This window comes from Mirounga angustirostris, unplaced genomic scaffold (assembly GCF_029215605.1).
Source record: "Mirounga angustirostris isolate CCGP_5_RB_7025 unplaced genomic scaffold, mMirAng1.0.hap1 SCAF_6, whole genome shotgun sequence".
In the NCBI taxonomy this organism is placed as follows: Eukaryota; Metazoa; Chordata; class Mammalia; order Carnivora; family Phocidae; genus Mirounga; species Mirounga angustirostris.
In genome coordinates this window covers 88,519,849-88,645,803 of record NW_026991714.1, presented here as the reverse complement: position 1 = coordinate 88,645,803, position 125,955 = coordinate 88,519,849, and the positions used below count along the sequence as shown (strand labels likewise).

The following is a 125,955-nucleotide window of genomic DNA, read 5'->3' as shown; positions in this document are numbered from 1 at the left end:
CCCTCAATTCTTATGAACTTGTGTGCTCATTAAAATTTGGCTTCTACTTTCAGTACAAGCAAAATCGGTTTTCACCAAGGTCGGTCTTGAGCTTCTAATTACCAAACCCAATTCACTCCTCATCCTTCCTGATGTTTTTGAATCATTTGATGACTGGCCATCCTTTTGCTTTTCAAAGCATTCAGGGACACTATCTTCCATAGCACCATGGTAACTGGGTCTTAAATTTCTCTGACTTTCCTTTTCACTAGCTCCTCTTCTCAAGAGCTGGAGTGCCCCAGAATTCCAAGCCCTGATCTCATCATCAGTATTCTAGAAGATAAACCTCCTGGCCTCCCATAAACTGGGAGGCTGCCCAGGGTGATTCGAGGAGCATAGGCTTTGGCTTTGTAGACTGATCCCTTTGACCCCTACCTACTGTTTGACCATGGCTAAGCCACTTTAAACTCTCTAAGCCTCAATTCCTTCATCTGTCAATAGAGATAATAATCCCTGGATGTATCAAAATTAATTGGTATTAAAATATATAGTGCCACAGTACCTAATATGTTGAAAGTTTTCTATAAAAATTACTTCCCTTTGGAAGAACAAATATTGTTAAAATGTCTATACTACCCAAAGCAATCTATACATTTAATTCAATCCCTGTCAAAATACCACCAGCATTTTTCAGAAAACTAGAACAAGTAATCCTAAAATTTGTATGGAACCACAAAAGACCCTGAATAAACAAAGCAATGCTGAAAAAACAAAGCTGGAGGCATCACAATTCCACCCTCAAGTTGTATTACAAAGCTGTAGTAATCAAAACAGTATGATACCGGCACAAAAACACAGACACACAGATCAATAGAACAGAATAGAAAATCAGGAATAAATCCACGATTATATGGTCAATTAATCTTCGACAAAACAGGAAAGACTATCTACTGGAAAAAAGACTCTTTCTTCAAAAAATGGTGCTGTGAAAACTGGACAGCCACATGCAAAAGAATGAAACTGGACCACTTCTCTACACCATACACAAAAATAAATTCAAAATGGATTAAATTCAAAAAGGATTAAACCTAAATGTGAGACAGGAAACCATCAAAATCCTAGAGGAGAACACAGGCAGCAACTTCTTCGACATCGGTTGTAGCAACTTCTTACTAGATATGTCTCCAGAGAGGGAAACAAAAGCAAAAATAAACTATTGAGACTATATCAAAGTATAAAGCTTCTGCATAGTGAAGGATACAGTCAACAAAACCAAAGGTCAACCTACTGAATGGGAGAAGATATTTGCAAATGACATATCCAATAAAGGGTTAGTATCCAAGAACCATAAAGAACTTATAAAACTCAACACCCCCAAAGTAAATAATCCAGTTAAGAAATGAGCAGAAGACATGCACATTTTTCCAAAGAAGACATCCAGATGGTCAACAAACACATGAAAAGATGCTCATCACTGGGTGGTGTATGTAAATGATGAATCACTAAATTCTATTCCTGAAATCAATATTACATTATATATTAAATAATTAGGATTTCAATAAAAATTTGGGGGGAAAAAGGAAAAGATGCTCATCATCACATATCAGGGAAATGCAAATCAAAACTACAATAAGATATCACCTCACACCTGTCAGAATGGCTAAAATCAACAATACAAGAAACAACAGGTGTTGGTGAGGATGTGGAGAAAAAGGAACCCTCTTGCACTATTTTTTTTTTTAAATAATGGCTTTAATCGTCATTTTGAGAATATGGTAGGGTAAAGTATAATTAAATATACATCATACCAGTGATGCTGGCAACGTTGAGTTAACCCTAATATTGACAGCTATAAAAACTAGTTTGTACATGACAAGACAATGAGAGAAAAAAAGCAATTCCTTTTGAAACAAAATTTTTAAAAAGTGTTCACAGTGGTTTGCATCAACGGTATGTATTTTATGACAATAACATGCACAGATGGAGCACCCTAGGGCTCTCTTTATATCCTAAAGAAAATGAGCATTTCATCATTCATGGGTTGAACTGAATTTTAAAAAGATCAATTGTATACTTACCTCTTAGGATAAACTGTTCTGGGGCGTACAGCTTTAACACCATCATTACAGTTGTTTGCAAAAGGACTACAGAATTTAAAAAAACAAAACATTTTTTTCTTGGGAGTGGAGAGTCTTTCATTTGCTGTTATAATCAGCAAATGCCATTCATTAACTCAAAAAATGGAAGTGGGGCCTCACAAACACACTATTTGAGTAAGCTGACCAATACACATCACAGTTTTTTTTTTTTAAAGATTTTATTTATTTATTTGACAGAGAAAGACACAGCGAGAGAGGGAACACAAACAAGAGAGGGAACACAAACGGGGAGGGGGAGTGGGAGAGGGAGAAGCAGACTCCCTGCGGAACAGGGAGCCCGATGCGGGACTCGATCACAGGACTCGATCCCGGGACTCCAGGATCATGACCTGAGCCGAAGGCAGTCGCTTAACCAACTGAGCCACCCAGGAGCCCCACATCATAGTTTTAAAAATGAAGGTTATATACTCTCTATTACAAGTCCCAACTAGGCAGTGTCAAAATTACATCTATTTCTTTGCTTGCTTTGTGATCATACTCCTTGGAGGTGTTACAGGTCTCATGGCATTCAGCTTCTTTTTCTCGGCAGGATTTAAAATCTGAAAAGAACACATTAGAGTTTTGTCCACACTCATGGCACCTGCATTGTCAAATTCTCCACAATAATTGGGTGCAGAAAACAGAGTGACCAGCTGCCTTTCTGCAAAAAAAAAAAAAAAAAAAAAAAATCATATCCGTCTTCAACCACCCGGTGGGCTCTACGTATAGGATCCAAATCATGCTTATGGAGAAATTTTGCACCCACTTCTGCACCAAATGTGAAGGACACTCCTCTGTCATTTTCACCCCCGACTAAAACATCTTTATCAGGGTCAGACCACAAAAGATCACAAAGAAGACCTTGATCTGGTACATTAGTTGGTCGCATCATTCCCCGAATCTGCTCCATAGATTGAAGATCTGGTGATAAACATCCGTGACAGCAGAATATCATCTCATCCACAATGGCTGCTATCGGTAAACAGTTTAAAGCAGTCTGCGAAAGTTTTCCATAGTTTAAGGTTATATCTTCTTTTACATTCATCATAATCCATCAATTCTATTGATCCAGGCACATTCATGGGCCTCTCTTCTCTGAGAAGAAAAAAAATCTCGGAATAGTTGATTTTGTAAGTCTGTAAGAGACAGAGTCTCCAATGACTGCTTCCCCCTGTGCACGTAGTCCCCAAGAAACAGGTAGTTGCTTTCTGGTGGGAAACCACTGTACTCAAAAGGTTGAAGCAAATCATAGTGTTGCCCGTGGACATCCCACATATTTTGAGTGGTGCTTCAAGTTCTAGTAGGTTCGGTTGACTGAGAAAGATCTCTCGGGACTTTAAGCACAGTCCTCAGATTTCATTCTCCTGTAGCTGGACATTCGGACCAGGCTTGGACCTGCTCACATCCAGCAATCCTTGGATGATGCTGTCCATGTTGAGTTTATCTGTATCTGCCATTGTCTTCCCACCGTCCCGCAGCAGCACCCAGCTCCAGCTGGGACTCACACCTTCCTTTCCCACACAGAGGAGTGGGGGCAGCTGTGGCAGAAGCCATGGGGCGGGGCCGGGGGGGGACTCCAACCCCCCCCCCCCGCTTCCTCCTTCTCTCCCTACTGGAACCATGAGAAGCACCCTCTGGCATTATTGATGGGCATGCAAACTGGTGCAGCCACTGTGGAAAACAGTATGGAGGTCCCTTAAAAAGTTAAAAATAGAGCTACCTATGGTCCAGCAATCGCACTACTGAGTATTTATCCAAAGAATACAAGAACACTAATTCAAAGGGGCACATGTGCCCCTATGTTTATAGCACATTATTTACAATAGTCAAGACATGGAAGCAGCCCAAGTGTCCATTGACTGATGAATGGATAAAGAAGAGGCGGTATATATATACAGTGGAATACTATTCAGCCATAAAAGAATGAATCTTGCCATTTGCAATGACATAGATGGAGCTAGAGTGTATAAGCTAAGGGAAATAAGTCAGTCAGAGAAAAACAAATACCATATGATTTCACTCATGTGGAATTTAAGAAACAAAACAAACAAGCAAAGAGAAAAAAATGAGAGAGAGAGAGAAATCAAGAAACAGACTCTTAATTACAGAGCACAAACTGATGGTTACCAGAGGGAAGGTGGGTAGAGGGATGGGTTAAATAGGGGATGGGGATTAAGGAATGTCCTTGTCCTGATGAAGGCAGGGTGATGTATTGGTGTTGTACACCTGACACTAAGATAACACAGTATGTTAACTAACTGGACTTAAAATAGAAAAAAAAAATTACTTCCTTGTTTTTTCTGTATGGTGATGATCTCTTTCCAGTCCACACCGTCACTCCAGTTTCAGCCTTATATTTCCAAAAGTCTGTTGGATATGTCCACCTTTCTTCCCTGTGGCCAGGGATCAGAGTCTGTTTACTACAAGGTCAGGGTGGAGGAAAGCTTTTGCGGAAGCCCAAAACAATAGCTACCATAGCATTCTAAAGGCTCACAAAGAGTAAGGAACAAAAATCCACTCATTTAACTTAAAAGAAAATGTCCAAGGAAATAGGATAGTGGAAGAATGATAGAAATAATTTATGGGATCTGAAAGTTATTGGAAGACCCCCACCCACCCCTCCTCCCCAGGCAAAAACCCTAAGAGAGTTCTGGAGCTTGACTACTCTTACTCTCCCTTTCCGGAGGTCTCCCTTCTCTCTGAACATTGGCCCATTCTCATTTTCCCAGCTCCTCCTTTGCTTCTCTTATACATGGCTTGAGTTTGCACTTTTCGACATTCTTCCAGCAACTGCTGCTGCTGCTAAATGGCCATGTACCCTTTGGTACTCCCTCTTTCATCTCCCTAAAAGGAAGAATCTCATTGATGCAAATCATCTTTTTTTTTTTTAAAGATTTTTATTTATTTATTTATTTGACAGAGAGAGATAGCAAGAGCAGGAACACAAGCAGGGGGAGTGGGAGAGGAAGAAGCAGGCTTCCCGCTGAGCAGGGAGCCCAATGCGGGACCCGATTCCAGGACCTCAAGACCATGACCTGAGCAGAAGGCAGACACTTAACGACTGAGCCACCCAGGCACCCTGCAAATCATCTTTTTACTCCAGGCTATAAATTGTCAGCTAGTGAACAAAGTATGGGTTGACTACTCATGGTCCAATGAGCTGTGGAAAGTTGAAGTATTTTTGGGCAAAGAGCGTTCTGAAACATACCAGCAAGAGAGATGTATCTGGGCTGCAGAGAGATGTATTTGGGCTAATTTGATGCACCATTTTTGTGCTCTAGAATTATACATACAGTGTTATCAACTATAGTCACCATGAGAGCATTAAAATTTGTTGAGAGTAGAAAATGTTCTCTCCAAAAAAAGAAAAAAAGAAAAGAAAAAGATAAAGATGTGTGAAATTTTATACCCTATTACTAACCTCTCTATTTCACTTACTCCCTAGTCTCTGGCAACCACTCTCATACTCTTTGTATTAGTTTGACTTTTATACTTTAGATTCCACATATAAGTGATACCATGAAGTATTTGTCTTTCTCTGTCTCGCTTATCTCACTTAGCATAATGCCCTCAATGTCCATCCTGTCACAAAAGGCAGGGTTTCCTTGTTTCTTGTGGCTCAATAATATTCCTCTGTATGCACCACATCTTGTTTATTCATTTATCCACTGATGGACACTTAGGTTTGTTCCCATATCTTGACTATTGTGAATAATACTGCAATAAATATGAGAGCGCAGATATCTATTCGTTATCTTGTTTTCATTTCCTTGGGATATATACTCAGGAGTTGTATTGCTGGATCATATGGTAGCTCTATTTTTAATTTTTTGAGGAACCTCCATATTGTTTTCCACAGTGGCTGCATCTACATTCCCACAAACAGTGCACAAGGATTCCTTTTTCTCCACATTCTTGCCAACGCTTGTTATTTTCTGATTTTTTTTATAGTGGCCATCTTCATAGATGTGAGATGATATCTCATTTGGTTTTGATTTGCATTTCACTGATGATTAGTGATATTAAGCATCTTCTCATATGTTTGTTGACAATCTGTGTATCCTGTTTGGAGAAATGTTCATTCAAGTCCTTTGCCCATTTTATAATTGGGTTATTTGTTCTTTTTGTTGTTGTTGTTGAAGTGTAGGAATTCCTTATGTATTCTGAATATTAACCCCTGGTCATATATATGGGCTGCAAATAGGAATTCTTGCCAAAAGGAATTCTTTACAATTCTTTACTCTGGATATTAACCCCTGATCTTATATATGGGTTGCAAATATTTTCTACTATTCTGTAGTTTGCCTTTTCACTCTATTGATTGTTTTCTTTACTGCACAGAAGTTTTTAAGTTTGATTAGATACATTTGTCTATTTTTGCCTTTGTTGCCTGCACTTTTCAAGAAATCATCAACAATTCCAGTGTCATGAAGGTTTTCCCCTGTTTTCTTCCAGAAATTTTATAGTTTCAGGTCTTATATTTAGGTCTTTAATCCTTTTTGAGTTCATTTTTGTATATGGTTTAAGGTAACGCCTAACTGCTATTTATACAGGCTTTATACAAACTTTCAACCCCCTTTTCTCAACTCCTTGCCCTTACCCTCTCCTTCCAAGAACTGGAGTTTCATTATCTGAACCTTTCTGGAACAGTCAGCTGGCTTTTGTTTGCTTCTCTTGGCTCCCACTACACAGAAGTTTCTTGGTTTTCTACCGCCAATCCTTCTTTTCCCTCTTACTCCTTTACTACAGCTATTTCCCAGAGTTCAATTTCTAGTGTCATACTCTCTTCTGTTTTCTCTCTACTCTTTTGGGGAGCAGTTTATATCTTCTAGTTTCAAGTCCATCCTCTCACATGATTTCTCTCAGATCTGTATTTTCAGTCCATGTTTCAATCTACCAGAGGGGTAATTCACCTTGGATACCTCATACATTTGATAACCTCAAATCGTATATGTCCTAAATTCAGTTTACCATCCCCTCTCCAAAAGATTATCAATGTTAGCACCTTTTATTTCAGTCACCACTGAGTGACTGGAGTTCAAATTTACTCTTCTTTTTTTTCAATTTCTTGATCTAGTAGTAGTCAAGTTCCATGGCTTCTTTTTTTCAAAAGTTTTTTCTTTGTATTTCTGGTGCCGTCATCTTTGTATAAGCTCTCATTATCTTGGCCCTGAATACTGCAGTAGCTTTCTTTCCCCTATTTTCTCCTCATCTAGTCCATCCTATGTCCCTCTACCAGACTAATTTTGTAATTAATTTCTCACTGTCACATGTCACACCCATGATCAAAAACCTCCTTTTGTTACACTTAGGCTAAACTTTATGTTTCTAGACCTAGCAGTCAACCTCTTTCACTCTCTGATCCCAATCACTGATACAGCTAGCTGTATTTCCTTGCTAGTCCCCAACAGGAAACCTGGCTTCCATGTGGAACATTTAATGCTCATTTCCATGTGCATTTCCTTTTGTTAGAAAGTTCTTCACCTATTCCTCTTTTTATTTTTTTTTTAAGATTTTTATTTATTCATTTATTTGAGAGAGTGAGAGAGAGAGCACATGAGAGGGGGGAAGGTCAGAGGGAGAAGCAGACTCCCCACCGAGCAGGGAGCCCGATGCGGGACTCGATCCAGGGACTCCAGGATCATGACCTGAGCCGAAGGCAGTCGCTTAACCAACTGAGCCACCCAGGCGCCCCACCTATTCCTCTTTTAATCTAAATGCTGCACTCCATTCAGGTTCTGCTACTTCTACTAAGGTTTCCCTTATTCTCCAGTCCATAATAACACCCTTTGCGAACATCTTTAACCCTTGTCCTCTGTACCATACATCCCTTATCCTCTGCACCATTTATTTGGATTTCCGGAAATTTTGTTGTTGAATGAATAATGAATATTATATTGCACTGCTATTTCTTTCTTTCTTTCTTTTTCTTTCTTTCTTTCTTTCTTTCTTTTTTTCTTTTGACATCTTCCTCCAAGGTAGATTTTAAGTTTATGGAAGGTAGGGGCTTGTCTAATTTTTCTTTTGCATAATTCTTATCACCTAGCATAGCACAGTGTAATGCCCCAAATAGAGGTAATCCTGGGGGCAAAGATTGTTTATTGATAGTGTGGGCTGATGGCTAGATATCTGCATTTCTAGTTTCAAGTCCATCCTCTCACATCTTCATCCCTCTCTCCATCTCATAGGATTTTGATGTACTATTTGAGGCTAGAGATCTTATCTACTTTCTTCACCACATGTCTTTAGTGCCTGGCATATAGTAGCTATTAGGTAATAATTTTAAATTGTTTATGCATTTGACTAGAAACCACATTTTGCAACCATGGCCTGGGAGGAAGAACAAGAGACTAAATTAAAACTTTGAACTACATATGAAATACATATGTTGCATATGTATTTGCATGTTGGGAAAATGCTTATGAAAGGTTTTGAAAAGTTTAAAGCAATTCCAAAATATAAACTATTATTTTAAGATGCTAAAGTTTTCTTTTAAGTGTGATTTCTTTCTGTTGGGTGGCAAATTTGCCCTGTAAACTTTATTTAAAGTTTCTTATTATTTATAATGATCAGAAAAATCATCTTTTTTGAAAGGCACAAATCATAAACCCTTGAGTTGGAAGAGCACCGAAAGTTCAAGCTCCATTCACTTTAAACAAACACACCATTTATTGACTTAGTTACAGATAAGGAAATTAGGGGTTTAGGCAAATTTAAGAATCTGCCTAAGGTGGAGATTCTTTCAAAATGTTATCTTCAGATGCCTCAGGCATTGGAATATCTTAGGAAGTTTGTTCAAAAGCATAGTCTCCAAGGGAGCCTGGGTGGCTCAGTCAGTTAAGTGGCTACCTTCAACTTGGGTCATGGTCCCGGAGTCCTGGGATGGGCTCCCGCATTGAGCCCCTGATCGATGGGGAGTCTGCTTCTCTCTCTCACTCTCGCTCTCTCTCTCCTTCTATCTCCGAAATAAATAAAATCTTAAAAAAAATTAAACTCCAGAGTTCTACTCAAGACTTAGTAAGTTAGGATCTTTAAAGGAATATGCATTTTTAGAGGCTTCTTATATATCAGTGGATTTTGGCATAGTGCTTCTCGCATTCTACTGTTCATCTGAATTACCTAAGGATCTTATTAAATTACAAATTTGGATGCAGCATGCCTAGGAGGGAGATTCTTCATTTGTAACAAGTTCTCAAGTGATGCTGATGTTTCCTGTCCATGGACCACATTTTGAATGGGAAATATTCAAAACAGCAGTTTTCAAGGTGTGGTCCCAGACCAGCCGCATCAGCACCATCTGCGAACTTGTTAGAAACACAACTTTTGGGTCCCACTCCAGACCTACTGAATCAGAAACTTTGAAACATATGAAAATTTGAGAACACATTAAAATTTGAGAACTATTGATTTAAGAACTTTTATTGAAAAGCCCTTGCCAGAGCCTACCAGATAGTCTGATTTATTTACCTCTGGTTGAGGCCTGGACATTTTTTAAGTTCCCTAGTTAATTCTAATGTGCATTCAAGATTGCAAATGGTAGTTTGAGAATGTTGTCCTAAGGTGACACCTGTTATTCTTAGCAGGACCTAAATCTCTTGCTGGTGACATCCTCTTTCCACGCTTTCTGTGGTTCCTAAACACCAGCACTTCAAAATACTGCCCTGTGCTGGGATGCTACCTAAGAATCTCACCACCACTCCCTCCCCCAGCCCCCAACAAGCCCCACCACACACACACACACACACACACACACACAGACGGAGAGTGGGAAGGGAAAGAAGGAAGGAATCATTTCACTGAGGGAGATTTTTATTTTTATTTTTATTTTTTTTTTTTTAAAGATTTTATTTATTTATTTGAGAGAGAGAGAATGAGAGACAGAGAGCACAAGAGGGAGGAGGGTCAGAGGGAGAAGCAGACTCCCCGCTGAGCAGGGAGCCCGATGCGGGACTCGATCCCGGGACTCCAGGATCATGACCTGAGCCGAAGGCAGTCACTTAACCAACTGAGCCACCCAGGCGCCCCACTGAGGGAGATTTTTAAAGATTCATATTCCCAGGGGCGCCTGGGTGGCTCAGTTGGTTAAGAGACTGCCTTCGGTTCAGGTCATGATCCTGGAGTCCCGGGATGGAGTCCTGCATCGGGCTCCCTGCTCAGCAGGGAGTCTGCTTCTCCCTCTGACCCTCCCCCTTCTCATGTGCTCTCTCTCATTCTCTCTCTCTCAAATAAATAAATAAAATCTTTAAAAAAAAAAAAGATTCATATTCCCAGCCTGGGTTAAGGGAAAGAAATTTGGACTTTCTTTAAAGTGTACTAGTTTTCAAGCACCTCGTCCTGCATAGCCCTGTCTACCCCATACTCCTCCCTTTGCACAGGCTTGGATCATTTTCCCACCTGGGACAACTTTTCAAACAGAAAAATGCAAAGGCTTGGGTTAGTTTGAGTAAATCAATAGATTAGATAGCCTAAATTCTATGATTGTTGAATAGATTTTAAATCAAGGTATGACTTTTATTTTTTTATTTTTGTTTTTTATTAAATTCAATTAGACAACGTATAGTACATCATTAGTTTTTGATGTAGTGTTCAATGACTTTTAGATGCTTCTTTCTGTGGGGAAGAGGCTGAGCTGAGAATAGAAAGGTATTTTTTGGTGCATCAGTGGATAGAGTTCAAGTCACTCATTTACAGCTAATTGCTTATGAGATTATGGTTTTATCTCATCTCTCATTTTTGGCAATGCCTCCTTTTTACCATCCCTGTCACTATCATGCTTCCCTCTGCAAAAAAAAAAAAAAAAAAATACCCTCTTTATCAAGGGATTCATAATGAATTCCTACTAATCTTATGTAGGTAGCTAATTAGTACTGTTTTGCCTAATTTGTATAGTTTAATGGGGATCAAAGCATCAAGCTGAAATAATGAAGTCCCTATAGTAGAACTCCATTGACAAGAAAGTGGGTAGAGGGTGGAAACCTGGAAGAATGTGGGAGTTAGTCTCCATATTAATTTTCTATTGCTGTCCTGTTTAATCCTTTCACCTTGAGCACTGGTGGGACCTGTGAATATGATAGAATAGTCACCCTTTTGATTACTTTGTTATATAGTTCTCCAAGCAGACTCAGAAAGACTGAGAGAGAGAGAGAGAGAGAGAGAAAGAGATTCTCCTGTTGATCTTGAAGAAGCTGTCAGGTTGTGAGAGAACATGTGCCTAGAACTTGAGGGAGATTTCAAAGAGCCGAGAATAACATCTGACTGACAACCAGCAACAAAATGGGAACTCCAGTCCTACAATCCCAAAGAACTCAATTCTGCATGCAACCTGAATGAGCCTAGAAGAGGACCTCAAACTCTAGGTGGGAATGCAGCCCTATTGACAGTTCAAGAGAAAGAAAATAATGACACTAGATTAAAATTCAGATCTGCATGAAGGAATAAAGAGCAAGTAAATAGTAAATATGTGGACAAATATAAAAAAAACTGCCCTTTTTCTGGACATTTAATGCAAAATCACAGCATGTATTGTTGGATTTATAGTGTTTATAGATAAAAAGGATTAGCTAAAAATCTAATAGAGGATTTTTCTCATTTTCTTCCTTTTCCTCTTCCACATTCTTTTCTTTCCCTTCCTATATAATTCAGAACCAAAGCCAACAGGTAGGGCCAAGAAAGGGAGGTGTCTATGCCAGAATTGGGAAAAATACGGTGGCCCAGAGTGTGGTATCAGAGCCCAGCTAGGTTGAGGAGGATGTCCACATGTGGGTTGAGTAAGGAGGGTGTGGTCAGCAGAATTCCAATATGCCTTGGTATTAGTTTCCTAGGGCAACTACAGCAGAGTATAACAAACTGTGTGGCTTAAAATGACAGAATTTAATTTTCTTATAGTTCTGGAGGACAGAAGTCCAAAATCAAGATTGGCTGGTTTGGTTCCTTCTGCCAGCTCTGAGGGAACAACCTTTCCCTACTTCTCTCCTAGCTTCTGGTGGTTGCCAACAGTACTTGGCTTTCCTTGGCTTGAGCCAGCTTGTGGCAGTTATCTTTGATTCTGTCTTCACATGGCCATCTTCTGTTTCTGTCTCCTCTGTGTCCAAATCTCCCTCTTTTTCCTTTTATAAAGACACAAGTTATTGGAGTTAGGGCCCATCCTAAATCAAGGATGATTTCATCTTGAAATCCTTAGTGAATTATATCTGCAAAGACTCTATTTCCAAATAAGGGCACCTCCTGAAGTTCTGGGTAGATGTGATTTTTGGGGGTAATACTATTCAACCCATAGCATCCCCCAAGACTTCTACCGTCTGGTAATTTAACAGTCCTGTGAAACCCTGAGCAGAGAATCCATCTATGCCATGCCTGGATTTCTGACTTACAGAAACAATGAGATAATAAATTGGTGTTGTTTTAAGACACTAAAATTGTGGTAATTTGTTACTCAACAATAGAAAACTAAAACAGAGGGTATCTGCAAAGTAAGGGTGCCTGATGCAAGGTGTAGTGGGGTGAGGAGGAAGGCATTCTCATGGAAGGCATCCCAACTTGGGGTGTTGGAATTCAAGTGGTGGTAGAATGTGTTTATCCAGAAGGGTGGCTCAGCACAAGGTATCAGAGCCAGAGGGGGTGAAAGGAGCATCAGTGTAGGAGGGTGGCGCTGGTGATTTGTCAGAGCCTAACCAGGATGGAGAGGCATCCATGTTGGAGGGAGATGGTCCAGTGCAGAGTGTTGGAATCTAAGCTGAATGAGGAGGGTATCCACGTGGGAAAGCAGACCAGTGCAGGTTGTCAGAACCTGAGCTGGTGAAGATATTTTTTTACAGAAAAAGAAACTGAAGTTTATTGGCCAACACTTAAGTGCTATTTTTTTATTATTATGTTCACTTAGCCAGCATATAGTACATCATTAGTTTTTGACATAGTGTTAAATGATTCATTAGTTGCATATAACACCTAGTGCTCATCACAACACGTGCCCTCCTTAATACCCATCACCCTCCCCCCCAAATCCCCTCCCCCAAACCCCCTCCCCTCTGACACCCTCAGTTCATTTCCCAGGGTCCAGAGTCTCTCATGGTTTGTCTCCCTTTCTGATTTCTTCCCATTTGGTTTTCCCTCCTTTCCCCTGTGGTCCTCCATGCTATTCCTTATATTCCACATATGAGTGAAGCCATATGATAATTGTCCTTCTCTGCTTGACTTATTTCACTCAGCATAACCCTCTCTACTGCCAGCCATGTCAATGCAAATGGTGGGTATTCATCTTTTCTGATGGCTGAGTAATATTCCATTGTATATATGTACCACATCTTCTTTATCCATTCATCTGTTGAAGGGCATCTTGGCTCCTTCCACAGTTTGGTTATTGTGGACATTGCTTCTATGAACATTGGGGTGCATGTGCCCCTTCTTTTCACTACATCTGTATCTTTGGGGCTAATATGTAGTTGTGCAATTGCTGGGTCATAAGGTAGCTTTATTTTTAACATCTTGAGGAAACTCCATACTGTTTTCCAGAGTGGCTGTACCAGTTTATATTCCCATCAACAGTGAAAGAGGGTTCCCTTTTCTCCACATCGTCGCCAACACTTGTTGTTTCCTGCCTTGTTAATTTTGGCCATTCTAAGTAGTGTAAGGTGGTATCTCATTGTGGTTTTGATTTGTATTTCCCTGATAGTTTGTGATGTTGAACATTGTTTCATGTGTCTGTTAGCCATTTGTATGTCTTCTTTGGAGAAGTGCCTGTTCATGTGTGAAGAAGATTTCTGTGTAAGAGGTGCCTCAGTGCTAGATAAGAGAGCCCAAGATGGGTGAGGACATCCATGGAAAAGGAAAACCCAGTTGGGTTGTCAGAAAGCAAGTGGAGTGAGGAAAGTGCTCTGATGGTGGTGTTACCGGGGTTGGGTATCAGAGCCAAGTGGATAGAAGATAGTATTCACATGGAGATGCACCCCTACATGGGGGGCCAGAGCTAAGCACAGAAAGGAAAGTGACCATGCTGGGGGAGAGGAACCTGATACAACATGTTGGAGCCTGAGTGGGTAAAGAGGTCTTTCATGTGTGAGATAGACCAGAACAGAGAGTTGGAACAAGAATGGGATGAAAAGGGCATCCATATGAGGCTTGAGGGGTGCGGCAGCCCAGTGCTGTGTGTTGGAGCCCAAGTGGGATAAATAGGAAATTTGTTTAGGAGCTGGGGAGCAGTGGTCACAGTTTAATTATATCAGAGGAATTGACTAAATAAGCAAATATTTTTTAGTATAATGAGAGACAGTCTCATTGCCAGAGAAGTGAATTTAAAAATATAAAGGAAAAAATTGGAATGAACTTTATAGTGTTGGAATTGAATTAGAGATGTTGATGTAAATTCCTGACTTTTACTATACCTAGATAGTTAAAGAAATAACTGTAAATGTAAATGTATATATATGCATATACACACATGCATATATTTACCAACTTTGTCCACTGTGAGGGTCTGGGAATAACTACACCCGATAACAATGACACACCAAGTGCCCAGATTTGGGTTTCTAAATAACATTACCATTAAAAGGAAATAGAATTCCTTGAGATAAATGGCTGACTCCAAAACTGAGAGATAAAAAGTAGAAGATGAGCCTGGAGCTAGTTTTTTTGTGTCAAAAAGTAAGGAAAATTTCAAATAATGAGAAGACATAAAAGACAAAAAGGCAAATACATCATTTTGAAGGGGCTACAACCCACCAAATCTGGGATAATTGAAGCATCAAAATTAATGATAGTAATAGAATATAGCCCACTGAATAAACAAGGAAGTCATGAGTCCATAGTGATGTAAATACATAAATGAACAAATTAGCAGTTTGAGGAGGAAGAGCTTACCTAGTCTCAAAGTACTTCCTCATAAAATATTTATTAAACAAAACCAAAAAGGGTAACTTTTCTCTTAGAAGCCCCTAGACACCACCTTAAATCAAGTGATTAAAATGAACATCATCATTAATGGGTCAGATTAAATTTCAAACTTATTGAGAAATATTATAGCATCACTTCCTTAATATTCCTGCCAAACATGCATAACTTGGATCTAATCATGACAAGATATCAAATTGAAGAATATCCTACAAAGTAACTGGCCTGTAATCTTCAAAAGAGTCAAAGTCAATAAAGTTAGGAAAGACAGAGGAATAATTCCAGCTTGAAGAAGGCTAAAAGACAATTAAAGGCAACAGAAGATTCTGATATGGATCCTTTTGCTATAAAGGACATTCTTGGAGCAATTGGCAAAATTTGATTGGGGTCTGAGAATTAGATGGTAGTATATGTCAATATTAGTTGCTGATCCTGGCTCTAGTATTGTGGTTATGAAGGAAAATATCCTTCTTCGTTGAAATTACAAACTACTCTACTCGTGGGTGATAGAGTATCATGTTGGTAACTTACTCTGATATTGTTCAAGAAAAGTACTTTATACTATACTTTCAATTTTTATTTAAGATAAGATTTTGTCTGTTTTGTTTTTTTTTTTAAATTAGAAATTCTGTCCTTGGCCATAGCAACTTCTTACTAGACACATCTCCTGAGGCAAGGGAAACAAAAGCAAAAATGAACTGTTGGGACTTCATCAAGATAAAAAGCTTCTGCATAGCAAAGGAAACAATCAGCAAAACTGAAAGGCAACTTACGGAAAGGGAGAAGATATTTGCAAATGACTTATCAGATAAAGAGCTAGTATCCACAATCTATAAAGAACTTATCAAACTCAACACCCAAACAACAAATAATCCAGTCAGGAAATGGGTAGAAGAGATGAACAGACATTTCTTCAAAGAAGACATACAAATGGCCAACAGACACATGAAAAAATGCTCACCATCACCAAATCAAAACCATAATGAGATACCACCTCACAACTGTCAGAATGGCTGAAATTAACACCTCAGGAAACACCAGATGTTGGCAAAGATGCAGAGAAAAGGGAACTCTCTTGCACTGTTGGTGGGAATGCAAGTTGGTACAGCCACCTTGGAAAACAGTGGGGAGGTTCCTCAAAAAGTTAAAAATAGAGCAACCTTAGGACCCAGCAATTGCACTACTAAGCATTTATCCATAGGATACAAACATGGTGATTAGGAGGGGCATGACCCAGCAATTGCACTACTAGGTATTTATCTTAAAAATGCAAATATAGTGATCTGAAGGGGCACCTGCTCCCCAATGTTTATAGCAGCAATGTCCACAATAGCCAAACTATGGAAAGAGCCCAGATGTCCATCAACAGATGAATGGATAAAGATGTGAGATAGATATAGATAGATAGATATAGATATAAATAGAGATATAGATACACACACACAATGGAATATTACTCAGCCATCAGAAGGAATGAAATCTTGCCATTTGCAATGATGTGGTTGGAACTAGAAGGTATTGTGCTAAGCAAAATAAGTCAGTCAGAGAAAGACAAATGCCATATGATTTCACTCATATGTGGAACTTAAGAAACGAACCAAATGAACACAGGGGAAGAGAAGGAAAAATAAAATAAAATGGAAACAGAAAGGGAGACAAACCATAAGAGACTCTTATCTCTAGGTAACTGAGGGTTGCTGGAGAGGAGGCCAGTTGGTGGGTGGAGTAATTTGGTGATGGGCATTAAGTAGGGCACTTGATGTAATGAGCACTGGGTGTTATATGCAAATGATGAATCACTAAATTCTACCCCTGAAACTAATACAGTATATGTTAATTAAATTTAATTTAAATAAAAAATTAAAAAATTAAGGTTATGAAATTTGGGAGTTCTTTTTAACCACAATTTAAAAAAAACATGTTATTAAATAGACAAATAAGTGTTGGAGGGGATGTGGACAACCTGGAATCCTTATACCTTGCTGGTGGGAGTGTAAAATGATACAGCCACTTTCAAGAAATAATTTGGCAGTTTCTTAACAAAAACATAAACTTTACCATATGAGCACTGGGATGTTATACTTAGGATTTTACCCAGGAGAAATAAGATGTATGTTCACAAAAAGACATATACATGAATGTTCATAACACCATTATTCATAATGACTAAAAATCCAAATGTCCATCAACTGGTGAATAGATAAACTGAAGTGGTATATCCATACAGTGGAATATTATTAAGCAATAAAAAGGAACAAACTATTGACACATACTACAACGTGTTTGAACATCAAAAACATTATGCCAAATGAGAAAAACCAGTTGCAAAAGACCTACATATTGTATGTTTCCATTATATGAAATGTCCAACAAAGGTAAATGTCCACAAAAGTACAAAGATTGAAATAAAGCAGATCAAATAAAGCAATTGCCTAGGCTTGGGAATGCACATGCAGATGAACTATAAACAAGTGCAAAGGAACTTTTTGGGGTGATGAAAAAGTTCTAAAACTGGATGGTAGTAATAGTTGTACTTGATAAATTCACTAAAAATCATTGAAATGTACATTTTAAATTGGTGAATTTTTTTCTTCTAAATTTTTATTTAAATTCTAGTTAGTTAATATTTGTGTAATATTGGTTTCAGGAGTAGAATTTAGTGATTCATCACTTACATACAACACCCAGTGCTCGTCATAACAAGTGCCCTCCTTTTTTTTTTTTAAGATTTTATTTATTTATTCGACAGAGAGTAAGAGAGAGAGAGAGCACAAAGAAAGGGAGTGGCAGGCAGAGGGAGAGGGAGAAGCAGGCTCCCTGCTGAGCAAGGAGCCCACTGTGGGGCTCGATCCCAGGACTGTGGGATCATGACCTGAGCCGAAGGCAGACATTTAACCAACTGAGCCATCCAAGTGCCCCCATAACAAGTGCTCTCCTTAATACCCATCACCCATTTAGCCCATCTCCCAGCCACTTCCGTCCATCAACCCTCAATCCTCAGTTTGTTTTCTATCATTGAGTCTCTCATGGTTTATTTCTCCCCCTTCCCATATGTTCATCTGTTTTATATCTTAAATTCCACATATGAGTGAAATCATGTGGTATTTGTCTTTCTCTGACTGACTTAGGATTACTTACCATAATACACTCTACCTCCGTCCACATCATTGCAATTGGCAAGATTTCATTCTTTTTGATGGCTAAGTAATATTCCATTATATATATATATACACCACATCTTCTTTATCCATTCATCAATCGATGGGCACTTGGGTCCTTTCCATAGTTTGGCTCTTGTTGATAATGCTGCTGTAAACATTGGGGTGCATGTACCCCTTGGAATCTATATTTTTGTATTCTTTGGATAAATACCTAGTCATGCAATTACTGGGTCCTAGGGTAGTCCTATTTTTAACTTTTTGTGGAACCTCCATACTGTTTTCCAGAGTGGCTGCACCAGTTTGTATCCCCACTAAACTGGTGAATTTTATATTATATAAATTATACTGCAATAAGATAAATAATAAAAATAAAATTAAAAATACCACACCCCACATATGGTGAACCATCTTAGAAATAGATTCTCCAGACTGTTCACGCTGGCAGGACAAGTGCTTCTTGGAACAGAGGTCAGCTATGTCAGCTGCTACACCCAATATGAAGATTTGTGGGCAAAATAAATCCACATACATATAAAAACCATATCCCAAAAAATAAGAGTAAAATCTTATATTCCCACAGATTTTAACTTGCTTTCCCTACGTTCTCAAAGAGAAAATGACTACCATGGAAGAATTCCTACCAGTGAAGTGCACTTAACATACAATTACTCTTCAGCTTCCTAACAACCTTAGGCAGTAGGCATTACATAGAATATACAATAGCACAAATTGTCAGATATTCCAGTTTCATAAATGTTAAAATACAAAAAAGGCTGCTTTTCAGTTAAAGTTATACTTGTTAGCCTCACTTTGCATATATAAAAAATGAAATTTAAAGAGAAAAAATAATTTCATGAGGTCACATAGCCTGTAAGTGACCGAGCTAATGGCTAAAGTACCATGTTAGCCATGGTACTTTACCGCCTTCCTCCACACTATAACATATTTTGTGTAAATACATATGCTCCCTCTCCAAATAATCCCTCTTTCTTGAGAATTGTTGATTCTCAGAGGGTGGGATTTGCCATCACTGCTGACCATGGTTGGCTCTGGACAGTTAGGCCAAGAAGCATTACTTGTCTTCCTATTATAGAGAAGACAGATGGGGGTGACTCAACTCTGTGAGCCAGTCCCTTTTACACACCTGTCTCTCTGGCTTTTATTTGTCAAAAAACTCCATCCATTGCTGGTCTGGGGAAAAGGGCCACACCCTATCTTTAGATGACCAGAAAATAAGAGGATTAAAAATGAGGGGGGTCAATCCACTTTGTAAAACTTGGAAGTAGAAAGAGTACAGCTACCTGGGAAACAGTGAAGAGAAAGCATATTTGACCAGGAGAAAAGTGTGAGACTTAAGACAGAGACCCTTTGTTTGCTAGGAGATAACTGTGTTGTTTCGCTGCTTGCTTGTTGGGAAATAAGGAGAAGGCAACTGAATAGAAATGGAAAAGAGAGGGGCGCCTGGGTGGCTCAGTCGTCTGCCTTCGGCTCAGGTCATGGTCCCAGACTCCTGGGATCGAGCCCCGCATGGGGCTCCCTGCTCAGCAGGAAGCCTCCTTCTCCCTCTCCCACTCCCCCTGCTTGTGTTCCCTCTCTCACTGTTTCTCTCTGTTAAATAAATAAAATCTTTAAAAAGAAAGAAAGAAATGGAAAAGAGAGCCACAGTTAGTGAATTTTGACAAAACATCCAACAAAGGGTGCACTTCAAAAGTGACTGCTATGTTGTTAATTTCTTAAGTATCTCCAGCCCACCACCCTAGTGCGCGATGGGAAACCACTGAGTCTCATCTTAATATTAACATTCCATCCACCTCTAAACAAAGCAAATTTTGGTGTCTGGATTGAAGTTTCTCTTACTTTTGCTGGAAAAGGAGGTAGAATTAGTGTGAATGTTAGGTGTTGTAACCACACAGCAGCTGTAGCCTTAATACCTTAAAAAAGAAAAATCACTTTATTCTGTTGGTGGTGTTAAAAAGCCACAGGCAACTGACAGGTTTAAGAACGTTAAGCCTCTTGAAACAATTCTCAGATATTTCTAACACAGAATGCTGGGGTTTGGGGGGGAGGGAGAGAGGGAGAATGAGTGAGGGAGAGAGAGAGAGAGGAACTGCAAGACAGAAAATTCAGTATCAGAAACAGTAAAACTGCAAAGTTCTCTGAATATGTCATTTAATGTTGGATTCCACAGTCCCCTGGATCACTGTGTGGTTAGCATTAGGGTGGCCAAAATAGAGCTGCCCTGAGTCTAGAGCCTAAAGGAGTAAAATTTAATAACAATTAAATTACATAGAATTATGGGCACACAAATGATCCAATGAAGTGCCAAGGGTGATGTTAACCCTGGGTATTGACTATATGGGGCTCACTGTAGAGAATCTAAGCATAATATAAAACTGCCAGCAATTCTAAACAATGTCAGTTATGACTCCTATCCCAAAAATCTTTCATTGATCTAAGTTCTAAACTATCACTGCAGTTCCTCTTGAGGTTTTTTTTTCGAGTTGTTTTTTTTTTTTTACATCTTTATTGTGATATAATTCACCGACCATAAGATTCCCCCGTTTAAGGTATATAATTCAATGGTTTTTAGCATATTCAGAGTTATACAGCCATCGCCACATCTAAGTTCAGAACATTTTATTCACCTACTGGGTTTTAATAATACATATGTAAGCTTCTAATTAGCACATTTTTATTACTAATACTTTAATAGATCTGCATATTACATAGAAGTTAATTTGGAGAATTTCCAAATTATACTGTTGGTTTCTGACCCAGTGGAATTTCACTACATACATTTGTTTTGAAAGTAAATTCATAATGATCTAGAATTGTTTCAGGTCATTGGGCAGCTATTGCCTCTGACCTTTGTAATTTACATATTCGTACATTTAAACAAGAGATTCCAAATAAATAATGAGAGATGTAAGCATTTTTATTGTTATGTTAATCACCATATATTACATCATTAGTTTCTGATGTAGTGTTCCATGATTCATTGCTTGTGCATAACACCCAGGTAAGCACTTTTTTTAAGTTATCTTTTTTTCTGGCAAGAAATTTTTAGATGAGGTAAATTAGATACAAAAATACTTGCAAACAACAAGAATCAGACTTTAATAATATCTGGTGAAACAAGCTATAAAATTGTTCTTTGAAGATATTTGCATAGAAATTAAGGAGAAGGCTATATAACAACAAAATGTAAGGAAATGGGATATTTACATTAAGAAAAAAAGGGGTGCCTGGGTGGTTCTCAGTTGGTTAAGTGTCTGACTCTTGATTTTGGCTCAGGTCATGATCTCAGGGTTGTGAGATCCAGCCGGGTGTCAGGCTCTGCACTGGGTGTGGAGCCTGCTTATGATTCTGTCTCTCCATCTCCCTAGGTCCCTCCCCCTCCCTCTAGAAAAAAAGAAAAAGAATAAAAGTTCAAAGAAGAATGCCAGGAGAAACAATGAGAGATGCTGTTCCTACAATGCTAGAAGAAATAAAAATTCATTGTCTCAGTTCCAAGCACTGGACACCTATTTTAAAGCAATGGATCAAAAAATGCCAATATTGGGGCGCCTGGGTAGCTCAGTCGTTAGGCATCTGCCTTCGGCTCAGGTGATGATCCCAGGGTCCTGGGATGGAGCCCCGCATCAGGCTCCCTGCTTGGCAGGAGGCCTGCTTCTCCCTCTCTCACTCCCCCTGCTTGTGTTCCCTCTCTCGCTGTCTCTCTCTCTCTAATAAATAAATAAAATATTTTTTAAATGCCAATATTTACTATTATTCATTTATTTTCTCAGACTTTTTTTTTTTTCTTTCAACAACACAAATTTATTTCTCACAGTATTCCTGGGTCAGAAGTTCAGGCATGGGTGGGCTTGGTCCTCTGCTCAGAGTTTCATTAGGATGAAACCAAGGTGATAGGTCACAATTTCATCTGAAGTTTAGGCCTTCTTTGGAGGTCACTAACTGTTGACAGACTTCACTTCCTTGATATTGTAGGACCAAGATACTCAGCTCCTAGAGTCTGCCTGCCATTCCTTGTCAGGTGGCCTTCTCTATAACATGGCAGGTGGTTTCTTCAGGGCCAGCAGCAGTCTATCTCTCCCAGATTTTTTTTATAAGATGAAAAACTTTGGAAGTTTTTACTAAATTACAGAAAATGTGATTTCTGGTAAAGATAACATTTTAATGAAAAATTTTCATTGAGGAGACATTTGAAAGCGTCTAAAATTAATCTTGAAGATAAAGACATGAAGAGTCTTTCAATTTCTGGAACTTTTTGTTAAATCTGATTTTTGAGACCGCCAAATTTATCCTCACAGTTAAGACTTTCCCTGACTCTTGTATATATCTGTTGCTTTGCATGAAAGCAACTTTTCCAAGTTAGAATTATTAAAATGTGTTGTTTGCTCTGAAGAGAGATCAACAAATCTGGCTAAGCAATCTATTGAATGTGAAGACATGAAGTCATTAACAAACTTTTCTAAGTTAACACTCAAAACTAGAAAATGTTATTCATTTCTGTCACAGAATAATAGATAGGTATTTCCCCCCTCTTTCAAAAAATACATTAATATAATTTAAAAACATTGATGTTTTGCTTTTTAAAATTTTACTAAAATATTTAAATTTTTATTTTTACCAACATGCTTATATATATGAAGTTATATATAAGAAAATTTTCTCCATTGACATTTCTTTTCTGGTCATTAGTGTTATTCATTTCTTTTTATATTACTGAAACAAGGGTGGTCATATAGAATGGGTATATCTGGATGTCAGATACGCAAGACATTTGACCACTACATTGATTGTCTTTGAAAATTATTTTTGTGTTTGGTTTCTTTTTTTTAAACAGATGTTATCATAAGTAAAGATATACTAATGACTTCCTGAAAATTACTCTGTTAGGACCTGGGGAGAAACATGACTCACATCTGGTACTCACATGTGTCAGATGCTAGGACAAGCAGTTCTCCTGTATTGCTTGATTCAGTCATCACAATAATCCCATGTGGTAGGTTTTATTAGTTTGATTTTACAGATAAGGTTCAGAGAGGTTTAGCAAAGTAAACAAGGTTTAGCACCGTGGTTTCTAACTTGTGAATTTGAATACAGATCTGCTTCCAATGAGTGGTATTGTTCTGCAGGTGTTTAGGGTACAACTGGGAATTTAGAACACATAAACAAAGATAAAAAGATAAAATAATATAAATAAAATATGTCAACTACCCGTAAAGACATGGCCAAGACCTTTATTGGATCAAGACAGAGAATCAACACTAGGGACTCTTACAGTTGAAAAGGCTCTGTGGGAAAAGGACAGAGCAGGGCCTCTGAGGGTGTATTTCGATACAGAACTCTAAAAGAAAAGTAATCTGTATGAGAAAATGTGCAAAGCTGGGTCTGCTCCTGGCATGTCAGGACTCTAAGTGCTGAGTGTAATTGATTTAGAGGGACCTGCTTAGAAAAGAAAGTTCATGTCCTTTTGGTCTACCTACATAATTAAGATAAAATTGTACCCACTATTTCCAGTCATCTTCAGGTTTGGGCTTGGATTTCAGAAGCTAATGCCACTGTATTCAATGTAATAAATATTTAGAACATAGTAGCTATGGATAAAGCTTTTGATTCTTCTTAAAACTTTATGATTTTTAATTACCATATATATGCATTACACACAAATATATATTTTCACACAAAATGTAGCAATGAATAAAGCATATACATACTCTTCACAACTTGCTTTTTTATGTAACATGTTTTAGACATATATTGTGGAGAGTATTAATGGCTTCATTTTATTTCATTGTAGCCAAATGCTATAGTTTATTCAATCTGAACACTATTTTTTAACCTTCAGTTGTTCGTTTTGGTTTGCTATTACAAGCAGTGCATCATATAGTAACCTTAAAACTATACCCTTTGATTATGTGTGAATAAATCTATAGGATAAATTCCTAGAAATGGGAATTCTGGGTCAAATGGTATATTAATTTTTAATTTTTAAAGACAGTGCCAAAATCTCCTTCATAGAGATTGACACTGATGGTTTTCAGTGTAACTGGAACCAAATTGTTTTCTTGCAGAAACAAAAGATTGATCCATTAATGCTTGTACTACCTTCTGATTCCAACAAAACAGCTCACCATAAAAGTACATTCGCAGGGCACCTGGGTGGCTCAGTAGGTTAAGCGTCTGCCTTCGGATCAGGTCATGATCCCAGGGTCCTGGGATCGAATCCCGCATTGGGCTCCCTGTTCGGCGGGAAGCCTGCTTCTCCCTCTCCCACTCCCCCTGCTTGTGTTCCCTCTCTTGCTGTGTCTCTCTCTGTCAAATAAATAAATAAGATCTTTTTTAAAAAGTTCATTCGATTCATTGCATCCCATATTGCTGGAGCCTGTGCTATGTACAAAGCATAACTTGAAATAGTGAGCAAGAAAATGGACAGTGAGAGGGAGAATTGGAGATACTCTGCAAACACTAGAGAAGAAAAAAATCCTACTGCACCAAAAGACCCACTTTCACATAGGTGGAAAGTGCAGGGAAGTCTTGAAAGGAGGCCTTTTGTGTTCTTCCCTAGGCCCCTCTCAAAACCTCGAGAAGTCTGGGACAGGAAGGTCAGAGTCTTGACTGTCCCAGTCTTCAGATAGGCAGAAGACTCCAGTAACAGAAGTCAAGCTTGGGTAAGTTCACTGGAAAAATGAACACAACCAAGGTGATTAGCTAAGACAAAGTTTGGGTGGCTGGAGATGGAGAGGAGAGCAAAGGCCTCGGAGGAGAACCAGGAACCAAGAAGGGCTGGGCTCCTTGGGGGATAGAGGGAAAATACCTTGGGGAAAAGGGCACTTTAGGGGCCAGGAAAAGGGCAGTAGTTTATACAGGAAAAAGCATTTGGGGGGCGAGGAGCAGAGATGAAGTTTGTTGAAAAGATTCATTATAGTTTCTTTCCTGTCATTATCTCTCTCAAGTTTTGATTGTTGAAAACCATTTTAATGGGTCCCTAACACCTAGACTCACATCATCCCTATTTCATTTCCACTGTGATGTCTGCTCTGTTCTTCTCACCTCTTTCTTTTTCTGCAGAAATGGTTAGTACAAACCTGGACAGATAGCTACCTCATTTTTTTTTTTTAAAGATTTTATTTATTTATTTGACAGAGAGAGACACAGTGAGAGAGGGAACACAAGCAGGGGGAGTGGGAGAGGGAGAAGCAGACTTCCTGCAGAGCAGGGAGCCCGATGTGGGGCTCGATCCCAGGACCCTGGGATCATGACCTGAGCCGAAGGCAGACGCTTAACGACTGAGCCACCCAGGCGCCCCAATAGCTACCTCATTTTTGAACCATAATTCTTATTCCTTCATCCCTTTCCCACCTCAAAAGACAGAATGTATTATGTAGGGTAAATCCATCATCCAGATGCAGACTAAGGTTTGCTTTGCTGAATAAAAACAAACACTGAGCTCTTTCTAATTCCAATTCCTTTATCATGTCCCACAAGAAAAAATTCCCCTTATATATCAAACTCAAGAAGAAAATACAGATGGGATGCCAGATGGAACCAAAAATGCAGTAGCTTTATAAAGTGATGGACTGGAAGTTTGGAAAAGATGTCAGGGATCACTTTGTCTCACATTTCAACAAATACAGGAGTCCCCAAGCCACTGACCTGTGTAACAAGAAACTCCGTTAGAATCTCTATTAGAGGCTTGAACAAAACACTATCGGACGACAGAGGAGGGAGTAATGTAATGTGCTAATGTGGGACCACAATGTAGCACCCACATTCACAGTTAAATATTTGATCTGTGTTTTGAAGGATGATTATATATTTGGCAAGTGAAGAAATGGGAAGGGAATTTGAGGAGGTTTTGGTTTCAGGGATTTTGGGGGGACTTAGAGAAAGGCAAATTTGTCTGGAGGTCTAAAATTCCTTGCACTCTGTGGTGGACAGACTTATAATGGCTCCCAAAGATCCCCATCTCCTAGTACTTATGCTTCTGTGAAACCCCTTCCCCTTGATTGTGGGCAGAGCCGGTGACTTGCTTCTAATCAATAGAATACTGCAAAGGTGACAGCATGTCCCTTATGTAATTTATATTACATGAGGTGTAACACCCATCTTGCTGGCATTGATGAAACAAAGGTCATGTTGGTGACAGCCATGTGACAAGGAACTGAGGGTTTCCTGCCAACGACTATCCAGGAACCGAAGATAGCCTCTGCTGACAGCTAGAAACTGAGGCTCTCAGTCCACAGGCCACAAGAACTGATTTCTGCTAACAATCCTCTGAGTTTGGAACAGATCCTTCCCCAGTCAAATCATGAGATGAGACCACAGCCTGGTCAAACCTTGATTTCAGCCTCATGAGACCCTGAAGTATAGCCATGTCTGGATTCCTGGCCCACAGAATTGTGAGAGAATAAACATTTAAGCTGCTAAATTTCTGGTAATATTTTTAAGCAGCAACAGATAACTAATACACACCCCTTATGTCTTTTCTCTTCCTATTCGTGTTTTCCCTTTCTTTTATCTTCTTTATTTTGAGGTATCTTCTTTCCTTTCTCTTCCCTCTGTTGTAGATAGGAACTAAGCTGACTTTTCTGCCAGGCTTTGTCCAGAATGGTCTCTCTCCTCTTGAAATACAACAAGTAATAACTTTAGCATTTCTCTTTGTCTGGGATTGAGTGATAAATGGAATTGTGTGCAACCACTTGGATTTTTAGAGTCAAAGAGACTTGGGTTTGAATCCTGACCTGATTATGTGAATGTGGACAAGGTATTCAGCCTCTCTGAGCCTTGCTTCCAGTGAGTGAAATGTGTACAAAAGTAATGGACCCAAATGGAAGCTATAAATTTCAGGAGTTTGCTTGTAATTAAGCTGCTTCTTCTACAGGCAACTCTAAATGCTGTGCTCTCAACTGAGTAGAGGCAGGATCAGTGGCTAATCTCTCTAGCAATGACAGCTGATGTTAAATAGTGTAAATATTAAAAAGCGCCCTGATTCTATTTTTTTAAAAAGATTTTTATTTATTTATTTGAGAGAGAGAGAGCATGAGAGGGGGGAGGGTCGGGAGGGTCAGAGGGAGAAGCAGACTCCACACCGAGCAGGGAGCCCGATGCGGGACTCGATCCTGGGACTCGATCCTGGGACTCGATCCTGGGACTCGATCCTGGGACTCCAGGATCATGACCTGAGCCGAAGGCAGTCGCTTAACCAACTGAGCCACCCAGGCGCCCCAAAAAAGCGCCCTGATTCTAAAGGAGCCATTCACTCTATGTCATCTGGGGAAAATACCATTAGGTATTAAATTTAAATTCCTGGTTAGTTCTTTTTTTTTTTTTTTTAAGATTTTATTTATTTATTTGACAGAGAGAGACAGCAAGAGAGAGAACACAAGCAGGGGGAGTGGGAGAGAGAGAGAAGCAGGCCTCTCGCCGAGCAGGGAGCCCACTACGGGGCTCGATCCCAGGACCCTGAGATCATGACCTGAGCCAAAGGCAGATGCTTAACGACTGAGCCACCCAGGCACCCCTAGTTAATTTTTTTGTTTTGTTTTGTTAATTTTTATTGTTATGTTAATCACCATACATTACATCATTAGTTTTTGATCAGGCACCCCTAGTTCTTATAAGAAAATTTACTTAGAGGGGCGCCTGGGTGGCTCAGATGGTTAAGCGTCTGCCTTCGGCTCAGGTCATGATCCCAGGGTCCTGGGATCGAGTCCCACATCGGGCTCCCTGCTCCTTGGGAGCCTGCTTCTCCCTCTGCCTCTCTCTCTCTCTCTCTCTGTCTCTCATGAATAAATAAATAAAATCTTTAAAAAAAAAAAAAGAAAATTTACTTAGATATTTATTTGAGGTAGGAGAAGATTTTAATTATTTCATCAACCTATTGAAATAATGGGAGATTTCAATTTTGCTTTTATTTGACCTTTATATTGCTTTAAACAGAGAATTGACCCCATTTTAGCAGGCTCTGATTGAACCACTCAAAGAATATTCCTATTGTCTATTATGGACAAACACATTGAAAAAATTCACCTGTTCTAGAAATGAGAAAATATTTTGTAGAGGAAAGTATCTGAATAAGTTAGGGGAAAAACATTCCTCATACTTTTTAAAAAGAGAAGAGAAAACAGAACACAAACTGGCTGTATTCCTGCTCCCAAAAGATGCACACCAGGAGATGAAAGATCAATTTAAAAGCCAGGTGTCCCAGTGTATCCAAGTCTACACACCAGGGCCTGACAGTCCCTGTTCCTGACTAGTGGAGAGATAAAATACCTGGTAAAGAAAATAAGTCAGAAATGAGAGGAAAGGAAATAAGGAGGTTAAGAGAAATGTATTTTTTTTTTAAAGATTTTATTTATTTTTTGACAGAGACACAGCAAGAGAGGGAACACAAGCAGGGGGAGTGGGAGAGGAAGAAGCAGGCTTCCCACTTGGTGCAGGGAGCCCAATGCGGGGCTCGATCCCAGGACCCCGGGATCATGACCCCAGCCAAAGGCAGACGCTTAACAACTGAGCCACCCAGGCGTCCCAAGAGAAATGTATTTTTGAAGAAACTTCACCTTCCTTTCTTTACTCAATCACTCTCAAGGCCTGCATAAGCTGATCAAAGGCCACCTAGAAACTGGATGAAGTCTATGTGCTGGGCATTTCTCTCATGGGAGATCCCAGGGCTGGCATCAGTGGTTCCTAGCTCTTAGTCTTACAAAGGTGATCTTGAAAAAATGGGCCTGGTGGAGGTAAGTATAGAGAAAAAAGTAAGTGCTAGCTAGACATGGGTAGTAGAAAAGGGAGGGGGTAAAAAAGGCATTTATCCAGTAGGAGATGGTGTAATAAGTTTTGTGAAAAGATGCAAAAGCTGGGTGCCTGGGTGGCTCAGTCATTAAGCCTCTGCCTTCGGCTCAGGTCATGATCCAGAGTCCTGGGATCGAGCCCCACATCGGGCTCCCTGCTCCGCGGGAAACCTGCTTCTCCCACTCCCCCTGCTTGTGTTCCCTCTCTCGTGCTCTCTCTGTCAAATAAACACATAAAATCTTTTTTTTTTTTTTTTAAAGAAAAGATAAAAAAGCTAAAGTAGAAATAGTAGAGACCTTTTTATGGTCATTCCTTTGGACTGTAATATTGGAACAGGATTGTGGAGGCCTTTAGTTATTAGATCATAGGGAACTGGGTGGGAGAGCAGAGTTTGGAAGAAGACCCAGAAAAGCTGGGGCAGCACTTGAAGGGGTCATCTCTGGGCAGTGGGCACTCACCAACTGGTTCAGAGGAATTTCAATAATTTAACATCTGGAATGGCCACCCTGATGGTTTCCCAGGCTGAACATCAGCCCTACCAGTGTCCACCCAGGAGCCGCCTCAGGTTCTTACTACTGGGATAAGGGGGTTCATTGGGTCAAATTTCCTTCTTCACTCTTCTCTTCTTTTTTGGGCTGCCTGGAAAGAAGTACTTAAATGTTATCACTACTTTTCCTTTCAAACAACACACACATACACACACACACACACGTTTTAAAGGAAATTGCTATGTGATGAATTTTGATCAGTGTTTCACAGTCTCCCCACCTCATATCAAAATCTCACAAGGACCATCTCAAATTTACAAACTCCAGAAGCAAAGACACCCTATCTATAACAAAGGAAAAAACCAGTACTCTTTTGGGAGCATAGACTCATCATAGATAAGAGCATGGAAGTCACCCAACTCCAGATCATAGTATCCCAAGGGCTCCTCTGTACGCCTCTATTCGTAACCCTCCATTAGTATGTGTACTGGGTGTGTCCCTGACTCCAGTGTTGTCAGTGGGCTTGGTGCCATCCTGCTGCTGCATTCAGTGCCCACAGGAGAGTTGCTTCCACAGGGCACTTGTTATGTGCGGTGAGCCCTACTAGCTGCTTTCACCAGACTTCCCAAAAGGAAGAACCATCATATCCTGGATCTCTATATCACTTAAGGGGCACTGTGCTCTCTGCAGCCCTGTGTCCTAATGTCACACTGTGCTTGCTGTGCTTGGTGCAAGAGACTGTGGAGTATTTCTGCCTATCTTTTCCAAACAGCTCAGGAGGGCACGTACTGCATGGAACACTGGGTGTTACACGCAAACAATGAATCATGGAACACTACATCAAAAACTCATGATGTACTGTATGGCGACTAACATAACATAATAAAATTAAATAAAATAAAATTTAATAAATAAATAAATAATAAACAAACAGTTAAGACATGGTCTTAGTTCCCAGATTTTGGGGCCTTCTGCATGACCAATCTCTCCATAATTGCCCCCAAACTTGGCTCACTCTATCTCCTTCCTTCTTTTAATCTTTTCAGTCTTTTTAAATCCCTCATTCCCAGGGTTTAAATTGTTCTTATTGCTGGGGTTATCAGATGGCCAGGGATTTTCAGATTCTGAGGGCAGGACAAGTAATGGGGAAGAGGCCCACTCAGTACTCTGGTCTTAGGGTGGAGTACCTAAAAGAAAGTTAACATTTTGCACTGTTAAAATTAGCCTCCTATCAAGTTATATGGTGACAAATAGTAGCTACATTTGTAGTGAGCATAGCATAAATAGCATAGCATAGAGTTGTGGAATCACTATGTTGTACACCTGAAACTAATGTAACATTGTATATCAACTATACTCAAAAAAAAAAAAAAATAGCCTCCTGTCTATCTCCTTGGCTTTTAATTACATTACCAGGGCTTCTCTCTGTTTTCACAGCCCTAGTACATACCAGGATTCAAAAGGGAAATGTGTGAGAAAAGTTTACCCTACCATGCCTTGCACCACTATGTCTTCTAGAATTTTAAGGAAAATATACTTTCAGTTTACATTTGAAGCATTTTCCTCCCTCTCCCTCTCCTCACCTCCAGTTTTCTCGAGCAAATTTTGGGAGTGAGCACATGGGGAGAGTGGAGACTTGGCTCAATAAAGAATATGAGTAGAAAAATCATGTGTTACTTAAAATTATTCCTTCCCAGTGATGACTAAGTCTTTGGTACTAGATTAGGCTTGTCTGCTCCTCTTTCTCTCTTTAAATTATGGCATACCTTACACATATAGAAAAGGTCAAAATTATGTAAAGACCCCCAACTCCTATGCCCACCACCCAGATATAATGAATATTTATATTTTGCAATATTTACTATTAAAGATAAAGTTAGACATTTCATTCCCCTACTTCTTTCTAGAGAGGTGGCTCCTATTTTGAAGTTTTGTGTGACTCTGTTGCATGTTTTTACAACTTGGTCACACATTTACAAATATATAGCTATATATAATATTAGATATATAGCTATATAGATATTAAAGTATTAGTTATGTATAATATTGATTTGTATATCATATTTGTGTCTTAAAATAGTACATGAATGGTATCACACTTTATCAATCTATAATTTTCTTTGCTCAAGAAAAATGTTTTTGAGTTTTATTCATTTTGATGCATATACAGTTTAAATAATTTTAACTACTATATATTATGTATAAATATACCACAACTTATCCATTAGCACGTCAGTGGACATTTAGATTGTTTCAATTTTTTGCTATTACTAATAATGCGTCCCTAATAGCTATTGCTTTTTGGATCTTACAATTAAGCAGTTTTTCTAGGTTAAATTCTAGAAGTGAAATTGTTGGGTCATAGAGTAGACACATCTTTAACTTGACTCAATATTGCCAAATTGCTTTCTAAACTCTTATGCCAACTTTCACTCCCTCATTCTCTCCCAACATTTAGTATTGCCAGTCTTTTTTGATAATCAGATGAATGTCAAGTTATTATTATTTTAAAATCTGAATTTCTCTGATTACTCTAGAGATTGAGCATCTTCTACCTGATTACTGACCATTTGGGTGTCCTTGTCTATAAATTGCCTTTTTACATCTTTTGTCAATTTTTCTCTTTTCTTTCTTTATGAGTTTTTAGAAGTTCTTTATATATTCTGGATACCAGATGGGTTGTTTTTTTTTTTTTGTCAAATGGAAGTTTTAAATATCTGTGTCATCAAATATCTATGTGGTCTATATAATCAGATCTTCCCCTTCAGAGTTCATGCTTTGGGGGTCTTGTGTAAGAAATCTCTCCTATTTCAGTGTCATTAAAATGGTCTGCCACATTTTTTTCTAAACATTTTAAAATTTGCACTTTATATTTAGTTCTTCAAATAACCTGGAGTAGAAGGATACAGGAATCTAATTTTATCTTTCTCCACTGGTTAGACAATTGCTCTGCTACTGTTCATACATAAGTAGATCTGGTATGGGCTTTCTGTTCTTTTTCACTGGTATTTTTGTCTCATATCAAACCACATTTTTTTCAATTACTAGCTTTATAATGAGTTTTGCTTTCCTGTAGGACAAGCGCCCTTTTCTTATTTGCCTTGAAAACTAAGTTGCCCATTCTTTACCTTTTCATATGAATTTTAGGATCAGCCCATCAAAGTCCATGGAAAACCATGTAGGGATTTCAACTGTAATTGCATTAAATGTAAAGATTAATCGGTCTCATTGTGATGGTGATCCTTAACTTTCTTGATCATGCTATGGTCTTCATTTACTTAGGTCTTCTTAAGTGTTTTTTTACTGAATTTGGTATACTTTTTTCCATAAAGATCTTTGTGTTTTTTGTTAAATTAATTTCTTGGCATTTTTGTAATTATTTGTTGCTAGTTTATAAGAATATGATTGATTTTGGTATCATGATCTTAAAGGTTCTAATTGTTCCAAGATTTTCATGTTGACTATCTTTAGGGTATCAAAGTCAAAGTATACATCAAATTATATCCCAAAGTCAAGACTAATTACAAAGTCATAGTTAAGACTCTGAAAATTACCAAAGAACAAATAGACCACTTAGAATTGTGTTTGTTCTTTTCAAACTCTTTGTCTCTTATTTAAGTATCTTATTCTCCCTCTTTTCCCCATCACCTCTTAAACTGACTAGGACTTTCACCTGAACATAGTTTTAATAGCCAAGTAGTTCAACAAGGCCTTGAAGAGAAAACAGCTGTCCTTTCCTACCTATCCAGTTTTGATAAAATCAAAACTAATGGTTTAATTATCATAACCAGCTAAATATTATTCACAGCATAGCTACACAAGACTTTTTCTTTTCTTGTATCACATTTACTTGTCTTGGAGTTTATAATGCACCTATTAATTCCCAAATTCTCTGTTGTTTATTTGCTTCTGTTTTTCATGTTAGAGGTTTACCTCGCAGGCCTGGTGATCATTGTCTATCAGTTCACTTTTAAGAGGAGGCACTTAAAAATCTGGCTTCAGTCTCTGCATGAGTAAGTCAGGTTTGCTGACTATCTGCTGGCTATCTATTTAAGTTGCAAATGTCAATATGCTCCCTTGGCTATTCTCTTAGGCTGGGGTGGTGCTAGGGACCGAATATTTGTGTCTCTCCCTAAATTCCTATGTTGAAGCCCTAATGTGATGGCCCTTGAAAGTGGGGCCTTTGGGAGATAATTCATTCATGAAGATGGAAGATGGAGGCCACATGATGGGATTAATGTCCTTATAAGTAGAGTAAGAGAGTCAGCCCTCTGCCATGTAAGGAAAGCATGTGGAGATGTCCATCTGCAAACCAGGAAGTGGGCTCTTACAAGACACAGGATCTGTTGAGCAACTTGATCTTGGACTTCTCAGCCTCCAGGAGTGTGAAAAATAAATGTTTGTTATTTAAGCCACCCAGCTAATGGTTGTTCTTGTTACAGTAGCCTGAACTAAATAAGGTGGGGAGGGGATGTAGAGAAGAGTTATAAGCAACCCATTAGGAAAAGGGGCTGCAGGTCTTGCTATACAGATTTTTAACTTAGCCCTCCTGTTTTTAATCCAGCCCCTTACTAATTCTAGAGTCCTGAAGTCCAGTGCCACCCATGACAGCCTTTCCCCAGAGTAAGGTCAAGTCATCTTTCAGAGAGTGGAGCAAAGGGGCAGTTAACTGCCTATGTGGGCCTGACAGGGAATTTGGTGTGTGTGGGGGGGGGTGTTTATAGCCCCTAATCAGATATTTAATATATCCTCTGGTTTTCAGTGCCATACCCCTTTCCCATGTTCACAGTTAGCCCAATTCCTGAATCTCTGTAGAACTGTTTTTCTTCTTAATATTTTTAATATGAGATTTTAAAAACAAAACTTTTTTATTAATATAGACATTTGACAAATAACAGCATATATGTCTATGATTCTTGCAAATATAGCTCCCTTCCACCAGTTTCTTGTTTCTTTTGATTTTATTTATTGGGTATTTGTCATGCAGAATATTTTATTTTTGTTTTTAAAAATGAACTCAGAAGTTATGCCTTCTGGGGGCGCCTGGGTGGCTCAGTTGGTTAAGCGACTGCCTTCGGCTCGGGTCATGATCCCGGAGTCCCGGGATCGAGTCCCACGTCAGGCTCCCTGCTGGGCAGGGAGTCTGCTTCTCCCTCTGACCCTCCTCCCTCTTATGCTCTCTGTCTCTCATTCTGTCTCTCGCAAATACATAAAATCTTAAAAAAAAAAAGAAAAAAAAAAAGAAGTTATGCCTTCTGTGTTTTGTGTTATACTTACAAAAGTTTTTCTACTTCAAGAGTTGAAAAATATTGTTCTCCTTTCTTTCAGAACCTTATAGTCTCTCCAAGTCTTTACATTTTGGGGGGACAATTATCAATTATTGTAAGATACCAGGTAGTAGCAGGTATCTAACATTATTCTTTCTTCCAGTTGGCTATTAATTGTTTCAGCACAATCCTTTGAATTATTTATCCTTTTTTTAATGATTAGAAATGTCACTTTTATTTTAAATCCTAATTTGAATTAAGGTCCTTCCTAAACTTCTATTCTTTTTCATAGTTTTTTTTAATGTAAATTCATGCTCCATTATCACACCATTTCAATTATTATTGTAGTTTAATAATAGATTGGACAATCTAAGATTGCTAACTTGGGGTTTAATAGTAGTTTTTGCTACCCCACTGCTAGCACTCTGGAAAACATCTCAGTAATGCTTAGGTTAAGTCCTCACCATGACCCTTCCTCTTTCTCTCACATTCTATACCCAATCCATCAGCTAATCTGATCCAGTCTACCTTCAAAACATATCCTGAACCTGATCCCTTCTCTACTGCTCCATCCTATTGAAAACTGCCTTCATTTCTCTCATCTGGATTATTGCAGTAGCCTCCCAAATGCTTTCCTTGCCTCTGGGCCTGTAGTCCCTACAGTTCATCTCCATACAAAAGTGTGGACTACATGTAAATCGATGTCAGCTTCCTGCTCAAAAACCCTCTGGTAGCATTTGAGTTTACTCAGAGTAAAAAACAAATACCCACAGAGCCCTAGTGACTTCTTTGACTTCCTCACCTCCCACTCTCTCCAGTGCCAGGGCCCTCCCTGCTATTCTTCAAATACATAAACAAAAACACTTAGCATAATTTACCCAGGCCTTTACACTTGCTCATCTGCTACCTGGAACTTACTTCCTTTGGAAATCTATTTCGGTTGGTGGCGAAGAGGGAAGAGAGAAAGAAATTCAGATATTCTGTTATAATTTCTGAATAGGGCAGCTAGACACTAAACAAACAGAAGATAGAGTATATTTCATAATAAAGCTAACAGCAAAAGCAAAATACAAACTTCCCAAATTGTCAGAATACACATACCAACACAAAACACACACAGAACATACAGTGAAAATTATATTTAAAAGGCTAAAAATAAGAAAGAAGTCATAAAAAAATGGTAGAACTAATACCCACCTATTATATCCATAGATATAAATATGCTAAAACATACCTATTTAAAAAAGACCGGTTGAATTATAAAACAAAGAACATTCTATATTGTACATTCTGTACATAGAGAAAACACTAAATTAAAATTGCTCAGAAAATGTGAAAATAAAAGGATGACTATCTTTATAGTCTATGAAAATACATATACAAGAAAGAGGGGTTGCAATATTAATATCAGATGAGATTAAATTCTGGAAAATAATTACAAAATGACACTTTATAAAGAGTGCAATATACAATGAAGGTTTTATGATATGCCCAACTTATATGTACAATTTGACCCAAATTGTTGGAAGTTGCAGGTAAGGCTGGGAGTGGGCAGTGGTAGAAAATCTGGCAGGTCTTCTGTGGCCTTGAACCATCATTTAAGTGTCAACTCTGCTTTTTAGGTCACATCCAAGTATTACCTGTCTAGTTATTTACCATGATTTTCTTTAAAATGGCACATTTCCTTTTTTTTTCAAGTTTTTACTTAAGTTCCAGTTAGTTAACATACCATGTAATATTAGTTTCAGGTGGAGAATTTAGTGATTTAACACTTCCATACATCACCTGGTGCTCATCACAACAAATGCACTCCTTAATACCAATCACCTAGGGGTGCCTGGATGGCTGTTGGTTAAGCATCTGTCTTTGGCTCAGGTCATGATCCCAGGGTCCTGAGATTGAGCCCAGCATCGGCATTGAGCCTGCTTCTCCCCCTCCTTTTCCCTCTCCCTCTGCCTGGCATGCTTGTGCTCTCTCTCTGTCAAATAAATAAATAAAATCCTAAAAAAAAATACCAATCACCTATTTCACCCATCCTGCCACCTACCTACCCTCCAGTAACCCTCAGTTTGTTCTCTATCATTAAGAATCTGTTTCCTGGTTTGCCTCTCTTTTTTCCCCTCCTATGTTCATCTGTTTCGTTTCTTAAATTACACATATGAGTGAAGTCATATGGTATGTATCTTTTTCTGACTGATTTATCTCGCTTAGCATAATACCCTCTACTTCCATCCAAGTCATTGCAAATGGCAAGATTTTATTCATTGTATGTATATATACCATCTCTTCTTTATTCATTCATCACATTAGGGCTCCTTCCCTAATCTGGCTATTGTTTGTTGATAATACTGCTATAAACATTGGGTGCATGTATCCCTTCGAATCTGTATTTTTGTATCCTTTAGGTAAATACCTAAGTAGTAGTGCAATTGCTGGATTATAGGGTAGTTCTATTTTTAACTTTCTGAGGAATCTCCATACTGTTTTCCAGAGTGGCTGCACCAGTTTTCATTCCCACGAACAGTGTAAGAGGGTTTCCCTTTCCCCACATACTCACCAACATCTGTTGTTTCTTGTGTTGTTAATTTTAGCCATTCTGACAGGTGTGAGGTGATATCTCATTGTAGTTTTGATTTGTATTTCCCCGATGAGTGATGTTGAGCATCTTTTCATGTGTCTGTTAGCCATCTGTATGTCTTCTTTGGAAAAATGTCTATTCATGGCTTCTGCCCATTTCTTGATTGGATTATTTGTTCTTTGGGTGTTGAGTTTGATAAGTTCTTTATAGATTTTGGATACTAACCCTTTATCAGATATGTCATTTGCAAATATCTTCTCCTATTCTGAAGGTTGCCTTTTAGTTTTGTTGTTTCCTTCACTGCGCAGAAGCTGTTTATCTTGATGAAGTTCCAATAGTTTATTTTTGCTTTGTTTCCTTTGCCACAAGAGACATACGTAGCAAGAAGTTGCTATGGCCAGTGTCAGAGAGGTTACTGCCTGTGTTCTCCTCCAGGATTTTGATGGATTCCTGTCTCACATTTAGGTCTTTCATCCATTTTGAATTTATTTTTGTGTATGGCATAAGAAAGTAGTCCAGTTTCATTCTTTTGCTTATTGCTGTCCAGTTTTCCCAACACCATTTGTTTAAGAGACTTTTTTCAATTGGATATTCTTTTCTTCTTTGTCAAAGATTATAGTTGTGGGTACATTTCTGGGTTTTTTCCTCTGTCCTGTTGGTCTATGTGTCTGCTTTTGTGCCAGTGGCTATTCTGGGTCTTTTGTGGTTCCATACAAATTTTAGGATTGTTTGTTCTAGCTCTGTGAAAAATGCTGTTGGTATTTTGATAGGGATTGCATTAAATGTGTAGATTGCTTTGGGTAGTATAGACATTTTAACTATATTTTTTCTTTTTTTTTTAAGATTTTATTTATTTATCTGACAGAGAGAGACACAGCGAGAGCAGGATCACAAGCAGGGGGAGAGGGAGAGGGAGAAACAGGCTTCCCACTGAGCAGGGAGCCCAACACAGGGCTTGATCCCAGGATCCTGGGATCATGACCTGAGCCGAAGGCAGATGCTTAACAACTGAGCCACCCAGGTGCCCCTTAACTATATTTTTTTTTCTTCCCATCTATGAGCATGGAATGTCTTCCATTTCTTTGTGTCATTTTCAATTTCTTTCTTCAGTGTTTTATAGTTTTCAGAGTACAGATCTTCTATCTCTTTGGTTAGGTTTATTCCTAGTATCTTATGGTTTTTGATGCAGTTGTAAATGGAATTGAGTTCTTGATTTCTCTTTCTGCAGTTTCATTATTGATGTATAGAAATGCAACAGATGTCTGGACATTGATTTTATATCCTGCCACTTTGCTGAATTTCTGTATCAGTTCTAGCAATATTTTGGTAGAGTCTTTTGGGTTTTCTATACAGAGTATCATGTCATCTGCAAATAGTGAAAGTTTTACCTCTTCCTTACTGATTTGGATGCCTTTTATTTCTTTTTGTTGTCTGATTGCTGAGGTTAGGACTTCCAGTACTATAACAGTGGTAAGAGTAGACATCTCTGTCTTGTTCCTGACCATGGAGGAAAAGCTCTTAATTTTTCCCCATTGAGGCTGTTATTAGCTGTGGGTTTCTTGTTTATGGCCTTTATTATGTTGAGGTATGTTCCTTCTAAATCTTCTTTGTTAGGGTTTTGTTTTTGTTTTTTTTAAATCATGAATGGAAGTTGTACTTTGTCAAATGCTTTTTCTGCATCCATTGAGAGGATTATATAGTTCTTATCTTATCTTTATTTTATTAACGTGGTGTATCATGTTGATTTGTGAATATTGAACCACACTTGCAGCCCAGGAATGAATCCCACTTGGTCATGGTGGATGATTCTTTTAATGTACTATTGAATTCGATTTGCTAGTATTTTGTTGAGAATTTTTGTATCCATGTTCCTCAAGGACATTGGCCTGTAGTTCACTTTTTTAGTGGAGTCTTTGGTTTCGGAATCAGGGTAATGCTGGACTCATAGAATGAGTCTGGAAGTTTTCCTTCCATTTCTATTTTTTGGAATAGTTTGAGAAAATAGGTATTAACTCTTCTTTAAATGTTTGGTAGAGGGGTGCCTTGGTGATATATGGACTAAGTGGCCGACTCTTGGTTTTGGCTCAGGTGGTGATCTCAGGGTTCTAAGACTGAGCCCCTCATCGAGCTCCACACTCAGTGGGGATTCTGCTTAAAAGATTCTCTCTCCCTCTCCGTCTGCACCTCCCCCCACCCTGCACTTGCACACATGCAGGTGTGCTCTCTCACTCTCTCTCTCAAATAAATAAATCCTTAAGAAAAAAACAATAAATGTTTGGTAGAACTCCCCTGTGAAGTTGTCTGGCCCTGTACTTTCATTTGCTGGGAGATTTTTTTATTACTCATTCAATTTCTTTGTTGGTTATCAGACTGTTCAAGGTTTCTATTTCTTCCTGTTTCTGTTTTGGTAGTCTATATGTTTCTAGGAATTTATCCATTTCTTCTAGATTGCCCAATTTGTTGGCATATAATTTTTCATAGTATTCTCTTATTATTTTTCTGTTTCTAAGTGTTGTTATTTCTCTTCTCTTGTTTGTGATTTTATTTATTTGGGTCCTTTCTCTTTTCTTTTTGATAAGTCTAGCTAGGGGTTTATAAATTTTATTAATTTTTTCAAAGAACCAGCTCCTGGTTTCATTGATCTGTTCTACTGTTTTGTTTTGTTTTTAGTTTCTATATCATTTATTTCTGCTCTAATCTTTATTTCCCTTCTTCTGCTGCCTTTTGGCTTCATTTGTTGTTTTTTTTCCAGCTCCTAGGTGTAAGGTTAGGTTGTGTATTTGAGATTTTTATTGTTTCTTGAGGTAGACCTGTATTGCTATATACTTCCCTCTTATGACCACTTTTGCTGCATCCCAAAGGTTTTGGACAATCTTGTTTTCATTTTCATTGGTGTCCATGTATTTTTTTATTTCTTCATTGAGTTCCTGGATGACCCATTATTCTTTAGTAGCATGCTGTTTAACCTCCATGTATTTGTGGTCTTTCCAAATTTTTTCTTGTGGTTAACTTCAAGTTTCATAGCATTGTGGTCTGAAAATATGCATGGTATGATCTCAACTTTTTTGTACTTGTTGAGGCATGATTTGTGACCTGGTATGTGGTCTATTCTGGAGAATTTCCCATGTGCACTTGAAAAGAATGTGTGTTCTGTTGCTTTAGGATGACATATTCTGAATATAACTGTTAAGTCCATCTGATCCAGTGTGTCATTCAAAACCATTGTTTCCTTATTGATTTTCTGCTTAGATGATCTGTCCATTTTTGTACATGGCATGTTGAAGTCCCCTACTATTATTGTATTATTATCAATGAGTTCCTTTATGTTTGTTATTAATTGTTTTATATACCTGGGTAATCCCATGTTGGGGGCATAAATATTTATAATTGTTAGATCTTCTTGTTGGATAGTCCCTTTTATTATAATACAGGGCCATTCTTCATCTCTTATTAGAGCCTTTGGTTTAAAATCTAGTTTGTTGATATACAGTAACAGTCACCTTACAGGCAACACGTTGGCACTAAATTCGTATCTTTCAATTGTTACCCTGAATGTAAATGGGCTAAATGCCCCAATCAAAAGACACAGGGTATCAGACTGGATAAAAAAATAAGATCCATCAATATGCTGTCTGCAAGAGACTCATTTTAGATGCAAAGACATCTACAGATTTAAAGTGAGGGGGTGGAAAACCATTTACCATGCTAATGGACATCAAAAGAAAGCTGGGGTGGCAATCCTTATATCAGACAAATTAGATTTTAAACCAAAGACTGTAATAAGAGATGAGGAAGGACAGTATATCCTACTTAAAGGGTCTATCCAACAAGAAGATCTTACAATTTTAAATATCTATGCCCCTAACATGGGAGCAGCCAATTATATAAGCCAATTAATAACAAAATCAAAGAAACACATAAACAATAAATCAATAATAGTAGGGGAGTTTAACACCCCCCTCACTGAAATGGACAGATCATCTAAGCAGAAGATCAACAAGGAAATAAAGACTTTAAATGACACACTGGACCAGATGGACTTCACAGATATATTCAGAACATTCCATCCCAAAGCAACAGAATACACATTCTTCTCTAGTGCCCATGGAACATTCTCCAGAATAGATCACATCCTAGGTCATAAATCAGGTCTCAACCAGTACCAAAAGTCTGGGATTATTCCCTGCATATTTTTGGACCACAATGCTTTGAAACTAGAACTCAATCACAAGAGGAAAGTTGGAAAGAACCCAAATACATGGAGGTTAAAGAGCATCCTACTAAAGAATGAATGGGTCAACCAGGAAATTAAAGAAGAATTGAAAAAAATTCATGGAAACAAATGAAAATGAAAACACAGCTGTTCAAAATCATTGGGATACAGCAAAGGTGGTCCTAAGAGGAGAGTATATAGCAGTACAACCCTTTCTCAAGAAATAAGGAAGGTCTCGGGGCACCTGGGTGGCTCAGTTGGTTAAGCGACTGCCTTCGGCTCAGGTCATGATCCTGGAGTCCCAGGATCGAGTCCCGCATCAGGCTCCCTGCTCAGCAGGGAGTCTGCTTCTCCCTCTGACCCTCCCCCCTCTCATGTTCTCTCTATCTCATTCTCGCTCTCAAATAAATAAATAAATAAAATCTTTAAAAAAAAAAAAAGAAACAAGAAAGGTCTCAAATACACAACCTAACCCTACATCTAAAGGAGCTGGAGAAAGAACAGCAAATAAAGCCTAAACCCAGCAGGAGAAGAGAAATAATAAAGATCGCAGAAATCAATGAAATAGAAACCAAAAGAACAGTAGAATGGATCAACAAAACTAGGAGCTGGTTCTTTGAAAGAATTAACAAGATTGATAAATCCCTGGCCAGACTTATCAAAAAGTGAATGAAAGAGGAGAGATCACAACCAACACCAAAGAAATACAAACAATTATAAGAACATATTATGAGCAACTATATCCCAGCAAATTAGACAATGTGGAAGAAATGGATGCATTCCTAGAGACGTATAAACTACCAAAACTGAACCAGGAAGAAATAGAAAACCTGAACAGACCCACACCAGAAAGAAATTGAAGCAGTAATCAAAAATCTCCCAACAAACAAGAGCCCAGGGCCAGATGGCTTCCCAGGGGAATTCTACCAAAATTTAAAGAAGAATTAATACCTATTCTTCTGAAATTGTTCCAAAAAATAGAAATGGAACGAAAACTTTCAAACTCATTTCATGAGGCCAGCATTACCTTGATCCCAAAACCAGACAAAGACCCCATCAAAAAGGAGAATTACAGACCAATATCCCTGATGAACAAGGATGTTAAAATCTCACAAAGATACTAGCCAATAGGATGCAACAGTACATTGGAAGGATATTCACTACAACCAAGTGGGATTTATTTCTGGGCTGCAAGCATGGTTCAACATCTGCAAATCAATCAATGTAATACACCCCATTAATAAAGAAAGGACAAGAATCATATGATCCTCTCAATGGATGCAAAAAAAGGATTTGACAAAGTACAGCATCCTTTCTTGATCAAAACTCTCCACCATGTAGGGATGGAGGGAACATACTTCAATATCTCAAAAACTGAGAGCTTTTCCCCTAAGGTCAGGAACACGACAGGGATGTCCACTTTCACCACTTTTGTTCAACATAGTACTAGAAGTCCTAGCCTCAGCAATCAGACAACAAAAAGAAATAAAAGGCATCCGAATCAGCAAAGAAGAAGTCAAACTCTCACTCTTTGCATATGATATGATACTTTATGTGGAAAACCCAAAAGACTCCACCCAAAACTGCTAGAACTCATACAGGAATTCAGTAAAGTGGCAGGATATAAAATCAATGCACAGAAATCAGTGGCATTCCTATACACCAACAAGACAGAAGAAAGAGAAATTAAGCAGTCAATCCCATTTACAATTGCACCCAAAACCATAAGATACCTAGGAATAAATCTAACCAAAGAGGCAAAGAATCTGTACTCAGAAAACTATAGAATACTCTTGAAAGAAATTGAGGAAGACATAAAGAAATGGAAAAACATTCCATGCACATGGATTGGAAGAACAAATATTGTGAAAATGTCTATCCTATCTAGAGCTATCTACACATTTAATGCAATCCCTATCAAAATACCACCAACTTTTTTCAAAGAAATAGAACAAATAATCCTAAAATTTGTACAGAACTAGAAAAGACCCCGCATAGCCAGAGGAATGTTGAAAAAGAAAAGCAAAGCTGGTGGCATCACAATTCCGGAATTCAAGCTCTATTACAAAGCTGTAATCATGAGGATAGCATGGTACTGGCACAAAAACAGACACATAGATCAATGGAACAGAATAGAGAGCCCAGAAATGGACCCTCCACTCTATGGTCAACTAATCTTTGACAAAGCAGGAAAGAATGTCCAATGGAAAAAAGACAGTCTCTTCAAGAAATGGTGTTGGGAAAACTGGATAGCCACATGCATAAGAATGAAACTGGACCATTTCCTTACACCACACACAAAAATAAACTGAAAATGGATGAAAGACCTAAATGTGAGACAAGAATCCAACGAAATCCTTGAGAACACAGGCAGCAGCCTCTTTGACCTCAGCCGTAGCAACTTCTTCCGAGAAACATCACCAAAGGCAAGGGAAGCAAGGGCAAAAATGAACTATTGGGACTTCATCAAGATGAAAAGCTTTTGCATATATATACATATATATATATATAGAAACAGTCAACAAAACCAAAAGACAACCAACAGAATGGGAGAAGATATTTGCAAATGACATATCAGATAAAGGGCTAGAATCCCAAATCTATAAAGAACTTATCAAACTCAACACCCAAAGAACAAATAATCCAATCAAGAAGTGGGCAGAAGACATGAACAGACATTTCTGCAAAGAAGACATCCAAATGGCCAACAGACACATGAAAAAGTGCTCAACATCACTCGGTGTCAGTGAAATCCAAATCAAAACCTCAATGAGATATCACCTCACACCAATTAGAGTGGCTAAAATTAACAAGTCAGGAAACGACAGATGTTGGCGAGGATGTGGAGAAAGGGGAACCCTCCTACCCTGCTGGTGGGAATGCAAGCTGGTGCATCCACTCTGGAAAACAGTATGGAGGTTCCTCAAAAAGTTAAAAATAGAGCTACCCTATGACCCAACAATTGCACTACTGGACATTTACCCCAAAGATACAAATGTAGTGATCTGAAGGGGCACCCCAATGTTTATAGCAGCAATGTCCACAATAGCCAAACTATGAAAAGAGCCTAGATATCTATCAACAGATGAACGGATAAAGAAGATGTGGTATATATATACAATGGAATATTATGCAACTATCAAAAAATGAAATCTTGCCATTTACAGCAATGTGGCTGGAAGTAGAGGGTATTAGGCTAAGCGAGATAGGTCAATCATAGAAAGACAATTATCATATGATCTCACAGATATGAGGATTTTGAGAAACAAGACAGAGGATCATAGGGGAAGGGAGGGGAAAAATGAAACAATACAAAACCAGAGAGAGAGACAAACCATAAGAGACTCTTAATCTCAGGAAACAAACAGGGTTGTTGGAGTGGAGGCGGGGGGGCGGGGAGGGATGGGTGATGGTCACTGGGGAGGTTATGTACTATGATGAGGGCTGTGAATTGTGTAAGACTGATGAATCACAGGCCTGTACCCCTGAAACAAATAATACATTATACGTTAATAAAAAATTTTTAAAAAATAATAAGATCTAGTTTGTCAGATATACCTATTGCTACTCTGGCTTTCTTTTGACGTCCATTTGCTTCATAAATGATTCGCCATACCTTACTTTCAATCTGTAGGGTCTGAGTCTGAATCGGAGTCCCTTGTAGGCAGACTACAGATGGGTTTTGTTCTTAATCCAATTTGACACTCTGTGTCTTTTGATTTGAGCATTTAGTCCATTTACATTCACAGTAATTATTGATAGGTATGTATTTAGTGCAATTAATTTTATTAATTGTTAAGTCATTGTTTCTGGAGATTTTCTCTGTTCCTTTCTAGTCTTTGTCACTTTGTCACCATCTACATTTGAATAATTATTGATAGATATGTATTTAATGTCATTTTATTACTGTTAAATCATTGTTTCTGCCACACACACAAAAAAAATCATGTTTCTGGAGATTTCCTTGTTCCTTTGTAGTCTTTGTCTCTTTTGGTCTCTTTTCCCCACTCAAAGAGTCCCCTTTAATTTTTCTTGCAGGGCTGGTTTAGTGGTTGTGAACTCTTTTAGCTTTTGTTTGTCTGGGAAATTCTTTATCTCTCCTCATATTCTGAATGATTAGCCTTGCTGGATAGAATATTCTTGGCTGCAGATTTTCCCCATTCAGCACATTGAATATATCATGCCACTTTTTTCCAGCTTGCCTAGTTTCTGTGGAGAGATCTGCAGCTTGCCTTATGGTTTTCTCTTATAAGTAGGGACTTTTGTCTTGCTGCTTTTAGGATTTTTTCTTTATCACTATATTTTGCAAATTTAACTACTATATGTCTTGGTGTTGGTATGCTTTATTGATTTTTGTGGGAGTTCTCTGCACCTCCTGGATTTATATGCCTGTTTTCTTCCCCAGATTAGAGAAGTTTTCAGCTATTATTTCTGAAATAAACCTTCTGCTCCCTTCTCTCTTCTTCTTCTGGGACTCCTATGATATGAATGTTATTATGTTTAGTGGAATCATTGAGTCCCCTATGTTTACTCTCATGATCCATAATTATTTCTCTCCTTTGTTCAGCTTCATTATTTTCCATAATTCTATCTTCTACATCACTTATTCGTTCCTCTGCTTCTTCCATGCTTGTGGTCATTGCATCCAGTCTGTTTTGAATCTCAGTTATTACATTTTTCATTTGGGCCTGATTGGTTTTTTAACTCTTTTGTCTCCAAAGTAAGGGTCTCCCTGATATCTTCCATGCTTTTCTCAAGCCTAGTGAGTATCCTTACAATGGTTGCTTTAAATTCTCCATCAGGCATATTAATTATATCTGTTTTGATTAGATCTCTGGCTGTGATCTTTTCTTGCTCTTTTTGGATGAATTCCTCTGTCTTTGCATTTTGTCTAGGTCTCTGTCTTCTTCTGTGTGTTGGAGAAGCTTGTTATGTTTCCTACTCCGCAAAGTAATGGCTTTGTGAAGAAGAGGTCATATAATGTCCAGGGCCTGGCATTTCAGGGAGTGTCTCTGGTGTGTGCTGTGTTTTGGCTGCTATATCCCTCATATCAGTCATCTGCAGAGGTTCTCCTTGCCTGCAGAAGGCAGTGTTTGGACCTTGGCTAGAGTGTGGTGAGTTTTAAATAAGTGTGCTCTGTTTTGCTTGTTAAATGAGACCTGATGCTACTTCCACTAGAACCGAAGCTCTATGGTTGGTAGACATGATGTATGTAGGGGTTTGTGCTGGTCTCCTGGGGAATGATCCTGCTATGCTGGTCCTTAGACACACTTGCCTGAGAAAAGCAGTATTAGGAGAGCACAGGGGCAGTTGGGACTTGGTGTAAGCAGGTTAGGCAGCCAGTATTGGTGCTGTGCTGTTTATTGAAGTTGGTTTATGCTGAGGGGTGGGGAGGGAGATGGTACCAGCCAGCTCCTTTTTCCCCAGAAAGGGGACCTTGTGCTTGCTGCTTTCAGGGAAGCACTCCCAGAGGGACAAATAATTTCCCCTTGTGTGTCCCAAGTACTTTTTTGATCACTGTTTTCATGCTGTCTGTCTCTGGGTTGCTGGTCTGCCTGGAGCAGCACAGTGCACTTTGGGCTCCATCCCAGCCAAGCCTGCTGACTTTCATAACCCCAGTCTTTAGGGATGTGGTGTAGTCAACGTCTTGTGCTGGTCTTCTGGTGGATGGTCTTGCCACACTGGAACTGATGCAGGTTTGACCAAGAAGGGGAGTGGCACCAGGATGTAGGAGTGTGTGATATGGAGCAAAGCAGGCTAAACAACCGGTGTCCAGGTTAGCTGCCCTTAGCAGGTGTTTTTGTGCCCATGCTGAGGGACAGGGGAGGGATATGGCACTCTCTGGCTCTTTTGTTCCAGGAGAGTATATTTGTGACTGGCACATCTCACAGATGTGCTCCAAGAAGAGCTAATAGTCTCTCCCCTCATGTCTTAGGCTATTTTCAGATAGTGCCATCTGCTCCAGGGTTGCTTGTGTGCCTTCTCTCCAGGAGCAGGACAGTACCCTCAGGGCTCTATCCCAGCCAAACCCCTGACCTCTAAATCTCATCTCTGAACCCAGGTGGTTGCAAAAACTCACAAAAATCAGCCCCTCTTGATTTCCCAGCTAGTGGCTTTGGGGGAGTGTTCTCTTTGTGCATATCCCTGCGCTTTCTACTCTCTTACCTTTCTCTGTGACCAGGACTCCATCCCTTCCACAGCACCCGAGATCTGTTTCTCCCCCAAACCGTGTCTCCACAATTCCTACCTTCTTTGATGTGGCCTCTTTTCTCCATCTACTTGTGCAGTATGTTTTGTCAGTCCTCAGGTCAATTTCTTGGATATTCAGAATGATTTGATAGTTATTCTAGCTGTGTTCGAGGGAGAAGGCCAGTCTAGGGTCCTCCTACTATGCCAACATCTTAGCTACCCCCTGCCAATCACACATTTCTTAACTGAAATAAGTTTATTTAATATAAAAATGTTAAATGAGAGAGTTAATACCCTACCAAAAAAAAAAAAAAAAAAAGGCAGCTGTTCCTCGCATCTGAAAATGTGGTTCCCTGTTACCAAATTATTCAAATGAAGCAGAAATCCATCTTATTATATAAAATCTTCTGATTTTTCAGTGTTAGCTTGAAGAAACAAACAAAAACTACCTGTTGTTCTTTTGGCTGTGGGTCTACCAGCATTCAGTCTTTGTGTTAGTAGGTATTGGGGACAACCAAGATATTTCCCTTATTGTCTCCTCCCTCCAGCATCAACCAATGATTCCTACAGTTCAGTTCCCCCTACTCTTTTCCCTTCATCCTCAGCCACTGATAATGCCACTTATGACTTACCTGGACTGTGAACTCCTTAAGAGCATCCCTTCTTATTACATCCCTCTCCACTTCCCCCTGTCTACCATAGTTTCTGGTACTTAATGGTGTCATGCATTTATTTGTTGATTCATATACTCAGTCAACAAATGTTAGATAGCAGAGAAACAGAAAAGACTTTATAGCCTAAATGAAAAGGTTTATAATAAGTATAAGGACTTCGACAAAAAATAAGCATAGTCCTGTGGGCTGCAAAGAAGGGGCATCTAATCCTAAATGAAGGGGTAGAGATTCACAATCTCCTCCCCTCCACCCCCCGGCCAGGGAGGCAATATCTAAAATAATTCTTTGATTCTTGAAGAAAATCCAGAAAAAAGAAAAAAGGGTGGGGAGGCATTCCAAGAAGAGAAAGCAGTTTGGTATGGGAGCTGAATGAGACTGGAATAGCTGATTCCAGAGCATTGGTGGGAATTATGAATGATGGTGCCAGAGTGTAGTCAGAGTTGGTCAAGAAGAACTACATTGAGTAAGTTCATGTGAGACCAGCACACAATGCAAACTAATGCCTCTTTTTTTCCAAACAGATTTTCTCCCCTGGTCTGTAATTTCTTTCTTCTAATTCTCTGATTGGGAAAATCTCACTTACCCTTCATGTACCAGTTCAAATGTCAGTTTTTCTGGAGAGATGGTCTCAACCTCCCTCTAACCCTTATGAACAGAATTTGAATTGATTGAACCACTGTACTTTGCACAGACTTATATTTTAGCTCTAATTATTTTGTTTTACATTTATTCTTAGTTTTTCAGCTAGGCTGGAATCATTTTATGTTTTTAAAGTTACTGTTTTTAAGTTCATCTTGATATCCAAAGCATCCGTAAGATATTTTATATTTGTTCCTTGAATGAATAGATTGTCATCAGCTTCTCAGAGGAAATAGCATTTTAGGTGGATGTTGAGAATAAGTAACATTAGACACACATACACACAGGAGTGGGGGAGGGCATATCATGCAAATGGAATAGGAGCAAAGACATTTCTTTTTTCTTTTTAAAGATTTTATTTATTTTAGAGAGCATGAGTTGGGGGAGGAACAGAGGGAGAGGGACAAGCAGACTCTGAGCTGAGCGGCGAGCCTGACCCAGGGCTTGATACCATGACCCTGAAATCATGACCTGAGCTGAAATCAAGAGTTGGATGCTTAACCAACTGAGCCACCCAGGTGCCCCAGGAGCAAAGATATTTCTTATTAAATCATTTGGGTTGAAATGACTGCCCAAGTGATTAGTGAGGATAAAGAAATTTTGATGGCATTTGCCTAAAAGGAAGGCTGTCATGAAATTCCATTTCACACTGAATTCTTCCACTGCTTTGACCTATGTTCATATATTTCTGAAGAGGTGAAGGTATTTATTTATGCTAGTGCAGTTGAACAGACAACTATGACAGGTCTTTCTTTCCTTACTGTGTGTATTTTAATACCCAGGTTATGTTTGACTTTCTCCATGCAGTCTTTTCCAATTATTGAAACCCTAGGGGTTCCTTTATCTTTTCCAAATCCCTCTGGACTTTCTGCTGCTACATTTTCCAATACAAATTATAACGCCTGTAGGCATGATTACTTCTTTTGTAATTGCATACTTTATACTTTGATTTATATCTATAAAATGACTTTTTTTGGCATGTGGTTGATATTGTAAGACATCATATTTACCACATACATGAATATAGATAGATATACTTTGGTAGTTGACTCTTCATTTTACCCTCTCACAGAATTATGAATATATGGAATCCTTACTGAGAAGGAAAAAAAAAATCTCAAACTCTTCAGAAAAATTGGATTAAGGTTAGAGAAATGTTCACTCAAGAAATATATTATTATAAACGTTTCCTATTGTTTAAAATATATTTGAAGGCAATGGGAGATTAGAAATTTTATTTGATATTACACATGAAGTTTCTTAGAGCTCTTTATTTCTGTGCCTGCTAGGATAAAGAACAGTCTGAGATCACCTGCTTGCTTTGATCTGCTTACTATCTGCAGTTTGATTCTGCCCTCAGGGTTTACATTCTCCTCTTTTTTCTTAGGACACTAATAAAAATTCAGCTGGTTGGAATGGCTTCTTTGAAATCAAGTGGCACACTCCCTCTAGTCAACAGTACTAGGTTTTCCTAATCTTGACTGTTAATGAGAAACTTTTATAATAAAAGAGACTTTTCTCCACCCTATTATCTTGTGATAGAAAGGTATGCCCAGGTGGTGCCTGGGTGGCTATGTCCTTAAGCATCTGCCTTCTGCTCAGGTCATGATCCCAGGGTCCTGGGTTCAAGCCCCGCATCAGGCTTCCTGCTCAGTGGGAAGCCTGCTTCTCCCTCTCCTGCTCCCCTGCTTGTGTTCCTGTTCTCATTGTCTCTCGCTGTCAAATAAATAAATAAAATCTTTTTTAAAAAAAAAGAAAGAAAGAAAGGCGTGCCCAGTACTCCCCCTGGTGGTCATAATAACCAGGGACCTACATGGGAATCTAGAATTTTGCATTTCTCACTAGGCTTTCGTTCTATGGAGTGGATACTAATAGAAGAGGCCAAAGGAAGAAAGGGGAAGGATAACATTTAGGAATGTTTGGATTACTTTTCTCAGTTTAAATTTCCAATCTCATCAACTTTGTGTGGTGTGTTTATCGCTTTTGTTCTTTTTTAGTTTCTTGTTCTTGGTCTTTAGACCGTATCTATCAAAGGGTATATTAATCAAACCAACCTTATACTCAAACAAACTATAGTTTTTGATCAAGAAAAAGGTTTCTTTGAATTAAAATGGTCATGGTAATGTAGTAGTAGTGACTCATACAACATCTGATATGCTGTTAAACAGCTGAACAACAATTGACAGTAGTGAACAATTGAGCATGTTTACCAGGTGTTGGGAACTATATAAAAGACTTCATATGCATTTTATATGCATTCATCTTCTTGCCTTTCATATGCATTCATCTTCATGACAGTGCTGTGATAGTCCTATTATCCCTGTTTACAGGGGCTCAAATAGGTTAATTGATCAGACTAAAGTCACACAGTGGAAAAGGTAGAGTCTTTAGCTCTTGGCTTTGTTAGGAACCTTCCAGGGTACTCACTGATGGTTAGTGAATACTAAGAATGGTTTTGGTATAAACTCCCACCTAATTTTCCTCTTCAAAATTACATGATGGTATAGCTTAATTTAAAACATCACTATTGGTACTGAGATTATGAAACCTTTCTATTCAGATCAGGTATTTCTTCATTATACAATGAAGAACAATATAGAACAACATTGATTTAACTTCCTGGTCTCTCCGGTGATATGATCAATGTTGAATACATGACCTTTTAAGTTTTAGCTAAAGCAATAAGGGCCAACCTCCTCTTCTACCTGGGTTTAATGCTTTGTCTGCTTTCATCTGGTTAGTCAGGGATGACAACTGGATTTTATCTTGCACATTAAAAATTAGGAAAAAAATACCATTAATATAATCATTCCACAGGAAGTTGCTGTGACAGCAGTACCACTGCTGACATAAGTGGTAGAACCAATCAGGGCCATGTTGGGTGAGAGGGTAACGTGGTCTCTGGTCTTCCAGACTTGAAACTTGCTTGCCCCTCTTCCCCTTCAAACACTCATTCTTTAGCCCTTACTACCCTAACCTGGTTCTGTATTTTTGCCCCTTGTACTCCTGCAGTGTTTGTACTTATCTCCTTCAACTCATCTCTCTAATCATATTAATAACGGCCTGTTGTAATACCACCCTTCACCCCTCCTAAGAGTTGGGGGCTGATAAACTGTAAGGGCAGGGATTGAGTCTTGTTACCTACAGCTGGCAAACAGTGCTGAGTAATAATTTGTAGAAATTGCTATAGAAAGACCTTATAATTAACAACTGCTTTTTCCCCCTTATGCAGAAAAACCGGGGACCATTTTAGAAAAATGTCCTGGGAATGTTAACAAAAGTATGCCAATATTCAATCATTTCTCGGTATTATTTGTGTAGAAAACAGCTCTGAATCTTTTTGTACTACTTTTAGCAAGGGGCATGATTTTATGGTAAGGAAGCCAATACAGTTTGTATTATGTGATTAGAAGGAATTGGCTCATCAGATTGTGAAGGCTGCTGACAAGTCCCAAGATCTGCAGGGTGAGTCAGCAAGCTGGAGACCTCGGAGATCCAATGGTGTAATTTCAGTCCAAAGACTGGCAGGCTTTGGAGACTCAGGAAGAGCAGATGTTTCAGTTCAAAGGCAGTCAGGCAGGAAGAATTTTTCCTCTGGGGAGGGTCAGCTTTTTTGTTCTATTCAAGCCTTCAGCTGGTTGGATGAGGCCCACTCACATTAGGGAGGACAATCTGCTTTAGTTTATCGAATTAAATGTTGATCTCATCCAAAAACACCCTCATGGAAACAATTAGATAACATTTGACCCAGTATCTGGGCAGTCTGTGGTCTGGTCAAGTTGACATATAAAACTAACCATCACAGAGGCCCACAGAAAATTATTTCTTCAAGTGGCAGAGCAGGGATTTAAATATGTCTGATTTAGAGGGCTGTAATTGTTGCACCAGTGCAAAGAGGTGCTACCTCCAAAGAGGTAATAAATACAATTAGAAAGCCTTCCAGGTTGACAAACTCCAAAACTTTTGGTCTTTTTCATAGCAGCTTTGTCAAAAAAGCATATTCCCAAAGCAATGTCCACAGATTTTAAGTATTCCAAGTACCGTAATTTTTCCCCAATTATAATGCATTATGTGCATACTGTCCTAAAACAAGCTGATTTGGGTAATAGTATTTGTTGGTTTTTATACTAGAAGTTTAGGCACAGAAGTATTGATTAGACTAAATTATAGCCAATCTTGTCAGGGTAAGATATCTACTTAGTAAATTTTCCTAATAAGCATGTTCAAATGTTTATAATACTGGATATAAAGGAGCAAATTTGAAAAAAAGAAAGATAACCAGGACTTGGGGGTAGAATAAGACAGAAATATTGACTTTTGGGGGATTACCATTGTATCCTTTAAAAATTACATTCAAATCTCTTACTAATGAAAACAAGTTTTTATTGAGTACCTGCTATGTGCTTGTAATTGTTTTGGGCACTGGGTATATTGTAATGATAAAATCTGAGATTTTTCTTTCTCAGGGGTTCAAAAAAAAGTGAGTATGTAGCATGACCAAGGACTTTGGGAAACAAGATGCCAAAAGCATAAAGGTTTAACAAAGCCATAAACTGCAAACTGCTACAAGTGACCAGACTTTTGGGGGTACAAAGGTACTAGAGGAACAGGGACTTAACTCAAGTTCATATGCTGGATGGCAATGTTAAATTAAATGTAATTTATGGTTTAATATTTTTACTTCAGAGTCTACACTAGGTGGCATCCAGGGTCAGAATAGAAGCAGTAACCAGCAATGGAAAGCCAATGTATTTAAGCTTCTGTGCTAGAAGCAGCTTCCCAGTGGATCCTAAAAGAAATAGTATTAAAAGTGAATTGGTTGCTTTAAGTGATGATCAAAATGCTCTCCACTGGAAGGGACGTAGAGGTGAAGAGATCAGGAAAAGGTTCATGTGATGGCTATAGGGCAGACTACAAGTTGGAAAGATGAAGGCTGAGGAATTTTTAAAGAATAAAATAATGGTATTAAAGTGAATACACAGCCTTCTTGTCTAGAATGAAGGAAGCCTGTATCAAGAAAGTTTAGGATAAAGAAAAAGGATTTCTGTGCAGATGGAGTACATAAACGGAACTCTACCTTTTCATGCTTGGGAGATTTTGAAATATAACAGATTTTTTGTAATGGATGATAGGGCTGTAAGAGACATAATCTCTCATGTCTATCTTGAATATGGAGTTAGATCAGCCACTCATTGCCTAACCCAATAATGAAAATGTTAGTAGGCAGTATTATCAGCAGAAGAAATAATTTATCCCACAGTCATAAGCATGTAGGCAGGTGGGCAATATCCACAATTATTTTAAACATAAGGCTGGGAATCTATAAGACTCTGTGTACTTACAAATGAAAACAACTTTTGAACTAGCACTCGGGAGAACCAGGTTTTGTTTTGTTTTGAATTCATGTGACAGAGAGAGAAAGAGAGAGAGAGAGAGAGGGAATATGAGTAGGGGGGAGAGGCAGAGGGAGAGGGAGAGGGAGAAGCAGACTCCTCGCTGAGCCAGGAGCCTGATATGGGGCTTGATCCCAGGACCCTGAGATCATGCCCTGAGCTGAGCTGAAGGCAGCCGCTTAACCATCTGAACCACCCAGGCACCCCAGGAGAACCAGGTCTTAACAGAAATTGACTTCCACTGATCTGAAAGAGAAAGGCTGAAAGAACTAAAAAGAAAGAGTCTATTCTCACAGATAATAGGTGCGACTGAAAGAGACGAACATCTAGTTTATACAATGTCTAGCTGACATTCTCAGCTTGGCATTCTACTGTTCATGTTTGAGGTTGTACTGCTTGTTATTCAGATTTTGGGGGTAATACCATATCGATACCCCTAATCTATAATCCTAACTATATTCACCAATTTGATAAAATCTTATTCCCATTCTTTCCCCTTTGTCCTAATTCCTGGCAACTTTAGTTAACTTATGCAATTCTTTTGTTTATGAAATACTTAAGTCCACAAAAATATAGACTTTTCTCAGGAAAGGCATATACCTAATTAACCTTTCTAAACCTGTGTGTTGTGTATTTTATTTAATGCTTTAAATAAAGGATTAGGTTGGATAGCCATTACTCTTAGTTTGGATCCATTCCATGACAGTACATTTGAATGGAAATAAAAATGATTTCTTATACATTAATAACTTTGCATGAAACCTCAATACATGGTAATATGTGAAAAATTTCATATGTACAAACTAAGTATCAAAATGAATAAAACTGTATTGTTTTAATATCTTAATAAAATAGTAAGTCCCAGAACTTTACATAGGACCTTGGCTTAGTGGTTCCCAGGCTTTTAGATTTCATGGAGTAGTTAAAAAAAAAAAAAAAAAGTGGGGACCAGTACAGAACTGTCAACTTTTTATTTTGCCAAGTAAGGATACTTAAAGCAACTGATAATACTATCAACATTTCATAAAAGGATACTTCAATACCACAAAAGTTGGAATAATCTTATAATAAAAATTAAATTCAAGCTGATTACCTATCAGTCTTTTACTTTTTTCCCTTTTGGGATGCTGAAAATTTAGGGTTGGCCTAGAATTTGCAAATAAATTGCCTAAAATGCCATTTTCTCCAACCATTTTAAATAGAGGCTGAGAGGTGAGTGGCTTTGCCTGAAATCAACTTGTGTTAAACTCAGAAAGAAAGCATAGCTCCTGACAACTAGTAGATAATACACACTCACAGAAACACAATCACTAAATATGTTGCTAATTAGGAACCTTAATCAATGTTTATCTTAAAACCTTACCAAACCCAAATCCTTCATAACTAATGAAAAATCAAATAAATCCACTTACTTTGTTGTATACACAACTGTACCTATTATAATTTAAGGAAAACAACCCCAAATCATAAATTATCATAATTATGTAACCTACATCATAAATGATATAATCTTATCTGTGAGCTTTTAATTCTCCAAAATGTTTCAGTCTCAATTACATGGTCTGTGGAAAATGCTTAATAAATGTCTGTTGTACTAACAGAGGAATGTCACTTTCAATCACTGCAAAACAAGTTTCTTCCTGACATTAGAAACTCTCAACCTAGCACAAAATCCTATTTTGGAAATCACTGGAACATTAATGTATAGAGAAAAAAGATAGTGGTGGTGTGGGGGAACCCAATTTGCCTGATTTCTCAAATGAAAAAGCAATCAGATGCTTCGGGGTGCTTAAATGAGAACAGTATTTGCACACAATGATTTTTGTGTAAAAACATCACATTAATTTAACCACACCCACTTAACTTTTTTAGGTAAGTAACATGAAAGGTTTAATATCCTAAAGGGATTCTAGTTGAAGAGCATGTAACAAAATTTTAACATGACCCTGAGGATATATTTATCTAATTATTTTGGACTAACAAAATGCTACAGTAGATCTGCATTTCAATTAGGCAATCACTTCTAATTCCACCATAAACATACACATAATCTTATTCCTTTGAAAAATAGTTTTGACAATTGGCAGTAATTTCTTCCCCCCTTTCCACTAGCTATAAAAATGCATGACCAATAGTCTAATTTCAAATTCAAAATAAGAATACAGTTTAGTCTGTTAAAAGGATGTCCCTTTATCAGAAACTGGGAGTTCATGGATTCATTTTTCCTTAAAACAATTAACCTTTAAAAGCATGATGCTTCTTTTGCAGACCCACCCACACTTACTTAAAACAGAAGGCAGAGGCACAGAAAGAAATTCACCTTAAGAAACTGATAGGTAGAATCAGGGTTTGTAGTATTTTAGATTTTGTATTGAAGATATGCCTCAAAGACATATCCAAATAAGTCACATAGGCTGCTTAAAACCAGTATTCACAATTTTGGTATAAACTTTCCCTACTGTAATACACAAAATTGTACATTTAAAAAATATCAGTGATCGTACATAATACAGGAATGCTGATATTTGGTTTGATTCCTGTGACTTCCATGGTAATCCTGGATTTTAGCACATAGAAACTTGTTATTCACTACTACTGAGAATTCAAGTATACTAAAAGAAATGAGAATATTTTTGTGACCTATGTCAAATTGTTTGTATTACAATTGTATATATTCTGTCCCGACTTTTCCTTCTAACCCATAAAGCCCAAAGAACTAATCTCTCTTTAAAAATTTAATTATTTTTCTCCCTCAAATAGTTTCTTTAATAGAAATAGCCATGTGCCTGATGATCAAGGGTGGGAAATAAAATCCTCCTGTGCCTTTCATCTAGCTCTGTGACTACTATTCCTGTCATGGATGTACGGCTTTCTGTCCAAGAGGCCTGACATCATGTGCTCCAATTCCTTCAGTGTTCCCGCTTCAAGTGCTTGCCACTTCTTGGAATAGAATTCTGGAACATTACCATTTTAAGACTTTCTTCATGACTACTTTAATATCACTTTGATCCAAATTTCCAGTGTTGGTTCCTTTAATGGGTCAATTACATACCCATGAAAATGAATAAAGAAGCTACCGTGCCCTTTTATTTTAGACCTGGCCCACTTATAATTAAGCAGAATAACATTCCAAGTTCATTTTGATTGAAAACTATGAAAACATAGAAGCTATATTTTCTCAGCGTCATCACCTAGGTCAAGAAGAGAATCAAGGTCATCACAGGTTTTTCCTAAATTAAGAGATTAATACAGCTTGATCACACCCAATTTACTTTCTAGGTTAACTAAGTAATATTAAAAGGTGACAATTTTCTTTGAAACTTATAAGTACAACCTGCATATACAGGATTTTGAGAATAATTTAATGTTAACTTTAACATACAACTATATCTTAATATAATTATTTTAAACGTAAAGAAACGGATCCTTACAAGACCAAAATAACCCATAGGCCATGAAGTTGGTTTTTACTTTTTCCTTTTTTGTTTAAACAAATGTGCACCACGATGGTTCAACAAGTAAGGCAAATGCCGTGAGTATGAAAGCTGCAGTTTCCAATATACCACATCTAGAACCCAGGGGAGGTGAATTAGACAGAAGTCGTAGTCATTCTAATTAAACAATCAGATAACATCATGACAAGTTGGTTTGCAGTATCAAAACTGTCTAAGTTTCCTTTCTCTTAATGATCAGAGGTCCCACGTTGTCTCCAGTCTCTTCATTGTGTTTTGTGTGAGATCCATCACAGAATGGGAACTAGGAAAAGAGAGAATGTCAATGTCTAACTGCAAAATCAGTATTAGCCTGGCAGAGTGGGGGTGATGCTTAATTTACATATATAACACACACGATAACTCTTAATAAAAAGATTTTCTTAGACTACCTTATATAGGTGTTCTTAAAGAGCATATTTGAAGTATAAACAGCAAGTAGAAGGAAGAAATCAACTTGTGGATAATACACAATGATTAACTGCATTTCCATTTGTGATATTTGATTGTGGATGCTGAAATTCTTTTCCATGTTTATATGCTAGTTACAGTTACATTTCCCTTCTAGTGATCTATGTCCATTTAGAGCCTAAGTCCATTTGTTTAAAATCAATTTGTGTATCATCCCTTTGTTGATCAGCTTTGTAGCAATTTTTCCCAAACCTTTTTATTTTGCTAATTTTTTTATATTCGTTTCATACAAGCATGCCAGTATTTCCCTTTTTAACATTCTTCATGGAGACATCTTTCTCCTAGGGATGTGGTAAATATTTATTACTTTCCATGATTTCACATTTTAAATATAACTGACATTTTGGGTTCAGTGGTAGAAGAAGTGACAGAAGTAAATTTCTAACAGTGCTTGTCACTGTGTACTCCAAAGAAGTCCCAAAAGATGTTCTGATTTGGTTTCATTATGTTTTAAAAACATATCACATAATTCTCTTGATTTGTAGCATACATTATTATTTAAAAGAAGTCCTGCTATTAAAAAATGCTATTTTAACTCAAAATTTACCAGGCTGACTGAACTGTGACACTTTTCCAAATTGCTATACCTTTATTCCTAATTTTATAAAGTTCTACCTATAAAAATGCCTATTTACAGGTTTTACATTATCATATTCACCAACCTACTCTGCTGAGATAATAACAAGGTTTAAAATATGCTTCAATATTTGGTAGAGCTAGGTTTCTGTCACATTATTCTTGTTAGACTTTTCCTATTTATTCTCTACCTACCTTTATTAAACTTTACCTATTTATTCTTCCAGATAAATGAGAATTTTTAAATTTCTCTTGAAATCCTCATCTTCAGGTCTCATGCATACTCTGAAAACATTATTTCTGCCTTATATGTTTTATAGTTATCATAATTAGGTATATTTTCATACCTAACTACTTATCCTATATATTATCAATGGTTTTTGCAAGTATAGCCTTCCTACTGTTAAATGATAAAGATAGGAATTCTACAATGTTTTACTTGTGTCCTCAGGGTTTTACATTTAAAAGGTCCAATTACTAGTAAATTATCTTTTTTCTTTCTTTCTATATTTATAACTTTTATTTCTATTTCACGTCAAACGATGATAGCATCTTCATTTTATTCTTGATGTCTGAAATGTACCTAACACTCTAGAATCTAGAGTCACTGTTTGGTATAAGGTACACTATTGCATTGAAGAGGCCTATTTAGAAGGGTAAAGTAACAGGAATCTTAGCCTTAAGATTATAATTGCTTCATTACTCACAGTGAAGGCAATATAATTTTAGATACCTGAAAATAGACAGTAAGGGTATAAATCTTTAAACTATGACATTAGAAGTGTCTAAGATTAAAATAATACTTGGTTGATGTTAAAGAAACTTAATTTTAATTTTACTATTTGTATATAATTCCAAGATACAGTAAATTAGTTAAAAATTACAGAAAAAGTCAAGGTACCAGCATATCTAATATTTCAAAGTAAAAATTCTACCTTGGGGTAGATGGCAACGTCAATGCAATGTATATAAAGCTTTCTTTTTTTTTTTTTCCCCAATAAGATATGGTACACAGTATATTCATGTTAAAAACAAGTTTTTAGGGACGCCTGGGTGGCTCAGTTGGTTAAGCGACTGCCTTCGGCTCAGGTCATGATCCTGGAGTCCCGGGATCGAGTCCCGCATCGGGCTCCCTGCTCAGCAGGGAGTCTGCTTCTCCCTCTGATCCTCCATCTCATGCTCTCTCTCTGTCTCATTCTCTCTCTCAAATAAATAAATAAAATCTTTAAAAAAAAAACAAAAACAAGTTTTTACAACAAAAACATCAACCTAAGCTTTCAGTTTTTTCTTGGCATGGATAAGAAAGAGGCTATAACAATCCACAAAATCAAACTAAAATGTACCCCATATCAAAGAACAGCATATCAAGGTGACATATGTTTAATAAACAAACAGATGATTTTACAGTGAGAATACAAATTTACATTGCAAAAGACTCCATTTTTTATAAATAGCAGACACAAAACATGTTACTGTACAGTTTTAAGATATAGGTTATAAAATGTATTTCTAAAATGTGAAGTATTTATAAATTAAAAAGCTTTAAATAACTTACTGAAATAGCATGTTTAACTTTTCTTCTTAAATCTCATTTTAAAAATACTAGAAAAATAATACATTTTTAAAAATTATTTCCCTCTATATATAGAATCAAGAGAAGAAATCTATAGAGAAATATACAAAGAACATCTTATAAAAAGATTAAGAAAGCCATACATCTAAGATGAGAATATACTTTTTATATGATAATCTAGGTCTGCCTAAAAACAGAAATTTGCCTGTTTCCTGTTTTAAAAGAAAAAATATTTCTTTAAAAAGCAGCAAATAGTAGATCCTATTTGTTTAATAAATTTTCATGTTTTCATAATATGTAAAGCTTTTATGACTTTAAAATGTAAACGAAGCATTAAAAATCATTTTGTTCAGGCACACAGATATCTTTTAATAGTACTTTATTAATCCCAGGAATTACTGACTTAAGGCAGAATCCTCTCCCAAACTTCATGTGAAGATTAGGTATTCTCATTATATTTATTCATTAGAGTTCTCACTTTAAGTTAATGAAAAAACAAAACTTTTTTTTTCCCAACAAGGACCAAGATGAGTTATTTCTATTTGGATTGGATTAGCAATTCCTTAAGACTACACTGTACATATTCATGGGATATATTTATTGAAATTAATTCATGATTCTCAATATAATATAAATGAATGAATGTCAATTACTTGGCATTGAAATTCAAAAACATAAATAATACTTATGTTTTTCAGGAAGTGTCTTGTTCAATTTTTCAACTTTTCTATGCAAGAGAAAGAAAATGTGTGTATACTTTCAAATGTAATCTAGGAAGTAGTCTTTGTATTAATAATGCCATTATATGTCAAAAACAAAAATTACCCTCTTTCATTGAAGATTTTGAAATGTGTTAAATTGTCAAGCAAAGAGCTGAAATTACAAAAAAACCCACAAAGGGTATATTTAATTTAATTCATATAGTTATCAATATTTAAAAGTAAAACCTAAAGGATCAAATAACTGATGGAAAAAAGTTTAGCTTTTAAGTGATTTTAAAATCTGTTCTAACACACCAGTGTTTGTTATTAACAAATTCTGGAGAAAAGCTTGCAAACTGAATTGGCTGAATTTCCTGTATGTCCAGAAAATATCATATGTTTGTTAACCCAATTAGTAAACTAGAAATCCTACATATTTCTAAAATTAGAGAAGAGAGGGTTTAGAGCAGAGGCTTAATAAATGATTAGGATTGAAAAAAAAACAACCCTAGAGATTCTTGCTTTTCATTTGGAAAGATAGCAACATCATTGGTCTTCATAAAATACACAAGATTTGTTTCTTTTTAATGGCTCTAATCTCAAGTTAATGATGTTTCTGTTTTTTGGGTATTTCAAGATAAAAATAAATAAATGCTCCTTCTTTTTTTAAAGATTTTATTTATTTTTCAACAGAGAGAGAGACAGTGAGAGAGGGAACACAAGCAGGGGTAGTGGGAGAGGGAGAAGCAGGCTTCCCGCGGAGCAGGGAGCCCGATGTGGGACTCGATCCCGGGACCCTGGGATCATGACCTGAGCTGAAGGCAGACGCTTAACGACTGAGCCACCCAGGTGCCCATAAATGCTCCTTCTTATCTCCTGTATCTGCAACAATTTAAAAAAAGAATTATCTTCCTTCTCTAAACTTTGTATTTTTAATGAGTTTGGATTCTATTTCCCAAGGAAGTTGCATGGGGCCATTTTGACTCACTATAATAAACTGCTCTGAGAAAGTCTTGCTTTGGTTGAGAAAGAGAAGCAGTAAGATCTGACATTACCTGAGAAGATATGACATTTTATTCCATTCTTAGGTACTTGCTTTAGTAAAATGTAAGATAGAGGGGCGCCTGGGTGGCTCAGTTGTGGAGCGTCTGCCTTCGGCTCGGGTCATGATCCCAGGATCCTGGGATCAGGCCCCGCATCAGGCTCCCTGCTTGGCGGGAGGCCTGCTTCTCCCTCTCCCACTCCCCCTGCTTGTGTTCCCTCCCTGGCTGTGTCTCTCTTTGTCAAATAAATAAATAAAATCTTAAAAAAAAAAATGTAAGATAGAAGCAAAATATATTAAGAGAAATTAGGATTTTATAAGACTCTCCTTATGTGGATTGGACAAGCTATGTAACCAACATACAGAATTTTGTTTCTATGAAGAGATGGACTCCATGCACCCACCTCCAAACCATTAATAGGATGGAGACTTCTGTAACACACACACACACACATACACACACACACACACCCTAAAACAGAAACAAGCACACCACTAACAAAAAACCCAATTCAAATCCTGAAGTTGTAAATGAACAAAATGATTCTACATAGTATGTTCAGTTGCATTCAACTTCAGTTGAGCTCCTGACAGTAATGAGCACGCTTTTCCTCTATTCTTATTTCTTAGTGTGTGTGCATCCTTCTACTGTCCTTGTTCAAACTCTCTCCTGCCTCCTAGATGGCCAAAATACAACTCAGGGAGTGGGGGTAGGGTGGCAATCTGGCAAGTAAGACTATGTTGCATACTCTTTCCTCTGAAATCAAAGTTCGCTCACTTTATTTCGAAAATAAGGCTCTCCCTTCCTTCCTCACATTTGTGCTCCCACTCTCATTTCCTTCCACCTCTTTCAAGACAGCGCTGTCTCAAATAGTATTTTTCCCTGCAGTCACTTCTCTATTGCCTCCTTTCTTTCTCCTGTCACATACGGAGAGCCCTTTTGTGAAATACTATGAAATAGGCCTGTTAAATGAGGCATATTTAAAAATGTAATTTCTGCACACTGCTAAGAGATGATTCATTAGGCCTGGGAAAACCACTCAAAAATGTTAGACCCACACAATGGGCTACTAGTGATTGTAACTTAAGAATGAATTAGAACAGAATTAAACTTTCTATCACATGTAACTTTTTTGAGATAAGTAGAAAGGTGTTTTCATTTTGTTATAAACACAACTGGTTTATATGAGGAAAAAAATTATTGACTATGAACTCAATAGAGCCAAAGGTATTAATTACAAGTTTTCTGTGCACTGGCAGGTAAATGTGTGAGTTGGCACCTCTGTGATAACCTGAGGTACCTCAGGAATGTGGGGAGTTTCCAAAGCTATTTGAAGAATAAGAACATCCATTAACAAGAATAATATTCAAAGTGAACTCTTAATTGATTCACGTGGGAATAAAAAGTTCCCAAGATTCAGTGAAAATTCAGAACTGACAAATCCTAGATGCAAAGAGGATCACTAACAGCATAAAAGATAAGCTTAAAAAAAGAGAAAATGGGAAATAAAATGACTGGTCTGGCATTCCTCTCCTTAAAGTCTACCTATGGGAAATGACCATCTCTAGTTTAACCATCTGGAAACTCTAAACTGTGTGATGAAAAAATAATCCCAGAATGTTTTGTTGAATTATAAAGTCTAATAAACCGTTTAAACCACTAGCTTGTATCCATTTATGATTCTTCCTGAAATATTTAAGATCTTAGTCCTTATAAGTTCCTATTTGCTTTATTGACCCTTTCTTTACCCCCTGGGAAAAACCAACCAAAGCAAATACCCTTTACTTGACCCCAAATCTATGCTTTAGAGTTCACTCAAGCAGTCATCTTTCTTTTCCTTTCCATTCACTGTCACATTTACTGAAGTTTTGACATATACTAAGACTTCTAGCATTTCTTTATTAGTAATTCACTCTTTAACCCACTTAGACACAGCTTCTATTCTAATTATTCTGTTGAAATGACACCAAAAGGTTAATTGCCTGACTGTTTAATGCAACTCATACTATAATATTCACCTAGCCGTCTTTGCACAAGCCAATGTTCACAGCCAAATCTTTGAAACTTTCTCCTTTCCACTGTGAAGCCATGATATTCTTAGTTTTCTTCTAACTCTGGCCCATTTCATCTTTTTGGCTCTTCTTCTTCTTTCCAAAATGCAAAAAATTCCCTAAGATTTCATACTTAGCCCTTGATTTTTACCTGCATCAAGGATCTGTTGTATTCTTATGTTTGACTCATCAGTTTTGCTGATTTCTATCTCCAATCCTGATGTCTCAGCCTTAGACCCACATTTCAGATTATCTGCTGGACATTTCCATTCAAATGTCACCTCAAAATTCACTTTGGAATTAAATTCCTTGTCACCATTCCAGAAAATCAGCTTTTCTTCTTGGAAGTCCTATTTCTGTTGGCAGCACCATCTCTTCTAATACTACAGGTGTAGAGACTAATGAGTTTCCGTTTTTCTCCACCAATCTCCCTTACAAATCAGTCAGTGCATTTGGCTTATCCTTCCCTCAAAATGTCCCCTGTACCTGTTCATTTTTCTCCATTCCTAGAGCTATCACTCTGGTATACGTATCATAACTTTATCTGGAAATTCCTGACAAGAAGCTGCCCATGTCTGCAGGCACAGACTCCTCAAACAGGTACTGAAGACTCTCCTCAATCTGGACTTATTCCTGGGGGGGATGGAAATGCAATGACCAGACTAGATTCTTCATTGATCCCACCACCTTTGCTCACCTGAGTTCTTTCCTACAGATTTTAAGAAAGAGTCCCCCAAAACTGCTAGTTTATTCAAATACCACCAAACTTTCCAGGGGCAATTTAACTCCCATGTATATCACTATGCTTTCCCAGAAAATTCTAGGCTAGAGTGTAAGCTCTTTTATTTATTTATTTTTAAAGATTTTATTTATTTATTTGAGAGACAGAGAATGAGAGAGAGGGGGGAGGGTCAGAAGGAGAAACAGACTCCCTGCCCAGCAGGGAGCCCGATGCGGGACTCGATCCAGGGACTCCAGGATCATGACCTGAGCAGAAGGCAGTCGCTTAACCAACTGAGCCACCCAGGCACCCCTCTTTCTTTTATTTAAAGCACCTGTATTAAGTCTACTGTACACATCTATGATACCTGCTGTTTTACTATTTAACTTTTTCATGCATATATAGACATTAAATGATTATTGACTAAAGAACTACTACACTGACTTAGAAATTCTTGAATTTCTAAAGGTATTGTTTTGCATATTTTGGTGAGCAACAGGAGAATAAAACTTATCATGGGCATAATTCTTAAAAAACAAACCAGGTCTGGTCTACAGAATATTATTTAGGATTATTTTCTAGCAACCTTACTAGTACTTACAAATAATCCCACATACCAAATGAACAGTGTTCTTTTTAAGGTACAACTGACTATTATTTTGATTCCCATTCCGTATGTTCATCAAGCAGTTTCAGATTGTATCGGGGAAAAGAGTTAGAATACACTTTCCAGTACCTAGTATGTGACTTCTTCCTTATTTGTGATACGCGATTTGCGATAATGGCTTTCCACTGTGGGAAGAGGTGGTGCCTGACATGTGCTTTCAGAAACAGATAAATCATTTTTATTGTCTATTTTCTTATGTGTTATAGTGTCATCTTTAGTGAAATCCATCTTATTTAAATGCTAATGGTGGCGGTACACTCACCATATTCCTCACAATACATCACATTCAATGTATGAAGCTTTTCAAGATGACCTTAGGAAAGGATTTACCATCTTTAGGTCACTAGCTGTCATCACTGTCTAAAAGCTGCAGGTATCACAGATGAGAGTTCCAAATGGAACTTGATGAAATGTAATTATCACAAAAGAAGATTTTAAAAATCCTGTTAGGTAGGGCGCCTGGGTGGCTCAGTTGGTTAAGCGACTGCCTTCGGCTCAGGTCATGATCCTGGAGTCCCTGGATCGAGTCCCACATCGAGTCCCACATCGGGCTCCCTGCTCAGCAGGGAGCCTGCTTCTGCCTCTGACCCTCCCCCCTCTCATGTGCCCTCTCTCTCTCATTCTCTCTGTCTCAAATAAATAAATAAAATCTTTAAAAAAAAAAAAAAAATCCTGTTAGGTATTTAACTATAGGAGTTATAGCTTAAAGAAAGCTTAGATACAGGGTCAATATATTTACCAGATAAGAAATTTTCAAGGGTAGTTTTCCAAGTTTCTCCTGAATTTTCTAAAACTTGTCCTAGAATCCAGGAGCTTGAAAGTTCAAGAAAAGAATCTACCCTTTCTGTTCCTCTTTGTGTTTTAGGCTGCACACTCTCTTTCCTGGGATAGTGGAGGCAAAGATCCACTTGGGGAGGAAATCCTAAGAATAAAGGGATTTTTTTCTCTTCTTGGTCAAGAATATAGTTACATTCACCTGAACTCAATAAGGGAATAATGGAATTTTACTGCATAGTAGGTACACATTTTAGGAAATATAATCCTGGAGAGTACATGGAAAACAGAGAAGAACAGGATGCATTAAAAAGGAAAGAAAGAAAAGGGGAGCCTGGCTGGCTCAGTCAGTGGAGCATGTGACTCTTGAGCTCAGGGTTGTGAGTTTAAGCCCCATATTGGACACAGAGATTACTTAAAAAAAAAAAAAGAAGAAGAAGAAGAGATATCCTAATAATATCTGGTGATACATGTTTGATAGAACAGTTTAAAAAGAACTGTTACATTAAAGATGGTATTAACATAAAAGACTCGTTTTTCTCACCTTTTTGGACCTCCAACAACGGCAGTACACAGCTTTATCTCCCAAATCCTCCATGTCATAAGCATGTACTATCTTGGGGTTGTCTTTCTGGATGTGAAGGTTTACCATAGATTTGTTGCGATGATCTTTAACATAAAATCTTTTGTAAGCTAGATAACCAACTGCAGCTGTCCCAGCAGCAATAGTAACTGCTGCGATCCATTCAACTAGAGCAGGGAAGGAAAACAGGAATAATCATCAAAACCAAAATATACACTAATAATGTGTATTTTTACTAACATTAATGTTCAGGAAATCCAGTTTTTGAGTTAAGCATTCGAATAGTCAAAAGTTTTTACTGTTAACAAAATAATTACAACACAATGGTGTAACAGTTCTTGTTAAGACTTTCCCCAGCGTTTACTGAGGCGATTGCATATTTTCTACTGAATGATGATAGCTAAATTGAGACAGAGGAAAACTTAAAAATTATTTTATACATGGAGAAGGAAAAACAATGTTTAATAATTCTTAAAGTGTTCATAAATAGATTTAAAAGAACATGTAAGCCTGCTGATACCTATTGTTTAAAAAAAATCCGATACATAAAAAAATTCAGATTATAAAGACTACCCCCCACCCAAAAAATCAGGAGGTGATTATGTAAACAAACTGACTCATCAGAGTTCATTTAAATAGTAGGTCCTTTAGTGATTTTAAAGTGCATAACCACAAAGAGAATTGGTATCCGAAGAAAAAAACAAAAAAAGGACAAATAAAACAGTTTAGTACCCTTAATACTAAACACTCAAAGAAATATATCCAGCAGGATTCTGGGCTTCAAAGTCATCCAAAAGTTTTTGTTTTTGTTTTTTAAATTTCAAAGTGCTTTCTCATTAGAATAAAAATCAGAATGTATTAATTTCTTATTTCATAGAAAACATGAATATAATTACAGTTATAGTCTCAATAAATTCTAAATTTCCATTATCCACCAGTGGATGATGATTTGAATTCCCTACAAACTTCATTTTAAATTTAATGACATTTTTCTACTCAATTATTTGCTTGACTAACAGACCATCTATTTATTCTTTTCATGTAGCTTTTCAAGGAGTCCTTAGAAACCCAAGCACTTAACTACCCCAGTTCCACAGAATGTTGGAGAGAAGAAAGTTCTGCATAGTCTGGTTAGCCTCAGCCTCAGAGGTGAGTTGTCTATTCCCAGCATGGAGTGAACTGCAGGAAGAAGTTGAACAGGGGTCAGGATAAACACACTGGACTGCTTCCCAGCACTTCCTCAGTCAGATCTTCACATTTTTTTGAAATAAGTTCCCAGACTATCAAATAAAGCCCTAGAGAGATAAGTACAAAAAATACAATCCAAGGACAAATAAAAACATATATTGAATAATTAACTGTATGGCTTATTTGCACTATTGACTCAAATTTCTTTTTTTTTTTTAGATTTTATTTATTTATTTGAGAGAGAGAATGAGAGAGAGAGAGCACGAGAGGGGCGAGGGTCGGAGGGAGAAGCAGACTCCCTGCTGAGCAGGGAGCCCGATGCGGGACTCGATCCTGGGACTCCAGGATCATGATCTGAGCCGAAGGCAGTCGCTTAACCAACTGAGCCACCCAGGCGCCCCTTGAGCCAAATTTCTTATTGCACTAATGTGATTAATCACCCTTCCTAATAGTGCCCTACATTACATTGGAGGTCATTCTTACAAAACTATAATGGGAAGGAACAATCATTCTCACACTTAGTTCCTTTTATCTTGGGTCTTCTCTTTTAACTCATTCCTTGGATTCTATTTTCAACCACAGTATTTTTCTCTACAAAACAGTTTCCTTCCCACATTTCCATTCCTCCTTGCTAAAATCCTCTAAAATAAACATTAACATTATGTCCTTCCCAGGTGCTGCATGACTGAGACAAGTTAATAAGTTATTTGACAGCTTCAAACCTTTGGACTCATTGAAGAATGTTTTTAACTTCACATTTTGTGTAGATTTGTCTTGAATTTTAGTGCAGCTTCATGATATTATCCTGTAGCAATTCCAAGTAGGGCTGAAACTTTGCTCTGATTTCTAGCTGGGTTCATGATATTCCTTTTTGATGTATTATTTACCATGGAACTCCCTTGAGAAAGGACTCTCTGTGTCAGGAGCTATAGCAATCCGCTTCTAAGCTAATGGAAAGCCACTCTGAATAGCTAATGTACCTATCACAAAATGGGCTAAAATATTGCTTTGCATAGTATATGTTCAATTATGTTTGCTAAATATTACCTTTAGTATAAACTTAAAATGATGAAATATCCCAAAAGAATAAATTAACACAGTAGAAACTGTTAATCTTAGTTACATCCTACTTTTTAGGTGAATTATGAAGTAATCTCTAGCAGATTTAATAGTGCCTACTTATATCAAAAAGGCCCGAAACCCAAATAACTACTAAAATTGGTTAAGATTAATTTGTCTCACAACATAAAAAGGGAATCCTACCTGAAACTCATGATAGGCCAAAAGAATCTTTCTTAGTCATCAAAACAGTCTTCTATTCTCTTTTCTCATATTAGCCACTGAATCCATATGGTGACTTTTTTTTTTTTTTAAACCTTTACCTCCCTGGAATTTTTGACAGTGGAATAAATGACAGAATAACTGACACACAAAGGCAAAAGCAAATGAAAGAAATGGGAACTGACTCTGGATACTACTGAAAAGTAGCTGCCCCATGGGGAATCAAAACATGCACTGCTACCCTACCCCCTAACAAAGGTCACTTATGACCCTATATAAATGTCATAGGACCATGTGTGTGCTGGGAAAATGGCTTCGCATGTGCTCCAATGGGTTTTTTAGAATCACAGAGCTAGACAAATTCTTTAGAATTTCCACTTTCCCCTCTTCCCAAAACCTAATTCCCTAATCTTATTAGACACAAATGTAAAAGTTCCCAGAATAAGAAATATGTTGCTGTTTTATCATTTCATTATTGCAGCCTGAATCAGTTTTTTTCTGGCAAAAAGCTGTGGATGCCACTGGCAACTCTAGGGAAAAGAAGGAAAAGGAAACTGTGTCGAGATAGGCAAGAATGATGATGGATTGAAAGTCAACAATTAGAATAGAGAAAGAATTGAAAACCCAAGACAAACAAAAACAATAAAACCTAAGTAACTATTTAGTTCTTGACAGTGGATATATTCTATTAAGAATAAACACAGTCTCAGAGGCAAAAAGAGACTTTACCAAAACCCATTTTTAAAGACATTTCAGTTGGCACCTTTCAGATACTCTTTCATAACTGGGGTCCAGAAAAACCCTGAGCACTACTTCTGACTCTTATGGTTTTATCCTCACTTCCCTTCTCTATAGACATTTCTCAAGGCACAGTAGTATTCTTACAGTTAGATGAAATCCCACCCTGCCCAATCTTGCTTAACAGTGCTTTCTATCTATACAAATACAATGAATAAACCAATATAAAGAAAATACAGAAAATACATTTCTAAATAATCCTTCCCATTCTTACTCTTCCCTTGGTCTACTATTGTATAATATTGGTTTGTATAACATAATACTGGTTTTCTCTCAGAATTATTCAGAGATTGAAAACAATCTGTTGTTTATAACCCATTCCTCAGCTTTTCTCTACTGTGGGAATTATTTTGTTTCAACTTAGACAGAAATCTCACCGTTTCTGTTCCTTTAGTCCCTTTTCTGCCTAAAACGGTCCTCTCCTGCCCAGTGTCAACTGCCACAGAATCAGAATGTTCTTTTCTTCTCAGGAGAGGGGGAGGGGAGCTATGTTTAAATCTTTCCCTCCCTTAGGTCGTTCCCCCAGATTGGCAGGCTGTGTCTCGTAATGTTTTTTTCTTAAGGCCTGGCATACAGGGGCGCCTGGGTGGCTCAGTCATTAAGCGTCTGTCTTTGGCTCAGGTCATGATCCCAGGGCCCTGGGATCGAGCCCACAGCAGGCTCCCTGCTCTGCGGGAAGCCTGCTTCTCCCTCTCCCACTCCCCCTGCTTGTGTTCCCTCTCTTGCTCTCTCTCTGTCAAATAAATAAATAAAATCTTAAAAAAAAAAAAAAAAAAAAGGCCTGGCATACAGGTAGTGTTCAATGTTAGCTGAGTATAAAGAAATAACAGATTACTAATTTGAATTTGCAACTCCATCTGTCCATTTTACCATCACATTGCTCTTATACCAAATGACTTATCTTTGGCCTCATCTTAATCTACTGTATCAAGTGTGGGACTTAAAACATTTCTTCAGATTCAAAAAAAATTTTTAGGAATGCCTGGGTCACCCAGTGAGTTAAGTATCTGCCTTCGGCTCAGGTCCTGGGATGGAGCCCTGCATCAGGTTCCTTGCTCAGCGGGGAGCCTGCTTCTCCCTCTGCCTGCCGCTCCCCCTGCTTGTGTGCTCGCGCTCTCTGACAACTAAATAAATAAAATCTTAAAAAAAAAATAAAACTTTAGTATGGAACACTTCAGACATATACAGGGATTACTATAATGAACTCCCATTCACCCTCACTCAGCTCCAACAAGGATCAACTCACTGCCAATCCTGTTTCATCTATAATCCCTAATGCCCCCCAATATTTACTTATTGTTTATAATCTAAAGAGCAGATTCAATGAGTTTTGGAGGTATCAAGGAGCAAGACATATAGTAAACTTCCTGAAAGTCATATACTGGGTATGAGGAGGAGTCACTAAAGATGGGGGACTCCATAGTAGTGAAAGATGCTTAATGTTAGAAATTATAATAAACTAGAATTAAATAAAAATAAGTTCGGCATAAGTATGTTGATTATACCTCAATAAGGGGAAAAAAAAAGGTTGGTATCACCCACCCAAAGGGTATCAAGAACCATCTCACTGAATAGGGTCTCTGGATTCCAATCATTTATCCTTATTGCCTCTCCCAGATTCATGTCCTGGCCTGATCCCCATTAATTTTATTTATAACCCACAACCCATTATTTTTTTTCTGAATATAAACAAGAATTTTGCATGTATAGACATACCCTTTTATTTTTTATTTAACATATACTTACAAAGTGCATACTATTTTAAGCCCTTTATAATTATTAATCTTAGTTGAGAAGAGACATCTCAATTCATCTTCCCCAAATTCAAAAATCAAAAATATAGATTTTTTAGCGTGGTTTAAAAATTGAGAACAATTTGAGGTCTAAACATTACAAGGTGGATTCTCAATACATTATCTGTCCCTTCCCAGCCACACTACAATGTTTGAAGAAGAAAGTAAGAAGGTGCTGGATGAAGAGATTTACAAGGGTTTTGGATCTTTTCCCATAGTCCTCATAACAACCTTTACACTTTTAGGTGAAATAAAAAGTAGTTACATCTCATAACAAAGTTGAGTACTTCAAGTTTAAGCTGATAACCCTCTTCACCAAACAATTTCCTATCCCTTAGAAAACAGCAAGCTAATGGGGACGTCACCTTTGGACTCCCCTATGGTTAGATTAAAACAAAAACAAAAACACACACACAAACTTATCTTGATTGCAAGAAAGATTAGCCAGCAGGTAATGCTAAGAAGTCCCAGGGTTCACCTACTTCACATTTCAATGGGCACTAAACCCTAGGTTCAAAACACACAAAATGACTCCACATTTTAAAAACACGTGTTGGAATCTTTCAGCCCATATCACAAAAGTGCAAACTGTCTTTCTATAAAATTATCAGTGGCTCAAGTCATATGAGTATCTGATTTTACACAACAGTCTTATTCCTGAGAAAATACAGGTTTGGGTTTTTTAAAAAACTGAAACAAAAATCGCTCTGTATTTTAAGTGCCCCAAGGTACCTCTATTTAAAGCACTCTCAAGATGAGCATCCTTTGAAATAAGTTTTATAAATAATCACCTCCTATATACTTCATTAGTAACTAAAAAAGTCATGGGTTATCCCCCCGCCCAACTCTGCCAGGTAACTTTTGGCAACAGACGTGGAATTCTCCAATTTAAAGAATGGATTACAAAATTAGGTCTCATGTTAACAGGGAGCTTTTACAGAACCTGGCACTCTAGTTGCTCAGTATTTACTAAATTAATCAATAGGGCTCTTTTTAATTAACTTCTGGACAATCTCTTTACTTTTACTTAACTACTGTTACAGGTAACCAAACCAGGAGGTGTGGCGTTTTATACCTGGGCAGAGAGATCGCATGTGTCACGTAGCTGATGCACAGTATTATATTAACAGTTACACCACCACCAAGAACTGTTATAATGTGAAGCTCTACATTAATCGAATTCTAGAAAATCTCTTAATTTTAATTGGACCTGTTTCCAAACGCCAGACTAGCGCAAAGGAAGCAAGGCTGAGAAAGCGGAGAGCTCAAAGAGCTCCGTTTTCTATCCTCTCTCCTGGACCACTGCCACGGAGTTCCAGATGCCAGAGGGATTAAAAACAAAACAAAACAAAACAAAAAAACCCTGGGAAAACTGAAGATCTCGGATTGGGTTCGTTCCTTTAAAAAAATGTGCAAAACTGAGATGTGATTAGTCACGCACTGCTTCAGAGTTGCAGGAAATTGATGGTCTGTCTCCACGGTGATTTAAACTTGAAAAGGCGGAGCAGTTCTTTTTTTTTTAAAAAACCTTTCCTCTTTTCCAAGCTGTGTGACAACACAGAGGTGCCTCAGGGGAGAACAAGAAAAAAAGCTAGCGACGGAATCATTAGGTTTTAGGTCATGGCTGGTTAAGGAAAACGTGATCCAGACTTGGGTGAATGCCTCCATAGCCCCCATGCCACTTATGCCTGGAGAGATCACCAATCCATACGGACATCGCCCCCCTTCCCCGTTTGGCCCAGGGAGTCCGCAGGCCAGCCCTGCGCTTGCCCTTCTACATCTCAAGGTTACAGGACTGGCGGGTTCGCAGGGCAGCGGTAACTAACAGCCCAGAGAGGAGCAGAGGAAGCTGCAACCGGTGCGCAGGCCTCCAACCTCACCCGCTCCCAGGCCCCACTTCACCTCGTACGCTGGAAGTCAGACTCATGGCGCCGTCGCTTGCAAGGCGTGTGCACAGGACACTAAGCACAAAGAGGCTCTTGCGGAGGGCCGGAGTCAAGGTGCGAGAAACGTCTACGCGTACCGACTCCAGGCCGCTACGGCGCAGGCGCCGCGGCTGGCCGTAAGCACGTGTGTATTGCCACCCTAGTTAATGCTGAGCATGCGCGGAGCTGCGTCCCAGTCTAAAGTCTTGAGTCGGGATTTTGACAGCCGGAAAAGCGGGGAGGAGGAAGAGACCTAGAAAGGTAGCAACTGAGTGTGCGCAGTCGTAAGGGGCGGAGTCCTGGAGCCTGGGGCAGGGCTTTGAGAATAGAGATTCCAGGCCAGATTTAAGTCTTTTCCAGGTGTGCGGGCTTCACAGGGCAAAGGACAGGTGCTGGTATAACACTTGACATAATCAGGTATCTAAGATTTTATCTACAGTTTTCTTGTTCAGTTCGGCACCTGCAAGGCCACGTCCAGTTTTCATATAAAATGCCAGTGGCAGACACACAGGTATCAATTGTGGAGTCCTATTTCAGAACCTCACCTCGCCCTCGGTGTACGTCACTTTCTTCTGCTTTTGAGCCAGTTATCTACTGAGGACCCTGGAACCTGCGCTAAGGGCTGAGTAGGAGAGAGAAACAAACGGCTCAAAATGTACTCAAAAAAGATACTAAGATTATTCTCTATCTTCTACAGTCTGAAATTAGTGTCAGTTACAAAATATTTTATAAAAGCGGTTTAGGGGCCCGAATTTGGGGAGGGGAGTTAGAATTAACTCAAAGGGTGTTTTGGAAGGTGTATTTTCTAAGAAGCTTCTTATTTTTACTCTTAGTGTTTCTATGCGGGGTGGGAGTTGGAGGGAGTTGATTGCAGGGTAGCCTCCCAAGCCATGCTACGGCCTCCCAACGCTCAACACGTGACTGATTGCTCCTCACAACTGGAAGCCCCTGGAGTCTCTGAGCCGCACCCCAGGAAGAGCTGAAACGCCCTCTGAATGAATGAAGCTACAACAGCCCTGCTGGCATTGTAAAGCCAGCTCAGGGCTGGGGTGAGAAAGGCCGCGAGTGCGCTTGCCCCATCCGCTAGCCCTCAGCTCCCGCTGGCTGCGCCAAGCTCCCGCCCCGCTGCAGGGGGTCCCGTCGGGCAGCCTCTGGGCATGCTCAGTAGCGCGGCGGCTGTGGGTCGCGCAGTCGGAAGCTCGCGGCTGCTGCGGCGGTGCAGGCGGCGCTAACGCGCCCGGCAGCTGAGGGGACTGGAGGACGGCGGGAGGGGGCGGGGGCGCAGGAGGTGGGGCCGCCGTCGCCGTCAGGGCCCCTGGGAGCGCGGGGCGCCGCCGCCGCCGCTCCTCGGCTCGGTTCCGTCTCCAGGGCTGCGCCGGCAACGGTAGCCGCCTCGGCAGAGCAGCGGGAGTCGGGAGCCGCGCTCCGCCGAGAGTTGGGTAGGGGAGCGCCCGCGCCTCCGCGGCGTCATGGGCCCCCTTCCCGGGCCTCAACGGGCACCAGCCGCGGGAACCCCCGGGCCTCCTTGCGGCCGAGCCTGAGCGACCCTCGGGTTCTCCGGCTCCCCCTCCCTCCGCCTTATTTTTTTCCTGCTCTCGCTGCGGCTACAGCTTCAGCTTCAGCTCTCCGTTATGGCAACGGAGCCGCCATCCCCCCTCCGACTCGAGGCGCCCGGGCCCCCAGAAATGCGGACCCCACCGGTGAGCGAAGCCCCCCCCGAGGGCACCCCGAAGCCGGCAGGCGGCAGGCTCTGCTTCCTCAACGGCTGCGTGCCCCTCTCGCATCAGGTGGCCGGGCACATGTACGGGAAGGACAAAGTGGGTAAGTGGGGGTGGCGTGGGGCTAGCGGCTCCCCTTCCGCCTCTGGGAGCCCCCGGCCGGCCGAGGCAGCTTGGCGCTCACGGGCTGGGCTGGGCTGGGCTGGACTCCCCTCCGGTCTGCGCACAGCACCCCAGGCCTCTTCCGCTGTCCCCCAGAGCCTCGCGACCCATGCAGCAGAGGCTCGAAAGGGGGGAGATTTCTAGGGTGGGGGGCGTCAGGCCAGCAGCAGGAGGTGGCGGGGAGAGGAGTGCCTGGTCTCCCCAGGAGAGTGGTTGTTGATTGCAGACTGCGTTGTTAGTGAAAAATAGGAACTTACTGGACGGGGAAGTAAATTCTCCCTTGAGCACAAGGTCTGTTTATTATAGGCGGGTAGCTATTGCACAAGGAAAGGAATGAAATGCAGATGATGCTAATCTAGTGCTTCTCTTCTGTGTGCAGCTGCATAGCTGGAGGGGAAGAAAAGACATAGGGCTTATTTCACTTATTTATTTATTGGGAACGCTGGTCTTGGCTTATCCAGGATCTTTCTCCCTATTCCCTTGAGAGGTTTTTCTGGTATCTCCTGGGTTTTTCAGGAGGCGTGGTTCCGGTAGTGCAGAAACTCGAATTCATGGTAGGAAATATACCCTGCTGTTATACTAGGAAGGTACACGGTTAAGACATTCAGTTATTCTTGATTATCTTTTTAAGACTGTGTCATGGCCTGTGTAACACACTTTGGGAGCCTACCACGTTCAAAGCACAATACAGGACCTATCGCAGTTGATTCTCTTGGTGATGTAAAAGTTGAGTTTAGGAACCGTAATTCACCTAGCTTACTCACACTGGTTCTCCGGGCCATGATTTTTACTTGGGGAATCTGATGTACGAGTATGTGAGTAGTACAGATCTTAGACTTGGAACCACTAGATACAGTTTGGCTTATGCTAGTAAAATGATTCGGGCTTAGGGTAGTAAGATAATACTGGTATTTTTAGAAGAGTAACTGAGGCCAAGCCTGGTTAAAGTGACAAGCCTGAGCTCCCACCGCTACTGTGTTAGAATCAGGAAACCAAGGGTCCTGCCTCAGACCACTGTATTTTTCCACCGTGTATTGTTCTTGCAGATAACTCATCGAACAAGGATTTTTCAAAATGGTTGAGTATTTGTTTGAATCTGTGTGTGTATGTTATTTCTCAAAGAGCAACATTTCTCACTGCTTTTATCTTTACCTACCTTTCTTTTCTCATGGTGAAAGTTAGGTGTTAATGATGATGTCATGAAGACTGTGTGCCTTTGTCCCTACCGAATTGTGAATTCCTTTAAGTTAGAGACCAAATCTGTTTATCCTCATAGCCTTGTACAGGGGGTGGGGCTTAGTTAAATTGGGAAATGTTGAAAGAGTGAAAATTGACAGTTCTTTTAGTACGCACAGGCAAGGAAACAAATATAGTTCTCAAGGTGCTTAGCCTAGATGTAAGGAACCAACGTTCTTAAGATGCTTAGCATAGACACATTCTTGTGTGTGTCTCTTCTGGTAATGAAAGTTGGAGAGAGTAGTGGACTTACTGTTAGTAGATTTATATTGCATACCTATTGATTTATTTTAATGAATTGTAATGATAATATTCCTAATAATATTTTAGAAGCTTAAATAAAAGTTTCCCTAAGGGTCCCTAGAGATCAACTCATAAACAAAAAATCCCAGCATAAACACAGTCTCAATGGTGATTGTCATTTGTTACATTTGAGAGTGTAACCACTGCTTATCAAAGTATGTAATAGTGAGCCTATTCACAAATGTACTCTAATGTGACTATACCACATTGCAACAGTGGCTGAAAGTGTTAATTTCTCACCCAAATTACCTAATTGAAGGAGTAGTTGAGATTCTAAACAAAGTCCTTAATTTTATTTATTATTGCATTCAATTTAAAATAAGCTTTTTAAAAAAATTTTGTAAAATACTCTTGACTAGGGATTGTCTTTGTATCACTACTGCACAATTCCTCAAACATATTGTGCTAGCAACCTAATACATATTTTGTTGAATTTAATTCATAGTTATTTACACAACCTAGCATATATTGTTAATGAAAGGACACCTGAATGATGATAATCTTACCTATTCATGAAATGGATAACAAGATGGTCAGTAATTCAAAGTTCAGAAATTTATTATGTCTATCATAAATCACTTACAGTTGTAAAGTACATTATGTAGAATATACTTTGGTTTGGCTGTCAACTGAAATTCTCAGAATAAATTTTCTTGGAGACATTGTGTGGTTATTTGTTTTGCTTTTTAAAATTTTTCTTACTGTCATTAAGTAAGAATTTTTCAATTTCGGATTGATATCTATCATACCTGTTTCCAAAAAGGAGTTGTTGGCTTTGTTAAATTAAAAATTAAAAACATGGAACCAATTGCACAAAGGTGCTTGAACATAAAAATAGATCTTGTTATAGTTGAGTAATAAGAATATTCTGCTATGAGTGTTATATTTTGTTTTCTTCACTGAAATATGATTTCAGTTTTAGTTCTAAGAATACAAAGTTTGGTTTTTTTTTTTAAATTGTAAAAGTAGTACATAATCTTTTAGGAAAAAAATTCAAACAGTATAATAGTACCCATCCACCTACTCTCCCTCTCCCAAAGATAGTCACTGGTAACTATTCCTGGTGCATCCTCTCAGGTTTTTGTTTCTGGGCACATATAACAGAACTCTAATTTTTTGTACAAATAGGTATATCAGCAACTTTTTGTTTTCAATCTATATTATGTAGTATATCCATATTTTTGTATTCACAATACACTTCATTTTTTAAAAAACTGTTGTATTCCATAGTGTGAATCTGTCACAATTTAACTGTTCCTCTAGTGGTAGATTTTTATATTTTCACTATTTTTTTGCTATTATAAATAATGTATTAAACATTTTTTTACATTATAGTATACCTTACACATTGTGCAACATTTTCTATAGGGAGGTTTCACAAAAGTGTGGTTGCTGTCAATTTAAATTCCCAAAGCTCACCAAAGTTAGCATGAAATCCTTTTTTTGTTTTATTATTTAACATGTACCATTAATTTCTTTCAAGATTCCTTAAGTTTCAAACAAATAGTTGGAATCTGGTGTGTGTTTCCTGATCTAACTAAGGATATAGAAATGAGGTAGTCTGGGTAAAAGAAGGATATAAACTGGTGTTGTCTATTTTGGCTGTGGTCTATTTTATTAAATATGTTCTGAAACTAATTGAGTTAAAATAATTTCAGACTTACAGAAAAGTTGCAAGGGCAATACAGAGAACTTAACATTTTGTGGAATTTCTTTCTCTATGCATATTATTTATTTGGGGGGAACTATTTGAGGATAGGTTGCATATATCTTGTCCCTTTACACAGTAATACGTCAGTGTGTATTTCTGTAACCATGGCACATTTATCAAATATAGGAAATTTAACAGTGATACAATGCTTTTATCTAATCTATAATCCATATTCTAATTTTGTCAGCTATTCCGATAATGGCTTTTGTCATATTTGTTTTTCTCAGTCCAGGATTTAGTTCAGGATCATTTATTGCATTTAGTTGTCATGTCTCTTAGAATCCTTTAATTTGTAACAGCTCCTCAGCCTTTATCTTCTATGACATTGTCATTTTTTAAGAGTACAGGCTAGTTATTTTATGAAATATTCTTTAATTTGGATTTCTGATGGGTTGTTATGGTAAGATTCGGGTGATGCATTTCTGACTGGATTATTATACAAGTGTGTTCTCCTCAAGGTATCACATCTGGAGGCCTACAGTGTCCTTCTGCCCATTATTAGTGATAATTAATTTTGATCATCTGGTCCAGTTGTGGCCTGGCTTCTCCAGTATGTAGTTAATATTTTTCACTTTGCAACTAATAAGCTGTTTGTGGAGAGACACTCTGAGATCATGGATATATCCAGATCCTCATCACACTTTACCCCTAGATTTGGCATCTATTGATAATTTTTGCCTGAAGCAGTCTTTACTCTGAAAGTTGAAAAATTGTGATTTTTCTCCCCAGTTCTATCACTACCTCTATTTAACAGTCAGCATTCTAAGAAATAGCCCTCCCTTTACTCCTATATATTTCCTTTTTTATTTATAGTTTGGACCCATGGATTCTTATTTTATAAAGTGTTATGACCCATTATAGAACATATTTATTTTGGTGTTCAAATTGTCCCAGATTTGGTGAGTGGGAGCACTTCCTTCCTTTCTGTCACAAGTTATTTTAGACTTATGCTTTCCTTTCCCAATTCTAGAACCAGCAATTGCTCCCAGAAGCCCTGGTTCATTTTCAGTGGAAAATGGTATTTTGAAACCAAGATCTGGGTGCTAGATGTGCTTATTACCATTGGAGTGTTATTGCTTCCTGGCCTTTTCAAAGAACATAACTGAGAAGAATGTATAAATATTTAGAAATCATAATTTCATACTGATATTTCCGATTTCATTCCAGCACCACAGAGTTCTTCCTTTCCTTTCCTTTCCTGATTCTAAATTTGTATTTCCCGTCTACCTCAGTGAGAACCCTGGCTCCCAACATTGTTAATGTTTTTTGTGTGTGTGGGTTTTTGGTTTGCTTGTTTGTTTTGCTTGTTCCTGTAATTTTCAGAATTTCTATACCCGTGCTACTGCAGAAAACAAACCTAGAATAAAGAATTCAAGAGAGATTCCCTTATACTAAGGGTATGTGGTTGGGAACTCTTCAAAAGCTATTGGATTACGGTTTTTTGGATTTTGGTTGGTTTGGTTTGGTTTGGTTATTTTTACCCCCTCTTCTCTAAGGTAATATTATTTATTTGAAAAGCAGTTGGATTCACTTGTGTTTAAGTTCAGTTCCCTCCCTTCATTTTTATTTAATTATATATTTTTGAATGCTTATAAAATTAACATGCTTCCAAAACTCAAAACTTTACAGAGAGGTGTATCGAAGTGTCATGCCATTCTCTGTCACTTCACCCATTTCTCAACATCCCCTGTAGGTAACCAATTTCATTGTTTTCTGATTTTTCCTTGCTAAGTTACTTATTGCAAAAATAAGCAGATCTAAATAAATTTTCAAATTTTTCTTTCTTTCTAACACAAAAAGTAGTATGCTATATATACTGTTTTGCACTTCACATTTTAAACTTAATATATCTTAGAGACAGGAGTCCATCAAAATCCTAAAGGAGAACACAGGCAGCAACCTCTTTGACCTCAGCCGAAGCAACTTCTTCCTAGAAACATCACCAAAGGCAAGGGAAGCAAGGGCAAAAATGAACTATTGGGACTTCATCAAGATGAAAAGCTTTTGCAAAGCAAAGGAAACAGTCAACAAAACCAAAAGACAGCCAACAGAATGGGAGAAGATATTTGCAAATGACATATCAGATAAAGGGCTAGTATCCAAAATCTATAAAGAACTCATCAAACTCAACACCCAAAGAACAAAGAATCCAATCAAGAAATGGGCAGAAGACATGAACAGACATTTTTCCAAAGAAGACATCCAAATGGCCAACAGACACATGAAAAAGTGCTCAATATCGCTCGGCATCAGGGAAATCCAAATCAAAACCTCAATGAGATACCACCTCACACCAGTCAGAATGGCTAAAATTAACAAGTCAGGAAACGACAGATGTTGGCGGGGATGCGCAGAAAGGGGAACCCTCCTACACTGTTGGTGGGAATGCAAGCTGGTGCAGCCACTCTGGAAAACTGTATGGAGGTTCCTCAAAAAGTTGAAAATAGAGCTACCCTATGATCCAGCAATTGCACTACTGGGTATTTACCCCAAAGATACAAAAGTAGGGATCCGAAGGGGTACGTGCACCCCGATGTTTAGAGCAGCAATGTCCACAATAGCCAAACTGTGGAAAGAGCCAAGATGTCCATCGACAGATGAATGGATAAAGAAGAGGTGGTATATATATACAATGGAATATTATGCAGCCATCAAAAGGAATGAGATATTGCCATTTGCAACGATGTGGATGGAACTGGAGGGTATTATGTTGAGTGAAATAAGTCAAACAGAGAAAGACATGTATCATATGATCTCACTGATATGAGGAATTCTTAATTGTAGGAAACAAACTGAGGGTTGCTGGAGTGGGGGGTGGGGTGGGAGGGATGGGGTGACTGGGTGATAGACACTGGGGAGGGTATGTGCTCTGGTAAGCGCTGTGAATTGTGCAAGACTGTTGAATCTCAGATCTGTACCTCTGAAACAAATAATGCAATATATGTTAAGAAAAATAAGAAGAAGAAGAAGGTAGCGGGAGGGGAAGAATGAAGCGGGGGAAATCGGAGGGGTAGACGAACCATGAGAGACGATGGACTCTGAAAAACAAACAGGGTTCTGGGGGGGGGGAGGATGGGTTAGCCTGGTGGTGAGTATTGAGGAGGGCACATTCTGCATGGAGCACTGGGTGTTATGCACAAACAATGAATCATGGAACACTTCATCTAAAACTAATGATGTAATGTATGGGGATTAACATAAGAATAAAAAAAAAAAGAAATCAGTGGTTTCAATTCATAGAGTGCTTCCTCATCCTTTTTAACAGCTCAGTTGTACTCCAATGTGCATATATACCCCAGTTTTTTCAGTTTTCTGGATTTGCTTTTGGACTTGTATTTATTTTCATTGATTTGTTTATCATAGCAGTAATATCTCATTGTCTTAATTCAGTGAGGACTTGAATCTTGATGTATGGTAATGTAAGCATCCTGTTTTCTTTTTTGAGATGATTTCTGGTCCTTTGCATTTCCATATAGATTTTAAACCAACTTGTAATTTTTCCCAAGAAAATTAAGATTTTTGTGTCTGCTTTGAGTCTATGGGGTGCTTTGGTGAAAATTGATTTCTCTATAATACTTGTGTCTTCCAATACATGAACCTAGTAGATCTTTCCATTTATTTAGGCCTTCTTAAATTTCTCTTAGTCATAGTTTTCAGTGTAGAGATCTTACACAGCAATCACTAGATTTTCCCTAAGTATTTGATGCTACTGTAAATTGTACTGCCTTTTTTTAAAGAATTTTTATTTTATTTTGGAAAAATTTCAAACTTATAAGTTGCAAGAATAGTATAATCAACTAATGTACACCATTCACCCAGGTTTACCTGTTATTAATATTTTGCCACATTTGCTTTATCACTCTCTATACTTGATAATGATTTTGCAGAACCACTTAAGATTAAATTGCAGATATCATGACCCCTTTTCCTCTAAATAATTAAGTAACTCCTAAAAATGAGAACATTTTCTTTTTTTTTTTTTTAAAGATTTTATTTATTTATTTGACAGAGAGAGACACAGCGAATGAGGGAACACAAGCAGGGGGAGTGGGAGAGGGAGAAGCAGGCTCCCCGCAGAGCAGGGAGCCTGATGCGGGGCTCGATCCCAGGACCCCGGGACCATGACCTGAGCCGAAGGCAGACACTTAACGACTGAGCCACCCAGGCGCCCCAATGAGAACATTTTCTTACCTAACCATGGTAAAATGATCAAATTGAGAATATTTAACATTAGGCTTTTGTTATTTTTTTCTGTAATATCCTTCATAGCAATACCCCCCCCCCCCATCCAAGACTGCACACTGCATTTAGTTATTAGGACTCTTTAGTTACCTGTCATTTGGAGCAGTTTTTCATTTTTTTCTTTATATTTCATAACTATGAAATATTTGAAGAGTATAAGCATGGCTTTTTTAGAATATCTTTTATATTTGTCAGATTCCTATGATTAGATTCAGATTAATGCATTTTTGGTCAGAATACTATGTGCGTTGTATTGTGTTCTTGAAGCATCATATCATTAAGCACAGGATGTCCGTTGCATTACTGGTTACATGACTTTGATCACCTGGTTAGGTGATACGTTCCAAGTTTTCCACTGTAAAGTTTTCATTTTTCCTATTATAATTAAGTAATTTGAGAGGAATAAAGAGACTATTTGACACTGTTAAAATCCTGTTCCTCATCAGAGTTTTCACCCAGCATTACAAACATCCATTGACAGTATTTGACCAACCTACTACTATGGTAGTTGCAAAATGGTAGTTCAGTTCACTCTATGAATTGAAACTACTAATTTCTAACTCTGTCATTCCTGTTAAATTTGTTAGTTGGCATTCTACTTTAGGGAATTGTAGGTTTCCCTTCTCTCTCTTGCTTTCTTTCATCATAAGGATTTTGAAGACTTCAGTTGATGGATCTTACCCATTATTGTTACTGCTTATTTTGATGCTCAGATTGTCCCAAATTTGGGCAGTGGGAGCTTCTTTAAGCTGGCTCCTTGATCTTTTCAGCATTTCCCATTTTTCTTTTAAAGCGTTTTCTCAGTTTCAGCATAAAAAGATGTTCTGTGTTTATCTTGTACTTTCTCTGTTCCAGCCCTGGAACAAGCTTATTTTTCTTCAAGAACCTGGTTCCTTTAGGGATAAATGGTATTTAAAAACCAAAGTATGGGCACCAGGTATACTCATTGCTCCTTGGGTGTGGTTGCTGTTTGTCCTTTCAGCAGATTAGACTAAGAAATCTGTAATTTCAGGGACACCTGGGTGGCTCAGTTGGTTAAGTGTCTACCTTAGGCTCAGGTCATGATCTCAGGGTCCTGGGATCGAGTCCCACATCGGGCTCCCTGCTCAGCGGGGAGCCTGCTTCTCCCTCTTCCTCTGCCTGCCGCTCCCCCTGCTTGTGCTCTCTCTATCTCTCTGAGAAATAAATAAAATCTAAAAAAAAAATACAGAATTTCACATTTTTTAAAAGTTGGGTTCATACTTATACCTATAATTTAAACCTAATACCACAGGGTTGTTCTTTACCTTCCCCTGTTCTATATTTATATATCTCTTCTTTCTCATTGAGAATTCTGTCTTACCCAAAACATCAATATATTTACTCATATTGAAATATTTAAACCAACTTTGCATTCCTGGAATTAGTCCCCATGGTCATGATAAATTATCCTGTATATATTGCTGGATTAGGTTTACTGATGTTTCATTAAATATTTTTATGACTATGTTCATTTGAGATAATTGTCTATAATTTTTGTTTAAGTCTTTGTTGGGGTTTTTAAAAAAATATGCTGGTTTCATAAAATTAGTGGGGAAATGTTACCCACTTTCTTGTTTTCTGAAAAAATTTGGTAAGAGTGCTGGTACCTTTTTCTGTAAATGTTTCATAGAATTTACTATTGAACCCATTTTGGTCTACAATTATCTCAAGATATTTAAAATTATGAATTTAGTGTTCTTCATGGACATAGGGCAACTCAGATTTTCTACTTCTTGTGTTTTAATAATTTATGTGTAAAGGAATGTATTCGTTTTATTTAAGTTGGATTTATTGGTATGAAGTTCATAATTGTCTTATGCCTTTAATGCTTATTATAGCATTTATAGGGATATCCCATCTTTCATTTATTCTTAATAATGAATTTATTTTTTTTCTTGATCCATCTAGCTGGAGTTTTATCAGTTTTATTGATCTCAGAGAATCTTTTTCATTGATTTTTTTTTTTTTCTGGTGTCCATTCTTACTGTTTTTGTTTTTATTCGTTCCTGTCTTTCCACTTATTTTGGGTTAATATATTACTTTTTCCTAGCATCATAAGTTGGAACCTTTTTTTTTTTTTTCTTTTTTCTAATACAAGCATTTAAAACTACTCTTTCCTGTAAGTACTAAGCAGTACTTCAGGTGCATTTCACAAATTTTGTTATGTTAGTTTTCATTATCATTTAGTTAAAACTATTTTTTAATTTCCCTTGTGAATTTTGATCCATGGATTAATTACAAGTGTGTTTACTTCTCATCTATTTGGTATTTTCCCAAATATCTTGTTATTTCCATTATGGGCAGAGAATATTCAATCCTTTTAAATTTATTCAGTACATGGTCAATCTTGGTAAATGTTCCATTTGTACATGAAAAAATGTATATTCTGTTAGATAGAGCATTCTGTAAGTGTCAGTGTGGTTAAGTTGTTTGATACTGTTGTTTGGTGGTATGTGTCACTATTAATGTTTTGTATGCTTGTTTTATCAATTATTGAGAGAGTGCGGGTTTGTCTATCTTCTCAGTTCTGTCAGTTTTTATTTCATGTATTTTGCAGTTCTTATTAGGTACACACATTTAGGATTGTTGTGTCTAAATGAATTGACTCATCATTATGAAATGTCCCTTTTTACGTAAGATAACATTCCTTTTTCTTGAGTTCTATGTCTATTATTAACATAGTCTGATATATGATAATATGTTAACTTTCTTATGAATGGTACTTGCTAGTGTAGTCTTTTTTCCCATATTTTTATTTTTAACTCATCTGTGTCTTTATATTTAAAATGTCTAGGAGTTTGTATTTTCTATCCTATTTAGAATTCCCTGGCTCTGTGTTTTTAGGTTTTTCATTAGTTTTAGAACATTTTAGACATTGTGTTGTCAAGTATTTCCTCCTACCCTTTCTGTCATTTAACATTTTTTTCCCTTCATCTTTTTCAATAACTTGTTTATATAATTGAGATTATATAGAATATGTAATCATTTTACCATATTTGAATTTCTCATGTCATATATTTTTTCTAATAGTAAAAGCAGTGTGTTTATCATAGAAACTTCTGGACAAAGTTACAAAAGAAGTAAAAATTACCTAGAATGTTCAAACCACAGATAGAAATTTTAACATGATTTATTTTACATAGTTGTAGTCCCACTAACTACATAATTTTTTCATTGTGGTAAAACACACAACATTAAATTTACCATAGTAATCATTTTAAGTATACTTTGTAGTAGTGTTAACTATACAAACATTTTTGTGCAACGTATCTCTTAGAACTTTTTCATCTTGCAAAAGTGAAACTCTATATTTCTTGAACAACAAATCCCCCTCTCCCTCCCTGTAGGACCTGGAAACCAGCATTGTAATTGCTGTTTCTAAGAGTTTGACTACTTTAGATACCTTATATAAGTGGAATCATGCAGTATTTGTACTTCTGTGACTGTCTCATTTCACGTAACATATGCCCTCAAGGTTCCGAATGAAGAATTTTTTTTAAGGCTGAAAAATATTCCATTATATGTATATACTACATTTTTTTAATCTTTCATCTGTTGATGGACATTTAGGTTACTTCCACTTATTAGCTATTGTGAATAATGGCTGCAGTGAACATGAGTGTGCCTTTTATTTTTTCTAGGATTCTAATAGTTATCTTAAACTGTTTGATATTATTCCACAGATCTTAGATGCTCTCTTCTAATTTTTTCCACTCTTTTTTTTTTTTTCCTGTTTGTGTTTCAGTTTGGGTAATTTCTGTTGACCTGTCATCAAATTCCCGGATTCCTTCCTCTTCTATATTTTGTCTACTGATGAGCCCATAGAAAGCATGTTTTTGTCTCTTAACTTTCTTCTTCATTTCTTTTTTTAAAATTTAATTTATTTATTTATTAGAGAGAGTGAGCAAGAGAGGAGAGAGCACAAGCCGGGGGAGGGGCAGAGGGAGAGAGGGGAGCAGACTCCCCACTGAGCAGGGAGCCTGATGTGGGACTGGATCCCAGGACCCTGGGATCATGACCTGAGCGGAAGGCAAACACTTAACGGACTAAGCCACCCAGGTGCCACTCCCTTTTTCACTTCTAACATTCCGTTTGACCCTTATAATTTCTGTGCTAAAATTCCCCATCATTGCTTGTATGTTATTTACCTTTTCTATTATAATCTTTAACATGTTAGTTGTGGTTATTTTAAGTTCCTTTGATAATTTTGACATTTGTGTCATCTCTGAAACTGTTCTGTATGTTGCATCTTCTTTTGGTAGTGTTTTTTTCCCTTGCCTTTTCATATGTCTTGTAATTTTTTATTAAATTCTGGGGACATCACATGTGAGACTGAAGGCAAACAGTATTTATGACCAAAATGAATGCACCTCTTCTGCTAGGCAGTTAGTGTTGGTGATTGAGCCAATCTAGTCAGGAATAGAGCCAGGTTTGAATTTTGTTGTTATACTTACTTTCTGTTACAAACTGTATGTTGTGTTGCCCCAAATTCATACACTGAAAGAACAACCTTCAATATGATTGTATTTGGAGAGGGTCTTTATGGAAGTAATTAAGATTAATGAGGGCATAAGGGTGGGCCTGATCCAAAAGGATAAGTGTCCTTATAAAATATGAGACATGAGAGAATATCTTTTCTCTTTCACTGTCTCCACCATGTGTGGACAAAATGAGAAGGCAGCTGTCTACAAGCCCGGAAGAAAACTTGCACCAGGAGCTGAATATGAATAGGCTGTCATCTTGATCTGTGACTTCTAACCTCTAGAATTGTGAGAAAATAAATTTTTGTTATTTAAGCCACTTAGTCTACAGTATTTTGTTATGGAAGCTGGAGCAGACTAATAACACCTTCAGTGCACCATAGGCTTGAAATTTTTCTTCTGTAATCTTTTGTTTAGAGTGGGGTTGATTTGCCAGAGGATTTTTCTCAACATTCCTGTTTAACCCTCTGCTTTATGTCTTCCTCGTGCACTCATGCTTCAGAGATAGTTTTTCTCCATGTTCATGCCTTTTCTCCAAATGTAGATTACTGTTGCTTATTACTTGGTGATTACTAGTCTGATGCAAGGCTGTAGGAGGTGTTTCTTGTTGTCTTGGTCCAGCTTCAATATTAGGTAGGCCCTATGACCCTGAGTCTTAGGATGGGGTTTTTAGGTTTCTGTATCTTAGGTGAAAGTAGAAGTCCAGAAATTTTTTCTGACCTATTCTCTTTTCTCCTTATGATACTTATTTGAGTCCTGTTGTGTTCTAACACATGATTTTGTGAAATCTCAGTATTTGAAAATTTAAGGTTTTAGCATATAAATTTGGTAATCAGTCTTCATGGTGTAGGGACACAGCCAGTGGTAGTACGTATGTGATGGCTTTAGGAAAAGGCTCCTCCTTTGAGTGGGCTGATTATGAGAAGTTGCCCCTTCCTGCTTCAGGCTTGGTGTCTGATTTCAGTCCCCACTTTTCCCAGTGGCTATGCATTTGAACCAGGAAAAATTTTATAGTTGCTTTCTTGTGATAAATGAGAGAAACTTATAAAAAAGTTACAAAATAGGAAGTCCATATAATACCACTTTTAACATGTATGTTTTTTTCTGTTTACAAGAGTGGATTCAGTTTACACTACTGCTTTTAACTTCTTGTTTAACTATAAATTACTTTCTCCCTGAAGGCCATTACTGAAGAATTTCTATAAAATTTAGAAATACATTCTAAATTTATTAGAAAGTCTGAGCGGGCTCTAAGGGGAATAGTAGTTTGAGACAATAAAACCACACTTCAGGATTTGTTTTCTGGTGCTTTGTGTATAACAAGCACTGAAATGTATTGGTTAAATGTTAAAATTTTTATGAAAGTGGTTTATCTGTAACTTTAGGAACACATCTAACCCTGTGATGCAAGGTATACTATTATCAACGCATTAAAAAATAGCTGATTTTTGTTTTGTAGGTATCCTGCAACATCCAGATGGCACAGTTTTGAAACAGTTACAGCCACCTCCAAGGGGTCCAAGGGAGCTGGAATTCTATAATATGGTAAGTAAGGTAAGATTTGTTTCATTGTATTCAAAGAGTTTTTCATAGTTTCTGATGAGTAGGTAAGAAATACATTTGACAGCATGTCCTGGTGTATTGTTTATGTGACTGAAACAAAAGCTTTATGAAATACAATGCTTATCTTTATTGATACAGTCTAGTATTTTCCCACTGTACTTCATTTTTAAAATTTTATTTATTTTAGAGAGCACGTGCACATGAGCAGGGGGAGGGGGAAGGGCAGAGGGAGAGGATCTCTAACAGACTCCCGTGCTGAGTGAGGAGCCCAACGTGGGGCTCCATCATGACCCTGAGATCACGACCTAAGCTGAAATCAAGAGTCAGCAGCCCAACTGACTGAGCCATCCAGGTGCCGCTACTCTACTTCATTTTTTTTATTATTATTATTATTTATTTGACAGAGACACAGCAAGAGAGGGAACACAAGCAAGGGGAGTGGGAGAGGGAGAAGCAGGCCTCCCGCAGAGCAGGGAGCCTGATGCAGGGCTTGATCCCAGGACCCCGGGATCATGACCTGAGCTGAAGGCAGACGCTTAACGACTGAGCCACCCAGGCACCCCTCTACTTCATTTTTGAGAGATCCTTATTCTGAGCTGCTAAAATGATTTTAATTAATGGATTTTGACCTACAGTTTAAAAACCCCTTATCTGAGAGCCCATTTGTATTTCTCAGAAGTGCTGAGTTTAAATAAGTGTTTTTATTTTTACTACAGGATTGTTTTAGAACCTTAAATATGCTAATGTGTACTGTGAAACTCCAAATTTGGGGAGGGGGAAAGGGCATACTTAACATCTAATTAACTCTATGACTAGGAATACTTTTTAGTACATTCACAGTGTTTTCAACCCATCAACTCTGTCTAGTTACAAAACATTTTCATCACACAAAAGAAAACCTTGTACCTGTTAAGCCATCCCTGGCAACCATTAATCTGCTTTCTATGGATTTACCTATTCAGGATATTTTGTATAAATGGAGTTATATAATATGTGTCTAGCTTGTTTTGTTTAGCATAATGTTCTTTTTTCTTTTAAAGATTTATTTACTTATTTTAGAGGCAACAAGTACAAGCCAAAACAAAAAACAAGTACTACTATAAATGCTTTTCCAGTATTAACTTGTTTGATCCTCACAAAAACCTGTGAGTTAGGTACTATATTATCCTCATTTTATATATGTGCATATGAAGGCATGATTAGTTGAAATAATTTGATCAAGATCCATTCAAATAGTTAATGATGGTCCCTGGATTTGAATGTATGCAGTCTAGCTCTTGAATATGTGCTTTTAACTGCTACACATAGCCTCTTTTTTGAAGAATGTATTTTATATTCTGTAAAAGCCTTGTACGTAATTTGTTCAATTTATTCTTGGTACCTCATTTTTTGTTTCTATTGTAAATAATATTTTTTTGAATTAAGTTTCCCAATGATTGCTAATATACAGGAATGAAATAGATATTTGTATTTCTTTTATCTTATTGAACTCTACCAGTTCTAATTGTTTCCTATGTAGACAGTTAAAGCTACTGTGATTGGAAGGGTATTTTGTTGTTGTTGTTCCTTTTGAATCCATATATTTCTTTCAAGTACTTCCAGTTCATTGATGAATAGAAGCAATGATGGGAGGGAGGGTATCTTCCTCTCATTTCACGGAAGTGCTTCTAATATTTCTCCTTTTAAGTATGGCTTTCTCTCTTGTTTCTTTGATAGATACTTCTTCCCAGGTTAAAGAAATTGCCTTCTTTGTGAGTCAAGACTCTGTCAAGAAACAAATGGTGCCCTGTGTCAGTTTAATAAAAGGACTGTTTACAAAGGTGTGGTCACAGTTTAAGGCCACCTGCAAGAGATAATGCTATACCATCCCTGGGCCTGAAAGGGCAAAGAAAGGGAGTGGTAACTAGAACTCAGGGAAGGTAACTTTACAAGAAGGTATGAACTGAGAAGGAGGGAATTAGAGAAGTAAATAACCTGACCTTAACCCTTTTCCTACCCTCCACTGTCTTGTACCATTAAGAGACAATGGCAGGAGGACAAGAGACGACCACTGATGCAGTTGATTGAAGTTAGCTTCTTGGAAAAAGGGAAAGATACACAGCAGCCTTTCTATTTTTATTTCAAGAAACTTTTTAAGACATGAATGGGTATTGAATATTTTTCGGCTACCTTTTCTGTATCTGTTGAAATAATTTTATGAGTTTCCTCTTTTAATCTGTTGATATAAATACCATAATAGATTTCTAATCTATTATCACCTTTCATTTTTGGAGTAAAACCTACTTTTACATGTCCTTTTAATTTTTTTTTTTTTAAAGATTTTATTTATTTATTTGACAGAGAGAGACACAGTGAGAGAGGGAACACAGGCAGGGGGAGTGGGAGAGGGAGAAGCAGGCTTTCCACTGAGCAGAGAGCCCGACGCGAGGCTGGATCCCAGGACTCTGGGATCATGACCTGAGCCAAAGGCAGACGCTTAACGACTGAGCCACCAAGGCGCCCCTAATTTTTTAATAATATGCATTACTGAATTTCGTTTGCTAGTGTTTTATTTAATATTTTTTCCACCTATTCTCAAAAATGAGATTGAATTATTATTTTCTTCACATATTTCCCTTGTCTGGTTTTGATATCAGGTTTCTTATATCTTCATAAAATGAGCCAAGGGGCATTTCTTTTTCTATTTCGTGGAAGAATTTGTATCAGATAAGGATTTGTTCCTTAAGGGCTTGATAGAACTTAACTGTAAATCATCAGTGTAGCCAGCTGTCTGTCTTTTTTCCTTTCCTTTTTTCTTTTTTTATTATGTTATGTTAGTCACCATACAGTACATCATTAGTTTTTTATGTAGTGTTCCATAATTCATTGTTTGTGTATAATACCCCATGCTCCACGCAATACATGCCCTCCCTAATACCCATCACCAGGCTAACCCACCCCCTCACCCCCTCCCCTCTAAAACCCTCAATTTGTTTCTTGGAGTCCATAGTCTCTCATGGTTTGTCTCCCCCTCCGATTCCCCCCCTTCATTTTTCCCTTCCTTCTCCTAATGTCCTCCATGCTATTCCTTATATGCCACAAATAAGTGAAACCATATGATAATTGACTCTTCTCTGCTTGACTTATTTCACTTAACATGATCTCTTCCAGTCCCATCCATGTTGATGCAAAAGTTGGGTATTCATTCTTTCTGATGGCTGAGTAATACTCCATTTTATATATGGGCCACATCTTTATCCATTTGTCTGTTGAAGGGCATCTTGGCTCTTTCCACAGTTTGGCTATTGTGGACATTGCTGCTATGAACATTGGGGTGCATATGGCCCTTCTTACCTCTGTGTCTTTGGGGTAAATACCCAGTAGTGCAATTGCTGGGTCATAGGGTAGCTCTATTTTTAATTTTTTGAGGAACCTCCACACTGTTTTCCAAAGTGGCTGTACCAACTTGCATTCCCACCAACAGTGTAAGAGGGTTCCCCTTTCTCCACAACCTCTCCAACATTTGTTGTTTCTTGCCTTGTCAATTTTTGCCGTTCTAACTGGTGTAAGGTGGTATCTCAATGTGGTTTTGATTTGGATTTCCCTGATGGCTAGTGATGATGAACATTTTTTCATGTGTCTGTTAGCCATTTGTATGTCTTCTTTTGAGAAGTGTCTGTTCATGTCTTCTACCCTATCCTTTTTTTTTTTTTTCATTTCGTTCCTTCTTTCCTGGAAAAGGATTTTTTTCTTAAGATTTATTTATTTATCTGAGAGAGAGAGAAAGTGTGAGCAGGAGAAGGGGCAGAGGGAGAGACTATCAAAGCAGACTCCTGCTGAGCATGGAGCCGGACACAGGGCTTGATCTCATGAGGCATGAGATCAGGACCTGAGCTGAATCTAAGAGTCAGATGCTTAACCTACTGAGCTACCGGTGTGCCCCTGGGAAGGGATATATTTTTAACCACTGATTCAGTTTTTTAATATCTTTTGTCAATGTGATAATAAAATATAGTTGGATTATATATGACTTCTTTTATATTCCTAATATTAATTGTTTATTTGCTGCTTCTATCTTTTTCTTGATCAATTTGGCCCCCAGCATTTTTTAGAGTGTAATGGTAGGGGAAGGGAGAGGATGACAGTGTTTTTACTTTTCAGGAGTTAGATTTTCATTTACTCTCCCTGTTTCAGTATAGTAACTCTGTCTTTATCTATGCTGAGTCCCTAAATTCAGAGATCCTTTGGTTCAAGTCTTCAGAGTGGACCTTTATGAAGCCCAGACTTCACTGCTCAGTTTAACTCTTTTGGTTCCCTCTTTATTTTAGAACCCTATGAGTTTCATTTTCTCTTCCTTGGGAGCTCAGCTAAGCATTTAAGAAAATGTTTATTATATTTTATCCTACATTTCTCTAGTTAGAAAGGTTTTTTTTTATCACCCCCCCCAAAAAAAATATTTAAAGTAAGAAGAGAAAGTTCCGCTCTTATATATACTCTTCTGGTTCTTTTATCTTTTTTACTTACAAATATATCATGGACTTCAAGTACATAGAGATATACTTGCTTCCTCCATCCTGTTCTTATGTCATCATGAACACTCTGCCGTCACTGATGTTATGCCAGGAACAAAGGGATGATAAGGTATACCCTTCTCTTAATTACCTTGGTCTAGAAGTGACTAATAAATATCACTTCTGCTCACATTTCAATAGTGAAAGCTGGGAAATACAGTGTATCACATAGATTCTGTCACACTTGAGTTTATTCTGTAGAATTCTGTTTTATGTGTAACTACTTGACATGAATATGGCTTGACAAATAGAATTGTAACACTAAGATTTCATAAGCATTTTATACCAGTGAACTTTAATGATTTTGGATAATTAGGTAGACCATATTGTGAGAATTCATTGGATAACATGCCTTACAAGTTGTTTTTAAACCAAAAATATTTTCTTGCCCTCTTCTAGGAAAAAAACTAAGAATCTAGTTCAGGATATGTGAACATTTCTAGTATTTTCTAGAATTATTACTGGTTATAAATCAAGGAATTAAATGAGCAATAATTAGACTTACATTGAGTTAAAGGATAATTTTTTAAAGGTAAAATCCTAACTCCCAAGTGCCTAGGTGGCTCAGTTGGTTAAGCATCTGCCTTCAGCTCAGGTCGTGATCCTAGGGTCCTGAGATCGAGCCCCGCATTGGGCTTCCTGCTCAGCAGGGAGCCTGCTTCTCCCTCTCCCTCTGCTACCCCCCCTACTTGTGCTCTCTCTCTCTGTCAAATAAATAAAATCTTTAAAAAAAATCATAACTCCCTTACAGATATAAAATAAATACATGTTAAAGATTTTGTTAAACTCATTGTATAATGAGGGAACCAAGCAGATATTGAAACGGGTTCAAAAGAGAAGCCAAAGAAGCACAAATTTATAAGGAATAAAGGGAAGTTGAAATAAATATATATATCTGCCCTCCCATGAGGGGTGGTGGAAGGTGGAAGGAAGTGAGTTGAACCTCTTCTGGACAGAATTTATTTACATTTCTATGGACAAGAGTTATTTTGCATTTGCTGAAAGTTTTATCTACAACTTACTTAGTTGTAAAATAGTTCAAGGACAGTGAAAGCCTAGAATTAGATAACCAAGAAAAATGTGCTCTAAACAATACATACTTTTTTGTTGGAGACACACAATAATCTTTTTTTTTGCTTCCAAATGTATTTCCAATTGAAACTCACACGAGATAAATTATGATTCAACAGTATTGTTTTACTTGAGAAATGTGTAGGGCAATTGTAAAGCATTATAAGAAACTATCATGCAAATGTTATATTTCTCTTTGTTTCAGGTTTATGCTGCTGACTGTACTGATGGAATTCTTTTAGAGCTACGAAAATATTTGCCAAAATATTATGGCATTTGGTCGCCTCCCACTGCACCGAACGGTAATCTTTTCTTAAAAATTCATCCTTTACTATTAATTCATGAGAGTGGCTTTTTATTTTATTTTTTTACTTTTTTTAAGATTTTATTTACTTATTTTTTTTTTTGAGAGAGAGACAGTGCACAAGCAGGGGAAGTGGCAGGCAAAGGGAGAAACAGACTCCCCACTGAGCAGGGGAGCCTGACGCGGGACTCGATTCCAGGACCCTGAGATCATGACCTGACAGTGCCTGTTTAAAAGGCTTTATATAGGGCCCCTGGGTGGCTCAGTTCGTTAAGCAACTGCCTTCGGCTCAGGTCATGATCCTGGAGTCCCTGGATCAAGTCCCGCATCGGGCTCCCTGCTCAGCAGGGAGTCTGCTTCTCCCTCTGACCCTGCCCCCTCTTATGTGCTCTCTCTCTCATTCTCTCTCTCTCAAATAAATAAATAAAATCTTTAAAAGGCTTTATATAAAATTAAGCCTAGTTTTATACAGACAGAATATATGTGTTTTTCTTTCTAGTCTTTTCTCTACTTCATTAAGGAAATCTTACTAATACTTTTTTTTTTAAAGATTTTATTTGAGAGAGAGAGAGAGAAAGTGAGAGAGCAAGCATGAGCGGTTGGAGGGGGCAGCAGTGGGAGAGGGAGAAGCAGACTCCCTATTGAGCAGGGAGCTCCATCCCAGACACCTGAGATCATGACCTGAGCTGAAGGCAGATGTTTAACTGGCCGAGCCACCCAGGCATCCCTACTTTTGCTTTTCATACCCAGTTTCTTAAATGGTGTATAACATTAATGACCAACGGAGCACCTGGGTGGCTCAGTCAGTTGAGCGTCCAACTCTTGATATGGGCTTAGGTCATGATCTCAGGGTCATGAGATCTGGCCCCCTGTTGGCTCTGTGGTCAGCAGGAAGTCTGCTTCTCTCCCTCTCTCCCTTCCTCTCCCTCTGCCCTTTCCCCCCATCCTCCATTCACATGTGCACACTCTTTCTCTCTCTTTAAAATAAATGTCTTAAAAAAAATTAATGACCAATTTGTTATAATTGAATACAAAAATCTATGTACTTAATACTGTGTTAATTTATAGATGTTCTTTTTTCCTAATTTATTGGGTAATTTCTTTTTCCATTTTGAGTAGGAAAATCAAGAAAAATATTTTCTTTATGTAACTCCCTCTGTATCTCGTTCTAGGCTTTAAATTGCAATCTTTTAGGGGTGTCTGGGTGGTTCAGTTGGTTAAGCATCTGACTCTTGATTTCAGGTCATGATCTCAGGGTTGTGAGATTGAGCTCCATGCTGGGCTTGGAGCCTGCTTAAGATTCTCTCTCCTGGGGATGCCTGGGTGGCTCAGTTGGTTAAGATTCTCTCTCCTTCTGCCTCTGCTCCCCTCCCCCTTAAAAAAAAATTGCAATCTTTTAAAAAAATACCGCTAAGTTTCATGGTTAAAGGACAGAATGATCTATGTAAGGGCACAGCATCTCTTTCTTAATGAATACTTGAAGGAGTATTTGCCTTTTCAAAGCCTTTGACAGAGCAGACAGGATTAAGTAAACAAGTAGCATGACTACTTAATGATTGAAGAAGGTTGATGAATGGGTGAAGAGTTTCAAACTTGACTGAGTTTGAGAATAACCCAGAGGCTTGTTAAAATGTAAATTATTAGGCTCAACTCCCAGTTTTTTTATTATGCAGATCAATGTTGGAGTTTAGTGATTTGCTTGTTAAAAAAAAAAGCTACACTTTTTTTGCTGTAGATAGTACTTGAACTGCATTTTGAGAACAGGGAGAGAAGGGGCTCCAGCTTGGGCTTGTTCATCAGTTGTTTTTCTAATACTCATTTACTAGGTGTGGAAATGTCATTTGTATGGAATCATGGTATCTCCCTGAGTATCCTCAGTTAGGTAATAGTAAATCTATGATTCCCCGGGTATTTAGGATTCTTCTGTATTTCAGTAATATGGAAAAAAAAAAAAAAAAGAGCTTTTCTCTTTTCTTCCTCCTTCCTTCTTTCTTTTCTTTCTTTGTCTTTTCATCCCAAATATACAGTATATCCCTGATTCAGATCAGCACATTACTTAAATTATTTCACAAATCTTTATGATCACCTTTACTTTGTAAGGGTTTCCATTGTAACATAAGATAACTGGATTCCATTAAATTTTGCTACTGGTTGCTGTTTAATTTTGAGCAAATCAATACTTATCAGTAAAGTGACAGTGAAAGATTAATGAAGGTTGCTGAGGATGGTACTAGACTGGACATCTAGATAAGTAAATACTCAGTTTAAAAACATTGTTAGGAAGGGGTAGAATAACGAAGCAAACAGCATCATTATTTTTCTTTTAATTTTTTTTATTAACATATAATGTATTATTTGTTTCAGGGGTACAGGTCTGTGATTCAACAGTCTTACACAATTCACAGCGCTCACCATAGCACATACCCTCCCCAATGTCCATCACCCAACCACCCCATCCCTCCCACCCCCCTCCACTCCAGCAACCCTCAGTTTGTTTCCTGAGATTGAGTCTCTTATGGTTTGTCTTCCTCTCTGGTTTCATCTTGTTTCATTTTTCCCTCCCTTCCCCTATTATCTTCTGTCTTGTTTCTCAAATTCTTCGTTTCAGTGAGATCATATGATACTTATCTTTCTCTGATTGACTTATTTCGCTTAGCATATACTCTCTAGTTCCATCCATGTCGTTGCAAATGCAAGATTTTATTCCATTGTATATATATACCACATCTTCTTTATCCATTCATCTGTTGATGGACATCTAGGCTCTTTCCATAGTTTGGCTATTGTGGACATCGCTGCTATAAACATTGGGGTGCATGTGCCCCTTCGGATCCCTACATTTGTATCTTCGGGGTAAATATCCAGTAGGGCAATTGCTGGGTCGTAGGGTAGCTCTATTTTCAACTTTTTGAGGAACCTCCATACTCAAACAGCATCATTATTTTGAAAAGTAGAGTATACAGAAAGAATCTAGGTGAGAGAAGTATTCCAATTAAAAATAACATTTTATAGTTTGGAATTACTAGCATATGATTTAAAAATCAAGGACTTGCTAGCAATCGACAACCTTTTTGGTTTTCAGTACTAAATAGAGGGACATCTATGCTAAAACAGAAAGAGCAGTAAGTTTGAAGTCAAAAGACTTGCTTTTTACCTTGATTTTTTCCGAATTTTGTGAAGTTGGTTAACTCATTAACCTTCTTGAGCTCTACCTTTTCTTCCAAAAATTGAAAATAATACCATATAGATTTGAGAGGATGCATGTTACGTAAGAAGGCCTTGAAAATTCTAATATTCTTATTTGACTATAAATGGAGAAATTGGTGCTACTGGGATAAGAAGATGAAGTGAGGAAAATGAGAGGAGAGAGGAGAAAATGTAAATAAAAGGGGGAAAAGGACAGGAATAAAAAAGTATATGTGTACAGAATGGTTCAGTAATACCAACAATTGCCTCAGGGGATTTCCTAATTCCTTTTCAACTTTTTAGCTCTGGAGGAAATTAGACAAAAATTGTTGCACTATGCACGTGTTTAGCTTTGATTTTACTAGAGAATTCATGGGATCATTTTTCTATTTTTATCCTTTTGATAATGAAATAAATATAAATATATCATGAAACCAAATATTTTCTTAGATTTTAGAACACTGTGATTTGCATTACTGTATTTTACATAGGAATAACTGGCCTTCCCCCTGACCCCCACCCCGAGCATGTTTTTTAGGTGCTCACAGTAGTTTTATAAAGCTTGACATAGTTCTTGTAACCCAGAATAGTAAAGTGTAGAAAGTACTGCAAATTTGCTTAGCAAATTATTGTAACTTCAGTGAAGTATAAGAATGTGCTGACCGATAAGGTTTTTTTCTTTTGATTTTTTTATGATAGCTTTATTAAGTTATGTGATGTATCATAAAAGCCACTCATTTAAAGTATACAATTCAGTAGTTTTTAGTATATTCATAGAGTTGTACAATCATCACTATTAACTAATTTTAGAACATGACCAATGGATTTTTTTTTTAAGTTAAAACATTTGTGAATTATCTTTGAAGATTTTGAGTTAGTTATATATATTAAATCTCATCTGTATCTGTATAAACATAGATGCCTAGTACATGTACTATCAAAAGCCTTTTATTGATAGTTATTTAGGGAGATAGAAAAGTATATCTTCAAGTGGGTTTGAGCAAATTTAGAGTTTTTAAATGTAATCTCCGGCAGCCTGTTAATTGTTAGGTTTCTGGATCTAGCTACTAGTCAAATTTTAGGAAGCATGCACTGAAATAAGCTGTCATACATGTCTGTTCTCTCCTTCACACTTATGTCAAATTTGGAGGCTCAAGGTCTCTGCCTATAATTCTTTCTACTTTGAGTTTATCTTGCTTTTAGAAATGACCGATGATTGCAGTGGAAAGCAGAAGCAAGGCCTTGTCTGTTTTTCCATATGGCTTCATAGTTGGAATTGGGCTCCTCATCTGGCCTTTTCTCCTTTTTGAGAGGTTCAGAAATGAAGACGGTAATCAATACCTAGTAGACTTTCTAGAGATGGTGACGAAGAATTTGATGAAACTTGGAACCTATAGTCTCATAATTTATACAATCAGTAATATTCAGTAAGAGCATCTAAATAAGTCTAAGGAACTAATTATCTTTACTGTTTAGTTATATGTAGGTCTTTCAGTTTTTCCACAGTATTTCAAATGTTTCTATTTTTTTCTCTTTTGATACTGGGAATTTTCCGCCTCTTTCTTAGAGTGCCAGGAATATATTCCAGCAGTAGAAAATTTGCTATAGGAATTTTTTGTGCTTAATGTATTACAAAACAATGTAAGTATTATATTTAATTTATATTAAAGGTAATTATATTTAATTATACATATTTAATTAGAAAATATATTTAAAATAGGAAGCTTCCTTCAGCCATAGTAACCTTGGGTAATCTTACACGGTCATCAACAGCATGAAGTATATAAATATTTTGAGCACACTAACCATGTCATTGGTAAAGCCACTGAGAAATCTTACTTAGTAATCTGCTTAGAACAGCATGAAGTGGTGTATTTCTGAATACCTGGTAGTTATTTTCATGATCTTTACCTCAAAAAATTAATGAAATATAGAAATTCTGTGTAGACTTCTCATAAATTAATAAACAATAGATTTATAGCCAAAGCCTCTTAAACTTAACTATGTGTCTAGTCAGTGTGACCTCTTGTAATGAGCTCCCCGTATTTATAAAAAGTAGATGTCCTTTTATTTATTATACAAAAACCAAGAGTAGCCTTTACAGAATATCTCCTTAGATCTGAGTTTCACAAATGCCAGTCCTTTGACCTCTAGCAGACTGGCTTTATCAGAATCTGTTATCCTAAATAGAGCTTTTCAGAATTTAAAAAAGTAAATCTAGTTATTCTTTCAATATTTATGATGTATACAACATACAAATATACACATGTATATGCATATATATGTAAAAATCACCTCTCTTCATTCAAAATCATATCTTGCAAGTTACATCATATTAAATAATCATATCGTAATTATTTTCCAAACATCATATTAAAGTAGTTTATTTCCTTGACCTTGGTCAGAAGAGATTTAAAACTATTCCACATAGAACATTTATCTTATCCTTAGTCCATCTGATTTTTTGGATGAGTTTTAGAACACATTTTCTGTTTACCTGAAAATTAAAACTACTGCTCCATTCTATACCCAGAGGGGCCTTGCTGAAAAAGTGTCCTTTGTTATCCAGTCTGCGGCATTGCCTTACAATTGAAACTCCCCTGTAGTAAAATGCCTTTGAGCATTTAAATTACTGAATCTTGGGGCACCTGGGTGGCTCAGTTGGTTAAGCGACTGCCTTCGGCTCAGGTCATGATCCTGGAGTCCCTGGATCGAGTCCCGCATGGGGCTCCCTGCTCGGCAGGGAGTCTGCTTCTCCCTCTGACCCTCCCCCCTCTCATGTGATTTCTCTCTCTCTCTCATTCTCTCTCTCAAATAAAATTTAAAAAAAATAAAAAAATAAAAAAAATAAATTACTGAATCTCAAGATTGACCTACTTTGAATGAAGCTCTGTGCTAGCGAAATAATTTGCTAATAGCATTTTTCAGAGAGAATTAGTATTCAGACTTATCTCTAGTGATAACAACCTGTAAAAAAAAAAAAATCAGTAAAGGTTTCAGTGCTCAGATCATGCCCCATTTTCCTATTTACCTATTTCATTCAAAAGCACTTGTGGCAAACTGCTAGATATATGACATTATAGCCTTAAAAGTCTGCATCTCTAAAGCAGGTTTTGATGTTTATTTTTACAACTTAGAGGGAAGGATAGAAATTATAGTCTCAAATTCTTAATTTCACTTAAAAAAAATATCAAGGCCAGGGGACTAAAAGAAAAACACTAAGCCAACTCAGTAGGCCTTAATTTAAGGGGTATTTACTTAAAGCTGTTAATAATTTAGCAGTTATTTGGTAATTCAAGTCATATATCACATATCAAGAACCTGAAAGTAAGGTAAAGAAAAACACATTTGGCTAGTTGAAATAAATGTCAAATAAAAGCCAAGAAGCTCAGGCCTGTTTACTGAAGGAACGACTCAGTTCTTACAGTGTTAGTGAGGCCAAACCCAAAGTCCCGCTGGGCAGTAGAAATGAGAAAAGCAAACATTCATTCATTCAGCAAACATTTATTGTATTCCTACTATATATGGGATTTGCATTTGTATTTTCCTTCTTCCCAAGAGGGGAGGAGGAAATAGAGATTTTATATTAAGATTTGTAATCTACTCTCACTTCTGGCATCTCTATCTTATTACCAAAAAACAGTTTATTGTTTGTTTTTAATCACTACCAAATTGGCAAGTAGAAAATAATAACCCTACACTGAGGTAAAGACGCTATGATACTTAGCTAAGTTCACTCACTATCTTTATACTCCCATCCATCGCCTCACCTCAGGAAGACTTTTGGGGTCTCTTGAGTTATAGAAATTAATGATACACTTGTGAATGTCAGTGATTTACCATACTAGGTTCTAATTAGTCTTTTCTGATATTTGAAATATAAACCTTGTTACTGAAATTTTTACACAGCTATAGGAAAATGATGGATCTGTTTCCTTTACTTTCGCTCAAGGTAGCTGGAGATGGGAGGAGAGAATATGAAGGGGACTGTTCTATGCTGCTTTCTTCCCCATCTTCTCACCCCATCCTGTGGTTATCTTTTAAAGCACAGAAGCTTGGGTGGGTTCCAATTTCTTTTTTTTTTTTTTAAGATTTTATTTATTTATTTGAGAGAGAGAGAATGAGAGACAGAGAGCATGAGAGGGAGGAGGGTCAGAGGGAGAAGTAGACTCCCCGCTGAGCAGGGAGCCTGATGTGGGACTCGATCCTGGGACTCCAGGATCATGACCTGAGCCGAAGGCAGTCGCTTAACCAACTGAGCCACCCAGGCGCCCGGGTTCCAATTTCTTGATCAGGATATTCCCACTGTGCCATTACCTTTCATTGTCAACAGTCCTATGTCTGTATCCAGACCTTTTGTTTTCTCTTGTTGAACATGTCTGCTTGTGAGAGTCCTTTTTTAAAATGTGTCATACTTCTTCCTGTGTGCCAGTGCTGGTTTCTTAGGGTGTAGTTTTTTGTCATATTTGGGCTTGACTTCACCTAGTTCTACAAAATCATGACCTTGCCCCCATCTTCCTTGATTAAGGAATAAAACTTACCTCTTTATTTCTTATCTCAAGGAAAAGATTTATGCCCCTTAAATCTGAGGGGCTTAAAACTTTCATAAGCTCTACCAGGTTTGTTCTCACTTTTAGTTCAACCCAGACTTCTTTGTTGTAATTTAATAACTATGCTTGGTGGGTCAAGGTAAAGGAAAAGAGGGTAAGTCTTCTTTTTTCTCTGGTGGACTTTTTTTTAATTCATAGAAAATACATACCTTCTCTAACTTTGCTACTTTGGTAAAAAGCAGATAAAAGCTTTTCTGTTTTTGAGAAAAAGTTTTTGAGAGAAATGCTTTACATATTCATAACTGAAAATTATGATCTCAATCAGAACTTTGGGAAGATTCTTTCATCAAGTAAAGAGAGAATTTCCTTCTTTCCTTTCCTTCCTTCCATCAAGTAAAGAGAGAATTTCCGTCAGTGTACCTAGACTTTACTTTCAAGCTAAGCTGTAATTAGTTCAGCTTCAGTATATAATAACTGGAACTTTTATAATCTTTTACTTGAATCTCCATTTATAATAGTTTTCTGTGGGAAGATGTATGCAGGATGCCAAAGTAGTTTACAGATGAGCTTTTGATGAATGCTTATATTCTAAGCAAGATATTTATTTTTCTTTTGCGACTAGTGAGACTAGAATATATATTTGGCAGTGACCATAATTTAGATTGATTTACATTTCTTAAACTATACTTCTGTTGTGTACTCTGTGGGAAGGATTTATTCCTATTACTAATTTTAAATGAAGATTTTTAAGAATTATTAAAATACTAAGAGATCTGCTAAGGCACAGATGACATAAAATGTATTCAAAAGGGGAATGCATTCTGAAACAGCTTTTGAAATAATCTCATTTTAATGTCCTTAGAAACCTTATCCTTTTGCTTATGATTGAATATTATTTAATCACTTCCTGCAAGAGTTTCTCTGTGATATTTATACTTGTTATAAATTTGTTGGTCATTTTTTTTTCAGATGGAGTAATAATAATTATTGACTCTGGATTTATTTTAATTTTTTTCTAAGTTTTAAGATTCCTCATATTGTTTTCCCCTGGCAGTTATCTGGGTAGTAATGTGTTTGCTTATTACTAATTAAGGTTTTTCTTTAATAACAGATTTATACTTAAAACTGGAAGATGTGACCCATAAATTTAATAAGCCCTGTATAATGGATGTAAAGATAGGGCGAAAGAGTTATGATCCTTTTGCCTCATCTGAGAAGATTAAGCAACAGGTCAGCAAGTACCCATTAATGGAAGAGATTGGGTTCTTGGTGCTTGGCATGAGGGTAAGAGTGATTATTGGTAACATTTCTCTTTACATGTTCCTCCCTTGAAAAATACAGATGTTAATTATACTTACATATTAGAAGATAATATATTTTGGATTTGGGTTGTCCATATCTCTCCAATGCAGGCAGGGATTTTAGTTTCCTTTGTTCACTAATATATGGTCAGTGTCTGGAGTTATTCTGACACATAGTATATAATGAATGAATGAATGGCTGAACCACAAGACTGTGACTTTGGTAATTTTTTTTTTTTTTTAAGATTTTATTTATTTATTTGAGAGAGAATGAGAGAGAGCACATGAGAGGGGGGAGGGTCAGAGGGAGAAGCAGACTCCCTGCTGAGCAGGGAGCCCGATGCGGGACTCGATCCAGGGACTCCAGGATCATGACCTGAGCCGAAGGCAGTCGCTTAACCAACTGAGCCACCCAAGCTTAAGTTTAGGTGCAAAATAATGTGATAAGTAAATGTGATATTATTTATGATTTGCCATGAGAAAAGTAATTAAGTTTATATATTCAGTTTTTTCTGTATTTTTAAAATAGAAAAGGGAAATTTAAAATTAGGTTATTTCTTCAGACTGTATTTTAAAACAGTTGTTTTATTTGCTCATAATTCTGTAGGTTGACAGTTGAGTTGGGTTCAGGTAGACAATTTGCTGATCTCACTTAGGGTCCCTCATATGGCTATGCTCATTTGGTGACTCAGCTAGGGCTAGATGGTCTAAAATGACCTCACTGTCATGTCTGGGAGATTGTACTGTTGCCTGGGCCTTTTTCCCTGTGATCTCTCATGTTCCAGAAAGCTAGCTGGAGCTTCTTCATATTCCAAGAAGGCAAGATTGAGAGCTATAAGGTCTCTTGAAATCTACATTAGGAAGTCATTTGATGTCACATCTGTAGGACAAAGTATATCACAGGGCCAGCCCATATTGATAGGGAAGAGAAATAGACTCCGCTTCTGATGGTGGGAATAGAGAAGTCACAATATAAATAGCAGTGCACACAAGGATGGGAAGGCTTGTTGAGGCCATCTTTGCAAACAGTATGCCACAGTTAAGTAATGTGGAATAAAATCCTCTGAATAAATGGTATGCCTTCTAGATGTATGGAGGTAAAATTTGTATATATGATAAATGATTGCTTACCTATATAAGCATAATGGCCAGTTTTGAAATTCATCATGTAAGATGATATATATAGGTGTTCCTTTTGACTTTTAAACTGCAATACAGAAGTATTATAGATGAATTGTTAATGTGATGGTAATAACAGCACAGTTGAATTTGGTATTCTGATTATAAATAAAACCAAAGAAATGTTGTACAGTTATTTCATTTTAGAAAACCATAATTAATTGTGGGTATATGGTAAAGAAAAAAAAGGATAATGGAATAACGTTAAACAAGGAATAAATATCCCATAGGACTATAACTGGGCAACTATTTAAACCTTCACTGTTGTCAGATCTCTCACCCTCCCACTTTCCTTCTCACTCTTAGCAGATGAATTTGCCTTCCGCTTCAGAAAAAATAAAAGCTATCAGACAGGATTTCCTTTAATTTTCTGCTAACAGATGTACATACCTAACCTGCAAGTACTTTCATTCCTTCTTATTTCTTCCTGTCACATTGAAGAATTTTTCATCCTCTAGTCTAAGCGTAGCCCTTCCCTGTGTCCTCTGGACCTCAGTCCTACCACCTCTTCAGGAACCTAATACTATTGATTCTCTCTTGGTTTTCTTATATCTTCAACTTCTGTCTCTATCTACTGACTCTTTAACTTTGTTTTGAATATGTTCAAATTACTCAATGTTTTCAGTAACAAAACCTCAAAACCTGCCTTTACTGTGCTCTGCTCTCCAGCCGTGGATTTGACTTGCCTCCCCTTCACAGCTGAACTAGTTATTTCTATTGCATTTCCACTCAGTATTCTTTTATTTTTTTAAAAAAAGATTTTATTTATTTATTTGAAAGAAAGAGCGCGCATGTGCATCCTGCAAGTGGGGGGAAGGGCAGAGGGAAAGGGAGAGGGAGAGAGAGAATCTCAAGCTGACTCTGTGCTGAACTCGGAGCCTGACACAGGCTCGATCTCATGACCCTGAGATCATGACCTGAGCCAAAATCGAGTCGGACGCTTAACGGACTGAACCACCCAGGCACCCCTCCACTCAATATTCTTAAACTTATTCCAGTCTGGCTTCTGTTTGATCATCCCTCCAGATTTGCTCCTTACTAAGGTCCCTAAAGACCTTAACAATCTTCACTGTTACTAGGTCCAAATGACATTTTTCATTACTCACTTTACTTTGAAAAGCAGCTTTCAAAGCTAAGTCCTCCTTAAAACTTTTTCTCTTAGTGTTCATGACACCCTCTCCTGGCTGTTTCCTAAGACCACTTTGCAGTCTTCTTTACCAGCTCATTTCTTTCTGTTTATTCTTTAAATGTTGAGGTATTCTGCTCAGTTCCATTTTACTCCTTTTTTCTTTCTGTTTCTTCCTAAGCAGTGTCTTTTGTTCTTAATTGGTTCATTTTCACTTACACTGGTAACACCCAAATGTGTATCTTCTGCCTCTGGTTTTTCTTTGCTCTCCTAATCTGACCTTTACTTGGATAATGTAAAGACATCTAGAATGAATACATTAAAAACTGACACACATCCTTTTTGCAAACTAACAACCACAACAATAGTAACATCTCTATTATTCCCTATCCCAGTAAATGGCATCACCATACATACAGTTTTACAAAGGAGAAAACTTGTAGTACTATCACATCTCAGAACCATCCATCAGTTCTGTTGATCTTAATTCCCAAACATCTCTTGAGTCCCATTATCCCTTTCCAGACTCTAGTCTTAACTGATCTCTCAAGTTCAGTTTTGCTCTCTTCCAGTCTGTTCATCAAACATTGCAAAAGGTATATCTAATTAGGACATTACCCTATTTAAAAATTCTGCAGCGGGTTTCCGTTACCTTTAGGGTACATATACAGAGGATAAATAAGACATTGTGTGATTTGGCATTCTTGGGGTATGTGGTTTACCCAGAGAAGTAGTTCTTCTGTTTGTATTTTTTTAATAATAACTTTATTGAGATATAATTTACATATCCTTCAGTTCACTCATTTAAATATATGGTTCATTGGTTTTAGTATATTTGTGGAGTTGGGCAACCATCACCACATTCAACTTCAGGATATTTTTATCACCCTCAAAAGAAATGCCATACCTACTAGCAGTCACCCCTCTTTTTCTTCCAGTCTTTCAACTCCCCCTAGTTCTATGAAAATTATCTCTCTGATAATTCTGTTTTCATTTCCTTGAATATATACCCAGAAGTAGAATTGCTGGATCATGTGGTAGTTCTGTTTTTTAATTTTTTGAGGAGCCTCCATACTGTTTTCCGTAAAAGCTCTGGTGGCTTGATGCTGAGATGCTGAGTATAATTCCCAGGGAAGAAGTGTAATTCCTTTTTCCATATTCTGGCCAGTCCTTATTATTGCTTGTCTTTTTGATGATAGCCATTCTAACAGGTGTGAGGTAATGTCACTGTGGTCTTGATTTGTGTTTCCATGAGATTAGTGATGTTGAGAACCTTTTGATGTTCCTGTTGGCTGTTTGGATATTTTCCTTGGAAAAAATGTCTATTTAGTTCCTCTGCCCATTTTTTTAATTAGATTTTTTTCTATTAAATTGTATGAGTACTTTTATATTTTAGATATTACTCCCTTATCAAATATATGATTTGCAAATATGTTTTGGAACCACACTATTGTAGCCTTGGAGTAAGCTTTGAAATCAGAAATCGTGACAGCTCTAATTTTATTCTTCCTTTTTTCAAGATTGTTTTGACTAATTCTGGGTCCTCCTTAAATTTACACGTGAATTTTAGGATTAAGTTGTAATTGTCAGTTCCTGCAAAAAAATGCCAGTTCGGATTTTGGTGGCGATCATACTGGATCAATTTGTGTTCCTATTATTTTTGTACTCATAACTTCCTTTATACAATAGTTAACATATTGTTTAATTATCTAAGAAAGGATATGATTGAAGTATGAGATAATAAATGAAAATGATGTGAATATAGATTTACTTATACAATTCTAGGATATTAAAAATAGGAGATAAACCTTGAATTTTAATAGGAATAATGTTAAGGTTAAATTTTTCATAATTTATTTCTTTGGAAGGTGGTAAATTCATTGAACTCTTTAGTCACAGTGGATTTATAGACTAATAATAGAGTTGGATAATTTGATCTTATTTTTTTTTAACATTTTAATTTATTTATTTGACAAAGAGAGACACAGAGAGAGAGGGAATACAAGCAGGGGGAGTGGGAGAGGGAGAAGCAGGCCCCTTGCAGAGCAGGGAGCCCGATGTGGGGCTTGATCCCAGGACCCTGGGATCATGACCTGAGCGGAAGGCAGACGCTTAACGACTGAGCCACCCAGGCACCCCAGAGTTGGGTAATTTTAGAATTAATACTCTAAAGTTTAAAATTTCCCCCCAGGAAAGTCATGCCTCTAAACAAAAAAAATCCCTTGATATCACTGACTAGACTGAAGTTTATCAAATATATCAAATGTTTAAAATATATTTAAATATTTTTCTATTGTTTTCAGCCAGTAGTAGAAGAGATTTTGTGGGTAGAATAACTTGCCAATTCTCTGTGCTGACTTAGGATCTTTCTTTATTTTTTTATATTTATTTACTTACTTAATTTTTTTTTTTTTTGAGAGAGAGAGAGGGTGTGCAAGCAGGGGAAGGGGCAGAGGAAGAGAGAGAAAATCTTAAGCAGGCTCCATGCCCAGCGCAAAGCCTGACACGGGGCTCAGTCTCACGGCCCTGAGATCATGACCTGAACCAAAATCAAGAGTTGGATGCTTAACCTACTGAGCCACCCAGGTGCCTCTAGGAATTCTTTATATTTAATGACTTTCAGTAATTATACTATATTTCATTGACCCCAAGATGGTGTAGATGATAAGACTCAAAGAAAAATGAAATCTTGCCATTTGCAACAACATGGATGGAGTTAGAATGTAGTATGCTAAGTGAAATAAGTCAGAGAAAGACAAATACCATATGAGCTCATTCATATGAAATTTAAGAAAGAAAATAGATGAACATATGGGAAGAGGAAAAAGAAATAAAGGAGAGAGGGAAAGAAGCTATAGAGACTCTTTAATGGTAGAGAACAAACTGAGGGTTGATGGAGGGAGAAGGGTGGGGGATGGGCTAGATGGGTATTAAAGAGGGCACTTGATGTGATGAGCACTGGGTATTGTATGTAAGTGATGAATCACTGAATTCTACTCCAGAAACCAATATTGCATTTTATGTTAACTAACTAAAATTTAAATTAAAAAAGAAAAGAAAATCTTTAAAAAAAAAAAAAAAGATTAATTTTCTGGCACCTGGCTGGCTCAGTTAGTGGAGCATACAACTCTTGGTTTCAGGATTGTGAGTTTGAGCCTCATGCTGGGTGTAGAGATGACTTAAAAAATGAAAAAAAAATCTTCAAAAAATAAAACACTCATCATTGATTTAATAACAAGATTTATTGAGATATGTGTTACAAAAGACATAGAAACAGAGTAGGGGCCTATAAGAGCAAGGGAGTCAAGAGAGGAGGGTTATAGAGTGACTTTAGAAAAGATGGTACAGTTTTGGGCGCCTGGGTGGCTCAGATGGTTAAGCATCTGCCTTCGGCTCAGGTCATGATCTCAGGGTCCTGGGATCGAGTCCCACATCGGGTTCCCTGCTCAGTGCAGAGCCTGCTTCTCCCTCTCCCTCTGCCACTCCCTCTGCTTGTGCTCTTCTGTCTATCTCTCTGTCAAATAAATAAATAAAATCTTAAAAAAAAAAAGATGGTACAGTTTTTCCCTGCTCTCTGAAAGTAGAGTGTTCCCATGAAACTTTTTGTAATCTGAAATGGCATCAAGTGAAAACTCAGTTACCATAATTTATATGGAAAAATTTTGAATGTTCCCACACCCAAAAAATAACCCCTCAGGTTTTTCTGATACCTTACGCTACATCTTGCTAATGGATGCACAAAAGTCATCAAGATAAAGCACAGATACTCACAGACAGTTCAAAGGTAGGGCAGCATGATGCTGGAATGCTGAGTGCAGTTCCCTGGGAAGCAGTTTGGTGGTGCTGTTCTTGCTGCTGGGGTTCCTGTTGCTTCTGTAACAGTTACTACAAAACAAAGGCTGAACACTATTTTCACTTTTTGTCTTTCTTTATAGAAGTGAAAATCCTCTTCGGACCTCTTTTGGTTAGCAAAAACGGATACTAATGTAGTTCTTTCGTAAAAGTAAAGTGGCGTCACACAAACTTGAAAAGCAGGTGATACCTGTCTTTTGAACTGGCAACAAGGGAAAGTAACAGGTAGAAAATTGAGAAGTAGAGCATATTGTGAAACAGGAGTTTATGTAAGGTGACTGAAACATACTGTATATAGGTAGGTGGGGTGTATATTAAAGTATCAGACTTAAGAGAAGTTAGTATATCAGCAGCCTGCTTTAGGACTTACTGGTTTTTGAAATAGTGTCCTTATGGATTGACTATTGTATACATTTTTGTTTAATTTTCCAGTTTTGTATTCTGAAAGCAAGAGCTATGTAATTACAGGAATTTATTATATTTATGAGCTAAACGTAATTAAAATGTAGTTTGTAGAAATTTACCTAAAATTTCTTTAAAACATAATTCGGGGCTCCTGGGTGGCTCAGTCGTTACGTGTCTGCCTTAGGCTCAGGTCATGATCCTGGTGTCCTGGGATCAAGCCCCGCCTCAGGCTCCCTGCTCAGCGGGAAGCCTGCTTCTCCCTCCCCCACCCCCTCTGCTTGTGTTCCCTCTCTCACTGTGTCTTTCTCTGTCAGATAAATAAATAAAATCAAAAAAATAAATAAATAAAACATATAATTCAAGACTTTAAATGATTTAATTTTCAGATGTTCCAGTATATTTTTGGCAACAGCTTAAAGTTTTGACATACTTTTTGGAGAGAAGTACCTTTTCTTAATCACTGGTTCCTAGTTACTTGGGGAAAAGATTCTTCTCTTTTGGTATTTATTGATCACATCGTCTAAAGATCAGACTCTGTATATCTTTTTTTCTTTATAGTAATGGATGATAGTAACCTTTCAAATTTGAATTGACTTAATAGGAAAGGTGTTTTGCTAAAGATATTTGTATTTGTTTGCCTCAGACGTAAGTTCATATAAAATGAGCAACTCCTGTGGTGAAATATAATCCAGGAAGTGCTAGAACTTCTTTTGCTTGTTTTTTGTTGTTGTTTTGTTTTTTGTTTTTTGTTTTTAAGTAGGCTCCATTGACAGAGCCAGCCAGGCTCCCCAGTTTTTGCTCGTTATTCTGCCCTACTCATGTCTCCCAGCTTTCCTTTCCATTAAAAAAAATTCTTTTTTTTGCTACATATTTAGATGTTTTCAAGGTTGGTGTGTAACTTTTGATTTACAAATATCTTTGCTGCTGACCAAGACTGGGCAGTCGGTAGGGATGGAGAAATTCTCCTCTCTCTTCCCATTCCAGTGTTAACTGTAAAGTAGAAATAGAGGAAGAGAGAATATCAATAAAGGAGTTCCACTAAAACTATTTAACTTTAGTCTGTATGTGAAATTTAGATTCTCATATGTGAAATATAATTTAGCTCAGATAAGTACACCCCTGAATTAGTAGAATAGGTTTTATTTTGAAAATGATGGGGTTTTTGTACATTTTCTAGTGTTCACATAACTGTGTATTTGAAAATTCTTCTCATATTTTGTATTAATTTATTCAGATTATTAATTTTCTCAATTTCATCCTTTTTTATTGCCATATAATTGACATATAATATTGTGTAATTTTAAGGTGTACATGTTGATTTGATACATTTATATATTACAGTATGGTTACCACCTTAGCATTAGGTTAGCTAACACCTCTATCATATTGGAAATTCTCTTTTATTTAATTAATTTGTTTATATTTTTCAAGAATCCTCTTTTAAACCTATTTATGTGTATAGAGAACATGAGTGGTTTTTTTAAAACACATTTTGGATATACTTAACTGTTCTTACAAAAATAATTTTCTTGTAGCCAAATGTAATTTTTGATGTTTATAAAGTGCCTTCTTCCATTCATAGTAACACTTTGCCCAGTGATAAAATGTATTTCTTCAATAGGCAATATGTATGTGTATGTTTAAGAACATAGTTGTAACTGAACTTTTTCAGTTAAGTATAGCATTTGAAATAGATGGTAATTAGCTATAGCAGACGAAAAGGTTTAAAATATCAATTCCTAAATCAATATATTCTTAATGCTTCTTAAAAATACTTATTTAAGGGGTGCCTGTATGGCTCAGCCGGTTAAGCGTGTGACTCTGGTTTGGGCTCAGGTCATAATCTCATGGGTCATGAGAATGAGCCCCAAGTGGGGCTCTGCACTCACCGGGGAGTCTGCTTGAGATTCTCTACCTGTGCCCCTCCACCCACTCATCCATGTGCTCTCTCTCTCTCAAGAATAATAAATCTTTAAAAAATTTATTAAAATTTGAGAAGGTACATTGTTGTATGCTTCAAACTCCAGAAAGTATAGAAACATACACAGTGAGAATTCACCTTCCACACAGGATGTTATATTTTTTCCCCAGTGTATCCTTCCAGAGATATTTTTAACATATACAAATACTGCATATATGTGTTATTTTATCATAAAACCTCCTTTGAACACAGTTTTGTATCTTGCTTTTTTTTCCCATTTAATGTATCATAAAGATCTCTCCACAGTGGCACACTGTTATTATACCACAATTTCACCAGCTCCCTTTGATTGTTTCCAGTCTTTTGTATTACAAATAATGTTAAAAATGAGTAAACGAGACCTACCTCGTTTCACCAGTATGCAAGTGTATTTATGGGACAAGTTCCTAGAGGGGAATTGCTGGGCTTATATGCATTTATAATTTTGGTAGATATTGGCAGTCTGCCTGATACAGAGCAGTGGTTTTGAACCAGGGGCAGTTTTGTTCCAGGGAGACATTTGGCAAAGTCCGGGACACTGATTTTTCACTATTTGGGGGAGGGCCATGCTCCTGGTATGTTTGAGAGCTGTTTGATTTATGTGAACTATTAGGTCCTTTATTCATTTTCCAGTAAGAGTAATCATGCCCTTTGTTCATTATATAAATTTTGAATACCTTTTCTCTGTGTCTATTTGTCTTTTGATTTCTGCTTGGCAAAAACACTATGAACATTTTTTTTTTTTAAAGATTTTATTTATCTGACAGAGACACAGCGACAGAGGGAACACAAGGAGGGGGAGTGGGAGAGGGAGAAGCAGGCTTCCCTCTGAGCAGGGAGCCCAACGCAGGGCTAGATCCCGAGGACCCTAGGATGATGACCTGAGGTGAAGGCAGACGCCCAATGACTGAGCCGCCCAGGTGCCCACTATGAACATTTTTAAAAACATATTGTATATGAAGGAAATTGCTGAGTTTTGGTTGGAAATGCCTTCCTTAGTATCAGTTATTCAAGGATTCTTCCATCTTTGTGGGAACACTTTTATCATTTCATTTTGTGCATTTTGATATTTGATGTATTTGGAATTTATCCTGGTATAAGGTATAAATACAACTTACTTTTTTCCAGATCACTACCTAAAGACACTATCACTATTTAATAATTATCTGTCTTTTTCTACTGATTTAAAATACTGTTATCACATACAAACTTCTCATGTATTTGAGTCTAAAGATACGTTTTAATGAAATCAATATCTTGGAGATATCTGCACTCCTATGTTTATTGCAGCATTATTAATGATAGCCAAGATATGGAAACAATCTAAGTATCACCTACAGATGAATAGATAAAGATGTGGTTTGTGTCTACACACACACACACACACAATGGAATATTATTCAGCCACAAGAAAGAAGGAAATTCTGCTGTGCAACAGTATGGATGAACCTGGAGGGTATTTCGCTAAGTGCAATAAACCAGACAAAGAAAGACAAATGTGTGGTACCACTTATATGTGAACCAAAAAAAAACCAAAACCAATTTCATGGAAACAGAATGGTGGCTCCTAGGAGCTTGGGGAGGGGGAAGTGCGGAGATGTAGGTCAAAGGGTACAAACTTTCAGTTACAGGATGAGTAAGTTCTGAGGACCTGGTGTACAGCATGGTGACTATAGTTAATAATACAGTACTGTATACTTGAAATTGGCTGAGAGTAGCTCTTAAGCCTTCTCACCACACATGCACAAAAAATGAGTCAACTGTGAGGTAATGCATGTGTTAATTGTCTTGATCTTAGTAATCATTATACAGTATGTATGTATAGCAAATAATCATGTTGTATACTCTATATAATTGTATTTCTCATAGGTGCCTCAATAAAGTTGGAAAATATAAATAAACTATGTTTGAATATCTAGTAGGATGGCAAGGCTATTCCCTCATTATTCTTACTTGGATTTTTCCTGCCTGTTCTTGTTTTTCTTAATATGAACTTCAGAATTAGCTTGTATGATTAAAAAAATTTGTTTTATTATAATCTCATTTTAGGTGTTGATTAATTTAAGTAGAATTGATATCTTTTATGATGTTGAGTTTCCTCTCTGAGAACAATGGGTGTTCTTAGGAATGTTTTAAAGATATCTTTATATAGACTTACACTTATTTAGTTTATTTCTCTGTTTTATTTTTTTGTTGTTGCACTTGTAAATGGGGTCTTGCATTACATATTCTGATTATTTGTAAATATGAAAGCTTATTTCCGTGTACCAATTTGTACTCGGTCACCATTTCAAGTTCTTATTGTTTGTATTTTTCAGTTGATTTTCCAATACACAACCATTATCTAGAAAGAGTAATATTTTTATCTCCTTCATTCCAAGTTATTATACCCTTTCTCTTGTCTATTTATATTTGCTAGAAATTCCAGAACAATATTAGATGGATGATAAAAAAAACATTGTGGTAGAATACTTTTTCTGAAAGCTTCTTGTATTTTAGGACAGATGTTTCCTTATTTCCTTTTTAAACTTGATAACTTTTGGTGGATTGATGTCGCTAATTCTTTCATATTGGAAATATTCATCAGTCTTTTTAAAGAGTTTTCATCAATAGAGGATGTAAATTTTTTAAATGCCTTTTCAGCATCCATTGATATGATATGATTTTTTTCTTCTTAAATCTATTAGAATGAAATATGAGTAGATCTTCCCATCTTTAACTATCCTTGCATTGCTGGGTAAACCCCACATAGTCAAGGACGATTAGTTTTTAATATTCAGTGCTTTTTCTCGCAGGTTTACCATGTTCATTCTGACAGCTATGAGACACAAAACCAGCACTATGGAAGAAGCTTAACAAAAGAAACTCTAAAGGATGGTAAGGATTGAAAAACCTATTTCAATACTTTTATTACTGCACAGTTATCAAAACAATTCTAAAGTAATTTCAATCTTAATTCTTTGGTATAATGATAGTATAATGACTCAATCCATAATAAATAAACATAAATCCTTAAATTTACACAATTGAATTATTCATAATCCCTGGTTTATAATACACCAAAACCAGGGATCCGTGAATGCCTTCTTTTACATTTTAGCACATTTCTTATTTATTATTATACATTAAAAAAATAATGAACATCTGTGAACCAGCCATATAGTTGAAGTCCTGAAACTCGAGGTTGTCTTTCAAATCCTAGGATGTAAATCATAGTGTATTAAAACTGCTTTTTACATAAGAGACTTTAAAGTATGTATTGTTGTATGTAATGTATTTTTATTGAAATCTCCCATGTCTAGTTTAGTTGTATATTATAAGCTTCTAGAATTACATAATAAATAAATGGCATTAGAAGTAGTTTAAAGTCAGTTAACATACATACCTCTAAAATAGTTATAGCCAAGCTATTACAAAAGCAATGAGACCTTAATAGATTTCTGGAAATAATATTCTATTAAGAAGTTTATTCTTAGCTTTGCCTAAGATGGGAAAGAGCTTATATGTAGTGTAATAGTTTGAAGAAAAATTTTAATTTTTTTTAAAGATTTTATTTATTTGACAGAGAGAGAGAGCAAGAGCAGGAACACAAGCAGGCTTCCCGCTTGGCAGGGAGCCCCATGTGCGGCTCGATCCCAGGACCCTGGGATCATGACCTGAGCCGAAGGCAGACACTTAACGACCGAGCCACCCAGGCGCCCCCCAAAAATTTAATTTTATATATAGAAAACAAATATACACAGTGTGATCTTAACAGTATTTGCCTTGGTTTACTTAACCAATAGCAGGTAATATTCAGATTGGCTCTTTATTAAAATATTTTGCAGGCTAATGTGAATATACATCTTTAGCGATTTCTGTCCCAGAGTGAGGGAGCAAACTGTTTAAGAGCAGAAATGAAATTATATATGCCCATAAATTCTCAAATAGGATAAAATAGGCATAAATAACTTTAAAAGAGGCTTAATAATCTGATCGGTTAAAACATGTAAAAGTCTCAATTTTGAATAACATATTCAACCTGGGTAGTATTGATCCCCAAAGTGAGCTTAACTTTTGTGAAGACTGATTTAATCAATATTAAGAACAGGAAGAATTTATTATACTTATGATTTGGTATTTTGGTAATGGGCTGTTGATGCCATTACACGTAGTTGTGATTTGACTGTAGGTTTTAGATTAGCTCTTGAATGTGATTTTCTAACAAGTAATCTTAGTAAAAAATAAATCCCTCACACTGGCAAATGAAGCAAATCTTGGAATCACATTCCTAAAGAGAATAGAGAGAGAACTAAACTACCAGTCTTTGTGTAATAATTTTTTTAATCTAAATAGTTTATTTCACTTTACGTAAGTGTCATTTTCTAGTAAAAGAATCTTCACTAGAGGGCACCTGGGTGGCTCAGATGGTTAAGCGTCTGCCTTCGGCTCAGGTCATGATCCCAGGGTCCTAGGATCGAGTCCCACATCGGGCTCCCGGCTCAGCGGGGAGCCTGCTTCTCCCTCTGACCCTCTCCCCTCTCATGCTGTTTCTCTCTCGCTCGCCCTCTAAAAAATAAATAAATAAAATCTTTAAAGAAAAAAAAAAATCTTCACTAGAAATTAAGTTGTGGCCCAGGTTTCTATGTCTTGACTAGAATTTTGCCTGTTCAGCTAATTGCAAGGGGTAAAGGGAAGAAATTGATGAATTGTATCTAAGATGAGTTTATTTCCCACATGATAGCTAGTTCATAATTTCATTATAATCCTAATATTTTCTTGTTTATAGGAGTCTCCAGGTTTTTTCATAATGGATTCTGCTTAAGAAAAGATGCTGTTGCTGCCAGTATTCAGAAGATTGAGAATATTCTGCAGTGGTTTGAAAATCAGAAGCAACTTAACTTTTATGCAAGTTCATTACTGTTTGTTTATGAAGGTTCATCTCGGCCAACTCCTACAAAATCGAATGACAGAACTTTGGTAGAAAAGTTTTTGTCCAAAGGGCAGCTGTCAGACACAGATGTACTGGAGTACAATAATAACTTTCATGTGTTAAATTCCACAGAGAATGGAAAAATAGATGCTTCCGTAGGCAAAAGCTTGTCCAAGATGTATGCTCGTCACAGAAAAATGTGTTCAAAAAAGCATCACAGTCAGACTTCATTGAAAGTTGAAAATACAGAGCAAGACAATGGGTGGAAAAGCATGTCACAGGAACATTTAAATGGAAATGTACTCTCCCAACTGGAAAAAGTTTTTTATCATCTTCCCACTGGTTGCCAAGAGATTTCAGAAGCAGAAGTGCGAATGATAGATTTTGCTCATGTGTTCCCTAGCAACACAATAGATGAGGGATATGTTTATGGGCTGAGGCATTTAATTACCGTACTGCAAAGTATTTTAGACAATTGAATCCTTTGCTGCAGTCTTCTTAAGGGAAGGAGCAATCAAGAACAGCAGTCAGTATCTCTGTACTTGTAAAGCTATGTAAAAAAATTTATATTGTGAGTCTACATTTTGTCTTTATACTTTTGGTAGAAGGGTTATCTTTTTATAATCTTACTCAGGAAAACTAATTATTTGTTCATTAGAAAACTATGAAGAATAAAGAAAGGAATCTTAAGCAGGGAATGTGGTGGTACATGGCTTAAACATCTGTTTGGCTGAAGCAAACTGCAAACCATTATTCAGCCATTAAGAGTTAATTTAGCTTTCTGTAGCCAATCTGTCATGAAATCTCTGTCCACCCAACCTTGACAATGAGCCATATCTAAACTCATTACATTATTAGAACACTTTTAAAAATCTAGAAAGCACAGGTTGATGTCCTTAGTATTACTATGTGTGTATGAAGTTACTAAAACTGGAGAAAATTCTACTTCAGAACAGTTAAGTACTGTTCAGGTTTTATATTAAAAGTTCAGACCAGCATATCAAAAGGTGCTTCTTAGTAAAGCGATTTAGAATTATTGCATTCCAAAAGCAGATTTTCTCTTTAATTTCCATTAATATGCATATTTCAATATATTATACTTCATAAGAAAGATAATTGAACAACAACAACAACAAAAATCTTGAAATTAAGGTCACTAATTATTCTTGCCAGGGTTAGAAGAGAGAAGTTATTTGCAAGGAACAAAATGGTTTTCTTTTAAAATCTTTCATTTATGTGAAATTGGAATCTATATTTACTACATTGTGAAAAGTGCTATAAAGTGCTATAATACCTTTTCCTCTTAACTGCAACTTCAAAAGGAAGATGATTGAAGCTTTGTCTTATTTCTCCTTTAAATAGCTTTTGAGAATTTTCTCATTTAAAATTCATGTATTTATATGTCCCCATTTAGTTCAGCAGTAGTATAAATATATGTTGCTAAAAAGTGTTTCTCAGAATTCTAATAAGTAGTGAAGGACACCATCCAGTATTGTGTTATCAAAAATACTACGTGTAAATTAGTGCATCTCTATGAGTTTGGCGCATATCTAAATCCATGCTTCTATTTCACTGTTACTCAAAACAGTTTTATATCCTATTCCAGAGAGAAATTATGATTTAATTTTGTGATAGGTGGGGGAATGCTATTTTTCCTGGAAAAATTAGATTTTTAAGTATTATGTGTTTCATATTTACCACCTTTTTAAAAAAAATAACTAGTTATTGAAAACATTTAAAACTTTGAAATTAAATTTACAAATATGTTAGATATTTATGAAAGCATTACTTGCACTTTGATTTACTAATAACACATCTAAGTAGTTAACAGTTTTGTCATATTCCTGGAAAATGTTTTAGATTTGTGGCCTGTTGGACTTTTCCCCCTTCTTTCCCCCCTAGAATTACAAATTAAAGTTTTAAATCTAAGCAGTTTTTTTTGGTGAGGAGGAAAGTATCACAATTTTATGTTTATTCACCTTCCCAACCTCTCTAAGTGTACTTTGCAAATATCTGAGCACAGACAGAAGTACCAAATGCTCTATGAATTCTATGCTTAGCAAATTATTAAACCTGAATTACTTTAAAATTCATATACATTTTGGGGTGCCTGGGTGGCTCAGTCATTATGTGTCTGCCTTCAGCTCAGGTCACAATCCTGGGGTCCTGGGATTGAGCCCCGCATTGGGCTCCCTGCTCAGCGGGAAGCCTGCTTCTTCCTCTCCTCCTCCCCCTGCTTGTGTTCCTGCTCTTGCTATAACTCTATCTGTCAAATAAATCAATAAAATCTTTTAAAAAAATTAACATACATTTTGTTATAGCAAAATTTGTTATTTTAATTTTATTTAGAGTCAGTATAAGTATTTTTCACAGAGACTTCATATTTTTCTCTACTGCCTAAATGGGTATTGGCTGTAGCTTTTTTTGTGGGGATGGATTTCAAGTCCTAATAGTCAAACATTTTTTAATTTTACTTTTTTTCTCCTACAATATAGACTTTTGTTGTTGTTGTTGTTATTTGGACAGTAGTTCAATAAGTCTTTAAGCTCAGATAATTAACAATTTTGAGTCTTTTAACGAGAGGCTTTTTTGTATGGGATGGTATCAGCCTATGCACAATGAATTTAATAAATTTAAGTATTACCGGACTTTTTGCACATTTTAGCTCAATAAAGTGTGAATCAGCTTTCTAGATTTTCTTTATCCATATTTGGAAATACAGTTTTGTAAAAATCAGTCTTACCTTTTTGATACAGTAGATCATCTTTGGTTTTGTTTTAATAAAACAAGCGCTTTTATCTTTTGTTTTTCAGGGAAAGGATTAACATTTAATTCTGTTTGTTTACATTTTTATCACTGTTATCCAATGCCCATTTTATGTTACTTTATAAGTAAGCTTACATGTCACAGAATAAGTATCTGTTTATGTAATCTACATGTGAATATTTTACTGTCTAGCCCAGTCATTTAACATTATGCTGATATTTACCACTGCGGGGAAGAATGATCACTATTCACCAAGCATATTTAAACATGTACATCTTTAAGAAATAAGCATAATAAGGATAATAGTTTGGGTTAATAGGATTATCATAGGTGTTTTTCCCCTAGGAAACATAAATAATGATTTTAGTGTATTTCTTATGGAATGCACTCATGAAAAGGACTTTAAGAAATTGTGGATAGTGAGTAATACATTTCTCTAATAAAAATTTAAATTGTATAATAGTTTTATAATAAAGTACACTAATTGATATTTTAATATGGATGGAAGTTGTGTAGATGCAAATAAATTAAAAATTGATAAATGCTAAATATTTTATCTAAATAGTTTTTCAAGAAACAGTTGTGAAAATGTGTATATTAAGTGGCTCTAACATGGAGCTAGTGGTATTTTCAACTCAGTATTCATTATTCTTTGTTTCATGTGTCTAGAAAGTTCATACTTAGTATGCCTCTTTACACTACAATTTACTATTGTGGGGCTTTAGATTGGGTTCAACTGAATAAGAACTTTTTTTCTGGTTTTGAGTGTAATTTATTATTTTATGATTTCTAAGACGATGTTCATATTATCTCTATCATGTCTATTAAATTGATAATATAACTTAAAAGGATTAATTTTCAGAGATATTTCAGTTGTAATTTTCATATTTCATGCAACTGAAAACATTTGTTTCTAGGATTTGGAATATTGTAGAAAATACAGGATGAAAGAAAATGGTATGAAACAGTTTTATTTGTGAAATTACAGAAATTTTGTCCACTGTTTTTAAAACATTGTCATCATTTTAATACTCTCTTAGCAGTTAGACATTTGATACTTTAAAACTTGATTTGCTCTTAAAATTGTTTACAATGCTTTGTAATAATCTTCCTTATCCAGTGCCTTTAACCTTGATTTGATATGTTTATAGCCTCAGTTATCATTCCACTACATCCTATAATATTTTTATAGCCTAGACAGCAGTTTCTTTTAAAAAGACATGTTAATTTGATCATGTAAAGAGATAGCAATTGTCTGTCAATGCTTTGGGAAGACAAGTAGAGTTGCCTATAGGCCAGGCTTCTTAATTCATTCAAAAATATTTAGTGGATGTCTACCATGTGCCCAGCATTTTTGGCCCCTGAATATACAGTTCAGACAAAGCCCTAACCATTTTCTGCATTCTATCTAGATGGGGTGGGTTTGGGGACCGAATTAAAGGAGAGATACAGAAAAATATGCATTTAGCAATAATAAAGTTAACTAGCATTTGAGTTTGTGTAAAGATAAGGAAATGATTATTGAGCTGAGATGAAGCAACTGACAATATGTTAGGTTAAAAATAATACTTTGCAGCATTATAACCTCTATTTGACTCTTGAGTTCAGGTAGTAATTATAGATAGGATAAAAAGGCCTTAATTTTTCACTTTTCTTGCTGGTAAAGGTACGTTTATTTTTAGGCTGTCCATTTTAGAGTAGTGTTTTAACAGAACATTACTGTGAAAAACATTCCATTACATATTCACAAGCAAATTACTGCACATTTTTAAAATTGGGTTTTACAATTTAGTACAAATACTTTAGGCCTCAGTCTCATCTTCAAACCACTGGTATTTTAAGTTTGGCAAGGAATATGAAATTTTTGACTTACGGAGTGACTATATTGTTACTAAAAGTGCTTGCTAATATTTTGGGATGGAGTCTCCGTTTTCTTGATGTTTTAATTCTTGTTACTTATGTTGATAGTGTCAATAAGAGGAAATAGCATCGTGTGAGTAAATAGAGTATACTTTGAAAAATTTTATATTTTAATTGTTAAACTTTGTCATCATTGGATTAAATTTTGGCCTGGGGTTCACTTATAATATATGTTAACAAGTTTAATTATGAAGTGAAATAGTTTCAAGTATGATGTGTAATGCACCTGCATATAAATGAAATTGGCGTGCACAAAGACACTTTACTATAGGGAGTTGTACTGGAAGATTTATGAAAGCATGTGAAATTGCACCTAAAATTGTATTAGTGACTATGCTAAATTTATTGTACTTGATGAATGAATGTATTTAGTGTAGTCAAAGTTACTTTGGTTTTAAATGTCTATACAATGTCTTTTTTTTAATGTGTTTGTAATTTGTAGTATTGATGGGGGTATTCTTGGACTGCAGGGGTTATTGTCAATGTGTGATTTGTGTTTTTGTTTTATAGAATCATCTAATGTGATATACTGATTTTTATAAGTGATATTTAGATAATTCTAATAACTGTATATTTGACAACCTATTAAAATGTTTTGCATTGGAGCTTTTCTTCATTAATTGTAATATGCTAACAAACTCATGGTAATTTAAAAATAACTCATTCAACAAATATTTGAGTGCATGTTATGTACCAGAAACTACAGGAATCATAGGGATTCAAGGATGATTAAGACAAGCTGTTAACAGAAAAAACCAAAAACACATGCATTGCAAATGAAAAAGTATGTAAACTTTTTGCCTGAATATTTTTCTATGAGATATACTAAAATCTTTGGAATCAACCTTATAGTCAAATTGACTTGGCTGTGAAAATACATACTATAATTGTAAAACTTCAGAAGTGGGTAAGATAGTTTTGCCTGTATTTGAAGATTCATGAATCAGCTACTTAATCAGTGACCTAATTATTTTCATTCATTAATTAAAAAGGGTACTATCAAACACATACCGTATATTAGGCACCATATTTGGCTTTGGAGATTTTGAAAAGTTGCATAGGAGATTCAGTACATGTTCTCAAGATATGTACTCTCTGGTAGAAAGAAAAAAACTATTAATATGGGATAAAATATTATTGGGGCTATGACTGATACTTAACCAATATCCAGCAGGGCTGTGAAAGAGAAGAGTCAGTTCTGATAAAATGCAACAGGAAGCTTCATTGCAATTGTGAGTCAAGGCTCCATAAAGCTATACGGCATTCCTCTTTTATGCCTGCTACTGTGAACTGTGGGAAGGAGCAATACTATATGAAGTAGTTTCTTAAGATTGGCTGCCTAGGGAGGGGGGAAAGATGGTGGAGGAGTAGGGGACCCTATTTCAACTGGTCCCCGGAATTGAGCTGGATATCTACCAGACCACTTTGAGCACCCACGAAACCAGCCTGATATGTAAGATCTGGATCTCTACAAACAGAATATCGCAGGCAGTTGGTTTTGAGGTACGAAAGGGAGAGCCGTGATTCTGGGGGCAGAAATCGGAGGATAAATGGCAGTGGGAGGGTGCCTGGCCGTGGGGATCCTACACCGCCGGTGAGTGACAGCCTCGCGCGCTGCGGTCCAGGCACAGACTCGCAGACCGGTAGCGGCAGGGAAAGGACTTTAGGGCAGCCCCCGGGGTGGAAAACCGGACCAGTGGGGTCGTGCGCACGTGAACTGCAGCACCCGGATAGAAACCCGGAGCGACGGTCGCGCGCACGCGAACTGCAGTGTCCGAGACAGAAACCCGGTGCGCCGGGGTCCCGCCGGTGACCGGCAACCTCCGGGGTGGAATCCCCCAGCGGCGGAGTCGGGCACACATGAACTGCAGACCCTGGGACAGAACCCCAAGCGGTGGAGTCGCGGGCATGTGCGAACTGGGAGCAGCTGGCGGTTTTAGAAACACAAAGGGCAGAGACGTGCCCCGACCTGGAGGCAGGACTGGGAGCGCTGCGGAGGGGCGCACAACCCAGGACGCTGCAGTCTATAGCAGCACGGACAGAAACAGAGACGGTGTGGCCTGGAGAGCTCACTGAAGAACAGACTGCGGTCTCGCTGCTCTGAGGCAGAGGGTTGGAAACGGTCTCTTCTGCTCTGACTCGTGGAAGAGACACAGAAAGCCGCCAGGGAAAGCTGCCAGAGAACAAAAGCCCCAAAAACTGATTCCCGCTGAGCCCATCCCCCACCACAGGGGCGCAGGGCAACTCCGCCCAAACAGGGTTGCCTGAGTAACAGCGCGGCAGGCCCCTCCCCCAGAAGACAGGCTGGGAAAACAAGAGGCCAACAACCCTAAGGTCCCAAGAAAACAGGTGCATCTTGCTTGGGTTCTGGTCAATAATTTGGACTCTATACATTCCCTCAAACACCCATCAACAGAATGACTAGGAAGAAAAGCCCCCAAAACAGAAAAGACTCAGAGATTATGACTTATGCTGCAGATTTACAAATGGATGCAGATATAACCAAGATGTCGGAGATGGAATTCAGGCTAGCAATTGTGAAGACAATGGCTAGAATGGAGAAACCAATTAATGGCAACATAGAGTCTCTAAGGGCAGAAATAAAAGGTGAATTGGCAGAACTTAAAAATGCTATCAATGAGATCCAATCCAATCTAGATAATCTAACAGCTAGGGTAACTGAGACAGAAGAGAGAATAAGCGATCTGGAAGACAGTATAATAGATAAAAAAGGAAAAGAGGAGGCCAGGGAAAAACAACTCAGAATCCATGAAAATAGAATCAGAGAAATAAGTGACACCATGAGGCGTTCCAATGTCAGAATCATTGGAATCCCAGAGGGAGTGGAGAGAGAGAGAGGGCTAGAAGATGTATTTGAGCAAATCGTAGCTGAGAACTTCCCTAATCTAGGGAATGAAACAAACATTCGAGTCCTAGAGGCAGAGAAGACCCCTCCTAAGATCAAGGAAAACAGGCCAACACCCCGGCATGTAATAGTAAAACTTGCAAATCTTAGAACCAAGGCAACCATCTTAAGGGCAGTTAGGGGGAAGAGATTCCTTACGTACAGAGGGAGGAACATCAGAATAACGTCAGACCTATCCACAGAGACCTGGCAAGCCAGAAAGGCCTGGCAAGACATATTCAGGATACTAAATGAGAAGAACATGCAGCCAAGAATACTTTATCCGGCAAGGCTTTCATTTAGAATGGATGGAGAGATGCAGAGCTTCCACCACCAGCAGAAGTTGAAAAAATATGTGACCACTAAGCCAGCCCTGCAAGAAATATTAAGGGGGGTTCTATAAAAGGGTGATCTACAACAGAAATTTACAGGGACAATCTATAAAAACAACGTCTTCACAGGCAACATGATGACAATTAATTCATATCTTT

At 37.4% G+C, this 125,955-nt stretch overlaps 2 protein-coding genes and 1 pseudogene across 4 annotated transcripts; 1 reads left to right on the top strand and 2 right to left on the bottom strand.

The window, feature by feature from the left end:
- Window positions 1-2,558: 2,558 nt before the first annotated feature.
- Window positions 2,559-3,574, bottom strand: LOC123845456 (serine/threonine-protein phosphatase PP1-gamma catalytic subunit A-like; annotated as a pseudogene).
- A 53,897-nt stretch (window positions 3,575-57,471) lies between these two features.
- CISD1 (CDGSH iron sulfur domain 1) lies at window positions 57,472-74,212 on the bottom strand. 2 transcript variants are annotated; one of them, XM_054508161.2, is made up of 4 exons: window positions 74,018-74,212; window positions 68,140-68,234; window positions 67,017-67,222; window positions 57,472-58,160 (listed from the first exon to the last, which is right to left on the bottom strand). In XM_054508161.2, the coding sequence occupies exons 2-4, from the start codon at window positions 68,177-68,179 to the stop codon at window positions 58,071-58,073; spliced, it is 336 nt and encodes a 111-aa protein (XP_054364136.1). In that variant the 5' UTR covers window positions 68,180-68,234; window positions 74,018-74,212; the 3' UTR covers window positions 57,472-58,070. The 2 variants fall into 2 exon arrangements, with proteins under 2 accessions (XP_054364136.1, XP_045733829.1); XM_045877873.3 differs by lacking the exon at window positions 68,140-68,234 and having other exon boundaries at window positions 74,018-74,207.
- Window positions 74,213-75,293: 1,081 nt separating this feature from the next.
- IPMK (inositol polyphosphate multikinase) lies at window positions 75,294-123,164 on the top strand. Of its 2 annotated transcripts, none has more exons than XM_064594655.1 (6): window positions 75,294-75,861; window positions 89,374-89,459; window positions 95,304-95,400; window positions 104,250-104,422; window positions 115,757-115,838; window positions 117,730-123,164. In XM_064594655.1, the coding sequence occupies exons 1-6, from the start codon at window positions 75,672-75,674 to the stop codon at window positions 118,350-118,352; spliced, it is 1,251 nt and encodes a 416-aa protein (XP_064450725.1). In that variant the 5' UTR covers window positions 75,294-75,671; the 3' UTR covers window positions 118,353-123,164. The 2 variants fall into 2 exon arrangements, with proteins under 2 accessions (XP_064450725.1, XP_064450723.1); XM_064594653.1 differs by having other exon boundaries at window positions 89,374-89,468.
- Window positions 123,165-125,955: the final 2,791 nt, after the last annotated feature.

Bases quoted from the DNA above. Each gene is read 5' to 3' on its own strand.
- CISD1 (XM_054508161.2), bottom strand. From the start codon at position 68,179: ATGCAGAACTTTCTTCTCTCCAACATTCTGTGGAACTGGG. The intron at 67,223-68,139 runs GTAGTTAAGTGC...TCCCTGCTCTAG, and splicing joins CAACATTCTGTGGAACTGGG to TTGAATGGATCGCAGCAGTT. The intron at 58,161-67,016 runs GTGAGAAAAACG...CTCTTTTCCTAG, and splicing joins GTTGTTGGAGGTCCAAAAAG to TTCCCATTCTGTGATGGATC.
- IPMK (XM_064594653.1), top strand. From the start codon at position 75,672: ATGGCAACGGAGCCGCCATCCCCCCTCCGACTCGAGGCGCCCGGGCCC. The intron at 89,469-95,303 runs GTAAGATTTGTT...TCTTTGTTTCAG, and splicing joins TCTATAATATGGTAAGTAAG to GTTTATGCTGCTGACTGTAC. The intron at 115,839-117,729 runs GTAAGGATTGAA...TCTTGTTTATAG, and splicing joins AAAAGAAACTCTAAAGGATG to GAGTCTCCAGGTTTTTTCAT.